The sequence below is a fragment of the Pseudoliparis swirei genome, chromosome 9, assembly GCF_029220125.1.
Source record: "Pseudoliparis swirei isolate HS2019 ecotype Mariana Trench chromosome 9, NWPU_hadal_v1, whole genome shotgun sequence".
Classification (NCBI taxonomy): domain Eukaryota; kingdom Metazoa; phylum Chordata; class Actinopteri; order Perciformes; family Liparidae; genus Pseudoliparis; species Pseudoliparis swirei.
In genome coordinates this window covers 10,416,773-10,524,640 of record NC_079396.1, presented here as the reverse complement: position 1 = coordinate 10,524,640, position 107,868 = coordinate 10,416,773, and the positions used below count along the sequence as shown (strand labels likewise).

Here is a 107,868-nt window from a genome sequence, read left to right as displayed (position 1 = left end):
ACAGTATATATATATAATATATGTATATAGGTCCAATATCACACACATTTTCCTCAAGGGACTTCACAATCTGTACAACATACCTAAGTCCTTAGACCCTCAATGTAGGCAAGGTAAACTACACAGATCAACCCTTTAACAGGGAAAACAATATGAGAAACCTTAGGAAGAGCAACCGAGTAAGGTTGCTACTTTTTTCCCTCTTTCAGGCAAAAAGACAAAGCAGTGAAACAGAGTTAATGGATCAATACAGATATAGAGTTATCTTTGTGGATCAACGGGGGAAATGTAAGTGTGTGTCTTTCGGAATGAGCATGAGTGATTGTGTGCCATGTGTGCATGTACATGTGAGGGTGGCTTGGGAAAAGTTAGACAAAATAGGAATAAAGAGAAAATGAAAGGAGAGAAAAATAAGTTAGACATTGTGGACATCTGTGTTGGATGTATATACCTTTGAAAAATGTGTAACTGGATGCTGTAGCATTAACATTAAACTGACGGAGGGGTCTAGTCTAAAACATAAAGACAACCCAAGAAAAGTAAAAAAAGCACAGACGTTGGGCCATTTAGTGCAGATGCATTAGTAATACAGCAGATGTTTCACACATAATTAGATGTGTTTCCTTTTTTATTTTTGATTCTCCCTGAAGACGATCACACATTCCAGTGGGTTGTTCGCATCACATGTGTTGCCATCTTACCCCACACTGTCCCACATAATATTCTTCTATTCTATAGACTTCCATCTGCTCATTTTTTTCCTCCTCCTTCATTTACCTCTCCCCCAGTTATTTGTCATGTATTTCATGGTGCCAATGTACCATCTTTCCACTCTTCAAAGAACATCGACCCCCCGTTTCCATCACCCACCCACATTCCTCTCGGTTTCATCAGTTTTTTTATCAGCTCCACTCAAACCTCTTGCATTTCCTCATGATAACCCCAATCTGCCTGCACAAGATGAATTGGATTTATTTTACTAGAACTTCCTGTTTTTTTCTTTCTTGCTCCCTTATCTTTCTAGACTGTATTTTGCCAGAGCTTTTATGTCATTTCCCTCGTTCTGTGATCCTTGTGGTGCATTTGGCTCCACGTGCTCTTGTACCACTTGAACCTCTCCATCACTCTGTGGTTGGTCGGCTGCTCTGTAGTCGAGCCAGATTCTCCAGACAGTGACTCAGTAAATATTGACCAAATGTGAACCGCTCTCCTTTCAATGTCAATTACTGCAAATATGGAAATATTGTTTTAAGTGAGCTGGAGCTTGTTAATAAGCAGGGTGTGCTTCTGTTTCAGTCTTCATTTTTGGCATCTCTATGGTTACAATTTAAGACCTGAAACAGCAAGTACAATTTAATGATGTGCTCAGAGCAGTGTTTTTGCCCTTCTCTGGTGTTTACAAAGGCACATTTACAGAAATACAATCCCTCCATTGCTCATGTTTATGGGCAGGAGCAGGAACATAACCATACTGTTGAATGCCATCAATTCAGTTTTATTCCGCCCATTAAACTGAAAGACAATCTGAAAAAGCTCCACTCAACACGCATTTGTATCATCTGCCGCCAGAGTGAATGTCTGCCCAACAAAAGTACAGGAATCGGAGCCCATCTGATAAGACAGATCACACCAATCCAGAAATATATTGTGTGCCTCGAGCCGTCAGTAATCCCTCCTTGATAAAACTGTCACTATAAGTGGGCCGGGAAACTGTACCCGTCGCTGCAGTCTCTGAATCCTCTCCTCCATCCTCCTGATACTTTATAGTTTATCACCAATCTGGCCACTGGTGTGTGAGTCTGTTGAGGATACCGGAGCTCAGGCTTTCTGCTCCAGTTTGCTTCCATTTGGCGTCAATGTGCAGTGACAGTTGACCCTGATTGTAGTGGTCACACCATTTATTCTGATAATCCATTCATTCCCTCTCATCCTGTATCAAACTATTCTGACCACTCATTCTTAATTATACATGAGCACAAACACAAACATGTAAGCTCCTAATTGACCAAATAGTGACATTCAGGTGCTTTAATATATAATATTCTGCTAATGGGTACCAAACACCACATGGCTGTAATTTGTGATAATGGGCTGTATTAAATAAATTGAATTGAATTCTTCGGTCCACTTTACATTTATTTAATATAAACCCTCTTTGATTCTGGGAGAACTGACTCACTGCTTAAACATACTCATTAAACATATACAAGATGTTTTTTTAGCCCACATAGCCGGCAGTTGTTTTGGCCTCGACATCCTGGCAGAAGCCTCGCTGTCACTGAGGAGAACAGAGCAGCAGGGGAGGATTAGTATTTGAGATCTGAAGCAGCAGAAGCATTTCTCTCCATGAGAGGCTACAAAAGACCTCCTGCCCGCAACATCTTCTCTTCCTTCAGCTTACATCTCAGAGAAACCTTTCCTTTGTTGGGACCTGAAAGGCTGCATATCCCCCTGACTGCTGGAACAACTACAGAGTTTAATTTAGGTTTCATTATGTCATTATATAACAAATGTAAATAGGATTAATATATTTACTTCTAAACTAAATAGGCTAATACTTTCAGTTGCAATGAGAGGTAAAACCGTGCCCTACTTTCAACGTCTGAGGAACCACTTGTGGAAAATAAGGGTCTCTTCAGTTCCAATAATATAGTTAGTACTGAGAGGAAATCCTCATATTATCATATATTATATTGTACATCAATTACATGTTGGGGTCATTTTTAGTAGAACAATTCCACCGCTTGAACTGCTTATTTATGGTCGTTAATACATTGGTATAAAGAAGCCGTGAAGACAAATATATCCTAACATGCAGGCTGTGAATGCACTGTGGACATTTTGTGCTTAAACCTTCTAAAATAGAGTTGATTTAAGTCGAAGGAATCGAAAAGAATAAATTGATGCAACACAACAAATTGTTTCATTGCGTTTTAGATGTTTCTCAAAGGTTCCAGATATCATGAGCTTATAGTTATTTGAAATGTGTCAGTCTTATTCAGTCAAGGAGATGGAAAATCATTCTTCTTCTTTTTAGTCGTTGTACATATTATTTGAATTCTAATACATCATTTAGAATACAACATACAAGAGAAGCCACTAGAGACAGTATAACAAAAACACTATTTGAGGTGGCAGCAATACAGTGGACCATGTGGCCCATACATTAATTTAGTAATACATATGTATTTTTTTAAATATGTAATCACAATTTTTGAACACCGCACTCATCTTAAGCAAGAGCACAATCATTTAATGTCATCAACAAGTCGTGAACTTTATTCCATGCCAGAAAACAAAGAAAACATCCACTTAACAACTGTATATTCTTCATAAAATAAATGAGAAACATTTTTCTTTTGTAAAGCAAACACAGTCTTTCCTCAAATTATCAGAGCAACCACGGCTCAATGTACTATCATACTGTACATTTACCAATGTTCTACAACAATAACTTACAACAGCTTTCATTACCTACAGTTCACAATCTAAATAGATTATGTATAATGTTAAAACACTCAACTGCTTAATGTCTGTACTTAAAATATAAACTTCTATGTGTGTGTGTATTGTATCCTGACTACACACTGCAAAATGTAAAACAATGGCTTTTGAGATTTATTTCTAGAGTAACAATACAGGCAAAATGCAGACTAACTTATTCAATTGTTATTGTCTGCTAACGTCTCACTACACTTCATTGCACCTCTTAACAGTAGTTTAATTCTACCTTTTCAACTGACTATCAACAATAAAATGTCACAATTAGGTCCACGTCTCATATTTTTCTAAAGTGCAGGAGTGACACAATAACAATTATAGTTTAGATGTGGACCATAATCGTTCTTGCTGTCTAACCCATCAGCTAAAGCACGCTTTCAAAGCATAGTACCACAGAGAGAACAAGGGGACATGCAGGTTGACCCCACCACGATATCTGATTTAGTCTGCACTGAAGAACATATGTGATGGCTAGTGATCGATGGGCAGATCAGCTGTCATGTTTCTATTGAAGTGGCATCAATGACATTATATCTATTTTAAGATATGTCTTGATTGAAATAAACTAACAGGGAGAAATAAGAAAACATGCACACAAAAAAAATCTTGATTTCTTATGTTTCTATTAAATAAAAAGCAAGAAATGTGCCTGTTAAATGAATGTTGGCACAAATCTTCATCACACAATAACATATTGCATTCCCTTAAATCTTTCTCTCCAAGGTTTTAATTGTGTTTCACTCCTGAATAATTTATCTTCACAATATTCTTTTTTATAACCTCAGAGCAAAGCTTTGCAAAACAATCCTGGTCATGCCGTGAGAAAAAAGTGAATATCAAAGAACAAAAATATAAAACAATTACACAATCAGCTCTTTTCTTTCTGCTTTTATTGTGTTAGACAGCAGCAGCTTTGTCCCGTCAGTTGTTGTTCATAATCCACCAAGAGGCTGTTAAATGAAACAATAATTAAGCATCAATGTTTTGTGTCATGGCCAAACAAATAAGAATGACGACAGGAAGATATGCTAAATATCAACGTGTATTTATATTTCTACGTGAGAAAGCAATGGCCTTCTAAGTAAATATCTAACACAGTATTTCTCACACATTAGACCTGCATTAAGTGATTTTTGCACTTTGGGGCTGTGGAAACAAGCTGTTAACACAACAATGGCACATTGTCATCTTTTCAGATGAGATGGCAAATGTGTGTTAGCAAACAGTTTCATATTTACACAATTCATTTATTTCTGGGAACCTGATGAACGCAGGTCCAATATTCACTCTGTGTTGGTCTCCTCCAATTCCTGAGGAGAATATCTCGCTCTTTACTTTCTAAATGCTCCACTATGTTCATGCACGCTAACATTGTGTGCCATTCAGTGCTGGTCAGGTAGCACACACTGGGGTTTTTTAAAGAGCTTTTTAGCTGAAAACAGCAACCGATGAAAGCGGTGAGAGTCAACCAAAACGTAGGAGTTAAATATTCTATATACTAGATAAACATTGATTAATGCAGCTATATTATTAAAGGAATTATTTACCTATAAAGCACTTCCATTATATTGTTTCAAGCTAATTATTTTCCCAGAAAGACCCTCAGATAATCTTGAATCTGAACTGAAAACCTGTGTTTATGGTGTGAGACACATGCAACACTATTGTTCCACAAGGTCATGCTATATTTAATCATTCTCACAGTTTTACTGAAAATAATTATCATTATTTCATCAAATTGACAACCAAATCGAATCTGAATTTGTGTGAGTGCATGAAATAGCAGCCTTCTGTAAAATAGATGTTATTGTCTAAAGGTCTGGTGTCTACCTGGGAGGAGCATGGTGGAGACCATCTCTGGGTCTTCCAGTGAGTTGATAACGCAGCGCTGGAAGGTCTTACTGATGGACGACTGCAGGTAGCTGAGAGGAAAAAGAGGGACGACACAGATGAAATAATCATTTGCCTTTCAGTTATGCAACAATGCTTCAAAGAGAGCCTATGAGCAGCTTGGGCACATGTTGGTTCAGCAGTGATATTCTGAGAGCATGTTTTCCAGCCTAATACGCCGTGACGTTGTGATCCTACCTCATCCAGGAGAGACGGTCCTGCCAAAATTCATACATGATGAAGCATGATCTGTCTGGCAGGTTCTGGACTGAAACGCTAAAGATATAAAGAGTCAGAGAGAGAAAGAGGGCAGTGGGGGGTTATCTCAGGTGTGTGGGGAAATTGAAGCAATGTGATGTGGCTGCATCAAATCACAGAGAGATCTGGAGGCAGACAAAAGCACATACTGCAGGTTGTTTAGCTGGCTGCTGGTGGTGTCTGTGTAGATTTTAAGAGCTTGTCGAAACTGATCCACATCCTTCTCCTTCAAAGACATTTGTCTTTGGACCAGAAGTATGTTCTGGTGAGAGAAAACTAATAATCACATAATCACGTCTTCAAATAAAATCAACAATTAAGGCTTATTTGGGATTTTTTTGTGCATTGCATATGAACAGCTATTCAACAATATTATATATGAATCAAATATTTTTAGAAATTGTGTTTGGTTCTGTTGAAAGATATCTTATGTAATCTCAATTTGCATACAAGAACACATATATTCAGCACACGCAGGACTCACCGAGTTATACGTCCCAGCCAATGTGTCCTCTTTGAGAGGTTCAAGATGTGGACTCTGAAAATGTGGGCATAAATATTTCGGTCAGACATGAGGAGAACATGAAATATAGCAAAACCGGCTCAACCAAACCCGCAGAAGAACAGCCTCTAGTTAGCGCCTGACACATAGTGTTGGCATTCAAAAGACAGAGGATGCTATATTCATATTTTAATCTTTTCACATGGTAGAGATCACTATATTCACATTAACCTTTTAACAGCCTCACAGCAGCCCGGAGAACTTTAGTTACACTATATTCTTGTCTGCATGGCCAAGATAAGAAAACAATTATTATTCAAACTTATTCTCCTTGCAATGCTGATAACTAACCTATAAATACCTCATCCATAATTTCAGATGAAAAAAAACAAAAACTGTTCTTCTTCAGACCTTCAGGCAAATTTATGGTGACATTATGTACATTTCGCAAAATTCAACGTTAATCTGTTATCCCAGTGCACCGATGCATCAATATCTGTGTGAAGCATTGAGAGTTTGAGTGAAGCACAGCATGTGTTCACAGGCAGACACTTATGGATGACCTTTAGTTTAGGTAGTTCAATACCTCGTCTATTGTTGGCCTCAACAACCACATGCACTTACTACACATCATCTCCTCTGACAACATGGACCACAGGGCAAAACTCTACAGACCGAGCCGGGCTCATACGGTCGGTTTGACATTTCTGTCCGTATCAGCTGAGCCTCCGTAGTTAAACCTGATCCTCACAAAGAGCTCTTCTCCCTCATGAGACAAACCTTTTGGCTGCACACATCCGTCTTTCGAACACAAACAAGCTGATGTGATCCTGTGGGCTCATTGAAAGAGCTAAAATCATTAAAATTAAAACAACTTTTCAAATCTCTCTTCACGTATAATATAATGCTATCTCTTTAAGGCATAGATAGACATTTTGACAAATATCTGCTCTCGTGTTTGTGTAAATATGAAGCTAGAGCCAGACAGTGAGCTCAGCTCAGCATGGAGACTGGAAGCCCAAAAACAGATTGTGTACAAACCTCAAAATCCAGTTTGTCAATGAGCTGCTCCAATTGGTTGATCTGGGAGCCCCAGTGGTTGTCTGGCTCCACGCTGACCCCTGACCCCACAAAGACAACAGCAGCACACAACACATGAAGTCTGAACAATGACAGTATATCGAAGTGATGCATTTTGTTGTTCTGGATGACTGTGAGTATCCTCCTGGGCTTATTCGATACAACATTACCTTTTAAATTTAGAGTGTTTTGCCAAACCTTTGCCCTAATTTTCCTCCAGCATCTGAATCTCAATGTCACTGAAACAAACCTGTGGTGAGCATGCCAGAGTAAGGGTCAGTCGGGGAGAGACACATGTTCTTCTGGATGCGTCGGCCGGGGCGTTTGGCCATCCTCTGCATCGGCAGGTCCTCAGGTTTCTTCAGTATCCTCCTCTCAGTACTTCCCTGGTCATGCACCGCCTCCATAGCACAGTCCATTGATGACTGAAGGGACTGCAGCTGGGCGGAGGTCTCCCTCAGCAGGAAGCGAGTCACAAACTGACCCAGCACTGATAAACCCTGATACTCCTGACAGGATGGGTAAGGGTAGACAAGAAGGTAAAGAATCAGCCATGATGCGGAGGAAAGAAATACAATTATTTATCTTTTCAACATTCACTCATTTCTCATCTGAAGGTAATGTTTCATGTGTTTCTGTTGTTGATGTGTTGATTGTTTGCTTGTTAATCTTCCGCTTGATTGATTAAATGAACTGTGAAGAACGCTGCAACTCAAGACAGGCAACTGATTCTTGAAACATGAAAACTGCTAATCCTCATATAATCTCTTTATTCACTGAAAACATTGTATTTTCAGGTGGATTGTGTTTTTAAGATTAGGTTCTCACTTTCCCTTCAAAAAGGGAATAAGATCTTAATTTAACGGGTATCTCAATGCAGTTATTTGGTAAGAGGAACCAAGTTAAAATACCATTATTCCCAAGTGCTAAAAACTAAAAAGGAAACCTGGTGTCAACCTGTTACTGTGTAGATTATCTTAAATTAATGAATGCACGCACAAAATAATAAAAGTCTATTCCATGTCTAGTGCCATTTTGGGACTTTGCTGTTTTTTTTAGCTAAACAAAGACTTTGTGGATAATGAAACCCATCACCATCAACAGCATCCCACAGTGCAACAAATTGAAATCAGAAAGAAATATCTCGGGCACATTTGAAAAATGACCACCAAGCGTGTCGTGATCCTTGTTTTTACACGCTCCGTTTTCTCGGCATCAGAAACTCTGCACTGCGTCAGTATGAACCTCCGTCCTTTTCTCAATTCCTCCATTTATTTACAAGACAGAAGAGATGACCCATCACAGCGGATGTTTGCTTGTTGTCTCGGAGGAAATACAGACAACTAATTTTAGTCTTATGAGTTCATCTTTTTACTTTTTGTTTTTCGAAGCCGTATGAAAGCGTTATTATCAGGGGGAAAAAAGCTTTTTGACCATCTCATAGCAACATGAAAAATGCACGACCCAGAGACAGGCATGGGTGATATCGAGAAAATGTCAAGCGAAAGAGAAAAAGACAATGTGGGAGAAGACGGATGTACAGAGAAAGAAAATAAAACAATGAAAGAGAAGCATGCCTCTGAGTGAATAATAGACTCAGATCACCAAAAGAGGAAACAAGTGAAAGGAGATTAGAGCTTCTGAAAAATGGTTGTATGTTTGTGGTTGCAGTGCTTCAGAGGACATCTGACTCCAGATCAGTTGGACAGCTCAGGGGTTTGTCAGCCTTAGTTACTGTCATCCATGCTACACTATTGCCCTATGTCCCCTCTCTTCATCAGGAAAGCCCACTTCCTGCACTTTCAATAAGTCGCTGGCTATATCACAGAAAATAACCTCTTTAGAAGTCTGTATCCACATCCAAGCATCCATTCATAGTGCACACCCGATCTCTTCCCTTGTCAGATTGAAATGCATATTCACCAGTTGTCTTAATGTGGAGGGAAGCTGAAATCAATACAATAGTGAGCTGAGCTATTGATTATGTCTTAGTGGAAGGTCTCTGATGTTGAGCCTAGACTGGGTGTGCCTAACACAGAATGGTTACAGCCCAGCAGACTCTTTTAACCGCTCTACGTCTCTAACATCCAGCCGACTGTTCTGCTCGACCAGGCTTCACAAAAGGAGTTCATAATGCTCTAATTAGCATGTTTCACAATTCAAGGCTGGTGATGTCATGCGATTCTGTCTCTCGTTCTCTGGAAACAAGTAACGGTGAGGGAAAAGTGTCGCTCCTTTGAGCTGAGAAGCATTGATCTCAATTTCAGCTCCTCAATTAGGATGGAACAAGGCATGACACCAAACGTATGAAAACATGATGCTGGAAACTGGATAAACAAATGAGGAAAACTAGAATGGGCACTCGGTAGAGTGCATACCTTCGCATATCACAAGATTGGGCATTGAATTATGAACATTTTGGCATTAGTTGCATGCCAATTGGACAAAAATGTATCGTGCTATGGTAAAAAAAAGAGTTTGACCTTTCCATGACCTTGACCTTGACCTTTGACCCGATTGATCCCAAAATCTAATCAAATGGTCCCCAGATAATAACCAATCATCCCACCAAATTTCATGCGATTCAAGAACATTTTGACCTGTTCATGACCTTTGACCTTGACCTTTGACCCGATCGATCCCAAAATCTAATCAACTGGTCCCCGGATAATAAACAATCATCCTACCAAATTTCATGCGATTCGGTTCAATACTCTTTGAGTTCTGCGAAAGATTTTGACCTGTTCATGACCTTTGACCTTTGACCCGATCGATCCCAAAATCTAATCAACTAGTCCCCGGATAATAAACAATCATCCCACCAAATTTCATGCGATTCGGTTCAATACTTTTTGAGTTCTGCGAAAGATTTTGACCTGTTCATGACCTTTGACCTTTGACATTTGACCCGATCGATCCCAAAATCTAATCAACTGGTCCCCGGATAATAAACAATCATCCCACCAAATTTCATGCGATTCGGTTCAATACTTTTTGAGTTTTGCGAATAACACGCATACAAATAAATAAATAAATAAATAAATACACGGCGATCAAAACATAACCTTCCGGCATTTTCAATGCGAAGGTAATAATAGTCAAAGGAATCAGCGCAATTATGTGACAATGAAAGACACACAAGAGTCTCAAATGGGAGGATGTGACATTCCCTTAAGCAGCATCGTACGGTCAATTATTTCTGGTATTGTATCCTGAAATAAAACGTGGCTTTCTAGCTACAGAACTACAAACATTCTCATCAGCCTCTGCTGGGCTTTTGTTTATTGCTAATTGGCAGATGATAACCATGGCAAGCACAGTATTCCTGCAAAACATTACAATGTTAGCATTATCATTGTGAGCATGTCAGCAGGCTGCCGTTGGCAGGCTGCCATTTAGCTGCAAGTCCTGCTGAGCCTCACAGAGACATGAGCACGGCTGCAGTTAGTCTTCATCTTGTTTGTACTGCTTGTCGGTGAAATCCAGAAAAAAAAAAAGATCTCTAAGGGAGGTGGAACATTCGCCCATTTCTCATGATTTTCTGACATTTTATAGACTACTACACAATTAACACTATAAAAAAACAACTAAAACAGATTATTAATAATGAATTTGCAGTTCTACGACAGCCATATAAATCAATAAATCGACCATACCTGCAAACAATATAAAAAGATTCACCAAGACAAACTGTTGCCAATGTGTCTCACACTAACATGGTTGTTTCTTAAAAGCATAGCTGGTGCTGTAAGGTTCTGTGAGCTCATGCTGGACAGTTCTCTTTTCCTCTGAATAGCCGCCCGACGGCAGAGTGACCTCAGAGACCTCAGAGAGGTTTTCACACTGACAGCTGAAGCACAAACAAAAAAACAGTGTGAAAGTCTGAATGCTCGGCAGGATAACAGATGCTTATAAATTGTTCTGAAAATGGTCTGAAAGCTGTTGAAATAGATAACGTGATGATGTCATGCAATATTTAAATCCTATCCAGCTGTGCCAATTTCAAAGATGCAGAGATAGATCATCACCATCACGATCATCACGCACCTCTTTAGTTTTATCCATGGCCTTCAAAATGGCCACATTCAGCTTATCCAGAGCAGACAGGACGTTGACGTATTCCCCCAGATGTGGAGTGAAGTACTCTGGAGGAGAACAGGATTTATTCAGGTAAGGCAAGTTTATTTGTACAGCAACAACAAGGCAATTCAAAGTGCTTCACTTAAAACCATTAAAAGCATCAACATATAATGCAAAAGAAAACATTGACATGATTTTATAAGAGAAGTCAACCAAGAATGACACACAATTACCTGAGAGTTTGTCTATGTCCAGGTTGCTATATCAGGCAATGGGAAGAAGACAAAAAGAGAAATATGACTTTGGAAATGTTATTTCCCATCAGCTTTGTGTTGTAAACTAAGAAGGTGAGCATTACACCTGTAAAAATGATACCAGTCATTATGTTTGCATGTTAGCATTTAGCTCAAAGCACAGCCTCGGCCACCAGCTGGTCTGTAGACTCTGCTTTTCTTGTTGTAGCTTTCCATTTGAAACAAGGTGCAAAGGTTAAGGTGCCGTTAAGCCAAGGCACTAAGCACAGGACCACAATGCCTTGCAACTAAACCTAAAAGCACTTCATACACACGTCATGTTTTTACAATACGCTGTCGTGTAGAATGATTGACTTGATTTACTCAGACATTGGCAGAGGAGGGCCAGATGTCTTGGAGAGCATATTAGTGTTGTTTTAGCTATATTTTGAAAGATGATGGCTTTAATTATATTTCCTTTAACATTTACAGCAATACACAGTTTGTGTTTATTTGTTTGTTTTGTACTGCAAACAGGTCGTAGCGAACACCTGAGAGGTCATTCTTCACTTTGATTGGCTGGTACTTGTCAAGTGTCATTGGCGATGACACTTTATTCCTCATCAGTGTTGTGTCTACAATCACAACACAAAACCTCCTCTTGGGTATTTTCTTTGTACCACAACACGTACCAGATGTCATTTATTTCAATAAATGTTTTTCAAGAATGGTTGGCACAGGCAATGTTTCTCATCTTTCACAATCTTATTTGTGCTCATCCGTGTGCAGACACAGTGCTGCAAACTCTCAGGCGCAAATTAAGGCTCTCGATGGAATATTGACATAATCTTCACTGAAGAGAGGCTTTGACTGCCAGGCAGCAGGAGAGCTGGATGGGCTACAGATGGCAGCAGAGTTGGAGCACGTCCAAAAGGAAAATCAGCTTACTCTGTCTGCCGCCTGTCGATGGAGCCGTACAGCTCCTGCATCTGGTCGTCAGTGAGGATACCGTCAGTGAAGTGCGACTGGAACTCCGCCAAGGACAGCTTCCCGTCATCTGAAAGGAGACCGTGAAAATTACAACTGGCTGCAGCCTGAAAGGTGTTATCCCCCAAATGAGGAGTTTCTTCATAATTTAATGTAATGTTAGCGGGCCACTTTGGGTTCACGACGCTTTATCAATTCCAGTGAAAACCTTGCATGTGCTTCTGAAAACTGACTTCGTTTAGCTCTGTCAAGGACAAAATTACACGAAGAACTCTTTCCCAATAAAATTAATTAGACTTTGGCAATAAGCTCCTATTCTGCAACTCCATTAATGCAGTCAATTATTATTTGTTTGTGGTGTGATACAGCTGGAAATCCAATTATTGCTCTCGGGAGTAATAATTACCGTATAGTGGCACATTTGCTCTTTAATTGACACAGCATCGCTGCTTTTATTTCCTTTCTGCTGAAAACTGATACTGCACAATAATATACCCACTGTTATCGATTTCCAAGACAATCAATTTCTCCTTTTTTAATTGTCACAATCACATAGGCACATGTTGCACATGTGTTGACTGTTTTTCAGCTCAGTCGCACCTGGAACCATCCAGCCACTGCTGCTGAGTGAGCAGAATGGGCGTGTGCTGTCTGGAGCGGTGGTCAGTGATGTTGGAACTGTTCTGTCTCCTTCCTCTTCACCGAGAACCACAGAGAGATGTGTCCTGGGGACATGGTGGAGTGAACCATCCGCTGTGTACACAAGATGCTGGAGTTATTCTACCAGGTCTGCTGGGTGGCTCCATCATTTGAAGAAACTGGTGTCCATATTGGACAACGGACCACCTCTCCACCACCTCCTACAGGACAGAGGAGAACATTCCTGCCGGTGAGGCACAGTTCACCTCTTGCCAGCTAACCCTTCTTATATTTTGTGTTTTGTGTGTTGCTGCTACTGACTCGACAAATTTCCCCTTGGGGATTAATAAAGTATATATCTATCTATCTATCTATCTGAATGAACCTATTTCCAGTGTGTGTTAATGGCAGAGGATAAACACAAAGACAAGTGAGGGATGAAGATAAGCAGTCTGCCTCTGATTAGCAGCATCTTGGGCCGTGTGCTGCAGAGCCCGTGTTTAATAAGTAACATTAACATTGAAAGTTATTCAACCATAAATCTCTTCTTAAACTTCCCTGCAAAAATGTTCTTAAACATGAGGTAGGAGTAAACTCAATCTGTTGCATCTATGACTCATTGTCCAGCCTCCTCCATCAGAACTGCTTTGGTGTATATTCACACCCAATTAGACACTCAAATACAAGTTGCAGTGCGGCTCAGATGGTCCATTATGCAAGCGTTCGCTGTTTCTCAGGGAGTAGAGTGGAAGAACGGTTGAGCTTCTCGCTGCACAGACAGTGTTTGTCTCATTTGCAGCTTGTGCTTGGCCTGGAAGAGTCTGTTTCTAAATGTAATCACTAAATGAGAATGTGCAAAAGTTAACGCTGGAGGAACTTAATGACAATTAGTATGGAAATGACTCGTCAATTAATTGCTTAGTGCGACTCTCCTCAAATGAGAATGGTGCAGTACTGTAGGTTGTTTGATCTAACACTTCCAAATGGCTTGTGTTTTAGAACATTTATTTTGCAGGGATTGATAGATTAGAACAATCATTTGGATAATCGGTTCATTCATTTGTAGCTTATCAAGCAAATATGGCAAACATTTGTCCCTTCCTTGTTCTCGAACGAGGGGATGTTCTGCCTTCTTTTTCATGTCAATTTCTTTTCTTTTTTCTTTTGCAAAATAGTTTTTACTTTGAAGTGGTTTGGTGTCTTTTAACGATATGTTACAATGTGGTATGTCAATGATATTAGACAATCTAGAGTAAGGAAAAGAGCCGGGGTCTTTCATCAACATTCAGTTTCAAGACAGCGAGATTCAATGAAACAATATGCAGATTTTGAGTATTTATTTATTTAATAAGGGCCAGTGCACATTAATAAAAACATTTCTGTATCCCTGTAGTCCCGAGAGGCAGATTTCATAAAACAAACCTAAAAACATAAGATTACATATACAATGTACGGACAAAGCAAATAAAAAAAGGGAGAACTATGTTAAATGGACAGAAGAAAAACATCCATGTCAGAGACACAGAACATAAAAGCAGACACAGCCAAACAACAAAAAAGACATACAGTATATGTAGGTGGAGTGAATGGTCGACCAGCAAAGTCAAAACATACAGACAGCTGACAACAGACGTATAGTCAACAACTGACAGACAGAGCGAAAGTCCAATAAGGACAGATTGAGGGCAGGTAGGAGCAGTTACGGTCTCGTACTGACAGAGCTGGGTACTAACGAACCATTTCTTAGACTCAGCTTTCAAAGAATTGTATGTTTAGAGATCTCTGATTGATCCTGGAATGCAGTTCCAATTTATTGCAGCTTGTACAGAAAAAGCAAACTGACTGAAAGCACTTTTCCTGAGAGGAACAATACAATCCCCTCTTGCTGCAGCCTGTGAGCCGATATCCAGTTTGTGTGGTGACAAATTGTTTGAGAGGAGGAGGTCAAGCCGCGTATAATTTTATACAGACATGCACATATTTAATCAAGTCATCCCAACTAAACAAGTTCTATATATTTTAGTATAGGACAATGATGAGAGAGAACTGTTTTTTTATCAAGAGTTTTGAGTGTACTCTTTTATAATGACTGTAATTGTATAAGAGTAGTGACACTAGCATGTGACCAGGTTGTTAAACACTAAGTGATCTGGGAAATAACCATAGAATGCATGAATGTTTTAGTTGCCTCTGTTAACGCGTGAGAACCGGAAATTAGATTGAATTTGACCCGATTACAGACCTTTTTCACCAGGGATTTGAAAGATAAATTAGAATAAAAAAGTACTCTCAGATACTTGTATTCAGGTACAACCTTTAGCCTCTCTCCAGATACAAAAACACCCGGTTCTACACTACCAGTTTCTTTTGGTAAAAAAACATACATACTGTTTTGAATACATTAAGTTGTAGACAGCATTGCGTTAACCAAGTAGTTTCATGAACCATGGATTTAGTGAGTTCTTTTTCCACATCTTCCATTTTGCTACCATGCAAGTAAATTACAGTGTCATCAGCATACATTTGAATATTGGTATCAGGACATACTGATGGCAGATCATTAATATATAAAGAAAATAGCAATGGGCCCAGGACAGATCCTTGCGGGATGCCTGTGGATAAGTGGAGGGCAGTGGATTGATAGTTCTCAATTTGGACAAACTGTGATTTATTTAGCAAATATGATTCAATCCATTTAAGTGTACCTGAGGAGAAATTGTAACTGTGCAATTTGGACACAAGAATACTTTGATTGACAGTGTCAAATGCCTTCTTGAGATCAAGAAACACAACTCCAACAACACCCCCTTTGTCTAGTAGAAATTGAAGAAACCGGTGGCCGTCTCAGTAGAATTATTAGCTCTGAAGCTACCAACTTCTCTGCAACCTTCAATACTGTTGGCAGGATACTGATGGGCCTGTAACCAGAGGTAGGAAGGCGATCTCCATCTTTGAATACTGAAACAACAGCAGCCAACTTCCAAACACTGGGAAATACGCTCTGAGAGATTGAGATTTTGCAGCAACTGATCCCCAAGCTTTGTGACTAACAACTGTCAACACCTGTGCAGGAACATCGAAAGTGTTGCTAAGACGGATGATGAATAAGAACCTCACGACAGAATCGAGGCAGTTTACTAGTCATCTCACACTACAGCTCTATTTGTCAAAGTCTCCTGAAGGCAAAGAGTTCACTCATTTTAGAAGACTAAAACATAATTGCTTACTTATCAGTGTTTTTCACCACTGCTTCTGCTCTATCCAGATGACAAATCAGAGTTGCAGTTGTTGTGGCTGAATTTCTACCTTCTTCGGCGTTACTTTCTTCTTGGTCGATTCTGACTAATCTCTTAACCTGATGCATATAAACTTGTATCCCTCACCTATCTGACTGCTGGTGACACGCCACAGGATACTCACACAATGGACCTCAGTAATCACCCACAGGACACAGAGAGTTTGGATCAGAGTTCAATTGACGTAGATTTATTTGTAACCAACAGTTCCACAAATAAACCTGAGCTGGGTCCGGTATTAAAGACAACAACCTCCTCCACATCTGTCTTTTCCCAACTCCCGAACAAACATATTGACATATTATTTATACCATCACACTCAATGCATGTGCCGCCTCCGTCCACTCCCTCATTACATATTAGTACTCGTCACTCAGTGTGACCTCTGTCCCAGTCCAAGCCGGTTACTTTAAGGAATGTGGAGGTTTCTTGCTGACATCTCCCCCCTCGTTACTTCTCTTATCGTTATTGTGTCTAAGCCTCCTGGTCCTCACTCTGCAGTCTCCTCTCTACCGGTTAATACTGGACCAGCACAAGGCCGCTGGATCGATCTGTGTCTGGCGTTGTTGACCGTTGTCTGAGGGAGAGAGCTGTGAGTGCTCTCTCAGTCATCTTTGTTGATGTAATTTAAGCCTAATAGAACACAATGGAAAAGTTTAATACACCCTATGTATATATGTTGTGGAAGCACCCAATTTGAAACATTTTAACTACCACACAGTGAAAAATGTGATTCTTGTATCATTGTTCAAATCCTTGTGTACATCTCTGAGCTCAGTGAGCAGCAACATAAATGTATTAGAACCTAATCGCAGCAAAACGACGGTGAGTGAAAGCTTTCGGTATCTACTTCATGTTCTTGCAGTCAAACAAAAACACAAGAACAATTTTTGTGTTGCTTTAAACTAAATGTAATTCCTCATTACAATAGCATGGAGGAATGAGAGTGAGGCTGGTTGGTAGCCAGCCCTCATTACGTGGTGAAGCCGCAGTGCTCGAGGCGTATCAAGGCGGCCCACTCAGTGCTGATTGGTAGGAGGCACTTCTCTCTCGGGTGCACGTCTCAGTGAATTTGTGAAGACGAGGAACCAAACAGAGCTCAACTGCAACTTGAAGATAGCTCCGACAAACATACGGCAGAGTTCTCTTGCCTTTTTTTATCTGCCTTCTGGCTACAAAGGCTGAATAATAAAAGCTTTGTGTGAGTGCTGGAGGGCGGCGGGTGGACACCGACCACTATTCTATTAAAATGTTACCGACAGTATGTTGAGCTTCAGCCGCTGTGTTCCTCTCCTAAATCACAACTGGGAGAAACACAAATCCTGTCTAAAACTTGTTGTTTGTATCTGAATATTTCCACAGGAGCTGTGCTGCACCCCAGACGACCCCTGCTCATGGCGGTAGATGTAGCATCATTAATTCTGCTCTTATGTAAGCCATTCTCCATCCTCTGGTGGAAACCGATCACCTTTTGTTGCGACTCTATATACATTAATCTCTCGCCTTTTTTATTTTTACATTCCATTAAATGGAGGTGCAGTGCATGAATTAAAGAAATTTTAAAAAACACTTTTCATGTTTGTCAGCACTGTTTCATGCAGAGCTGAATGCTATTTGAGGTGAGGGAAGGGTTTCCTTTGAAGTAAAGAAATTAATTCAATGTAACAGTGACATGTCTGCATGGGGGGGGGGGGGGGTAGCATTAGGTGGAAGTCTGAAATGAATTGGTAGACTTATGGGTAAAATGTATTATCTACTAAAGCCACATTATAGCACGATGACATAGAGGTTGCATAAGGACATCTTTGGAAATCACTGAGATGAGCACTTCATGGCAAGTGACAGCATCAAAGGAGTCTGTCAAATCCAATCACATCCCAAAACCAAAATGATGCAGCTGTACCTGACCTTGGATATTTATATCTTCCCTACTCTGATGTCATACTGATGGCATTGCAACAGAACGATCCACCACCAGACTCACATGAATCCCCTCAGAGCTAAAAACAAGCCACCTGACCACAGACATCAAGTTTTAATTAGACTTGTGATCCAATTGGCTTACTCACCATTTTTGTCTGCCCGGCGGAAAATCTGCAAATGAGAAAAGAGTAGCATGTTAATGACAATTAAAGAGAAAAAGAAAAAGAAATACAAACACAACATAAGGCAGCGAAGTGTTGAGCAATTAAAGGGAAAACAGATCCGTGAGCTTTTTTTTTGGCATATTCTGTGTTGTTATTTTTTCATGCACAGGAAAACATTGGAAGAGCTGTAGTTTCCACATTTTAATGACAAAATAAACATGAGACATCTCAGGAAATGAAAAGCTGACATTTATGTGCACCTGTGTGGTGCTTTGGAACAATAGTGTTTATTTTATTATGCTGAGTTTATGATGTTTCCTTCGTTTGTGCAAAACCATTTAACTTAATCTCCCGTGTAACATGGAACCGGTGAGACGTCAGTGTTTTGTGTTTTGTGTGAGATTAGAGTGGCACCTCTTTCAGAGTGGGTGTTTTTCTGTTTCATCGCCCTGTGGACCAACATTGTCCAGTGGCTGGTTGATTAACTGTATCTCACATACAGCTGTCACCTTTCAAGCACATCAAAGTGTGAAGGCCTGGACATGCTCTGCTCACTTCTCCTTCATTTAAGACACATTTAGTGAGCCTCAAAGAAAGCTACACAAGAAAGAGATATACCAAATGTGTGTACAGAAGAAGAAAGATTGTAATAAATATCTCAGGAACCTGAAATGGTTACATTTAGAGTGCAATATAAGGATTACAGTAGTGTGTACATTTAACATGTTTGCTGACCTTTTTCTAACACATTATATAGTTTTAGGCATTCCCTAAAATTCCAGGCAACAATGGTTTTCATTGTGGTAAAAATCCCTTGCAGATTCTTGAAACTTGATTATTTGTATGTGTATAATTAATCGCAGTCTGCATGTTAATGCAGTTCATGGGCATATTGTTAATGCCTGAAAACAATAATGAACTAAAATAATAAAAATGTGATGTTTACTACGAAGGATTACACAAACTAGAGGAAGACAGTTTCAATGTGTCTGGACTGTTGGTCTTGGCACAAATGGCAAATAAAAAACCTTGAACCTTGAAACTTAACTGATTATTGGGACTAATACCAATATTAATCATGTGTTTCAAAATATCAGATCGCTTCTTTTGAACGTTGATTCCACTGTTAGCATCATTAGCTGCTATCCACCGGCTCATGATGTAAACCGTTGAGAGGCAACATGTTTCAAATGGTCTCCAGAATTAAGGAGTTGTCGTGAGTAAAGTAAACCATGCAACAAACAGCTGGTTTGGCCCTTTAACTCCAGGATGACTTTTGGATGCATGTGTTGGTGTGAAGCTCCATCACAAATTTTAAAAAAGGATAATAAACTGTAATGAGCTTTTCTAGAGTGAGAAAAGAGCAAAGCCCTGCAGGTGTCAAATGACAGGTGCGTTGGATAATGATCACACGTTTACTTTCTGCAGCTGTTAATTAGGAGAATAAATGGCCATCCATTGGCCACTAATAGGTTAGGGAGGAAAAGGGTTTTGCAGTGTTGGGCGGGAGGGAATAGATGCTAACTGCATTTAAACCACATTTGTACTTGCCGCAGTCTAATGTTCACCTCGCTGGCCAATAACCTGCCTTGAGGAAACTGGAGAATTTTATTTACAGCCAGCTGTCAGGGAGTTTAGGCTGGGAAATGATGCTGCTAATACCTGAATTGTATTTAAGTCAGCAAACCAGATAAAAAAGGCTCAATACATAAAGCAGAGTTGAGAATATACCATAATACATGCATGTACTGCTTTAGTATTGCAGTCTTTTGTAGGAAGGGATAACCTGCTATTATATTTTATACTATAAAAGCCGAATAACCAGACAGCTCAGTTCGAGCATTTCTATGCATGTAAATCCAGTCCTCTGTCAACTGTGCAAGCAATACCCTGATTAAATAAATACAAATTCAACATCTAATATTCTGTTTCTGTTTGGAGCTGCAAAGGCAAGGCTGCATACCAGATCATGGTTTATATAGACACTATGCATGTTTTATGTAGGGTACAAGGAGCCTCATTATCATATGAGAATAACCAAATTAAAACCACGACATTATAACGCTTTACAGTGTCAGAGGACTGTGTTGTGGCATCTCTTTTGTCATTCACGCACTGGCGGGCATGCATTCGCCTTTCTTACATAATAGGGCATGCTGCACATCAAGCACGACGTGAATGGGAGGCTCAATAAAAAACATTCATAAAGAGCAGATGACGGACGGTGTATGACTCATTGTACGTCTTTAATATGACGACCCGTCACGCATTAACCGAATGAAAAGCTATTCTCGGAGAAATGACAAGAGGGTTTTATAATACCACCTCAACCTCACAAAATGCATTGTGTACTTACATCATGAAAAAGGGAGATGCCTTGATTTTGGTTGTGGCAAATCTCCTGCTGCTTCCTCATGTGTTGGTGCTTTGCAGACTGGAGACACATGGTGATCATCTCGGCGCAGGCCAGCATCTTGCCGCTCTCGATGCGAATTATTTTATAAATGAAAAATACAGTCCTGTCCCGGTGTTTGTTTTGGGAGGGCGGGAGTTGTTGTCCTTGTCAGGCTGAATGGTGGATGGTGATGTTGGATCGGTGTTCCAGTCGGGATGAGATGGAGCCAGCCTGCCGCCCTCCGCCTGCTGCCCCGCCCCCTGGTAGTTGACAGCTGCAAGAAGGACAAGCCCCGCCCCTCCACGAGAAGCTGCAACGATTCATAAAAAGCACCATCTGCTGGTGAGAGCGCGCGCACACGCACACACACACACACAAACACACCCACACACACACACACAAAACACACACACACAGTTACAGGTTTGATCCAGTCAGTTTAAAAGAGAAAATCCAACCAAAGAAGCTCGAGCTGAAAGGCAGCATAGGTCTTTTTATTTGAACTTGCAGTGTTGCAATATTCTAAATATATTCCCAATAGATCAATAACTGTTTAATAAGTATGTATGGGCTGAAATAGAATTAAAGTCAACAGCTTTTCCATTCAGTTTTGTTTGGGTTTCCTCTAGATCGGCATTGACTGAAGTGTAGTGGTGTCAAACCGGATGTCCTTTTAGTTTAGAGAGCATTATTACATGTTGTTTCATATGCATTATCAGTATTAGACCCTAAATAATGTTTTGGCTTTTGTTTCATTAAAAAAAATTGTTTTAAAGAGTTACAGGAAATCTTGAGTGAAGAAGTAAAAATGAAGCACCTGTGTGTACAAATGTTTTACTAATTGTCATTTTCAAGTGTTAACCATTAAAATACATGTTATTTGGGGTGCATGGTGTTGAAATAGATATAACTAAAACATATAATATGTTATCACTTTTAGTATAGCTTCACTTAAATATATGTAGAATATTATAGTGTTTAAAGCTTAAAGTGACCTTCGATTCAATAGCATTATTATCATAAATGTATGTTTTTGAGAATGCAGCATCAATGTTTTCACAACTCAGACTTCAGAGTGAAATGACAACAATTCATTAATTTTACATGGCAGAGAGGGAAGCAACCTATCAGCATCTTTGCACCTCCCAAACTGGACACTTACACACACACTCACACATACACTTACACACACACACGCACACACACCTCCCGGACTTGCCCCCAAAGCTGAGACCTGACCAGAAGAGCTAATTGCATCATGCTTTTCAACATCTGACTAATAACTGTTGACATGTTCTGACCTTCTGTCTATTTGCTGCTCTGAAGTTCGTCCTCAGTGCAGGTCAACAGGTGAGCTGCTTAACTCCTCATCTGTTTCATTATTGTTGTTGTTGGTAGTATTATTATTATTATTATTGTTGTTGTTGTTATTGTTGGTGTTGATGTTATTATTGTTGTTATTATTACTGTTATTGTTGTCAGCATTACTATTATTATTATTATTATTTTATTAGTAGTAGTGCTACTATCATTAGTATTATTATAATCAGTATTATTGTTAATTACACTGCCATATAACAATATTTGTTGTTACATGACACCTATAGCAAGGAATATATCACACATTTAATTCATGGTTTATTTATTCATCCGTGTAGTACAACACACTCCATGAATACAAAGTCGTTTAAATAACTTCTTTTGATGGTCAATGGGAAGAAAATTAGTTGTGGATACAGGTAATAGATGTTTTCTTTTCAGCGCATGGTTAATAGTTGAATGTTTTAACAAAGACATCACTAAGATACAATGTTTGCCCTCCATCTGGTGTTTAAAAAGACTGCGGTCTTTCACAGACCAGCGAAAAGATAACAACCAATGGCAAAAGAAAGCCACAGATTCCAAGAATTGCCTTATCTGCTGACCGCAGGAGATTGTGAGGGGAATGATATAGCCGGCCTTTGTTTGGTAGATAATTTACACATAGAGGTCCTCAGTGGGGTAAGAGGGCCGTCCTGCAACCGCAGGGTTGTGGGTTCGATCCCCGCTCTCCCCATTAGTTGCAAGTCGAAGTGTCCTTGAGCAAGGCACTGAACCCCCAGTTGCTTCCCGGGCGCTTCACCGCAGCCCACTGCTCCTTAATAACTAAGGATGGGTTAAATGCAGAGAACTAATTTCCCCTTGGGGATTAATAAAAGTGTATATTCTAGTGTATATTCTAATAATCTGGATTCATAAATATGTTGGTCATCACTTGGTTCTTATTAATTTCGTCCTCTGAGCAGGAAAATATCAGTAGATGCATCCCTGCTGTGTTTAATAGAGGGTTATTTGATACCAGCCTCAACTAATGACGTCAGTACTCGAGCGCCTGCAGAGTTCAGATAAGCAGCAGCAAGCTGCCGCACCCTGGAGGAGGCGCCGACTGCTCTCTGCAGCTGAATGATCCACTGGCTCCTCTGAACATGTTTCATTTTTTAAATATATGGGATTTTAAAATTCAGTCATCCTCATTTTACGTTTTGATCAACTGCTATAAAAATTGATGACGTTTGAGTTTTGAGCAACAATTTCTTCAGGCAAACATAAAACATAACCCTTTTTAACACGCCCTGGCTGCAATAAAATGCATACTCTTTAAATATGTAGTACATAAGCCTTGGAGGTTTTGTGGAATTAAATGAATTCCCTGTCTTCTCTCCTCACTCAGAGTAAGAACAGCAACAGTAGAATGGCTGCCTTCCTTCATCACTGCCCCTTCCTAAAGTCGGCGCCTCAGCCGGCTTTGAGGAGAACCGGAGCCGCCTTGCTGTCTCTGGCCGATCAATGCCCCATCATCGTTCGCCAGATCAGTGTGAGCGGCACAGCCTCTCTGGAGGCCCAGCTGAGCGCCTCACCCAGCAGGCAGAAGAGTCCCCCACTTCTCACAGTGGACCAAAGGAGGCTGTTTGCTCAGAGGGCTACGCAGGTGGCGGTGTCTGTATCGAAGGGCTGCCCCTTTGTCACCTCTCAGATTGGGGTGGTCCGAGCCTGCCCTGAAATGCAGGAGGACGTCCAAGAAGGTAGGAAGAACGACAAATAGCGAACATACAAGACGAAATGGTAGCATCTCACACGAACAGTCCTCTGCTCCTCTTGCACAGGCTTGATGACTTCTCTGTTGAAGGGTTTCAAGGATTCAATCCTCCCAACATCAGCCAACAGTGTCACCCAGCTCCTCAAAGACAACATGGGTTTGTTTTACAGCTGAAATGAGTTCACACCCTCTTACGTAATACGATGCAGCCAAGTAACACAGGTATGTGTAGATTAGATATCCATAAATCACAACTATCACCTTCGCAGTTGGCCCCAGCTACGACTACGACCGCTTCTTTGTTGAAAAGATTTCTGAGAAAAAGGATGATCACACGTACAGAGTGTTCAAGACCGTGAACAGGAGCGCCGAGGTGTTCCCCTTTGCTGAGGATTACTCCGTCGCTGGGCGGGAAGGCTCCCAGGTGTCTGTCTGGTGCAGCAATGATTATCTGGGAATGAGTCGGCACCCTCGGGTCCTCAGCGCCATCAGGTAAAAAGAGACATTCAAGTCATTTGGAAGTCTTTCAGGTGTCTGACGGCATTTCCTTCCAAAGCTGTCATATAGTGGAGATGAAGCCTAATAATAAATGTTTGCATCAGGTCAAACTGTGAGGCTTTAATGATTTTACTGCCAGGTCCTAAGTCAACTCAAGGAGGCAAATATCAAATTAATCTAATCTAATTTATGAAATCGTATGTAACAAGTCCTGAATGTTGAAACTTAAGTCTCATTTGATTTCGAAGCTCTGGCGAAAAACAAACCATTTGGCCCATTTGGCCCATTTGCATTGAGATGGTACAAGTCACATAGGCTCACTGTCTTTCTGAATACAAGACCCTTTTTATGCATGGCTCTAGATCATGCCAGCTGAATATGTTTCATTTCATTCTGGATGTTGTCAGAGATGCTGTGGACAGGCACGGTGCAGGAGCCGGTGGCACCAGGAACATTTCCGGCACCAGTAACTTCCACGTGTCTTTGGAGAAGGAGCTCGCCCAGCTACACCAGAAAGATTCAGCGTTGGCCTTCTCCTCCTGCTTCGTGGCGAATGACTCCACCCTCTTCACTTTGGCTAAAATGCTGCCAGGTGAATCCTGACCTCTGAGCCGTGTTTCTCGTTTCATACATTGCAAAAAAAATGATCCTGTGTGAGGGAAGTCGTCTCCTCTGGTCTCACTTTGTGTTCACTGTGGCACACAGGGTGCGAGATATACTCTGATGCAGGGAACCATGCGTCGATGATTATGGGCATCAGGAACAGCCGAGCTAAGCGTTTCATCTTCCGCCACAATGACAGCCGACACCTGGAGGCTCTGCTGCAACGCTCAGACCCCAAGACGCCTAAAATAGTGGCATTCGAGACCGTGCACTCAATGGACGGTGGGTATTATAAAATGATAATATGGACTCATAGAGGAGATCATTTTCTATGTCATGTATTTATTTATTTATATAGTGGAGGTTAAATCTACTTAAATGTGTCCTTTCTATGCGGAAATAATTGAGATGTATTCATTATTAATTATCCAGAGTCCAGCGTGCATGTCCAGAGATATCAATTTGGATATTTATTAACTCTGACTGATCTAAGTAATATCCGGATAATATATACAATACAATATACAGTAGTTTAAAAAAGGAAAAAAAGAAAAACAATGCAAATGTGTCTTTTTAATCTTAGTTTACTATACATTGGTGGCTGTGTGGTTAGGGAAATCTCCAGCTCACAGTTAAGCTAGAATATATTTGAAATTGTAATAATTAAATGCTCTAAGATAATAAAAAAGTTACAAATCTCAATAACTGTGTTTTAAGTAACATTTATAAGAAGAAATGCCACTTGCACATTTGTATTCTGCATATATATTAGAAATTAAGAACAATCATTGATGCAACATTTATATTTTATAGCTAATTTAGAGAGAGCGCCAGGTTTATTGTTCTAAGTATTCTTATTTCTACAACCTACAGTTATTCAGCCTGCATTATTAGTTTATCACTTTCTCTCTGTGTGAGAAAATAGTCCCCCCCCCCCCCCCCCCCCTCACCTCTATTTCTCGGTGTGATATTACACCGCTGACAGCTCCCATAAAGCACAAAATGGAAGTATGCTGAATGGAGGACGAGGACCATATCCAGGAGGATTTATTTTAAACACTAGCACACAATTAAACTGTGTTATTATAAACACTGTGTGTTTTGTAGACTCAAGAGAGATTATATATATTTTCAAATATCTCTCTGCATATCGTATCTCAACCTTACACAGTGATGACATTTGATGCATGCATTGTATGCTGTTGCCATACTATATATTGCACATCTCTAACTATAACACCGCATTCTCTGTGGCTTTCAGGTGCAATATCTCCTCTGGAAGAGCTGTGCGATATCGCTCATCGTCATGGAGCTCTGACGTTTGTGGATGAAGTTCACGCCGTGGGCCTGTACGGAGCCCATGGAGCTGGAGTGGGAGAGAGGGACAACGTTATGCACAAGATCGACATTGTTTCTGGGACCTTAGGTTAGTACCTGTTGAATAAGGTCTCCCTTTGACATGTGTATACAAGTAAGCCAACTGTTGATTTATCTCTATTTAGTTTTTTTTAAATGGGTGATGAAAAACAGGATGAGAAAGGTCAAGGCAAACGGCTTCAACTGCTTGAGATTAAATGTCTCTTTTCTTGTCCGAACTCCCATTTTGTCCTAACTGACACTGTCATATTGCCAGCGCGGCAGCAGTAGCTCTCAACCAGCCTGGTACTGCTCTTGCGCTGGTGAGGGCAGGAGAGGGGTGAGCTCTCATCGCAACAAGCAGAGGTTTTATCAGCTGGGGGTAGACCTACTCCCTCTCTGGTCGGGCCGATAACACCATCGTCAGGGAGTCGGGGCGGGTGTAGCTTTCTGATAGCTGGAGTTCACAATAATGTCCTTATTTGATGTCGAAACAACAATCAATTATTTATAAATTCATCATAACATGTATCAATACAAAACTATAACAGTTGAAGTTTTTCTCATTATCAATAGAATATGTTTATAAAATGTGCCGTGCATAGTGACATATTTTATGTCAGAGAAAGTATTCATTGGATTCTTTGTTTTAATAAAAGTAGCAATACCAGTGTAAAAATACATAATCACAGTTAATTAGCATTGAATTAACCGCATTGAAGCCTCATTAATATATATATATATATATATATATATATATATATATATATATATATATTAGGGCTGTGAAACGATTAAAATTTTTAATCGGATTAATCACAGGTTTTTGTGGATTAATCATGATTAATCACATATTACCGATATTCTCGGTATATTTTGTGAGAACATAGAGATTTATGACAAAAGACGGATATATACATTTATACATTCTTCTATACAATGGTGCTGCAACTCAGCAGTTATTTAGCAGTTTTCTTCCATATGGAACATTAATACATCTTCATCCTAAACAGAATGTTTAACCCTCCTGTTACCTTTCGGGTCAATTTGACCCCATTCAATGTTTAATGTCGGTGTTCTTTGGGGTCAATCTGATCCCAGGCTGTTTTTCACTGTGTCAAACATATCAGAAATATCAACTTTTTTATTTATTTAAAGGGCTATTAAGGTAGTCAACAAACAAACATAAAGTACCTCACACTTAAACTTGGGAAGCAATATTAATTCTAATAATTTTCTGGAGGTTTTAATTGCTGGGGTCAAATTGACCCCGAGGGTAAAATATGTTCGTAAATGTAAAGGTAACAGGAGGGTTAAACAGAGCATTTTTCTCTTGTTTGTCAACCATTAACTCCACCATGATACAATCTAAAGGTGGACAGATTGACAAGTGACTTTTTTTTGCTCGGTCCCGATGCGCGCGCATGGAGCTCTGTGGCGCGCGAGACGGAGATCGATAAGTGTTAACGCAACGCGAAGAGACAGAAATGACATGCTGCTGTGGAGATACGATCAACAACAGACGTTTAGTTTAATAAAAGAACAAAGACGTGCGATAGAGAACATGTCAGGGGGCGGGCCAATCTTTTTAATGTCATGCGATCTACCGACACTACGCCGCGATCGACTGGCAGGTCGCGATCGACGTGTTGAGACCCTGATCTACAGGAAGTAAAAGTCGTAACAAGGTTTCCGTAGGTGAACCTGCGGAAGGATCATTACCGATGAACAGACCGTCTGCATGAGAGCGGACAGAGTTCAGATTGAAGTGGTGTATTGGAAGCTCATTTTGCAAGTGACTTTTTTTTCGTCCCGACGACCAACAACAGACGGTTTGGAAGCTCATTCTGCGCATGCGTTAAATGCGTTAAAAAAAAAAAACTAGTTAAACCTGTAATTGAATTAACTGAGTTAACGCGTTATTTTTCACAGCACTAATATATATATGTATATATATATATTTAAAGTAAAAGTAAATATAATGAAGAATGGGGATTTTCAAACTGCTGTATTGTTGATTAGGTTATATAATAATAATAATTATAATAATAATAATAATGCATTCATTTTATAAGGCGCCTTTCAAGGCACTCAAGGTCGCCGTACAACACATTTAAAAATGGACACAATTAAAAAGCAGAACAGTTCAAAAGCAGAACAGTTTAACAGCAGAACAGTTAAACAGCAGAACAGTCTGCAGCAGAGCAACCAAGAGGGGAACAAGTCAGGCATAGGCCTGCCTGAAAAGGTGAGTTTTGAGGTGAGTTTTGAATAAAATGATCGAGTCAATGTTTCTGATGTCAGGGGGGAGGGAGTTCCAGAGGCGAGGGGCAGAGCGGCTGAAGGCTCTTGACCCCATGGTTGACAGACGAGCTGGGGGCACAGTCAGGTTGATGGAGGAGGCAGACCTGAGAGACCGGGTGGGGATGTTGATTTGGAGGAGGTGAGACAGGTATGGAGGGGCGAGGTTGTGGATGGCCTTGAATGCATGGAGGAGGATCTTAAAGTCAATGCGGTGTTTAATGGGAAGCTAGTGGAGTTGATGTAGAACAGGGGTGATGTGACAGATGGAAGGGGTTTTGGTGATGATGCGGGCAGCAGCGTTCTGGACCAGTTGGAGCTTATGGAGGAGTTTGTGGGGGAGACCAAAGAGAAGGGAATTGCAATAATCCAAGCGGGAGGTGACAAGAGAGTGGACCAGGATTGCGGCGCTGTCGGGGGTGAGTGAAGGGCGGAGGCGGTTGATATTTCGGAGGTGGAAGTAGGCAGACCAGATGGTGTTATTGATGTGAGTGTGGAATGATAGTGTGCTGTCGAGGACGACACCCAGACTCTTAGCCTGAGAGGAGGGGGGGACCGAGGAGTTGTCTACGGTAAGGGTGAAACTGGGATGCTTTGTGAGTGTAGACTTGGAGCCAATGAGGACAACCTCGGTTTTATTGCTGTTCAATTTGAGGAAGTTTGAGGTGAACCAGTATTTGATTTCCTGTAAACAGGCACATAGGGAGGGGGGCGGGAAAGTGGAAGAGGGTTTGGAGGAAACATAGAGTTGGGTGTCATCTGCGTAACAGTGGAATTGAATGTTATGTTTGCGGAAAATTAGTCCAAGTGGGAGGAGGAAGATGATAAACAGGATAGGACCAAGGACAGAGCCCTGGGGAACACCGGAGGAGAGGGGGGAGGGATGTGATGTGAATGATTTTAACTGAATGAACTGAGTACGGCCAGAGAGAAACCATGAAAGGGGTGTGTCTGAAATTCCAATGGAGGCTAGTCGGTCAAGGAGGATGGTGTGGGAGATTGTGTCGAAGGCGGCGCTCAGATCGAGGAGGATGAGGATCGATAATAGTCCAGAGTCAGCTGCCATGAGGAGGTCATTTGAAATTTTGATGAGGGTTGTTTCTGTGCTGTGACGGGGGCGAAAACCGGACTGGAACTGTTCATAGAGGTTATTGTTGGAGAGGGGAGCCTGAATCTGAGATGCCACTCCTTTTTCTAGGATTTTTGAGAGAAATGGTAGGTTGGAAATGGGATGGAGGTTTTTGAAAATGTTGGGGTCTAAACCAGGTTTCTTGAGTATTGGAGTAACAGCAGCGGATTTGAGAGGTGATGGAACAGAACCAGAGGTGAGGGAGGAGTGGATGATGGCTGTTATCAGGGGTAGCAGAGAGGGGAGGGAGGTTATAACCAGGGAGGATGGTAGGGGGTCGAGTTGGCAGGTGGATGGCTTGAAAGTCTGGATGAGTTTTGATAAAACGATGGCAGAGGGGAGTTGGAAGCAGGAGAGAGGTACAGAGAGGGGGGGGGGGAATAAAAGTAGAAGGACAACTGGACGTATGAGGGGTCAGTTGCTGATGGATGGTAGTTATTTTAGTGTTGAAAAATGACATTAGGGAGTTACAGTGTTCAGTGGAGTAGAAGTGAGGGGGAAGGGAATCAGGGGGGTGGAATGAATTGTTGACCACAGAGAAAAGGGTCCTGGTGTTCATATAACTGTATTATTGTTATTATTATTAATAGAACAGTTATTTTTTTAACAGCTGAAATACTGGTGGGTAGTTTTATCTGCAACTTTGCATATTTCAGCTGTGAAGTAAGTACAATGTGTCCCCTCTGAAAAGTATTAGTGTGGAAAAGTAAAAACAGAAATCCTCAAGTTAAATATGTTATATTTCTACTTATGTAACTGCACCTCCCTTTACTGATAATTCGCTCCCCTCACTGTGTCTGTTGCTGTTCAAGGCAAAGCCTTTGGCTGTGTTGGAGGTTACATCGCCAGCAGCAACGCCCTGGTGGACACGGTGCGCTCCTTCGCAGCTGGCTTCATCTTCACCACCGCCCTGCCCCCGATGGTCCTGGCTGGAGCGCTGGAGTCGATCCGGGTCCTGAAGAGCCCCGAGGGGCAGGTGCTCCGCAGATCTCACCAGAGGAACGTCAAACACATGAGGCAGCTGTTGATGGATAAGGGCCTACCTGTGGTCAACAGTCCCAGCCACATCATCCCCATACGGGTAGGAAGGGTTAGCAGTAATGCTGCCTCACTTCACCAGCTCATTGTTAAAGTATCTTTAAGTCCAGAGAAATATTAACAATGCAGTGTTTCTCATAATTGTCACAGATAATTATAATATTATAGGAACTGGATGACAAAATGTTTTCATCTCATATCATTTGGGATTAAACTCTTCAAACATTATTCCTCTGTATCCACCTACAGATTGTAGCAGTACAACACAGAACATATGGAGACCAGAGTGTGTCCCTCAAATTAGACTTGTTGAATTGTATTCTTAAGCAATAAGGTACGAGAGGCAGTACCGTATCGTTAATAATACCCGCTTCAAGGGTGTTGTTAGGCCCGACGCACAGCAGAGGGCCTAACAGCAGCCTTGAACAGGACATTATTGACGATACAGTACTGCCTCGAGTACCTTATTGCTTTTATAATACGATTGGGTGTGACATTATAAATAGTAAGTAAATAGTAAGCTGTCTTTCAGCTCAAAATAGTTGTCGCCACCAAACGTTACTGCAGTCAAACGTTGTGTATCCCATTTCAGTAGCCAGGAGAAAATAGTCTGAATCTGTGAATATCTTTTCAATTTTACAAAACTTTGTTTTGTCGTTACCCTGACGTCTACCGGTATTTACAACGCCTACAAAAACATTGTTTGCGGACGTGAACGCGCTTCATTAAACACCAGCACCGACTCAACCTTCAGACGTAACTGCGGATCCCGAGTGGTCTCACTTTCTATTGAGCAGAGCCATAGAAATCACCCCTCAGTATTTCATTCATAGCGTCTCTGGTTCTGGCCTTTACTTACCAAAATAATTGAATTACTGATGTTCCATTTATAAAATATATGAAGTGCCATGGTTGAATATGGTTGAATACAATATTAAATAAATCTGTAATTTCGTCCACCTGAAGTTTCCTCTTGGCTAACCACTCATCAAAAGTAATTCCCCCAAAATATCAAAGTTCACACGTAACTGTGAAGCTGAACTAACAACTAACGGTCGCGCAAAATCTACCGTTATTGATATTTTGAGTCCGCACATATAGGCAATGCTCAGATAAATGTAAACAGCTGTCGGACATTATGGCTGAATAAAGTAGACCTCGTAACTCAATCTCAACCAATCAAAATGCTTGATTTCATCTACCCATATTATAACAATGTAGGCCTATAATCTTTAAGACGCAATTAGAAGCCATTGAAATAAATACATTTGTGTTTACATTAAGGAAACTTAATTATTTTTGGATAAAAACATATGTGATACAATTAAAAGTAATTCAGATGTATCAGGTTTGTAATGCATCATTTAAATGCACATTTAATTAATGAATTTGTAATTAAGTTTTTCAAGCACATAATAGGATTTTAAGGAAACAAAGACATTCTCTAATATTTCCAGTGGCATACCCTTAAAACCATCGGCCCAGTTAATCCCATTAATGGCTTTGATTCGTACATGTATGACCGGATTGTGTTTAATAAAAAGCATCCACTAAACACCTCATATCAACTTTCATAAACTATTTTTTAGGTGGGCAACGCTGAGCTGAACACCAAGGTGTGCGACACCCTGCTGGAGAAGCACAGCATCTATGTTCAGGCCATCAACTTCCCCACCGTGCCTCGGGGTGAGGAGCTGCTGAGGCTGGCTCCGTCTCCTCATCACAACCCCGCCATGATGGAGTACTTTGTGGGTGAGTGTGGGGATCCTTCCCGAAATGAGGTTGTTCTACTAAATGCCAAATCAAGTTAAACAAGTGATTTATATTTGTCATTAATGAGTCTCTTTGCGTTGTAAGCATGTAAGTCTCTTGGCATCCACCCGATGCATCAACGCAGTAAAGGACAATACTCGGTGGAGATCTTTAAATGGTCGTCCCTTAGTAGCTAAACTAAACACTATAACCTTGGTGTGTGCTTGCTATAATGAGCAGAGATTAAATTCTAAAGCAGCGAAGTAAAAGATAAATAAATATTGGCACTCAATTGTTTATTCTGAGTGTCTTTGTGTTATTTACAGAGAGACTGGTGGAGGTGTGGCAGGAGGCAGGGCTCCTGCTCAAGAGCCCGGCCACAGCTTCCTGCAACTTCTGTGATCGTCCACTGCACTTCGACCTCATGAGTGAGTGGGAGAAATCCTACTTCGGCAACATGGAACCACAATACATCACCGTGTTGGCATAATATCAAAGTACATGGAGATTCTCAACACAAGTTACACGTACCTATATGCTCAATTCAACATCTTCCAAAGTCCTCTTCAGACGAGTACTAAAGTACTGATTTTGTTATTGTGTTTACGCATGTATTTGAATGTAAGTGAAATATACTTTGTTTATGTATTTATGTGTTCTCAATAGTGTTTTCTTTCATGGATTTGAATAAAGAAAAGTGTGCCTTCTCCATTTCAAAAGCATAAAACCTGCACATGAGCCACTTTCTTATATATCTTATTTTAGGTGTGATTGTTTGAATTAAATCATATTTAATGTGACGTTCCATTTATTGATCATCACAATCCTGCTTTGTTTAAATTACCAAAATAATTGCATTACCGATGTTCCATTTATAAAATATATAAAGTGCCAACGTTAAACTTGTTCTTAAAATATGGTTGAATAAAATATGAAATAAATCTGTGGTGTTACTTGTCACATTCACCTCCCATATACAATATAGTGAATTTCTGTAATTATAAAGATATCGATGAATTCAATAACAAACACTGTTGTTAATGCTACAAACTTCCAAAGAACCATCAAACGTGTTATAAAATTGTAGAAGATGTCTCATCAGTTGGATCGTGGCTTCATTGACTGAGCTCAGCTGAAGCTCCTTACTTCTCATTACCAACACTAGTTGACATTGCAGGGACTGGCAGCTTCTCGTTTGACCTTTGACCTCAGTCTGCGGAGCTCTGTGTTCTCATTGTCCACAATGAGGCCACACTCAATCATTGTCCAGGCTCCATTGAGCTGCTGCTCCCCATAGTGCTGCAGCGCCCCCCGCAGGAAGCACTCAGCCAGACGCACCCTCCCCAGACCAGCCTCCACACAGCGGATGGCCTGGTTCCTGTGGAGCTCCAAGGCCCGACTGAAGTCCTCCAGAGCTGCTCTTTCTCTGGTACAGAGCACCAGGCTGCGGCCTCGTCGACACAGGTCCTCTGCCCAGACTTGAGAATCATCCGAGCAGCTGGAGTCAGGTCCCTTGTGTTTCTGGATAACTCTGTCCAGGTCAGCTATGGCCCGCTCGTGTAGGCCCAGCTGAGCGAGGCAGGCAGCCCGCTGGCGAAGATACTGGTCTCTGTGATTTCCCACAGCTTTTACTGCCACATTCAGGAGTGTGAGGGCCTGATCCCACTGGCCACCCGATGACACACTGCTGGCCTCCTTTGCTGCAGCCTGTTACAATATAGAAGTCGATAATAATAATAAATAATTTCGCAAGTTTGGTGAAAGATGCTGTTTCCCTGTCTTACACATTTTATTAACTGATCTGTTGATGCTCTCCATCTTCATACATTAATCATACCCTTCCATCTTTCTTGACCTTAGTGTGCATTTCAAGCATATGCAATATCCATTATGATACGTTCAGAGAAAACATCCTAAATTGAGGGAGGTGCCACTGCAGTTTTGAAGAGTTTTGTATTGATTTCGACTTTTGGTCTGCACTGTATTAAACCATAAACTATGTGGCGTAAATAAGAACGTTATCAGGTAAAAACATCAGAAGAGATTAAAGAAAAAATGCGTCCGTTGGAAATAAGAAATGATTCCAAGAAAAGATGCCAGGAGCTCCACATCACAGAATCACAGAGGAGCTCAGTGTAGTGTGAAAATAATTTGCAACACCCAACTATATTGTTCGATCTTTAACTAGCACGACTCGCATGGCAATGCCGCTCCTTCTAAACTGAATCTAGGATTCCTGCGTGTAGACTCACCTGCGCCATGCGTTTTCGCTGATTGGCTGGGATCAGGGCCAGCAGGAAGACCAGACTTGATGAATCCTTTTCAGTCAGTTTGCTAAGCCTGAGAGCTGCGCTGAGGTAGTTCTGCTGCCAGGCCTCCACCACACCCACCCTGGCCTGGGCCACTGCATCTCTTGGCTCCTCGCCAAACACCTGGCACAGATGAGCGCCTGCTACCTTGACTTCACCTGGAGCAGATGAACCATAACATCAGGAGTGAAGGTTACTGTAAACAAGGGGCAATAGGTTCAGCGGTTCTCTTTATCAAAGTGGAAACACTACTACTTAATGTAGTATCTCTAACCAGACAATTTCCAGTGGCATCAAGGATCCTATTGCAAATTTCATCAGCAAGTTTGGCAAAGTTCCCATCTCACCTTTGGCTATAAGTGTGTCCACATAGAGGAGATGCCATCTGGGGTCTCTGCAGTCAATCTTCATCAGAGCTCGACCAATTGTAAAAGCCTCTCTGAGCTGCTCTTCATGGCAGGGGACGGCTTTAGTGAGCAGGACGTCTGACAGATTAGTCCGACAGAACTGATGCAGCCAATCACAGACCAGCTTCTGTGCCTTGTCCTTGAGTGACAGGATGTCTTTGGTGACTATGTCACTGTTTATCTGAAGTGCTGCCAGGATATCATGAGTGCATTCCTGAGGGGAAGAAGCAGTATTAATTGTATATTTACATAAATGAACATAAATATTGCCGACAGCTTCTCTTATCAGACAAAATGTAAATATGTTTGTTTTGCACCCTGGAGATCCCGTATGCCTGAATTAATCCTGTTGTTAGGTTTTCTGACTTCTCTGTCGACATGAAATGATACATCGTTCGCCCCTTTTCCCCCACCAATGTTGGTCAACAAAGCAATACTGGCAGTTTACAGATGTAACTATATATAGACATTTCACTACTAGTTGCATCCACTAATACGTAAAGCTGTCTCATGCAGCTTGAAGTCTAGAGAAGGCCGCAGAAAATAAATGACATGTTTAAAATACTGGGCAAGCTCTGAGCTACGCTTTGTGTTCTCAAGAGTACCTTTTGTTGGTTCAGCATGAGATAAGTGAAGCTTCTTCCACAGAGAGCCTGGATGTGTTTTGGGTGCTCCTTCAGAATGGCACTGAAATCAAAGATGGCTGTCTTTCGTTGGCCCAGCTGGGCATAGCACCTCGCTCTCTCCAGCAAAGACTCTGCTGCCTCGCCACCTTGAAAAACAACATTCAGAGCATGAACATTTTCAATCTCTCCTTCCATATTCCCAAATAACAAAGAACAGATCCAAACACACTGAGTATACAGTATATGATAGGAGTTATAATTGCTTCTGCTAGTGAAATAATATGGAGCCAACCTGCCTGTTTAGTGTTCAGCGTTGTGAAGGTTGTGAATACCTCTGCTGAACTGAATCCAAACAAAGCCTCTGTTTTGCGCCAGCCCTTCTCTTTATCCCACTAATCCTATCTATCACCCACTATTTATTAAGTCAACAATTGGAATAAGTCCAATAACAAACATCAATATCTTATAAATCAGAGTATAATCACCCGAGGCGATGATAGCGATGGAGAGATATGCCACAGCCTCCCTGACGTCGCTCTCCTCCCGCGTGCCCTCCAGGATTCGTTTTGCAGCAGAGTGGCAGTGGCCCTGCAGCAGAACCCGGTCCTTATGTTGAGCCACGGCCAACAGGGGCCGCAAGCAGCTGGTGTCGCTGCACTGAATGAGCTTTTTCAGCAGCTGCAGAGACAGATATGAAATCTTTATCTCTTTCACTGTAAAAGATGTAAATGTATTAAGCTACCTGACACCACTGTGTTGTAACTGTATCACTTCTGAATAATGACAACATTATGGTTTTCAGTTCAATTCATTTAAGGCTGATACCACTTTTAATGTGTAACAGCTTCTGAAATAGCTGTTACACATCTGTCTATTATGTAGTTACAACATTTATTAGCTGTTAAATAAAATGTATTTTTGTCTGACATAGTAAACCAGGCCTATCCAATTTACCGTACACCCCCAACATAACATATCATTTTAATTTGATTAACATCTAAGTCAAAGAAAAGTCAGTCAAAGCCCTGTAAGCTCTATAGTTGAGAGCTCTGTAAACTATCTGTGAGTAATTATAGGTAATGAACTAATGTTTGCTCTATTTGAAAAAACTTTCAAAATACAAATGTATTAATGATAAAGACTACATGGGCCCAGCGTAGCGTCCCAAACCTACTTACCTGATTGGTGTCATAAAGAAATCCTCTGTGCAGCTGCAGCAGGGCGAGTCGAGCCAGGATGGGGGCCCGAGGACCGGTAGGCCCGATGGAAAGAAGTAGCCGGTAGGCCTCCTCCACCCGGCCGAGCTGGTACAAGGCATCTGCTGCGAGGATCTGAGCCCCATCAGCACCCGGCTGGAGCTCCATCAGCAGCACAGCCAGAGACTGGACCCCAGCAGCACTAATGCACGGAGCAGGGGAAAGTGTAACGGCAAGAAAATGCATTTTATTGAGGAAACATGAACGAGGATGTTCATCAAAGCAGAGATCATCCCTGAAATAGAAAAAATGACATCGCTAATTTTACATTTCTATAGGTTATGATTTTTTCACAGCACACATTTTAAGTATGACAGGAAAAGCACAGGTGTTCATAACATGAAGGATGGCTCACTTCTAAGTCTCCAAGTAGCCATGACAGTGTTGCAATTCAGCCATCATTCATATTGTTATTTACTGCAGTGCTTTTTCTACTGTGAGATGTCAAACTGTCTTTTGAGTAAACTGCTAGGAGACCAACATCATACCCTGATCTGTCCTTGTCTCTCTTTGCTGGGGCCTGCGGCTGTCGGGATTCTTCACTGGAACTGGACTTGGATTCTTGTCCAGCCGTCCCCTCGAGCATGACTCGTCCCTGCTCCAGCAAGACAGTAAACAGCAGCCCCCGGTAGTTCCACGGCACCAAGCAGCGCACCGTCAGCGCCGTTTCTTGTGGGAGCAGCATGCTGGCTGTCACAAAGTCCAGAGCTGTGAGGTAGTTTAACCTGCCCATCATGCGCAGGAGCCCCCTGCCACAGAGGGCCCGCACACAGCTGGACGGGTGGGGGGTATTGTGTTCAATCACAGCCTTGAAGTCTTCTAATGCCCCCTTGTCGTCATCCGAGAGAAGGCGTGCATATCCACGAAGAACCTGCACCGTGTTTTGATAGCTCTGCTGGCCTCGGGCAGCAGCCAGCTGGCTACAGATAGAGAGGGCCTCTTTGTGTTCCCCTCTGAGGAGAAGACAGTCGGCCAGTCGCACCCGCAGCTCTCTTCCTCCTCCGTCGGCCTCTAAATAGCACAGAGTCCGTAACTGAGTGATCACAGGGTCCAGGAGCTCAACTCCTTCAGTGGATCGCAGGTCTGTGCGGATGAGTACCCTTTCTCTGAAACCAGACAGGCCCCGCTCCGCCTGCTGACGGAGATGGTTGCGAGCAGCCACCCCTGTGCCGTGATCTGTGAATAGCTTTTGAAAATAAGTGCGGGCAGTGGCAGGATGAATCTCAAACGCCTCCCCCAGATCCCTGCACGCCTCGGCAGTCCGGCCACCTGCCGACACGCAGGCGGCTGCTCGACTGACCAAGAGTCTCGCTCTCCTCTTCGGAGTGTCTTGGAGTGACTTGTCTGTACTACTCTCTGATGTTTTCTGACCATGACTAAGAGGCAAAAGAGCAGAGTACACATCTGCACTGTCCCAAAAGCTGCCTGTCAAAAACAAAAATGCTGCATGAAGTTCCTGCACTTCTGTGTTGCCAGGGGAGATAGCCAACAAAAACCCAATAATTGTCCCAGAAGTCTCTACATCTAACTTCTCTTTCTCCTGTGTTGTCACTGCACACTCACTGTCAGATATTATTGAGGGATGTATGAGCAGTAATTGATCTGTAAAGGCCTTCACTATTTTGGGTCGGTGCTGAGCTTGTCTGCTGTTCACCAGAGCGATGGTTTCAGATGTGTTACTCTGGTAAGCTTTGAGGTAAAGCTTCAGCCCCTTGGTGCTGTGAGGCTCTGAGAACAAGCAGGCCAGGGCACGAGTTATCTCCAACACCACGTGAGTCACATCTGGTGGATGAGGGTTCCCCATCCCCTCAAGCAGAGCAGTGCAGCGAGCAAAAATCTCCCCGCAGCTGTGCCCACCACTCTGAAGGAGGGACTCCATCTTGAAAATGGTGGCTGACAGATTGTTGGGGCAGAGCGTGGAGAGAAACACAGCTGCAAGACCTTTATTGAGACCCTTGGCGGGGTGATTCTCCTCATGACTGTCAAGCCAACCTTCTAAAGTTGAGATCACCCCGTCCAGACGTGACTTCAATTTCCGCATGTGGGAAACGGTGGAGGCCGCGTGAGTCCTGAAGGCAGACAGATAGAGAACGGTAGCTCGCCCCAGCTCTCCGACCGCAAGGAGCTTGTCTCCATCCTCACACAGCTCTGAAACGTGGACTCCAGGTCGAACCAGAGCAGTCATGATCAGGCAGCAGGCCCTCGCTGACGGTGTTTTCTCTCCTCACCTGTTCACATTGCTGACAACGTTGATGTCACCTGACGGTTAAAAAACAGGAAATGAGGATGAAAGTTACAGAATAGTTGTCTTGTTATAGCAGGAAAAGCACAGGTGTTACGAATAGCACTAATGATGGCTCTGTTCTTTTCAAGTGTCCCAGTAAAACAGGACAATGTGACCAGTAAAACAGGACAATGTGACAGTGTGAACATGAAACGGAAGCAGCTCTATGGAATTCAGCAATCTGGTTAAATATTATTTTACTCAAACTTGCGTTTTGCCACATTTCATCATCAGTGTGTACTGATGCAACTCCCAATCTCGCAACCAAATTACTCCTGTCTCCTACTAACAAGAAACACTTACTTTCAGTCAAGCATGTTTGAAAGTATTAACATGCCAGCAGCATTACAAGATCATAAAATAGCCTTTATTTAAAACACATTTTTTTAAAGCAGTTTACATGCAGTTGCATGTGAAAACATCATGAAAGCAAAAGATGGAATGCACTAATATGGCATTAGGCTACAAATAATATAGGTAATATTTGCATGCCTGCTTTTAATACGATTATTTTGTGCATTAATCAAAAGTCCTCTTGTGTCAATGTGAAGTCTTTATCGAGCCCAAGCTTCACATTCCTGCTCACTTGGCTTTTGTTGGCAACAGTCGACCTGAGCGAACCCAACTCCACCCGGTTCTCCTCCGGAGGTCCCGGGACAGACAACCTGCCCTCACGCGTAACCCAATATCTGTCGGCCCAGAGCCGCAGCGCAACACGGCGAGTCCGCGGGCAACAAACGCTGCTGAAAAGTTGCTGCTGTTGTTCCCCCCAAAGATTGTGACAGGTGGAAAGCCACAGCGAGAGAGACACGACGCAACAAACTCACCGAAACTCGCTTCACATCACGGTAAACTCTCCCGGTGAGCGCGAGCTGTTGTTCTCGTGCGCGCGCGTCCGGTTGCCCAGGGAAACTACTAACGCTCGTGCTCATAGGAAGACCAGTACCCTCTCGCTGTTTCAACAACTTAAAAGTGGATGATGACAAAAATAATTTACATTTATTAAGTTAGTGCTTCTAGGAATTTTAAAAGCGTGAAACAACTTTAAAAGTGAGAAATAAATGTCGTTTAAATAAATACCTCCAGAAAGGTGTTCATTCCCTCCGATAGTTTCACAAAGTGGCATAACACGTCAACATTTCAAGATTCAAGATTCAAGATGTTTTATTTGTCACATACACACACAGGGTGTGCAGTGAAATGAAAGTGGCAATGCTCAGCAGGAATGTGCAAGGGCAACAAGTACACACTATTTACAATAAAAAACAACACAATATTTACAGTAAGTGTGTGTGTGTGTGTGTGTGTGTGTGTGTGTGTGTGTGTGTGTGTGTGTGTGTGTGTGCCTAAGAGGGGCAGTTGTGTGGGTCTATGTGGGGGTCCTGGTGAGGTCAACATGTGTCAATTGAAACGTCTCTTCCTGGCAGCATATTAATCGTATTCCTTGGCTACTATGCAAAAAAAACCTGAATGTTCAGATGCTGTGGTTGTGTCTACAGACTCTACACTAACATAGCCTACTGCCAATGTGGAGAAATGTACGCGTGCCTCATGTATGGGATCTGCAAGCTTTTATATCCAAAGAATATGGACAATGTAGGACAGCTGTTCTTTGTGCTGAAGCAGAATTTGCAATTCATGAGATTGGTCGAATCCACCTAAAGAATAAAAGCTCCTCAAGCACCATGCCTTCATTTTCTTTGTATGGAGATGTCCTCAACTGCACACCAGCTGCTGCTGTTCAACCCTCAGGCAACACTCCCACCTTGTGGCCGACATGCGTATTCTTTACGGTGGCACTGACTATGTTACCACATATTAGTGCCATGTGGGTGACTCCAGTGAAGGTAACATAATAATAGTCCACTCATTGAGCTTTGTATTCAAATATACAGAATTTAAATCAATAAAAAAATAAAGATGATTAAATACACATACAAATGTCTCGAGGCACAAAGCCACAAACCACAGACCTCGATTCATATTTAAACTTAATTTACTGGAATATCCTTGACTGTCAGGAACTGAATTGACACACAGAAACTCTGAAAGTGAGATACCCCAGCCCCACGACCAGAAACCATCAGTTTAGATGGTATACATGTGGTGAGGGAAACCCCAGGCTACTGCACCTTGACTCACCGTTTATTTGCAGGAAACTGACAATCTGACGTCCTGTGGGGATTTCAGTATTCTTCCCTTATAGGGTGCACAACGAGAATCAGCAGTTAATGAGTTGTCCCAACAAACATTCATTCTCAAAGGAGACGAGGTTGTGCTACTTAAAAATCCCAGTTGTACACAAACATGTTCACACAGTTTAAATACTCAAACTGAAGAGGAATCTTGAATTTCACTTGTTAAATGTTAAAAAAATAGGCACCAAGCTCCGGAATAACACACATTTCATTCTGCTGTAAAAACCAGAACAACTTTTGTCATTTAAGAGACGGTACATGAGAAGCTGGAAGTTAAGTGGTGCGCTAGAGGGAGTATAAAACCTATAAAATGGGGGATTAAAATCTCCACCTGGATTACTGGAGTTCTTCTGCCTGAGAATGAAGACAACGTGATGTCCTTTTAAAAATGCTACTGTTGTTGTTGTTGTTGTTGTTGTTGTCACATGCATTGGAGGAAGTCCCCTCCCCAATTCTGCAACCGAGTCTGCATGGCAACAATTCCAGTATTTTCGATATGTACAATACAACCTGCAATTGAAGTGCCATTCGGGAATTTAAAAAAACTCAACCCAATAAGCACTCATGAGGGGAACATTATACACTTATATAGAGTGTATTCGATTATACAAATACCAAAAATGTAGGAATAACCCCAACTCTAGTTGGGCCTATTAGGATCTCCACAGTGCTCCGTTCTGCCATTCGACTCTTAGCTTGATTATAATATACAATCTGCATTTCTCAGTATGAGTCGTGTGTACCATGTAGAATCTATAGTCAGAAATGTCCTTTACTGGCGTCCACGGTTGAAGCACTGCTGCACTGGTGCAGCCTCAGGTGTCCTGCAGGCCCCATTGACAGCCTGGTCTGGGACTGCTGCCGGCTGTGACGCCTTGCTTCAGTTCAGGCTGCAGCTTCTCCAGGCTTTCCTGCAGCAGCTGGCCACAGCCGGATAAATTCATGTAGTGCAAGGCCGAGAAGACATCGTTCAGGCTGGCGGAGGAACACTGGCTCCACAGCCTCAGCATCTGGTACTGCCTTTCCATGGAGCCCAGACCCAAACCGGCCTCCAGCTCCACCCGCTCCAGCTGCTGATCCGTCAACGAGAGCAGACGCAAGAACTCTTTCCACCTCCGCAGGGGCACCTCCTTGATGATCGCATAGAGGACGATGGCCGGCCAGTGATCCGATTGCACATGTTGTCTGGTGGCTGGAAGAAGAGAAGCACAGACAATAGGAGGACACTGAAATATACGGCGTAGAGAAAGGTCATCTGCGGGAGCGTGATGTCCGTTTTTTGGGCAACTGTTAACACAGCTCGAAACTAAACTAAAAAGGTCATCAAGATACAGATGCTGTAGAGAGACATCTGAGTCGACCATGTGACGAGATTAGCCCTGCACTGCACTCATTATGAAAAGGTCTTCTAACATCTAATGCCAGAGATTGATTTAGCTTATTCCCCTCTGCCATAGAGCTCCACATGTGATGTTTGTTGTCGTTTGCCTTTTCATTATGTGTAGTTGCACCTGTTTGAGACGTGTTTGACAAAAACAGCAGAAATTACAGAGCTTTCTTTCTTTTTCTTTTTTTACTTATGTATGAGCAGTTCTTTTAAGATGTACCTCTTTTGTAAGAACTAAAAGACTTTAATCTGAGTCCTAAAGACAAAGTAGGGAAGGCCGATGGTATTGAGAGATGGACTAACAAATGTTCATAATAAGGAAATACAGAATGATGACAACCTCATCCTGGAAAGAACAACAGTCAAGTCACTCAACACCGTGATGCAGAGCCGCACAGTGCACAGGACAGACAACAACACTTAGTAGTCAGTGACTTGGTGGCAGGTTTGTTATAATGTGTCCAGCTACTGTCTATGACTGAAAAAGAAAAGCAGACAGCCACCATGTCCATTTTATGAAAGAACAGAGAGAAATAAATCCTCACCACAAAACCAACAGCTCTACAAACACAGGGGGGTTTTCAGCTCAACCACACATGCCAGACACAATAACATGATATCATGAACAACAGGAAATGCAGTGGTTGTATGTAAGGTATTCAGAAAAGTAGAATATTTTCAGGGGTTTACCTGGTTTACCAATATTGACCTGTATCAGACAATTATAATGTCACTACTCAAATTATTAAGAGTGAAGCATTGATCTGCCGTACATTGCTTCAGATAAAGGAAACTAAAAAATCCCACATTCTGAGAATGATCAAATGAAAGGTTAAAAGAAAGCAGGAGGAAATCTATGTGGCTTTATCAACACTTCTATTACTATAAATAATATCTGAACCTGTGTGGATGTTGATGATTTCAAAAGAGTTCAAACATGAAATCATTCACGGCCAAGTGTCACACGCTCACTATCTGATTCACCATTTCCTCTCATGTTGAATAGCTGACTGAGAAAGCGATACAAAGTGAGGGCGTCCTGTTTCCCGGTTTCCACTCTCACACAGTGGGCAAAGTGATCAACGATAAACAGCCAGAGATAAAAGGGCATGAAGTTAAAACACCGCAACGGACAATATTGTTTTTAATTTTTCAGCACACGGTGGTTGGCATGAGTGACACGATGAAGATGTGCTACAGTTGAGATGTGTTCGATAAGGAGGCGGCGCTACACTGGAACCTTACCTTGAACGAAACCGGCTAGAAATCTCATCAAAATTAGAGCAGCATGATTTATATTTGAATCAGAAATACTCTCAAACCATCACCTGTAAAGGAGTCAGTGTCTTGCTCAAGGACACTTCCCTTCAGGAGAGTGGATACTTGTATGCTCAAAGACATTTAAATGTATCAATCCCTCAAACAATCATATCTGATCTCAATGGTCCTGACATTGTTAGTCACATGGCTTTGCGCCTAGTTTTTGCCCCAATTTAGACTTTGGTTAATGGTTCACATTTTCTATGACTTCTTTCTAATCTATCCAAATGGGCTCTCAGATAGAAAGTCTCTTTTACACTTTACTCCTGTACTCCTTTTTTCTAATCGTGAGGTTTAGGGAGTTTGCTTCTTCCTTCAAATTACCCGTTTCAAGTACCGGCCCTCCTCAAAACGATGGTTCCATAAACACTCCTCACCAAGACTCGACCTGACTCTGATGCAGAACAATTTTACAAATAGTTCTTGGCAGTTGTGGAGAAAGTAGTTTCTTACTCTCATGAGGCAAAATGTCTTTTTGAGAAATATGAGCCTTTACATCTAACCACAGCTGTGCTCTATTTATAGTGGGTGATGATTTCATTACAGCTGGATTCAGTATACAATAACACTTCAGGGCTGCCTTCAATGCATTATTGTTGGTTTATTATTATTTATTATTATTATGTGCAGTGATATAATATAATGAGATGATTTCTGACCATCCATTTTAAAGGGTCGAAGGGAAAATATAATAGTGCAGGTCCATGCAGTGCCACATATTTCTAAGATATTGCATTATTTTAGATTGATTGCTTTTGATAACAAATAGCTTCAACCTTTTGTTCGTCATTCAAGCCTATTTTAACAAGCTGTATTTCACTTAAGTTATTTTTATACTACATGGAAAGGCCGTGTGAGTGGATCAGCACCGTTCAACAACAAGGGAAAGGCATTCAGTCTAAATACTGCTGAGACATTAGTCTTCCAATTATGTATATCTTCAACAAGTGATAACAACCACATGTTCTTATATAGTGGATGACAAAATGTACGCCTGAGTCTGTGACAACGCTAGATTTCTGGCATGGTTTGTATCTTAAACGTTAGCGACCAGTGGCGGGCCGTGCATTTTCTACCTAGGCCTTCAATGCCGTCTAACTACAGCTGAACAACCTAATGTAAGATTAGTTCGCCAGTGTTCCGGTGCGGGGCTTTTATTGTGAAGGAGCAGACGGAAAAAGATAAAGTTGCCGTGTTTCTTGCGTTATTAAGTAACGTAAAACCCTCAGTTACACTAATTCAGATAATCTTATTGTACATGTATGTGTATATTTATATCGATACACATCCTGGTTACCACATTATGGTATCTAGGAGGACTCTCCCAGATCCTCAAGTAGACTTGAGAACAGGGCTTGAGCCTGCTCTATTTTGCTCTAAATATACTCTAGTTTACTGAAAGGTTGTATAGACTTATTGAGTGCATGTATGGAACCAAAATGATAGCATTACATAAATCTGTGTGTTATCTGCAAGATTATGGTAAGAAGCCCGAGAACGGAGCCGTGGGTAACTCCATGTCAATTTTGGATGTTCAAATGTGAAATTAACGATTGCCACAAAGTAGTCCCTGTCTACTTTTCACTGTCTGTGTTCGGTGGCTGTAAGTCAAGAACCAAACAACTTCTGACTGTTAATACTCCTTAAGTACAGGAGAAGTGCTGGAGATCAGATGGCATGCAGTAATACTTTTGAAAAAGGCCTGTAGAATATCAAGGCAGCATGAGGAGAATTTTAGATTCAAATGTCAAATATCCCAAAATATTGAAAGATTGTCCAACCAAGTCTTTCACAGGTTGTACACTGAGCATCAAATACTCAATCTTACCTTTGTGTTCAGCGTCTTGAGGACGGGCATGGGATAGATGTTCTGTCATGGCTGGACCCTGACTGAGAGTCATCATGGGAGTATTCTCTGATATGTTTAATGTCTTGAAAGGACAGAAAGAGGATGTCAAAATATTTGTTGCGACCACATCTCTGAAATGTTAGATAGTGATTTTTGAAATTCTTCATTATTTCTGAACACTAAAACCGCTTTAGTCCAATTTAACTTAAAAGTATGATCAAGATTCTCTTGTTGACCTTTTATGATCTTCGCCCACAGGACTGCCACAATCTGGATCTCAATCTCAATAGATCACAAAAAGCATAAATGAGCACAAACCAGCGTGTTCGGGCTGCGGCGTTGATGACTGCTTTGTTCTGTTTGGAGGAAAGCAGATATGATCAGTCAGCTTCCTGCTTGAATGTGCTCAGTTGAAAAAGCACATTTATTAAAAACAATACACTCAGGTAAAAATACATTTTGGGTTGAACAATGAAAAACTAAATGTGTACTTGTTTTAATTGTGTAAAGAGTCATACATGAGAGTGTATGTTAATGTGTGTGTGCATCCGCTGCATATCTACAAACAAGTGTTTGTTCTTTGTGTGTGAATCTATACCAAACCTCCAATCCCCAGTATGGAGCGACACTTATGTTGCTGTCTGCAGTAAAAAAAGTACTTAGATACTTTATTTAAGCACAAGTAACAATACCACTAGGTAAAAACTCTCCACTATAAGTAAAGGCCTTGCATTTAAGTACTTAAAGCTAAATGTAAAGTATCAAAAGCACTCATATTTAGGCATAATGGCTGATGAAAGTGTATTTGACTATCATCAAAGATTGATACATGGGTAAGAAGCATTTTAATGTTCATCCTTTGAGAAGTTAAATATATAACAGTCATATTTACAAGCTGATCATACACGTGTATTTCATTTTTAAATATTGATCTCTAAAATAACTGTGACCTGGAGCTGTAAAGGGTCAAGTAAAGTACAGGAACCTCACAACTGCACTCAGTAAATAGATTCCAACAGTGGTTACCGCTGAAGTCGGGGTCCTCGAGAGGCGGCTCCAGGTGTTTGTTCACACTCCAGCAAAGACACCTGTCTGGATATCTGAAGGAGCTCCTGGCGAACAGCAGCAGGACCCAAAGGAATAACAGAAGTGTCACCAGAACCACCACGAGAAACTGCCAGGACATTTCATTCACTGATGTGGACACACAGAAACACTGACATCATTCTACCACCCAGCAATTATTATTATTCTCGATGCGTACCACACTTGGTGCAGCAAAAGCTTAAACAATCAGGTTCTGTTAAACTTATTAATACAACATCCACAGCTAATGTGAGTGTAAAGGAGGTTTTGGGGCGAATGGGTCAAAAAGCTACGAAACCGTGGACCGATGAGTCATTCTGTCATGTCATTTGTTAAAGTACAGTAGTTACGTGTAACTGGCTTCACGGCAGGATATGACCAGGTGTTTAAAGCTGTGGTTCTCTTAGATGCAGCTGTGGGTGCAGCTGTGGATGCAGCTGTGGATGCAGCTGTGGATGAATTTGTAGAAAGTGGAAAGGAAGTTTCTGGACATTTCCTCTTGCATTCCGAACACCTGACAAAAAGAGGAGCGACTATTATAGACAACAGGGGAATCTGACAACACATTTATCCGGCGATAAATGATTTTCTTTACAGTCTTCAGAGTCTTAAAACAATAGTCAGGAGCCCATATGAACACCAATAGCACATGCTCCCTGGCCTGAATTATGCCGTGCTTGATTTGGCAACGGAGATACACTTTAGATCAAGACTAAAATGGAGTACAAAAAACAAGTTGGCATAAGATTTGTGTACTCAATTTGTGTACACATTTTTATAATATCAACAGCACACAGCATATTGTAATGTTTCAGAAGCTGGAATTAACTAGCTGCTATTTTTACTTGATTAAACTACTGTCACCACATTTTCTGTCAATCAACTAATAATTGTTTCTGAGTTTTTTGTCAATGTCAAGCTTGGTCTAATGAACACGACAGAGAAAGTGATACTAAATATCTACTCCCATACTACAATGATAGAGGTGGCCTCTAAAAAGAAATTGTAAAAAATAGAATGAAAAATATACTGAATTTACTTTTCTTTTAACTTTTTTTAAATAGTTCCAGAAAACACCCAATGCATACATCATAAAACTATTCAATAAAAGAAGCAATTATGATTATGATTAAAGTATTACTGAGAAAAAAATCTTGCAAATGTTCTGTTTTCTGCCTCGCGTTAGTTGCAGGTCTGTGTGCGCTCTCCAACATGTCACTTTTACACAGCTATCACAATGTAGGATCTTTACCTTTGGCAGGGCTGGCACTTCCTTCTGTAGTCAGGAATATCATACAACTCTGGAAAAAAATGAAATTGTGAGAGTTCAAAGAATTATACAGTATGTTTCCTTTTGAGGGTATATTATATTGATTAAACCAGAATATGATTCACTATGGCAGCCGTGATTGCCCATCTAGCACTTTAACTCCTTTTGACATCACTTACTTTCACACTTTTCACACTTGCATTCCCGACAATCACGTGAGTCGTGAGGAACCATGTTCTTGAGGTAGAATCCCTTCATACAGTCACATACCACATCACTGTTAGAGGTGCAGGACTTTATTGTCACCTCATAATCTGTGGGGGGGGTGGGGGCAAACACAGTGTGACATGCTGCACAATAACATCAGACAGAGACTCTGAGCCTGTTAAAATGGGAATGCCACTCAGTGTATGAAACGTTGCCTTCACAGAACAATTTCACTCATCTCAGATATATAGCCTCAACCTGCTACTTTACACTACGTTTTAACTTATCAAACATCAAATGTTCCTTGGATCCCAAAAAGTGAATATCGTTATGAAAAGAGTTGAACGTTAGCTGCTACGAAAAACATTATATTTTCATTTAAATAAACAGAAACATTTGACACAAGCTGGCGGCATGTGTCTCTAGCGCCGCGTTTGAAGAAGATACTCACAAGCACATATGCTGCACCTCTCACATTTCGGGTGAGAGTGTTCTATTGTTGTGAATGTGTTATTTTTGCATTCTTCACATCTGTGCTTTGCGACTGGGTCATCACATTCACCAACTTTATAAAAGCCTTGACAACAGTGGGGAGAAGGGGAAAGGGAATGAGTTCACATGTGGTTAATCCAAACTTTTGTGCTCCACTTCGGAGGAAGAACATTGTTGGTGCCCTACAGCCCCAACACAATTGTAACAAAATGAACCACATTGAGTTTTTATTGGAATAACAACTTTGTGTGACTCCTCCATCTGTGCTTTTTCAAATAATAGAAAAGAGAAAATTGCAAACACTGTAAATAAACTAATATTTGGCAAATAGCTTATTGTGGCTGCAATTAACATGATTTGCACTGGATATCTTTTCAAGATAATAACAATGAGTGCAACCTGTGAAAAACTAAACAAAAAAAGTTCAAATATTTAGCAATAATCAGTTTGACTGAGTTGTACACTAAATACCTTTTCAAAACAATAATGGGCAAAACTAAATTAGTGCAGATATGTGTGAGCCATCAAGTTGCATCAGTATTAGTTCAAATTCACTCAGATTCTCAAAGGAATCAATATTCTTGATCAAATCTTCTCTCCCACATCTCAGCTTCAGAGAAACCTGATCAGGTCTGAAGCTGAGGAAGATGCTGCTCTCTGCCTTGAAGATGAAGATTTAATTCATTCAGCCTTCCAAATATGTCACTGAGATTTCATCAGAAATTATTCATCAGCCAACTTAAAAATTATAATTGAATTAATAAATGTGACTCCAAAAAGTATATACATGTGTAATGTTACAAAGACAAAATAAATCATAAAAAGAGTCCACCTCCTCTTTGCAGAATAATATGTGTATGGATAATATGTGTACAATTTCAATTGTATTGTACTGTACTGAGCCTCATGTGAAACAGCTGAAGGCTTCGTGGTGAAAACAGTGGTGATTTCAGGGAACTTGTTTTTATGAAATTGACCACGCTGATAGCATCGGTCAAACCCTCGTGTAGTTCACGGCACATCTAGCGCTTCTCTGTGTATGACAGTGTGTCCATGGCACATTTGGAGAGACAGTCTTGATCAGCGCCTGCAAGCCCTTTTCTTTTCCCTGCCATGGTCTGCACCATCTGTGACATGGTGATCGGCATGCGCAAGCGTACATATTTACACATACTTTATTATTCATTATTATTTATATACTTTGTAAAATGTGACGTTCTAAGCACTTCCCCCCGCGCCCCACAGTTTGAGAACCACGGGGTTAATCCAATAAGACTGTAATAAACAAGGCCAATGCATACCGGCCCGTGTTAACTTACCAGGCGGGCACAGTTTATAACATGAATTCCACTTTTGTTCTGCGACCTCACTGTTACTCTGTCCAGTGGAAAGGAAGGCAAGTATCAGAACCTAAAACAAAAGACGAGGTTTCAAGTATGTGTAGATAAGAAGATGCTCACAAATCAAGAATCCAGTAACACATTCCCACGACAGCTGCATGGACAGCTGTCGTGGAGACATGGCTCCATCCGACTCATCACATCACTGCAGTCATGGCATCTATTGTGTTATTATTTCCATGCACCTCAGATATCAAACAGGTCTTCAAGTTATTAAATATGTAAATTTAAATATTTTACATCTGTCCTATGTTTTTCATTTGAGGAGAATTACTTGTTGAGTAAGCAGTGTAGCGAAGGTCATTATTCGTAACCTTCCTTGACCTCTGACTATGGATTTATAGTTTGAAAGGGTATATATATGTTGGAACAATATGGCGGCAGGTGCCTGGGTCACACCCCCATCTTAAACAATGATCACCCACTCCTGAAAAAAGGTTTTGACTATTTGATGTCAGATGGGACCTGTGGAACATTTCTTATGCATATTGATGAGGAATAAACTGGACAACTACCCAGATATGAATGATAATTGCAAAATGTCTGTGGATTGAGTTGCTCAAAGGTGACAGTGATCTGGTCGTCTTGAATATGTTTGGGTTTTAGACTGCTGATCAAACAAAGCAAGACATCTGAAGATCTGTTGACACTCGACTGGTCAAATGATGAATCAAATAAACTGTCGATCAAACAATTTTGTAGATAATCCAATTAATCAAGCATATTTATTACATTATTAAATGTGTTCTTATTGCTGCTCCGGAGTTGCAAGACCATGACGCAGAGCCGCACTAACTAACAGTAATACCGACACAACAGCTGCTGTCATGATGAGTGATGATGATCTCAAATACACTCAAACAAGCTCAATCAACCCTGAAACAGTGTCAAAGAGGATCCAAATAAAACATCTGATTTGGTTTACTCACCAACACAAAATCCATGGTGAAAGAGTCGATGTGAGGAACGTAACTATCAACTTTAGATGAGTGTTAGTTTCATTTGACAAACCAATAGTCATCGCCAGGTGACGACGCCACTGAAACCACCCGAACAATAAGTGATGCTGACTCTGTAGATTTCCTCTCTGAGTCCCATAAAGTATTAAAGGAAGCTTGTGTGTTTGCGTGTCACAGCTGTCAGTTCTTTGAAATCTTCAGACAAGTGTTGCGAGAAACAGGAAACAGTGACATCACATAACCACTCCAGTGGAAACACCAATGAGATCCTCCGCCTGATTGTTTCCTGTAATTCCTGCACCGCTGACATATAACGAGACATACGTACATAAGAATACTATGTGGCCCTGATACAATGTTTGGATGTAGGTGGCGGTGTGTTTGTGTGTGTGTGTGTGTGTGTGTCTGTGTGAAATACAAATGTAGATGGTTGTAGGCAGGTGCCTGCAAGAGGATCAACCAGTTCAGTTATTAATTTATATATATATCAAATCAAACATGAAAGTCTAATTGAATGTGGAAAAGCTTTTGTACACATTAAAATGAGAGGATACCAAGAGTAAACCTCCACTGGTGAGAGATCAAAGGAAAAATGTCAGTCTCTGCCTATTAGTGTATTTATACCTTATATAAAAGCAGTATGAACAATAACGTATAACAACAAGCTGAATTAATTATGTACTTCCCTACAAGTTATAGAAATTAGGATTTCAACCAGCTTTATGCATGGCTTGAAGTACTATTTATTTTTGGGGGGGGGATTTAGATCCAAATTTATGAACACAAAACCATATTGACGTGGTATGGGTTACTAACCAAGAGGTCAAATACTGACGGAGCAGAATGGAGGAGCATATGAATTAGATGAACAATACAATATGACACCGCCCTCAGAGCGCCTCACCAGTCAGTATTGATGTGGATATCTGGAGGTCAGAAGCCGTCTAGACATGAAAGTTATGATTGAGATGAATGTGGGTGAAAAACAAATGTTACATATAAATACAATTGCAAAACTGTTTCAACAACACAATTCTTAAAACATTACCATTTTCCAGTGAAATATGGCAATTAAAATGCTGTTAAAACTCAGTCATTGAAGGTTTAACTCTGTTGACACACGACAGTAATATCATGTATAAACACGTCTTATAGACAGGAGTATATGCTGCACGTGACCTTGGTATATAAAGAAAAACATGGCTCAGGAGGTATAATACAAATATGCGAAACAGCAAAAAAATGTAAGTCTTTTTATTTTTAAACATAGACATGTCAAGTTTATAACTTGGCTACATTTGGTTGAAAAGTGAGTTAAAAAAAGACAGACTGTTACCTGGTCACACATAAAGGACACCATTATATACATATTATAGATGTATCTTCATTGCATGTATCTGTATGAGATTGTCCTTCTAATATTGCAAGATTTCCCACAGCCTATCAGCATTATGTTGTCGATGGACTCGCAATATTATGCTTTTTGCAAATTAATATACACAGTTTTAGCAATTTAACCCCTGTCATCTGCAATGTGTCGTTTCTTCCGATACTTTCGGTATTTTTAGCAGTCAGTGTTTGACTTCATTAACCTTTTGAATGCAGTAGGCTATTTTCTTTTTTTTAATGGGAGTATTTCGACACTGTGGTGTTGCTATTTTAGGATTTGAGTGTCATACTACTTCCAACCGTGTCGGCTAAATCCAACCCAGACACGCGCATACATAACGTTACCGGAAGCATCGTGCGTGCGTATTAAACGTTAACCGAGTCCGGTGATCGTGTTTAAAAAAAACCAACCAAAATAACATTAGCCGAATACTTCCCTCTGTGTGTGTACTGCACTGAGCCTGCAGCAGCACCCAGAAGTGAACAAAGCGACCCGGAAGCGGTGGTCCGACTGGAAGCAGACAGAAAGAACATCAACCTTTTATATTATAGCTGTAGCCTACACTCGCAAGACAATATCTGCAACCGGGACGCCAGGTATTGTGTGCATGTCTGTTCGTGTCTCCGCTGCTGTGCATGGCTCCGACATCTTATATCACCCTAGATGCGTGCAATGTGCACACACAAAAAATGCTATCGCTGTCTTTTGATTCGTCCAAAAGTTGCAGAATGTGAAAAAAAAAACCGCTTGCCCTAAAAGTGGAAATGTGCTTAAGATGGCACAGCGTTAGTCGGGAGAACGGACACCGCGCGCCGGCGACATTGTGACCGTAACGCGTCGCTACGGTTGTTTTAATCGGTCCGGTGTCGGGGTCGAGTCTGCATCTTGTCCGTTTCCGTGCTGTTTTTTTTTTTTTTTTTTTTTTTTTTGCAGGGCATGGTTGTTGTAGGAAGTGTCAGTTTTTTTTTAAGAGGTGGGGAGGCCGGGCTATTCAAACCTGCAATTCGCCCGTAAACAATCATTCATGCCTTTGACGTGATAAACACACCTTTGTGTCTTCTCCCCAACACCAACGCCTCGCGACTACATGTTCACGCTCCTAAATTTTTTTGGGGGGTCTGCAGAATATGGCGTCCCGCCTTATAAAAATAAGGCTGCCATTTTTGTTTCTCTTTTGTCTGGAAATGTTTAAAGAAAACTGTCTGAGAATGTCTCAGTCGCACCGGGAGGGTCGGTCGGCCTAAAAAAAATAATTTAAAAAAAAGCCTCCATCAGCCTGCGAGATGCGGCCACGACACACGACATGTCCGACCAGTCGAGCAGCGGAAAGTTGTGTCTCTTCCACGTTTATCTGAACATTTAATGCGACGTCCACTTATTTTTTGAATGTCGGTCCCAGACAAAAGGACCAGAGCAGCTAAATGTGGAAGCTAATGGCCCGAGGCTCTGTCACACTGACGCCTTTTCATACGCGACACACTATTTCTAGGCGACATTTAATGTTTGACCTGTGTTTACTTCACAGGCGGTTCTGCTCCCGGCTCGGCCTGGTTCACACTGGGTTGATTCACACACGTTTATAGCAACTTATCACCTTTCAAATAATCATAAGATATTTATTAAAGGTTTATGACATATTTATAAATTATTATTATTATTTCAAGGTTAATGCAAGTCCTTTTAAAAATAGATTTAAAAAACATGTTTTAAATCCAGTTGTTTTGACAATGAAATGTAAACTCCAGGTCCACTTAAAGGGTTGTTCCTCCTTTAAACTGCATCCCTCGGTCTTCCTCAGCAGATGGAGTTTGTTCATGAGATGCTGATGAAACCCAGAACAGTGAAACTTTTATGAATATTTGTATTTTTGTTTAATTTCAATTAAGCCTTACATTTATTGATATTTGGCCAACATATTGGATTGATTCAATTCCTAAAAGCACATAAAACCCATCGTAACATTTACCTATTTTTTTAAGGTTTACCCAACTTCCCTTTTTACAAAGGCAAATGCAAAATAACCTTTTTATTTGTCCTTCAGGAAATTGGAACACATATATTTGAATACAAGCCTTTTTAAAATATGCATAACTTATATGGAGCTGCCTATTAAATATGCTCAGTTGATTGTTATTGTGCAACCAGTGCAGTGAAACTTGGCTCCTGAATGTATTTATTGTTGGTCTTAAAAAAAGTTTCAAAAGTACTGGGAAAAAATCTGTGCAAGCAGTTTGCTTACCATGAATTGTAAATGATGTGATTAAGCATGGAAGTGCATGCACAGCTAGATGAGAGCGTATGTGTTGGAAACTAATGAAACCTACACAATCATTCGGTGTCGAAGGCAACGCCTCGCCTTTTCTATCGTCATCGTTTTTTTCTTCCCACTTGAAGTCTGCCGGTGTTTAACTTTAACGCAAAGAGCCTGTAGATCTTGTTCAGAACATCGGTTTGTATCACCAACCCCTCTCTGATCCCGACCGAGCTCAACAACTATAACTTGACTTTTAAATGTGACTAAAATAAATGTTATTCATTTCAGGATGGCAGAGCCTCGATTTAACAACCCATATTTCTGGCCGCCCCCTCCATCCATGCCAGGCCAGGTAAGTCCACTCGTCACGTGTAGTTACTATGACGTTGCTGCCTTTCATTGCCATTTGTTTCCATGTGTGAATGTCTCTACAGCCATTCAGCGAGAATCCTTCACAGGACTTTATCGCAGATTAAAAGCAAAGAGGAGTAATTCAACTTGTGCTGCTGGTCTGTGTTTACTTTTCCTGGGAAGTGTTTATGGGGCGTGAATGACATTCACACATGCTGTTTTCTGTTGAGCATGACCCGTTGACCCTTTCAGCTGGATAACCTGGTGCTCATTAACAAGATCAAGGAGCAGCTGATGGCTGAGAAGATCCGACCCCTGCACCTGCCGCCTACCTCAACCCCATCCCAGCAGTCTTTGCTGGTGCCCACCTCGTCCCCGGACGGCAGCGCTCAGCACGGCATGTCGTTGCCGAAGTCCCAGTCCCAGCAGGTGCAGGGCCACCACCCGCAGCCGCAGGGCTCCGGGCAACCGGACATTGCTCTCCACGCTCGCTCCGCCTCCAGCTCTGGGCCAGGTACAGTCTTGATTTGTTAAATGTAAAACAAGACTGTATATTGGTAGAGTAACTCAGCAGTCATTTTTAAAAGCTCTGTCTGTATCGAGACCGTGAACTGTCGTGAACCTGCCACCTTCCAGATGGAAATATGGACGACAAGTCGTCAGTGAAGGCCAAAGGACTGTGGGAAGACTGGCACATGAGACAGCTCAACGAGCAACAGGGCCGGATCAACCATCGCTCAGGTACTGCAGCCAGGTGGCCTGTTGACATGGGGCAAAGTACACGCTATAGGTGGTAATAAGACAAGTACAGTGTGCATACTTGTGTACTTAGTGGAGCATTAGTCAGTGAGTTATGCTGAGCGGTGCTGTGGAGTACCAACGACAGTTGCTGAACAATGTGGTCTTTGGCTTTCAGGCAGTTTTAGATTCAGCTCATTCAAACTGACTGGTGCAAACCAAACATGTGAAACTTGTTGTAGCATATTTACTACAAATCCTGTATTATTTGCATCACAGATAAATATTTAGCAAACTCTGCTGCTTTATGAATTTCAGTAAATTTTTATTCTTATTCTTATTTCTTATTTCTGTACAAGGTAAACATGGTTGAACAGGCTTTTGAAACTTAAGATGTGAACCCCATGTAACGCTGGCAACATGTCATACATACTTCACTTCCCTGTGATGCGTTCCACAGCTCAAACAGGTTCGAGGAGTCTGCTAACAGATCACTGTATCATACAGAAATGAATGGAAACCCATGGCTCTTTGAATCGTAGGAAATAATTCAAAATGAAAAACTGCATAGCATGCATTTAAAATCGGTCATCAAAAATGTACCCGTGTACCAAACATGTAAATCTGTAGAACTCCTCTGAAGCCAGGTGTGGTGTTGTGGCGTTTGTGTTGAAGCGGTTCTGCTTTTCATTTCAACAGGTTTGTCTCCTTTATCCCGACCGGACAGCCACAGCACCTCAGAGGCCCTGACCCCCACGACTCCAACCTCCAGCAGCCAGATCCGCCTGGGCGGGGCCCCCTCTGTGCACATCATCTCTGGGCTGGCCAGCGGTCCCGGCATGGACCACATGAAAATCGGAGGCCTGGCTGGCCTGTTGGGCCCCCCACCCAAGGCAGCCCGCGGACGGAAGAAGATCAAGGCTGAAAACCAGACCGGCCCTCTGCTGGTGGTGCCCTACCCCATCCTGGCTGACCAAGGCTATGGCACTGTGGCACCCAAAGAGGGGAAAATCTACAGGTTGGCCACAGGAAGCTGCTACTATTGTCTTTAAGTTTTTAATGCATCACAAGGGGAAGAATGTTTCCTTTCAGCGCTTGCCTCGTAAAGCCAAGGCTCACATGGAACTGCGGTCTACAACAGATCAATAGGCATTCTTTAGACGAGTTTGGTTTGAAGTAGGCTGTGGATGATTGAGATGTGGTCCTCCTGACGGAGACATCAACATGGACCCGTCTTTCACCTGACTGGATTCCCTCAGTGGACTGTCAATTGATCGGTTGGATAGGAAACCACTTAAAGAATGATTTATAATTAATCTATTCTGACTCGGTTTTACCGCTTTATGATTTCGATTTTGAAATGGTCTTGTTCTGTTTTATATGTCTTGAAAGTGACTCAAGTAGTCTTGCTATTGCAAAAACAATGGTTCAATACTTAAAAACACCAATGGCGTGACACTGTGTAGTCTCTATCAGGCTCTATTTCTATACACACCCTTAACTGATCACATGTATGCGTTCTTGTGTCCTGTTTTCCGTCAGATGTAAATTGTGCCCGCTCACCTTCTTAACAAAGTCTGAGATGCAGTTCCACTCCAAGTCCCACACGGAGGCCAAACCACACAAGTGTCCCCACTGCTCCAAGACATTCGCCAACGCCTCCTACCTGTCCCAGCACCTGCGCATCCACCTGGGGATCAAACCCTACCACTGCTCCTACTGCGAAAACTCATTCCGCCAGCTGTCACACCTGCAGCAGCACACCAGGTCGGTCCAGCTGAGCACACAAAGCAAGGGAAGCCAAGCTAGTGTTTGTGTGTGTGTGTGTGTGTGTGGGTTGGGGGGCTACGGCTAATTTACTCTGCTGGACCTGGAAAGCTGAAATCTGACGCTCACATTTTGAAATGTGTTGCTTTTTCTTGCAGCGGATACGATTGCTGACATCCCTTTACACTTCAGAAATATCATTTTGGGAATTAACATATTTGTATTTATTAGCGCGCTTTTCTTTTTGTATATTAGATTAAATGGTCTGACTAAAAACGTTCGGCAAGAGGTCGGACTTGTGAAATCGGTTTGATTTTGTTTGCAACACGAGGGTCATCATCTCTCATCAGAAAAGCAAACCTTTTTATTTGTATCTTCTTCTGCCACAGAATCCACACAGGCGATAGGCCTTATAAATGTGCTCACCCCGGATGTGAAAAGGCTTTTACCCAGCTGTCTAACCTCCAGGTCAGTACATGGTCACTCCCACCACACCACATATTACAACGACCACTGTCCCTGAGCACCGCGCTGGACTAACAGGTCCAGTGCTTTTACAGCGGATGTTAGGATTAACAGCCCTCGTCTGTGTTTGTTCCCCAACAGTCTCACCAGAGGCAGCACAACAAAGACAAGCCGTATAAATGTCCAAACTGCTACCGTGCCTACTCCGACTCGGCATCGTTGCAGATCCATATGTCAGCGCACGCCATCAAAAACGCTAAAGCCTACTGCTGTAGCATGTGTGGCCGGGCGTACACTTCAGTGAGTAAACCGCATGTCATCTGGATGTTGTTATATGTGCGTCGGCTTTTTCCAGTCTGCCTTCAGACGGACTGAAAAGACGACGGCCACGATGTCACTACGCAGTTTCCTCCTTGTAATATTTAACAATTCAACATGTTCTTGCTCTTAATCAAACATACAGAAAAGAGGTGAAGTCTTTTTACATTTTCTATATATATATAATCAAAAGGGACCAGTCCTTATTTTGGCATATGGGGATCTACCAGTCCACGTTATCATTTTTACTTCTAAAGTACACATTTAATCTTTTGTCCATTCAAATAAAAATGTTTTCTACCACCGTTAATCCGCGAATTACTCTCTAAATCCGACAGATTACTCTAGAGCAGAAACAATTAATTGGGCACTCTAAATGAATTACCTCCCTCAACTGTTTTGATCATAGCGTAATTGTAATGGCACAAATGCCAAATATGTACTAGTCCCAGCATCTAAAATGTAAATATTGGCTGTTTTTATTCATAATAATAATGGGTATATCTTTGAGGTTTGCTACAGTTGATCTTGCTATATCCACAGACTTAACATTTATTTATATAGACTATGTCTTGTTTTTTTAGGGTACTTTGGGTGTATTAAAATGTCCAATATTGTGAAAATGAAATGTCAGCAAGCAGCTCTACCGGACGTTCAACTGTTGTTGCCGACGAAGATAATATGTCCGGTCGGTCGTCCTAATGGCAATAATGTAATCTTGGACTATTTGGTTTGTTTTCATGTCTTTTGTAGGAGACCTACCTAATGAAGCACATGTCCAAACACACGGTGGTGGAGCACCTAGTGAGCCACCAGTCGCCTCAGAGGAACGATTCCCCCAGCATCCCCATACGCATCTCCCTCATCTGAGCTCCCGGCCGCTCAGCAGCAGGTTGGATTCAAAGTCTATGTTAGGCTGGAGCTCACGAGGCCCTGCACCCACTGCCATCTACATCAGGCTTACATTAGCATTATGACAGCTGGCATAAGCATTCAGTGCTAGATTCAGTAAACAGACTGCCTCCATCCATCTCGACACAGGCCGTCCGTCAAAAATGAGCACAGCGTTATTTTGTGAATGTAAAAATACAGCTAGATGTTGCCCGGAGGATCGAGTGGCAAAGAATGTCTTGCGTCAGATTTAATAAGCACTTTCGTAAGCGTCATGTAAACTGCCGGATGCATTGGCCATCAGAAATGTTTTTCGTTAGACTTTTACATTTTTTTTCCTCTTCCATGAAATGGGTTTTCCAAAATGTGCCAGATGATATTTGCCCTTATAAAGAATTGAGAAAATATGAAAAAATGTTTGCTGGGTGTGTTCTGGAGACATCCAAAGATAATCTTAAAGCACTTTTAGGCCTTGTGGTTTGGGCTCAAATTGTTTCAATCTTGTTGGATGGGAAATGCCAAAGGGCATTATGTGTGGCAGCTAAGAATACTGTCTGTGTATAAATAAGTCTTTTTCTATTACTTTTTTGTGTGTTTTTACTCAGTTTGTGAAACATTTACAGGGTCATCTATCTAAATTTGAAGAAAGGCAATCGCTAGATGACAATTTAAACATTTAATGATTGTATTAAGAAGTTGCATTATTGACTTGCGAAGGCAAAAAGTAGAGCAACTTGAAAGGGAAGAAGGATGAATGTTTTTTTCCCCCCCAAAATCTCTCACTCCATATTTGACATTCACCTTAACGGCACCTTTATGATCATAACATGTGATCAAAGAAACACTGTTTTTGACATTATGTTTCCCTGACGTCCCATTAACCTGTGCCATATATGAACCTTATTTAGGTTTTAAAAGAAAGCGAATCTTGCCATAGCGTGTGTGCTTTCTCTAGTCAGTATTAGAAGTTGAATGCATTGCACATGTGTCCGTGCCGGCTCTCCTCTGCTCATCCCTTCTTTCAAACACACTTCAGCTCAAATCTGTTATCCTAGCCCGGTGGTAACATTTAAACTCAAACGTTGGACCAAAATGTGAAGTTATGTACAGCTACTCTGACCCAGTTAAGTATTTTTTTAAACTTTAATAAGCTTTACCCATTTGAAATAAACTGCAGTCCAAGTCATATTCCATAGGCCTATGTTTTGAGTTTGTGTGGAGGTGATGCTTCTCCTTTTGAATTGTTTTTCTCCTTTGTATTCTTTGTATTGTACACAGTATTGTTTGTTGTATTTTTACTGTAACGTTAACCTCTGGATGGTACTCATAGAGTACCCTGTATTCTTCAGGGCACTTCAGAAAAGGTGCTACGGCTAGACAGTACGCTTGAGATGGAACTGAGAAGGATGTAAAATACATATACAGTATATAGTATGTTTTCAAAAGAATAAAAACTTATTACTCAAGCCACTGGCCTGAAAACAGACATTTACGCCAACAACAGACCCTGCCTCTTCAACTTAATCTCTTTTGAGATAATGGGAAAATGTACATGTTGCTGTACTGTAACACATGTTACTCATTTATAGTACCAATTTTTTAGTTTTCATAAACATGCTGTTTGGGTTTTGTAAAAGTTTATGTATGAACTTACTGTAATTATTTTAGTCTACCCATGTTATTAATATTCATGTTTTATATCAGTTATGTACATGTAAGCCTTAACTGTTTTATCATCCCATTTCCATTAACCTATATTGTGTTCTGCAGTATTCAGTTGTGTAAACATTTTAATTTGTTTCCTTCCGCATGGAGTTCCTGAGCTGTAATCTGTATGATACCGTTTAACCCATTTTCTCTCTGAAAAGATATTGCGTAGATTTATTTCACTTTTTCCTGTCTTGCATTGTGGTTTCATATACAGTTTTTAGACAACTAAATATGCACAGCCAAGACTGAGAAGTTAAACTAAGGTTATCAATGTTTAAAAAAGGAAAACAAGCTTTGTATCTTTACCTTGTTTAATAAACAGACTGTTATAAATTCACTAGTGATTGTGTGTTTTGTACTAAAAACTGATGCTGACGACAGATCTGTGGTTGAAGAGAGCAAGGAGGAGGAAACAAATGTCATTCATTCACTTTTATTTATAAAAATATGTTTGTTTAAAAATGTATTCACATGGATGCAGCACAAGTCAAAGTTTTTTGTCTGTTCGAGCTCGGTTTACATGTCTGTTGCAGACAGGCGTTTGATATTTGACGTGTTCTCACAGCAGACGGATGAAGGGAAACACTTCATTGTTCCAGGCACATTGTAGATCAAATAGAAAATGCATTCCACACTGTACAATACTATTATTTACGCAGATCGGTAATAGTTCATCTGTATTTAATTCCCATGTCGCACACATCTCTTCCTAAAAGTGTACAGGTACTTTCTGAATGAGCGTCGCTGGAGGAAACTATTGAGGTTGACCTATTATCAAAACTTTTATTTTTAAAGCGTTTGTGAATTTAAAAATAGACCCAAAAAATCCGAGGCCTTTTCTGATATTTTGGCTGTTTTTAAACTCCAAGCGAAGAGGCAAATTATAAATACTGGAGTGGCTACACGTCACATGCAATAGGCAAGTGGCGCCACAATATCAACGTCATATACTCAAGTCAAAATGTGTGAATATTTTTGACACAATAAAAACCACAGACATAAAACACTGTTGGCATTTTTTCATTGAAAACACTGCCAGGATAAAAATGTAACTGAAAACAATATGTACTATTGACATACTGTTACATTCAACTGCTACAATTTCCCCAAAATGTAAAAGCAAGTAATACGTCAAATAAAGTGCTCAGTTCAAACGAGTCTCACTCAAATCTTGTATCATTAAATTATTAAAATATGATAATCTTTCTAGCATTCTGATTGGCTTTGGTTTTCTGACCAACCTCCCAGTCCTCTGCACACAGGTGCATACATAAGAGGATGAGCCACGAGTTTATCTTCAAAATCCAATCTCCCATCACTTTCGTTTTTTCTTTTACATCCGTCATTAAATTTGACACTTGCACAGGCTTTAAAGATAATTTAAATTAATGTTAATTCTGAATCTGGATTTAAAAAAACAGTGCTGGCAAGCCGAACAACAATCAGCCTTGGAATACAAAAGAGATTTCACCCTGAGCAGAACTGCAGCGGAAGCTCCCATTTCATTATTACTGCCTTATAACAAGGATTCTTTTTTATTGAAGATATTTTTGCTCCTCTTTTCTTCTTTCGTCCCCGGTGGAAGTGGCGGATGCTTCAGTACAACACCAGACGTCGACTTCGAGCACATATCTCCGCTGTTGGAAACACGGGCAAGAGGGTGGCCGAAACCCAGCGGCGCTCACACCTGGTCACTTTGTGCCTGCGGGGTCTGGAAGGACTAAAGGCGAGGTGAGATTCAGGTAGCCCTGCTCGGATGCTTGCTGTGTGGAGACAGGCGCTTGAGAGCCGTCCACCACCGCGCGCTCGGACACCTTCGCGCGGCAGATAGCGTCAAGGACGTCGAGGGGGTCACACGAACCTGGCGGCAGACTGGCAACACGGGCGTGGTGAGAAGTGGCAGAAAATGCACATACAAGCATCCACCCATATGCAAACCTCTCAATGTGTGATACAAGTCGAACACTCATTAAGAATTCTTTGAAGAGCTTAACAAAGCTGTCTATTATATTTTATATTAGATTAAAATACAGCACACATTTTAAAATGTCAATCAACAAATCATCACAAGAGAAGAATGACCTTACCTCAGCGTGGACGTATGCAGGAAGCCATCGCAGAGCCTTTCAGAGGGGAGCACTTTCTTGGCAGCCTGATGGGCATTTGCACCATTTATGATCAAAACATTTGAAATGCACAATAAAAGAAGTCACACTTCACCCGGCAGCCTCAGCTGTGATTTGCAGATTTATCAAAACAATACATGAAACCTGTAAATTGTGTGTGTGTTACCTCCAGGCTGTAGAATGATTGGACGTTCCTCAGGGCACGCTCTAAGGAACTGACTTGGTTGGAGAGCTTCAGGGTTCGATCCTGAAGTTGTCTGTTTTCCATTTCTAAGACTTTGACCCTTGAACACACAAACACAATTCACCCAATGTGGCCTTTTTGTCCTCACCAGCACACTGTCGTTTACTGACAGTTTTGATTGACAATGAAAGCGTCATAAAGACATCCAGACAAACTTGAGGGGACAGACATGTTTGGCCTTTGTTTGGTTGAAAAAGGTCCCAATCAATAACTGCACCAAGTAAACTATTCAGTCAAGTTAACATACATTCTGCAATCTCATAGAATACTTCATTTGCCACCTCATAAAGGCACAGTGGCATTTATGCGTGTAAATAGTAATTCAGCGTTCAGTTAGATACCTGTGCTGGACGGTGGCGGCGGTCCTCATGCCTTTGCTGCCCATTTCCTCTGCGTCGCTCATCTTCCGCAACAGTTCCCTTTTCTCCTCCAAAAGCTTCTCGTTTTCCTCCGTCACCGTATGGATCCTGTCCTTCTCCTGAGAAATAAACAAAAACAGGGATAGTTTAAGAAAATATTTCTCTGGCATCAGCTGTGGGATATTTACACGTGGAGGAAGTCAGACAGCGGTCTGCGTCATGCGTGTGTGACCTTGTGCGAGAGGCTGAAGGCCATCACCAGGTCGTTCTCCAGCTTCTGGATGATGCGATCCCTCTGGGCAGTCTCCTTGAGATACACCTGCTTGGCATAACGCAGCTTGGTCTTGTACTGACTCTTCTTCTCATTGTACTTTCTGGTTGGTGGAGCAGAAGAAATTGACAGCCGGAAAAGCAACAACTTGATGTGTTTATATTACGGATTATACTATACCCTTGTTCAGCTGATCAGAAAACACATGGTCATTTGTTTACCAGAGTTAATTGTATTTCAATATACAAGTATCCATGCATGTGTGGGTGTCTCACCTGATGTGTGTGTCCAGTTGAAGGAGAACTTGCTGCAGCTCTCCCTGCTGTCGGTCACACTCCAGCTGACTGGCCACCAAGTCCTCCTGCAGCCTGTGGTTTGCCTTCTGGCTGTCTCTTGCCTGAGGGAAACGTATACATAAATTCCATACCGCTTATCCTTCTTTAGGGTCGCGGGGCGCTGGAGCCGATCCCAGCTGACATTGGGCGAAGGCAGGGTTCACCCTGGACAGGTCAACAGTCCATCTCAGGGCACATATAGAGACAATCAACCATTCATGCTCACATTCACACTAACGAGCAATTTAGAAATCAATTAACCTGACTGCATTTCTTTGGACTGTGGGAGGAAGCCAGAGAACCCGTAGGGAACCCGTAGGGAACCCGCGCTGCCACGGGGAGAACATGCAAACTCCACACAGGACCGGCCAGACCAGGAATTGAACCCGTGGCCCTCTTGCTGTGAGTGCTAGCCACTCCACCACCGTGCAGCCCATATACACAAATATATATGATAAATATGGCAAGCGGTTTAATGTGATTGAATGTGTATACTCACTTTGAAAAGATGAAAGCCAAAAGTCAAGCAGATTTTTTTTTTTTATCCACTTGTGGGAATTTACTGGGTTGCAGCTACTGACTAAAATATTTAGACCGCTCAAGATTTGAAGTGGAGATAAAGCAACATAACAACTTTATAAAAGCTCCCACTTTTTATTACACTCCTATTAATTAATTTGAACGTGTGCTTTTAAAATACAGAAAAGCAAACCATCCAAGCCAAGAAATTGAAAAGCTGAGTACAGTCCAAGAACAACATGAAGACATTAAGACTGGGCCTCTGGTGTCCGAAACCCTCCAGTACCAATAACATCCGAGGAGCTGTCAACACGTCTCCTTACCTCCTCTCTGGCCTTGCCAAGCTCAGCCTCCAGGATGGCCAGGCGGGTGTCCAGCTGCTGGGCATGGTGGCTGAGCTCTGCATTCGTCCTCGACATGGAGGCCTCCTTCAGCCTCAGGGAGCGCACCTGCTGCTGCAGCTCCTCCTCACGCTGCTCTAACAGCTTCCTGAGATCGAGATGGAAGAAAAGATGGATAAGAGGAGTACCAACAAATAGGATGATACCATCACTGCTACTGGGACCAAGTCAAACTGGACAGCGTCAGCAGCAACCTGGTGATGTGCTCCTCCTGCTGCTGGGCTCTCAGAGCCGACACGGTGTCAGACAGATCCCTGCTGTCCCTCTCCAGGCGGCTGCTTTCTCCGGCCCGGGCTTCCTCCACGCGCAGCTGGTGCTGGGCACTCTTAAGCTGCAGCTGCAGATCCAACACCTGTCAACAGAGCCACAGGCTTCACGCGAGCTACCAACCTGCCAGCATGTCCAGAGTATCCCTGGTATTCCTGAAGGTGTTTGACACAAATGGTCAATAACATTGGTGAATAACCCTGGGATAGATAGATAGATCTACGCAAAGCGAAGCGCAAGACATTTTACTGTCTACAGCTCAAGAAAGGCTAAATTAATGTTCCATGGATTCTTTACAAGGGACAACTGCTTCTTCTGCATACTCATGAAGATAAGTATACATTTTATTAAAACTCAAGGGCAAACTAGGTCACAAAATGTGTCCTGCATGCTTTGTCTGTGATGTGTCGGAAAATGTATCTTCAAATGGACCATTTGCAGAATTACATCTTCCAAGGGATGATAAACCAATATTCCTTGAAGCGTTAAGAATGGAGCTTTCATTCAGGATTTCACCGATAAGCAGAACCTCAACAAGAGAGATGAAACAAAGGCGTAACATCCTCTGGTGTCTCTGTCACCAAGCCTGACCAGGGATAACCAGTGTCGCAAAGCTAGTTACCAAATAGCACTGTTAACTCTGGGTTAACCGACCAAACTAGTTGGGATGAAAGTGCTGACCTTCTTGTCAACAGCAATGAGCCGCGCCCTCTCGGCCTGCAGGTCCTCCTGCAGACTGGTCGTGGTGCTGCGGTTCGCAGAGCTGCGTGCCAGCTCCAACTCCAGTTCCTTGATCTTCTGCTGCTGACGCTCACACTCAGCAGCCTGCGTGTGGACGCTCTGCTCCACCTGGAGCAGCTTGGTCTGGACCTGCTTCAGCTCTGCACTCAGCTGGAGGAAGCAAAAGAGCCAGAGCATAAAACAGACACGTTCAGCTTTGTGTCGTTACAAACTACAGTTTCACATTTGCTATTCACTGTGAGAGAGCTGGGTAACAAAGAGAGCGATTAGGCTGATGATTACATCAAACATATCAGAGGCATTCAGGAAATTCCACCTGTGTTGTAATGAAATACAAACTTTGAGTTTCTCCTGTTCCAGCAGGGTGTTGTGTTTCTTCAGGTCGATGTTCTTCTCCTTCTCGTAGCGCAGCTCTCGCTCTGCTGAGGTGAACAGGCTCTGGGCCCTCTGCAGGTCCTGCTTCATCTGTTTAGCCTCCTCTGCCTTCTGGATCAGCACCGAGTACTGGGACTGAAGAGGGAAATGTTTGAAGGGGAGTCCAGATAAATACAGGCAGCCCAGCTAAACTGTGGCTTCTGTGAATCATTAAACTAATCCCAAGTGCCCTCGATTTAAATTAATGAAGAAAAAAGATTCTGTAAAAAGCATGACATACCACTGGCATTGTGAGACCTGGAGTATCTGTTTTTTAAATCATCAGTATTTATTATTAATATTAAAGAGAGGAACATGCTCAAATTGCTGCTGCCTAGGCCGACGTAAAGCAATACAAAGAGGAAGAACCTGAAACTCCTGAATGCAATGAGACCAGGATTATGATAGATGTTGAATTGAACTGCAGAAACAGCATGGCTATCTGGGCATGATGAATGAGAGTGAGCATCTAGCGTACCATGATGCGAGCCTGGGCTTCCTTGACCTGAGCTTGCAGGGACAGTTGGTGCTGAGAGGCCAGCTGCCGCTCCTGCCCCAGCTTGGTCTGCAGATCATTTAGCTCCTGCGTCACACACGAGAGCCACTCACACACGTATACAGGATGAATAATACATGATTCTGGCAGAGGAAATTCCCTCCCTGCTCACTTTCCTCTACCAGCAGGTCAAAGGTTAGGCTCAGCTTCAGTACCCAGGCTGGTGGGAACTAGTGACTAGGACATAAAAACGGACAGCAGCATGTTAAACCAGGGCCGTAATGTTGAAGGACTTCTTCTCTACTCTAACCCGTTACCCCGACTGCTGAGCTTCTAAACAATTAATTAGTTTTACTAGATGATTTTACATAATGAAGCTTTTTACAAACTACCATAGGACATGTAATCCAGTTACCTCCAGATGGCACAAAACGCAGCTGCTCAGTTTTTAACAAATACAATCATCAGCCCTGTTTGAGCCTCTCTTCACTGGTTACCGGCCAGTTTTAGAATTAACTTAAATATTTTACTGATCACCTTTAAAGCACTTTGTGGTTCAGTCCGAGCTACATTGCTCAATTGCTGCTCCTCTATGAGCCTCAGATCCTCAGACAGGACTCTGATGGCTGTTCCCAGTTCCCCGCTCAAGACTAACGGTGACCGGGTCAAGGACTAACGGGTCAAGGACCCTGAGCTCAGGAACCACCTGCATGACTGTCTCATGTTTGCAGAATCATTGGCTTTGACTTCCCTAAACTTATCTTTAAAAAAAAGCCTTTTACTAATTTTAAGCACACCCTTTTTCCTTTAACATGTCTTATTTGGTTATTTGACAGATTTGAGTCCACAAATGTTTTCAGAAAAGCATACGTTAAATGTATATTATTATCATTATTATTACCTGACACTCCCCCTGTATCCTCTTCACTGGACTCAGCCTAGATTCGAGATGGGCTGCTGAACAGCACACTTGCTGTTCAGGTGTCTGGCTGCCCGGAAGCGTTTCCGTTGTTAAGGAGAGTTGCTCTTGATGCCACTTGAGCTGCTCTTTGAGGCGCTGCATCTCAAGCTCCAGCCTCTCTCTTTGCCCCTCAGTGGTCAGCTTCTCCTGGACACTAGAGCTCAGCTTGGTCTGGAGCTCGGCCGTGTGCAGCCGCTCAGAAACCATCTCCTCCCTGGAACATATGTTATGCAGAACCAGTAAGCTCCAGTGTCTCGCGGCCAGGCACAGGAAAGGACTATCCATGACACATGATGGACCAGTTGCAGCAGTGCCATCACTTATCATCTTAAAAAATACAACTGCATGAACCCAGTGAACTCTGGACTGACAACCACCTCAAGGCATTGTGTGTCGTCTGGAGGCTGCTGAGCTCAGCAGTTCGTCGGTCCGCCTGCTCCTGCAGCTGGTCAAGCTGAAGCTGGTTCTGCTGGGTTTCACTACTGTTCTTGGAGCGTTCCAACTCGTTCTCGAGCCGGCTGCGGGCGCGCTCCATCTTGGCCACCTGTCAGGCAGAGAAGCAAAGACAGGAAAGTAGTCTCAGTGGTGTAAAAAGGTGAAATTGATACGTGCTGTAAATTCATGTAGGTGTAGGGGACTCATATTTAAATGTTGTCAAGTTCATTTATTTGCTGTATTCACTCATTTATCCGTATCGCAGGAATCAACACACCTTTTCCTCCAGAACTACTTTCTCCCCCTTGACTTGGGTCAGGCTCTTGATGAGTGTTTTCCCTTGTTGGCATTCGGTCTGAAGGCTGTTGACCTCAAGCCTCAGCTTCTTCATCTCTCGCTCACCTATCTGCAAAGCCTTTAATGGAGAGAATAAGGGATTTTTATAACATATCCATGTAGCTCATAACTCAACATTTTTTACTTAGGAACTACATCTCCTGAGCTGAAAAATATAATTCCACATATATGTGTAGCTGTGGGGTTATTGTTTTGTGTCGGGCAAAGCATTGGTTGTGTGGGTTTTTTACCTCCTTGTCTTTTTTGAGGGCGGCCTGGGCAGCGTTGAGGTCGACCTCCAGCTGTTTCCTCCAGTCTTTCTCCTCAGTCAGACGAGCCTCGAGAAGAGCCAGTCTCTCCTGGCTGCTGTCCCTAAGGGGCTTCAGACATGGTGTCAGGGGACAACAAAGCATTTACACAATCTACAGGCTGATGGTCCAGGTTTAAGGTTACTCTCTGCATGTGAAATCGAAATTACATACATTTTGGTCAAACTCGAGATACTGTCGAAGCTTTCATTCATAGATGAATATAGAATATAGTGGCATTTATTGTCCTGCTGCTGCTTATATTACCCCCCCCCCCAAAAAAACCAACAACTTTATTACACCTCTTCATGCTCTAATCTAATCTGTGTGCTCTTCACAAGGTGCAGTGCTCTTGCTTTGTAAACAAATCACTGTGGAATGTGCACAGAGGAAACATACATGATATATATATATAACACATATATATGATATTCAAAAGTAATGAGTAACATGCAGCCTGTGAGTATTGTCTTACCAATTGTAAGAAGGACTCTGTAGTTTTGACCTCCTCTCCACTCTTCAACATTTTTTCATGGACCTCCTGCTTCTTCAACTCTGCCTCCAGGCCTCTGATCTGCCATTGACATTTCGTAAATAATACATTAATCCTTAGTTCAGTTAAGAAAATGTTTTTTTCTCAGCGCTGCTCATTACCCTCCTGTGTAGTCCCTCGAGTTCTCCATCGTGGCGATGCCTCTCCGACTTGCTGGCATTCTGGGTCTCCCCTAGCACAGCCTCCAGCTCCTCATTCCTCTCCTCCAGCTCTTCCTGTTCCTTGCGTAGCCTCTGGAGTTGCCGTTGCAGCTCCCTCATCTGTATAAGGCTGTCTTCTGCCGCCTCCTGACACCTAGATCGATGGTGATTTGAGTCAGAAGAAGAAGGTAGAACCGTCTTAAAGAATGTCAACATTCATGCAGCACACGATGGACCACTATTCAGCTGCTGTAACAACTGGATTTGCTTGGTGTGGGATGAATAAAGTTATTTTCTGAGTGTATCTGATGCAATCAATGTTTTTACCTTTTGTGAATGTAATCCTTGTCTTGGGTTGAAGAGCCAGACAGATTGTTTTGTTGTTCGCTGCTAATGGATTTGTCCTTTTGATCCTCTTTGGTCACAACATCTTGGTCATTTATTGCCAACTGGACAAACGCAACACAAAACAATGTCAAGCTGCTGCAACAACAGTATAATTTGTTCAATTCAATAAATTTTTTTTTTAAAATACCAACCTGGTCCAGGATTTTTTTCTTTTCGGACTCTAAAGTGCAGACTCTCTCCCTCAGAGCGGTGTTCTCAACGTCGAGTGTTTCATTTTGCTCTTTGGCTCGCTGCAGCTTCATCATATCTGTGAAAAGACAAAACCATGACCATGACTATCTGAAGACATGAAACATTTCTGTTTTTATCTTGTTTTGCCTTTTTAAACCACATTACTATGTTACACAATGTTGCACATACACGGTATGAAGTAACTATGATGAGAATACTTATAGCTACAAAGGGTAGGTGATCAATTTGTTAAGATTGCTGCTTGAAACTTGCTCAGCATGTTAAAAATATGTTTATTCAGTCGGTAAAGTGAACGGCATTAGGCATTTGTAACTAACAGATTAAACTCGGTTGGGACTAGTGTTACATTAGTGACTTTGTGCATCCGTCTGGCTATGCGAGATAGTTTACTTTCCACATGTCGTGCCATAACAAGAATGCATTTAGCAGCAGCGGCGAGATATAACTCAAAAAACTAAAATATTCAGTCAAACCACGAGCAGTACGGGGGAAACAGACGCCAACGTAATACAAACATTTTTCTACAAACTAAAATGAATATACAGGGAATAATAGAATAAACCCTGTTCAAGTGTGCAAGCCAATGAAGAGGCAGGGATATAAAGTGTACAATAATAGTATGTAAATCTACCTCCTAAACAGGTATGGTTTCTTCTAGTAACGTGTATCAAAGTTAATTACATTAAAAAACAATGAAATTTGAACGCAAAATGATTCAAATTAATCTAAATATGAAAAGAATAGTTTGTTTATTTCCCATTTCCAAGGCACAAACAGAATGATAACCAAACATTATCCAACCCGAACTCTTCAACCCACCAGAAATTGAGAATAGTCAAATGATATCTCCGAACAATGTGTCTGGCATTAACGTCACACAGTGATCTCAACCAAGTCTCACCACAGAGTTTCAGTTTGTCCACTTCCTTCCTTAGGTTCTCTACTTCTTGGACCGTTTCTTGAAGCTCAGATCCTGAGATTATAAGCATTTTAATTTTAATTTAAAAAAAACAACAATATGGATTCTTCTCATGCATGATTTATATTTTAAAAAATTAAACTCCTGCAGATTTCTAGAACACACCAGTTCCACATAACAAATTTCCGTGATTATATTGCCAAATCTGTAGCCTAAAAACCAAATAATATTGGCATATGAGTGAGGCAAGACATTGAAGCTACTTTATGTGGAGATGGAAGGGTTTTAAAAGGTCGGAGTAACCAGCTGGGTAGACCAGATACCCAAATGGGGCTGCATTTGAACACCTGTGTGTTTCTTTTAACCACGTAATTCAGCAACAATCTGCACAACAAAATAAAAAATGTGTCGTCTTTAGAAACATTGCAGTAAAACCTAACCCAGACTCATACTTCTTTGAGGGATACATACTGCGAGTCTTGCAACATACCACTTTGGTCTAGGTTGTTGTTTTTGGCAGCATCCAGCTCGTTGGTAAGTCTGCGAATATCCTGATGAGCCATCGCCAGCCTCCTAGAGGCTTCTTCAAGGTCCCGCTCAAGCTGCTGGCGCTCATTTCGCTCCAGGGAAATCTGCACATCGTAGGCCTGATGTACAAGAATGAAGCATGGAGGATGAGAGTGGGAGGAATGCAACAGGAAAGAAGATTGGTAGTTAGACTGGAGATGCAAGTGTCCCAGCATGCTGGTGTAAGAGACATGCATTCAGAGGTTGAGATTCCTCGCCGCCACAGGCCTGTAAATTAGTGAGGGCAATGAGCTATTATCTTATATTTAAACATTCTCCTGCACAAAGAGGCCAGTGGGACAAAAAGTACACATGCTGTTACCCGTGACATGCCATTACTGTTCCACCCATTCCGAGCACTCACCAGTGGTTAGAAGATGACATTCAAAGATGCGTGACATTGGTCATGCAGATATCAAAGCACGTTGTCAGCGTGAAATGTATTTTTTTTTAAAGTAGTAACACTTTGCAACAAGCCGGCGACGCCCTCTTTATCACAACTCCAGTGTTAGTTACTTAGGATATGCTGCGAGGTGGAAACCTACAGGGGTGATATTGTGTTTGCTCTGACCAGACCTGCGCAGCCCAAAGAGCTTCTTCCATGGACTCTGGGATGAACACTGCTGAGAGGAGACACCCATGTGTGCAGAATCACAACAGACACTCCGTAACTATCAGGCGGTAACCCTGTCCTTGTACTGGAAAAAATACTCTTCTTTTTCTCACAAATGTAATTCCACCTAAAGTGACAGACATGTACCACAGTCCAGGCACAATGACAGCCGACTCACCTTCTTCAGGTGATCCGTAGTTTTCTGCATATCCTCCGTCTGCTGCCTGAGCTCTTCCCCCATCGTGTGGTGACTCCGCTCCTGTCCAAGAGTCACCGAAAGACAGAAACTCACTTCACCACGTTTATATGATCTCTGTATCTGCCTTAGATATTACAAACATTACATTCACTGAAAGTATGACGACTGTGCATTCTTTATTTAAGATTGGACAGACTGTGTGCACTTTCCCCAGAAAACTCTCATGTTCAGTTGAATTGATCACAATGAACCACACCACCGTACATCCTATACGAGCCGTTACAACATTTAAAAATGGACTCCTCTACGTAGGTCAGTCCTTTACCTGGTGGTGGACTTCCCTAAAGTTGACAGTGAGGCTCTGACTTTCCAGTCTCCTCTCAGCAGCCTCCAGCCTCTCCAGAAGTGTGGCCCTCTCCACCAGCAAGTAAGCCACCTGCTCACTCGGGCTGCTCAAGCCCATCTCCCCGAGGTCCTCCTGAGCCAACATCTCCGCCAGCTCCTTGCTCTGACTCTCTGGAAGAAAGGGATTTTTCACCGGTCAGAGGTTCGTCCAGCCGGACTGTGAAATAACATTGATGACAAGACAAAATAACAAGAAAATAGTGCAAAAGGTTGCTATCCGGCAAAAGATTTAATATAAACACAAGTGACAAATCTAACTCTATCCAAGATAGCAAATTCAATATATTCACTGGCACGGTTTTAGAAATTGTAAACGGCGGTGTGTTTGAGCCATCCTGCTCAGGGGCTCTGGAGAGGCAACGACTCAAAAGGAAAGCATGCCAACATTGTACTATATTTACATTGCATTCACCTTGATGTTGGCCGATCTGGTGGAGCTGTTGTCGCAAGTGTTCATTGTCTCTCTCATAGTCTGAAGTTCGACACTCCCGCTCTTCCAGCAGACCTCGAATATGGGCAACATAGTTCTCCACCTGATAGACAGAAAGACAAAAATCAAACTGCTGACAGGGACCGACATCCTGTTTCAAGCGATTGGCAATGTCCTGGACCAATATTAGATGCATGTTAAACTGGTAGCCTGGGAGCTTTCCATCATACACAATCAGGTCAAGAGGACTATGGCGGTGGCAGTTGGTGAAGTAAAACTTAAAACAACAGAGTATTCACCTCCTTCATTTCACTGGCTTGCTGGGTCCGGAGGGTCTGCAGCTCTTGAGTGGCTGACTGAAGCTTTGCCTCCCGAGCAAGCAGCTGCCGCCACAGGTGGCGCTGCTGCTGCTCCGCACTGGCCCCTGGAGGCAAGCCATCCTCCTGAAGCCGCATAGAAATCTGGTCCAGCTCTGTCCTCACCTGAGAACCCAGAGGGGGAGCTGAACGTTTCGTGACCAGCTGTCGTATTTATCACATACGTGTTGAACTGTTATGTGAAGCTTCAGCTTTTAAAATGTTATGAAATGAAATCCCTCTCAGTGCTTTGGTAAATCAAGAAGCGTCCCAAAACGAGGCTGGTCAGTGAATGAGAGGCAGCGAGGAGCCTGCATGTCAGAGCAGTTATAGAGGATAATGCACTTCAACTGGCATTAAGCTAAAGGATGATACAATTTAAAAGCTACATATACACTACCGTTCAAAAGTTTGGGGTCACTTAGAAATGTCTTTATTTTTCAAAGAAAAGCACTGTTTTTTTCAATAAAGATAACATTAATCAAAAATACACACAATACATTGTTAATGTGGTAAATGACTATTCTAGGTGGAAACGTCTGGTTTCTAATGAAATATCTCCATAGGTGTATAGAGGCCCATTTCCATCAACTATCACTCCAGTGTTCTAATGGTACATTGTGTTTGCTAATCGCCTTAGAAGACTAATATCTGATTAGAAAACACTTGTGCAATTATGTTAGCACAGCTGAAAACAGTTATGCTGGTGATATAAGCGATACAACTGGCCTTCCTTTGAGCTTGAAGTACAAAATTAATACTTCAAATATTAATCATTATTTCTTACCTTGTCAATGTCTTGACTACATTTTCTATTCAATTTTCAATTCATTTGATAAATAAAAGTGAGTTTTCATGGAAGACACGAAATTGTCTGGATGACCCCAAACTTTTGAACGGTAGTGTACAAAAATGTCCTTAACTTTTATCCTTTATGTGATTGTAGACTGTGATACGTTGTTTTTCTAGATGTGACATGCTATGACAACTGCAGCAAACAGTCATACTTTTGCCAAATCCAGCAAACTACCCTGAAAGCAATATTATCATGGCCAAAAGGGTTCCAACGCGAAGGTGGTCGGTGTCGCTGAAAGCTGAACCTGTGTGAGTAACACACATGAGGAGGACATCACAACATCAGAGTGGCACGCCAGCACGAAACACCTGTTGCCGAATTCAACACTGTACTGCTTTGTAACCCGAGCGTGCCCCCCATGCAGCATTCAGCCTCCTCCTGGAGCGGACAACATGCAGCACATTGCTGCGTATCAGGTCTCATGTCCCTGTTGTACTTAAACATCACAGAAGCTGCTATATGATCCTGTGTGGAACAAATGGCTTGGGGAGCAGACATCAACTAAAAGCACCATCTGTATGGGCTGAGTGTTGGCTGTTGGTTAAATTGACAAACAGTGTCACAAGTTGTGTGGATTGAAAAGCTCAACACACGTGCAAACACATAATGTGTGGCGTTGAAAGGCAAATGCACAGCGATGAATGTAATTACCTCTTCGTGATCCATGGTCAGACATCAACTTTGATGAAGCAGCATCTGTGAATGACGAACGTGTTCCTCAATAGTGAAACTTCTAATCCCAAACAACTCTTCAGCCTGTACATATGGTGTCCCGCAGAACACAAGGCACTTTGCAAAGATCCAGAAAAGAACAGCAACTCGTCAAACTTCATCACTTCCATTGTGGCCGCAATTCATCCATGACAACGTCTCTTGTCCTCGGGTTCCCCTGAAAAACACGAGATACTTTTATAACAATGCTTTGCAGTCGTGTTGGGACTTGCAGTCACACGTTCAGAGAAGAGACAACCCGTCTCAGTTCAGACAGGCACACTTCAGCTTAACAGTTTTCATTGCATCACCTGAGGCGATGCAAAGCTCCGAGGTGATTAGCTCCGTGTTAACTGCATGGAGGAGGAATCTAACAACCGCACAGCAACACGGGCAACGTCTCCATCAGTTGGGATCCTTTGCGTGAAGCGACACAGTCGTTCTTACCAGTTACTTCCCTGTAAATGTGCACAGGGTTCCCGCAGTAAGTGCCCCCTCCCCTGAAATGGAGTTGGACACATTTGCTTTCCAGCGAACCATTCTGCCCAAAATGTCTGACGAGGAGGAGCAAAGGAGGGTTTGAGTCCAACAACAGCCACTTGCATTCCTCTTGGCCGCACGCTCACTCGTCAGGGAGACGTGTTGGACGAACGCGCTGTCCACGCTGCGCTAGAGTAGGCTGCTAAATAACCGGGACCGACGCCCGGTATCGCCCGCAGCCCCGGCGGGATTAATTAGTGAAGTTAGTTTCAAAGTAACCGTCAGTGCACTTTCCGTCCAGCTAGCGTGAGCTCGCTTGCGGTCGCCATGGCTTTCTCGAGTGACCGCTCGGCAGCGACGGCTGAGCGTGTCGTAGAGGTAACGGAGGGCTCCTACTTCAAAACGCGAACTTGTTTACTGCTTTGTGCAATGTGCTGTTCGGGTTTTACTCACCTTTCAAAAGGTAAACGGGGTCAAAAAGCCAAGCGGAGGAGGACAGGCGTGGCGAAGGGAATTGGCTTCTACTAGCGCCTAGGCAACGGACCGTACCACTGACATAATGCAGGGGGGACGGTCGATCGAAAAAAGTTGCAAGCAACCAAGTGGTGGCGTTTGTTTTGCGTTTTAAAATAAATATCCCGTAAATATTGTCGTTGTAAATGACAGTTTTTTCCATTCGGTGCGAGTCTTAACACGAACGGGTTCTAACCAGGGTAGGGTTGACCCGGGTCGTGACCTGGACCCTGTGCCTGGACCTTATGGGAATGAAACAATCTTTAAGAATGGTTTCGTCCTTGGCAAAGCAGGGAGTAATCCAAAAGAGATCAATCTTTATCAATATCATGCTTTATTCACTGTTCTCACTGACAATTAAGTGACATCGCTTCTGATGAAGCATGCCCATAGAGCTTTATGAATCATGGGTGTAAACACCAGGGGGCGACTAATACACGTTAGTCTTTTTCCAGAGGAGGGAAAATATCAGAATTCATGTTTTTAATCAATGAATGTTGTACCAATAACATATAGATAGAAAGATGGATATATAGATACTTTAATGATCCCACAAGGGGACATTGTTTTGGTACAGCAGCATACATAAGCAATACAATATGTGTTTAATGTATAGACTTAATGGAAGGATAATGTCATTAAAATAAGCTGTTCAAGGACTTGATTCCTTCTAACCTTTTTTCTTTTTAACATAGATTAAAATGTAAAATTGGTGTTTTGAGACTTCGTAATGTGTTGTTTTGATGTGGCCTCCACTGACCGTACTATACATTCACTCAGGAATGTGTGCACATGGTCTCCCCTACCCAGATGTTTTTTTTGTATGCACTCTCAATAATATGTTCTGGTGTAGAAATGTGTTCTGTTGCAGCTGTGTGTTTATTTTTCATATATGCACTACCATGACTGTAATCATGAATGGATGTGATATGGTGGAATGATCATCTTGCCAAAAAGCCTGCCAAGTGCACTGTTTACAGAGGAGGCTTTTCCCTGTGGTTTAATGTGCCTCCACTGCCTGTGGGTGGGTCCCATTTGAGTCTCTTTTGAGGGTGATGTTGACCTGAGCAATTACAGCGCACTGTAAAAGAGAGCTCTGTTCTGCTCAGAGGAAATGGGCGTTCTCTTTGGAAAGTTTGGATGGAGTGACTGAAAAAATAAAGGGGTGTGGTATGGCTGGAAAGGGTAGGACTACCAAGAGGGACAAATCGTTGTAGTAGAGTGGAGAAGCTGCTTCTACGCAGCTCCTGAGACCCGATTCAGAAAGACAAGCAACACAAAGGGTAAGTAGATGGATGCTTGACTTTTCATATGAGTTCATTGAATACCTTGTTAAATCACGGTTCTAGTTGCTTGTAAAACAAAGATGTTTATAGTGATTCTTCACATCTTCTAAGAGCACAGGTTCTAAAAGTAACAGAAAAGTGCGCCGTCAAAAGACACATGTTTTTACTATCACACATTTTGGGTGCCATAGCTTATTTGAAAAATGTTGCCACAGAAAAAAGTATAATGCTTATTCAATCTGTTGCATGGATGTATTTTATTTATTTCTCGCAACAACATGTTTTTCATAACCATTGGCTTTGTTTTAAAACTAATTTTCACATGTTTACCCTTCCTTGACTTTCATGTGATGGATGAAATCTAGTGTAATTACATCATTTGACAGTATTGTGACTCCAACAAGAAATGGAACTCTTCTCCAGAAAAAGATCTACACACATCATGTTGGTCTTTTTTTCCTCCAGTCTTTTTCTCTCTCGCTGCATGTCTCCTTATTGTGAACGGAAATGAATATCAATACAACTTTGATAGCCTTTTAGGCATTCAATTGTGCACTATAGGCTTACTACTGTATAGGTGCAATGCTACATATATAGTTTTTTAAAGTCACAAGCTTTCCTTGAACTATAATTACCAGCTTTGATGAAAACCAAAAGTAAGTTGAATTACAGACTATACCCTGTACCGAATTGAAAAAAACAGCCATTCAGAAGGGTAGAGAGATTAATTGGAAAAATATTTTGGTACCGTTTAGATTTCAAGTCCCTCCCAAGTTCTCTGTGGTTTGCTTTACGATGGTGACACACAGCCCAGTCAAAGAGGGGTTTCAGAAATAACTCATTGCAATCTGTTTGGAAGCTTGGTCTTATATAACAGAGTATACTCTGTTCAGCTACTCAGATTTTCCATTTTATGTTTCAACGGCAAAAACAAGAACTTTTCCTCACACTGATTTTCACTGTGGAAGCTGCAAACATGTTAAATTGGGTGAATGCTGTTGCTCAGGAGGCCGACATTTAAACAGTTTCGTTTGTTTTTGGCAGGGAGTTGAAACATGGCATACCTGCTTATGTTTGTGACCCTGCTGCACCTCATCACACTGGCAATTCTGTTCATTGCTACTATGGAGAAGGTAGTAGTCATATTAAGGACAGCGAACAATCGTGCCCAACATATCCAGCTGTATGTATCATGTCTCTTCTCTCTTTAAAGTCCTGGTGGGTGTGGGATGGCTTGGAGAACTCCGACCTATGGTACAACTGTAGGTTCGACAACTTCACGGAAACCTGGTTGTGTGCATCCTCCAGAGAAACTGGTGAGCAACAATGTATTTTTCATTATCTCTACACGCCAATGTTTCCCTCCCAAAGGTAATATCTTAGAACTAAGACAGTTTTTTAGATCTCGGAATGTTTTCCTTTCCTCAGAGTGGCTGAAGGCAGTGCAGGTCCTGATGGTAATCTCGGTGGTCTTCTCCTCTGTGTCCTTCTTGGTGTTCCTGGGTCAACTCTTCACCATGTCTAAGGGTGGACTCTTCTACTTCACTGGGCTGTGTCAAGTCTTTGCAGGTAACAGTGAAGTGAAACAATGTCCCGTCAACATGCCTCAATATGATGATACCATTTGAAAAAGACTGACACTTGCTCTGATTTAGCAAATACGGGACATTTTGTCCATCTAGATTTTAGGTTTAGAGTGATCTATATCATGGTATAATCCTTGAGTATAGTGGCTGTATCTTTAGTTTACTTTGTGATGGCTAAATTGGTTTAAACTTTTTTAATATGGTGAATCAGTTATATATCTGAGGCTCATTATGATCACAAATGTGCCTGTTATGGCAAACCTGTAATTGAATATATATCGAATCGATATTTTTGAATGAGTCACGCCAACCTTGACAGATTTTGCATTGCTTGCGGATATGAATGTTTCTATGATACGGTCGGAAGTAAAAATGACTCGTATGTTGTGATGTATTCATGTTGTTCCACCCAACATGTACAGGTAGGCAGGGGGTTGTAATCACTCTGTTGTATATGACATTATTCAATAGGTTTCACGAAATGAAGCAGGTTAAAAACATTGCAAAATGTTTCACACATTCTGCTCCTAAAACCAACATTTACTTGGTTCTCTTTTTTTCCAGGGCTGACCGCCTTTTCTGCAGCTCTTATTTACACATTACACAAAAAGGAAATTCTTCAGGACTCCAGAGAACTGACATCCGGACACTTTGGCTACTGCTTCATCCTGGCTTGGGTGTGTGTCCCCTTGTTGCTGTGTAGCGGGGTCATATACATCCACTTGCGTAAGAAAGAATGACCCGAAAAGGGGAAACAACTATGTTTTTGTGGGTTGTTTATTTTTTTATGGCTAAAATAAATATTGACTTGTTGTTAATCAGAAATGTGTGTTGCAGGAGCCACAAATGCCTATGCCATCATTATTGCTCAGGCGTTTTGGTTGATTTGCTAATGTTGTTATGGTCTCAGTGTGTATTGTTTTCCCTTTCGCAAATGTTGAATCCTCAATATCATTCCAAAATATAATGCACACTTTGTTTTTTAAGACATGTTTACTATCATAGATCTTGTTGTCCTGTATTGATGAAGGAAGGTACATACCAAAGCAGTGTTGTCTATTTTTTTTAATAGTGTTGCAGGTCTTATTAGGCATTTAAATAACTTTTGATAGCCCATAGAGCAAGCTGAACATGTATATATTTTTGTACCTGAAGCTATTAAGAATATATTAAGTATAGCTGCTTTAAATAATTATCACACAAAGAAACAGAATGTGTGTGTGTTGTTATCTACAGCATCCGCAGTTGTTTTCATTTCATACAATAAAATGCACATTTGATACCAAATAAAGACATAATTTGATCATATTAACCAAACGTATCCTCCTTTATATGCACCATGTAGACTACAGTGTGTATTGTGTTTGTGCGTGCGTGCGTGTCTTCTACCTTTAGCAAGGTAGAAAGAGAACCAGTTGCCATAGCAACCGTAAACGTTGAGTTTTTTCAACAACTGGCAATAGCTTCATTAGCTTCATCAGCTAATTCCGTTGAGCAACTAACACAACACTTGAAGCGGGCCGTATCGTGACAATGCAAGCTGAGGGTCGTGGTATGAAGAAGGCCTTGCAGGTGACGCAACTCGCCTTGCCCCGAGGACAGCACAGGCTGTGTGGACTTTGTCAAAAACCGGCGTACCTGCAATGCAGCGGGTGTCGGGTCACCTGTTACTGGTAAGGTCGGGTTGGGCTGATGGTGTCTGTCTGGTTAGTTTGTGAGAGCATACTTTTATAAATACCACAAGGTGGTATAGTCGTGCTGTGTTATTTTGTGTGCGCTCGCTCTGAAACCATGTCCGCGGTCTGGACGCCAGGGGGCAGTGTTCGCCATTCTGTTACACGGCACAACCAACACGACGCACGGAACACGTCGACGTGAGGAACGAGCACGTGACTGTGTCGTCAGAAGGCAGCAGAACAGCTGGAAATAAAAAAGACCAGAACGGTTGTTTGTGTCCACGTGGCTGTAAGCCCTTACCTCTGTTCGATCATCTGAATTAGTTCACAACAACTTGGTTTTGGTGCCAAAATCAACTCCACCGTTTGGCAGAGGTGGTCATCTCGATCATCTTTAGAGGAAATTACAGATCATAAGATGGTGCTCGTGAAACCCTCATTGGCGCGGTATGGGGAGTGAGGAGGCCCACGTGGTGACGTCCCACCCTGCAGGGATTTATGTGAAGGGATGATACACTAAACCCAGTCTCCTAGAGGAGCTTACACACACTTAGTGTGCTCCCTTCCCATGTTGCAGCGATTACAATGAACCACACGCCTGGCACGTTTCTTGAGTTAGATTAAACATTATAGCCCACATGTCATTCAGCTATACCTCGAAACAATGCATAAAAGGGAGAAAAGAAAAAAAGGACTTATCAAGAGAACTGAAGCTCTGTTTATGTCTTTTGAGCATGTTACTTTGGCTCAAAATAAGGCTAAGCCAGAGTATCATGCTGCTGGTTTACTAGTATTTAGACTAATGTTTGTGCTGCCTATAATGCAGAGAGAGAGAGAGTTATATGCTAATTCAGCAGATTCAAGAAAGTGTAGTTGCCCTTACGACCGGGAAGACCCCTTTATTTGTGTACGTCTGTGCACTCACACACACACCCTCCACAAACACACACACACACACACACACCCTCCACAAACACACGCACACACACACGCACGCTGTGTCAGTGCGACTGTTTACGTGACGTGGCCAGATCACTGCCTGCTCGCTGCCTCTGTCTCAGGGCCAGAAACATAAATACACTGGCGCGAACACGCATGCTCTTCAGGAGACAAAAAAACTGCAAAGAAAACCAAGATAGTTTCCACAGAAGTGTGCAGGAGAGGAGAGCCAGATGAATACAATTACAGACCAGTTATGTAATGGCATACAATTTAGCATGCCCTCTGTGCACTCGGATGATGTTCTCTACACGGGGTAGAGGCTCTGCTTTGGAAATGTTAGCGCTTGAAATTAAATAAACTGATAGGAAATGTATAGAAACATTCCACTTAGTGCAAGTCACGACTATTAGTTCAGATCATAGCACGATGAACAGGTTATTCTCTAATATCTCGATTCCTGAGCCAAAATATGACCCGCATGGTGCCCAGAGGGAGATATGGGGGCACTGTGGATCCAAGGTGGTTGAATTGAGAAAGGGCCATATTAATAATTATTAATAATAATAACTGAGGAAGTCAGTTTGGGAATACAAACATGACTTGAAGTTGCAGTCATTTCCAACAAATGTTATGTATCCCTCAGTACTGAAAGGCACCAGCAGGAGGACTGGGTGGGGATCCATAAGAAAGTCTGTCATTTGCTCAAACCAGAGGTTGATAAGGTGAGGATCTCTGTGATGCACTGGGAGCACATGCGCACGCACACACACACACACACACACACACACACACACAGAGACATCTTGTGTTGAGTCTGAGTCTAGTTCACGTGTCTCACTGTCCAGGAAAATGCAAAGAAAAACATGGATTCTAAAAACTATCTACAAGCCATTTTTTTATTTTCCTCTCAGAAGTCTGTCTCCGATCCATCAAGTTTGTTCAAATAGCCTTGAGTTTCGCTTCCAGGTTTTTTGTTTTAGCTGTTGTAATATTAAATTCAAATGCCATATCCAAACCTGGAGCAGACAATGACGTGGTAGAGTTAACTGTCTAACGAGAATAAAACAGCATGGATTCTCACAAATGTATGTAATTATCTCTGAGAAAACAGTAATGGTAAAACACAAGAACCTTGGATCTTTGCTACTTTCTAAGCTGAGTGAAAAAGTCATGAAACACAAAAAAGATAAGCGTAGAGGGATAACAGGAGAAAGAGGACAGAGGACATGCCTGCACTTCTTTAGTCTCAGTTCTACCCCTTTGGGTCTTTTAACTGAGCTGTGACTGACATAAGTGCAGTCAACTACTCAAAACATGTTTGCTTCTTAGTTGGGCTGTCACTGTTTCCAGAGCCGGGTCCATCGTCAGTGATCAATGTCTGGATGTTACACTCGTGTTATTCAAGCTTATATGGAATATTCCTGTGATTGCTGTCAGTAAAAAGTGAATTATTGAAGGGTAGGAACAACCTGACGGGTCCTTTGGTTTTGGTTCCCTACTAAGGTGGAGCTGATGAAGATCTCGAGGTCGGTGGCTCAGAGCAAGCTGTCTGAGGAGAACCACCAGGAGGCTCTCCCTGCCGCCGTGTTCTGCCTGCACTGTTCCTGTGCGGTCTACCCCCCCAGAGCGGTCCAAATGGTCCCCGCCTATCTGCTAATGGCCGAGGTCAACATGGGTGAGGAAAGAGCAAAACATGGTTTCTCGGCTCAAATTGTCTCCTTTCTCCTTCCCCGGTAGGATATTTAATGTGTGTATTTGTACTTTCCAGGTTTGGGTGAACTCTCCCTGGTAAGGGAGTTCCTGTCAAAGGCAGATTGGGCGTCGATGGAGAGCACAGATCACTCGGTCCACCAAGGGGTGCACAGGGGCCTGGGCCGCCTCAACACAGCGACTGGAGACCTGGACGCGGCTCGCTTTCACTTTGCACATGATGTCTGTGTCACAAGTAGCTCCCTCGCCAGAAATGTCCTGAGTACATTCAGTATTTTCAACTGTTCAGTTACTTTATATGCATTCTGAGAAGCAACATGATGCCACAACTCTGCACAAGTTCCCGCACTATGTTCACAGATGAACTTGTGTAAATACTTCTTGAATCTGCGTGAGATCAGAACAGCATGGTGGTGGACATTGTTGATCCCTCAGGATATGCACTATTTCTGTTCTTTTTGTGTCATGTACGCCCACCGACATTGAAAATCTCTATGAAAACTCCATATGAAAATACAGTGGAGAAAAAAACTAATTTCTCAGATTTCATTTCAGATATACTTTGCCTGTGAGGCGTATGGTCTGGATACCCCACCCACCTGTGCTGGCTACTTTCTCCTGGCGAATGTATTTGCCAAACAGGAGAAGATTCCCATTGCTCATTCCATGTACTCTAAGGTAACAGAAAACTGATGGGATGAAGCATGAGGCAATTTTGCCGAATCTGTTTTTGTTGATGTGTCGCTTGGCTTATCTTATATCGCTCATATTGTAGGTGGCAACAATTTGGCACTGCCATTTTACCAAACTCCTCGAGACCCACCCCCAAAATCCTGACATGGTGTTGGAGCCCTCTCATGGTACGTATTGTCATCAAATATGCACACTTTAAACGTAATATAGAACCCCAACAAAATGCACACACTTAGGATCCATCCAATTCTACCGCACTATTTAAACCGAAAGAATCATAAAATGAATTCACCTATCCATCATTTTCTCCCCTTGCTAAACAGCAGGGATCTTCATTGGCGTATCACAGAGTGCCTATGTTTATCTGAGCTGTCTTGCTGTGCAATCCGAAAGATAAACCCCAGATTTACACGAGCATGCTTAGGGCTGACCAGAGACCAGTGCGGACACGTCTCTGGCTGTGCAGCATCCGCACCACGACCCTCGATCGCAGCTACAGCCCCACATACGACTCTAAGCTTGTTAGCTGCCATGCAATTTCCAACTGGGATGTTTACCAAGGAACATTTGATGTGGAAAGCTTAAACAAACTATACAGAAGATGCAGACAGACCAGAATTTATGTTGATTACTATTTAATGAATGAGATGTTCCAATCTTCAAATATACATTGCCCTTTGTTTGTATCCTTGACTTTCAATCAGGCGAAGCCCGGCTAATGTTAAAAGCCATGTTGGAGTTTGAGCAAAACTACTCCTTGAAAGACTCGGCTCAGATTGCACTGGTGGCCCACTGCCTGGCCATGCTGTGGTTCCTCAGAGGAGACTCCCAAAAGGTGAGTCACCTGACGAGGTGTCCAGGCAACAAAGGTTTGGTTTGACACAGTGACACAGTTACAATTTCCCCTTTATGCACGCACTTTGGACGGCCGTGCTCTGGGTGGGATTATCTCCTAATTGGTAAAGCCATAAAGATGAGGTGGGAATTAGCGGGAGTTGATCTGACTGTCTCGATTCTCTGACTTCCTCCAGTGTCTGTAATGCTTTGGAGGCTATTTGTGTGTGAAAACCGCATCGCTTTAGATGTGGGATGAAGTGTATGTGTGTGTGTGTGTGTGTGTCCGTGTCCATGTACTGGTTGAACAGGACGTCCTGTCCCAGTGAGGTGACTGCCACAGACTTAAGACCTTGGTGGGATCTAGATTGAGTGGGTCCCATGCATCGTGGAGATTGAAATATTGGCACACTTATGGCAAAGTGCAAGCATATAACATATACATATAAACAGACACAACACCAGGCAGGGAGACTACTACTGTATCTGTTTATGTGCTCTATTGTTTCACAGGCCTGTTTCTATCTGGTTGTTTGGTGGGTTGGTACAGCTGGCGCAAATACAATTGGAGTGTTTTGGTATTCCAACCACACCAGAGTTTCAAAACTCTTTTAAAACGGTGACTTTTCTCCAAGGTCGACATGTTAAGCAGCATAGCACAGTTACTTACCCCCTCTTTGAGTGGCACACTGGCAGCTGTAGGAATGAGGACAAGGACTCACCAGGCCAGGCCTGTGCCAAGGTACCTTACTCACCGTGAGGGCCTCATTGAACAGTCTCTTTCATCTCCACAGTGATAGTCATTGTTTACCTGCCTTCATCAATATGGAGGGTGTTGTCGGCTATTACATTTCAATCAGGAGATACTTATCTGATGATAATGAGCCCCACTGTGGGACGAATAAAGGAATATCATATCATATAATTCGAAATGTAACTGCAATATATTACACGTGCATAACAATTGAACAGTGCAAAGTCTTTGGCGAATGGACTGCGTCCTGAAGGATAACAGAGGGGCAGTGATGCTGAGGTCAGATACGGCCTAATCCCCCCTGGAGTCTAGACACTGGTGGTGCTGGTGATGAAGGGAGCAGACAAGGCAAACGTTATGTGGCCCTCTTAGGAAAAAGTTTGGGGACCCCTGCTCATGACATTTATTGAAATTAAAAACAACAATAAAAATACACAGCAGCCTGGGTAGTCACTACTGAGGGAGCTCTGGTTGGATACAACTCAAAACACTTCAGTAACACATTCACGCTGCTAGCTGTTTACAAATTGCAGGAATTCCACGGATGCCACTGCAAACCTTAATTAGTTCCACATTGTTCCCGGCATGTTTCCATCTAAGGTCACGGTCATAGTTTTGTCAACAGTATAAATCAGTGCTTTTATCTCCTAATGTTCTCGTGGTAGTTTCAGGGTTCTTACACATTTTGACCAATGGATTTCCATGACTTTTCCATAACTTTTCCATGACGTTTCCATGACTTTTCCAGGACTTTAAACCAAATTTCCACGACCAAACTGAAATCTCGGTATAAACATGAACAATTTAGAGAATTTTGAATTCAAAAAATGAGAATTCCAAAGCATACAGTTTACCTTAAATGAAACAAATGACTGAGACAATAGTTTGATGAAAAGAATAAACATTTCTATTCATGTTTATTCCTTTAAACACTTAATTAAATGTTTATTCTGTATATGCAAATCCATCTGTTTATATTAATTATTTCAAACTCAGCGTAAATGAACATGTGAATATACCATCATTTCCATGACTTTTCCAAAACTTTAATGATTTCAGTTTTTTTCCATGACTTTTCCAGGCCTGGAAATGACCATTTTAAAATTCCATGACTTTTCCAGGTTTTCCATGACCGTACGAACCCTGTAGTTTACCTGTTAGTGTGACAACCGACCGCATCAGGTTGTCGAAGGGGTTAAGTGGGATGAGTGAAGCCGACCAGGTTGCAATCCAATTTTCCGTGATATTATTATTATATAAGTCAGCTTTACTCTCCCCGGAGAGTCTAACAGCTGCAGCTGCTGTGTTTGTTTCCGTCTGTGTTTGTGTGCCAGGCACTGGAATTTGGCACCACGGCCCTGCAGGCCAGCCAGCTGATACCAAACCATGACCTGACGGAGCCGATCCAGGGCCTCCTAGAGCTGGTGCAGAACCGACAGGAGGAGCACCACCCTGGATCGGACTAGTCCCCGTACCGGCCCTGCCGATCCCTCTGCTTACAGATGTGCTTCCCCGGGACATCTGTTCAGTCCTCCACATGTACATGTAGAAACCAACGACTTGCAGACGAATAAATGAGTACAGAGCGTTTGGAGTAAGAACAGATGTTGTGATTTCATATTGTAAGCGGATAATCAAAAAAACATTCACATTGGCGCTGAGCTACTTATCTTTAACAAGCAAGTCAGGAAGTGGAGGAGACTCATTTTCATCGGTTTTCAATCATGACTCTTCTTTATTTGAATCCCCAAAAAAAGAAGGATATATATTTACATCATTATGCACATTTGTAAATAACATGATCTTGGGGTCATTTTGTAACACTGTCAGAATGATAAAGAACAGAATAATGGTTCGGGCATCTGTTAAAACCATTTTTTGCGCAATGTTTTTGCGTACCTCGTACTCTCATTATCAATTCACTGTGTCATGCAAATATAATATAATGTCTATAAATCATCAACACAGCATACACTTTGCATTTTCCTTCTGCAAATCAAAGTATATTGTGAACCTAATCAAACTTCAGGTTCACTTTAAAACACGACACAAAATGAACCCAATGTTTGCAAGTGAAATTCTTCATATTATATACAATTATGAAACATTTATTCATTTTATCAAAACAAAGAATCACCAATAAATTCATTCCACTACTAGTGTCACTAGTACTGAATCGTACAACAAAATCATGTTTTTTTTTGGCATTCGGATTCATTTCTATGTGTCGAGAGGCAGCAAAACATGGAAACCCTGGGATTTCTGCATATTCCCTTTTTCATTTTGGAGCCAAATATACATAAGCAGCAGTTTGGAATTAAATAGTGACCGTGTGCTGTTGTACACAGCGACCAGTCCAAAGGTCTCCACCAAAGGTTAGTTCCAGGCTGCCCAGGCACCACAGGACAAAACACATTCAATCATTTCTTGATTTACACATGTTTTTCTTCTTTCCCTGTGTTGATAGCGTGCAGAACCCGTTTCTTTCAGTAGCATCCAGGTCTCGTATCCACTTCATCGCGGCCACTGATGTATAAACACCAAGCAGAAAGAAACCCACCTGAACTGGGATCTCATGACTCAACTCTGATCCTCAAGCCATTGCTCCCAGAGGAGGACAAAGAAAAGGCATTGTGAAAGTTGTCGGGGCACAGTGCTAACCTGAAAGGGCTAGACGGGCTCTGTGTGCATGTGGATGCTGTGTAAACTACAGATTTAAATGACAGGGCTGTAAGAATGATATGAACGTGTTCACTCTTTCCTATGGCTGGCTTGTTAAGGATACGTGATCTTTGATCTACATTTAAGTACCCAATGCAGAGAGTGGCACAGGCATCAATAGAAAGACAAAGACTGTAAAAAATATGGGATAACCACATCTGAGATAGTTTGCTCGTATCAGCTTCTATGTTGGGATGCGACTCGTTGACGATCAAGGCCACCAGCCCTTCTTTGCATGTCAGGGGGACATCAGCGGAGTTCACAGTTTGTCTGTCAGATACTTTCAATATGTACGGGACAACATCACAGTCGTGGAAATGGTGTCATCCTCTCAGTGAAATACTTGAAATAAAAGCTCCCTCAAGCAGGCCCGTGTTAGATTTCAGGTCGTTAGTAAATTTGGCCCACAAAAAAAAGGAAAAAAATAAATTCAAGCTTCACAGCGGTTTCACTTTATTGAGACATTAGTGCACAAAACCCACTTTTAAAAATTCTATAAATTAGGAAGAAAACAAAGAACAATATAAAACAAGCAAGGAAAAAAAGTGAATGTTAACCATGGTATACACCACATCGTCATATACTGTAGTTTTACAACCTTTTTTCCGTTGTTTGTGTGTCTTTTTGTCTGGCTGTGGGTATGTGTCATGTTTTTTGACGTGCTTTTGGGGGTCAGGGGTGAGATCCAGGCTGCTTCCCTGAGTTGTGTTGAACAGAAAGGGTTCGGAGTATAACAACATAGAACTGAAGAATTTGTGCTTTTGATCAGAGCTGTAAATTATTCTTCTGACTGGATGACATTTACACCAGCATGCCCTACCTCTATGTTGATAGTTATCTCCTCAGGTGTAAAACAACCAGGAGAGAACAAAACCAGAAGCAATACGCTCTTGGCCACTGAAATCCCTGGATTTCTTTTTTTTCTTTAATAAGAAAAGAAAACATAACATTCTAATCAAAGAGACTGCAAAAATATAGTTCCCATTTTTTTTTATTTGTACATCATGCCAACAGAATTTGTGGGTTAGGTACTTCATTGTTATCAAAAAATAAGATGAAAACAACAAAAGTAAAATCTACAAATCATATGACTATGAAAATACATCTCACCAGATCCAGAAATGTTAGCACCAATTTTCAGTTTCAACCTTTTGATATTGCAGGTCTGTACAAACAAGTTTGTCCACATTAGCTTTAGAAAATGTCAAAGTTGGCAGTTATGTCAGCTGTTCCAGTTTCATCCGCTGGATACTTGTATGCACTGAAACTAATTCACGACCTAAATATTTACAAAAAGCAAAAAAATTAAAATATTAATGACACTACTACCCTTTTAGCTCATGGACATAAAGAGAAGGAACACCTGGTAAATCAGGGGCCATTTGAAAACCACAAGCATCCTGGCTGATATGTACTGGAATATCTATGTCGTTATGGCAGTGAAACGTCACTGTTTTGAGGTATTTTTTGTTCGCATGTATAGACGCAGCTTTCCCACTGTCTTGTGTTTCCTAAATATGCCATCTGAGTGACAAAAACAAAAAAAATGCATCTGCTTATCATAAAGTGCTATTGAAATAAATTTGTAAAAGCCGCAGACTGCTGCTGCTGGTAAGGCTAATCAAACGAGCTATCTAAGAATTAAAAACGTAGAATTTGAGTCATGGCACTCAATTCATATTTTCGTTCGGGATGTGACTCGAAAACAGAACGGCAATTTGTTATTTCTCCTCCGTCGCACCGGTAAGTGCAGCTTTGTTGACATTTATATGAGCCCGCTTCAGTCACAGTGAACGGACACCGTGTTAGCACCCGGGAGGATTCTGGCGCTCCGGCTGGATGGTATTCTTATCAGCGCATGAACGGGAAACCATTGTGACAGCACAGAGGCAGCCTCCTATTAACTGTGACCGTAGAAGCTCTGGCTACATTTAAATATGAGCCAATCAAGATTGATAATTTAGTTTATCGGAGTGATAAAACGTTGTGTATACATTCTGTTGTAGTTGAATTTACAACATGTGACATGTGTCGTGAATTCAAGTCTCATTTCAGTTATTATGAAGAGCAGTAAATGTGACATAAAATTCCTCCATCTCCAGTTGCTGAGGATCCGATCCCGTTATGTATCCTTCAAAAGAGTACTACATTGCTATATTGGAACTGTCTGTATAATGTGCCTCGCATGAGGATGTATTCCTCTCCCAACGAGCTAATCACCTGAACAAAAAAGAGAAAAAAAACCTTCATTTTGCCTAAAATCCACCAAACCGTGCTAGTCTCCACAGGAAACCCCGCCACTTTTTTTTGTTTTTTTAAAATCACAACATACTGTAGATTCCCCTTTAAATAATATGATAAAGTAAGGATAAAGATATAGCAGGTGCCTTTATGGGAATCCCACACCCATCGAAAGAGCATAGTTACCGTTACCCTCACTATTTTGCAAAATAGAAACTAGAATAGGCCCATTTGGCAGTTATCTCAAAGAGTATATCCCCCCACCATGCCGCCACCGTGTGAGCTAAGTTTGGATAATGGGGTTTGCAATTTGGGAGTAGAGGTGCAAAGTGAGTCAGGGGAGCAGCCTCAGATCTTTGTTACTTTTGACGGGAGTTAGTATGAGAAGGCTCATGTTTGTTTTTCTCTGGTTGTGTGTGTGTGTGTGTGTGTGTGTGTGTGTGGGGGGGTTCTTTTTCACCGCTCATGTTGTGTATTCAACAGACAATGTTTAATTGTTTTTGGATTGATATGCGTTTTAAAAAGGAATGTCTGTTGGCATGCGTACAGGTGTGTTGGCGTGTGTTCAATATGTATTTGTGGTGTTTCTGTGTGTACGTGAAGCTGCTCGAAATCTTACTTAGTCAATAATGTCATTTCCTTGGCGAGATGAGTGTTGAAGTTGTAGGCTGGATCAGGGAGACCGGGGAGGGCGGCGGCTGTGGACTTGCAGGGTGAGGACTGGGAGGGCTCGGCCAGCTCGGGGTCACTTTCGCTGGAAGTAGAACCCACGCTCATGTTGCAGACGGCCTCGGGCAGCGAGCCCCCGCTGGTGGGCACGGGGCACACCTCTGGCTCGCTGCTGGTCTCGCTGGTGCTCGACACCACGGACAGCAGGGACATCTTACGGGTGAGGCGGCTGGGGAGCATCGACAGGGCGTAGTCAGCGACGATGCCCGCTACATCCATGCCACAGGCCTGGTCGAAGGCGATGAAGCCCACGTTGGCGTTGGCCTCACAGACCACAAATGAGCCGTTGTTGAGCTGCAGCAGGTCAATGCCGCACACATCCATGCCCAGGATGTTAGACACCTCCATGGCCAGCTGCTTCCCCTGCTCGCTCAGTGGGCACATCATACCAATGCCACCTAATCCAGAGAGAGACATGGGACTGATCAATACCCACAGCAATCTGTGCCTCGAACAATCACTCTATGACAAATCAAGAGACACAAAATCAAAAAACCAGATCCGATCCCGCTAGTCTCATAAATGCTGAATCATCTGACTGCTGGTGTCCTAAATCTGCCCCCATCGCAGCAACAGCCAGACCAAACCTGTCTGTGCTCTCACATTGAAAAAGTCTCATCAGCTGGAATGCCACGTGTCACTTGAAGTCTCCTCGATTCAGGATACGCTTTTTGATTTGGCAGTCACCCTAAACTGGTTTGCATAGCAGATGGACCATTACACTTGATCAATCATTGAGAAAGATCATACGATCATTCAATATTGGCCGACACAAATGATGAGAACAAAGGACTTCCTATTACTTTTGGAGAAGCATCAGAATAAGATCCAAATAATTAGGACATCAAAGTCAAAACATTAAAATGTTTCGCATGATTAGGAACCGTTCCAGTGTGACAGTGCTGGCGCTTGTGCTAACCGTGACGGTAAATGAGGGAACGGGGGGGAGCAAGTTCAGAAATGTGATGTGTGTGTGTGTGTGTGTGTGTGTGTGACAGTGCTCAATAGTTTAGTAATCCACGGTGTAATCATTGACTCTCGGGCGCCTGCTTACCCAGGGAGCAGTTGCTCTGCATGCGACCATCAGTGGAGCAGCGGAGCATCGAGCCGATGACCCGTCCGCCCACCAGAACCACCCGGACATCGCGGCCATGCGACTCTTTGACGTACTCTTGAAACAAGTAGGGCGTATCGTGGCGGATTAAGTGGCACAGGTCTGTCAGGTGGTGTTTGTCTCGTGCCAGGAAAACAGCCTTGCCTGGGGGAAGGGAGGAGAGAGAAGAGTAAGGAACAGGAGGAAAGAGGAGCTCGTTTTTAAGGCTGGTTTATATGAACATGGAAATAAGATGCTAGCATTTGCCAATATTAGTTGAGGTCGGGGTAACTTCCTCTAAGTCTTGCTGACAAGAAGCTGCTTCTGCTGACCAGGTCTAATGTCAGTTCCCGTGTCTGCTGGAATGGGACGCTCTTCTTCGCAGCCACGGAATTGCTTCTCACAGAGGATAGAAAACGCCTGCTTTAATTAGTTCCACTTGGCTCTGCCTGCTGGTTGTCAGGCCTTGATCGGGCACCAGGGAAAATGTTGCGCTTGCGATGCGTGTGTGTACATTGTGAGTAGGTGACAATCCAAGCAAGACGACACGGCAATCCCCTGGTAACATCATGAAGATGTGAGGATGAACAGTGACAGGCACACTTTACAAAAACAACACAAGCCGAGGGATCGTGGTCCTGTGACTCAGTGAGACTCATGACTCCGTTGTACTGGACAGACTCAAACATGGATTTGGAGATTGGACACACAAAGACATTCACTTTGTTTTGGATTATATTATGTCACATCCCAGCAACTGGTCAGGAAAAAGCACATGACATGTGGGCATTCGTATTGATCTAATAACAGATGATTTTGAAACAGCCCTTTAAAATTGTTTACAGGCCTTTATGAGAGGCAAGGCAGGCTGGACTAAAGCCAATGGCAATGGTTAAACACAGAGGGGAGGAAAGCAACCCTTGAGATGCAAAACTCTGGGCGAGCCGAGGTGCATTGTTATTCCTTGGCGAGCTATTCATGTGTCAATTACTATGAATAGGAAAACCCTATTGGGTCAACAGACACTGGGGCTCATCTCCAACATGACAATCAAGGCTCAAATTTACAACACAAGCCCCCTTGTGAATTTATACAAAATGAGGAAACCTGGGTAAATTTACTCGAAACAACGGCGATTAACCCGGCAGCATTGCAGCGCCAGAGTTCTAATCATTTAACACTGTCGACGAATTTCATAGACCGAGCCGCCGCCAGGGGCCTGCAGCGTGCAGATCATTTCTGAGTGGTGGAAACGGAGCTGGTGACAGGAAGAAATAGACTGATGGTCTTACCTCTGTGGCCACGTGCATTCTTCACCACCACAGGGTAGCCCAGTGGCTCTGCCTCGTCAATCATCTTACGGAAGTTGTCATGCCCTCCTGGGATATATGCCATGCACACAAACACACAGCAGACACACACCCAGAAACATGCACCCACACAGTGGTGTAAAAAGATAGAGGAAAAAATGGTTCTTGTTTTGATAGCATTGATCACACATTACAGGGTGGGGGGAGGGAATGTCGCGCGTCGCTATGGCAACAGAAGTGACTCAAAACAGCGAGGCTGTCGGAGTGTTGTCCGGAGCGTGTACTTATTTTGCTGCTCGCTTGATTCATGAGATTGGAACAGAGCACTGAGGGATGCTTTAATGTGAAGCAGCTGACCATGTCTGACTGTGACTCCGAATGGCAGCTTGGAGCAACAGATGTGCTTCAGCTCTCTCTGCTGCGGCGTGAGAAGTGATGGAATATGTGGAAGAAATAACATATTGGAAAATTGAGGCGGAACTTCTTCTTTTTCTCTCCATCTCTACTACCCTGACTCTCTTTTTCTTTGCCTGTTCGGACTTCTCTGGCATTCGCCAGGGAACAGATGTGAACTACCCTGTCGCATGGCGTTTTCCACATTCACATGTGTTTTCAGTGAGGGGGGGGGGGGGGAGAACAGAGGGGGCCGAGGAGGAGAGCGTGGGCAGGAAATGTGGGTCCAACCCCGTCGTAAGCTGCTGAGGTGGAGAGCAAGAGGCATCTGTATGCAATGGCATCTTTTATTTAGAAAAATCATGAGGGGGGGGGTGGGGCGCTGAGAGGGTGTTACATAAGCTCTCCAGCCGCTCTGCATGCACCGCCTGGCCTACTGTGGAAAGAGGCGGGTGGAATGTAGGCCAAACAACCTCCCCCCCCCCCCTCTTTCTTTCCTTCTCTGTCTGCTCTCAACAACACCACACTGCTGTCGACTTTTGGGGGGGGAAACAGGAAGAAATGTGTGCTGTTGGTTGTCAGCCTCGGGTTTTTGTCTTATAAAATCAGCAAACTACAAGCAATAAACACAGCAGTCTGACCTGTGTTGTGAGGGATGCATCCGCACATATCTCCCCCTGATCCACAGCAGGAACTTTAACATGCGTGTGGTTTAGTGGAGAACTATGAGGATTTGACCAGGTATGTAAATGGCCCGTTCTCTCAGTGGAGTAGCGACTGTCTGACGAAAGGCCTGTGAAACTGTTATGGACCGCAGCCTGTGACGCAGCTCATGTGATTGAAATGTCCAAAAACAGCATACTTGACACAGCTGTGCTGGCGTTTATGCTCAGAACCATGTCACTGTATATGATGCAGTTATATTCCCCGATAATTACACACACTTGCAAACAATATTTACATCCATAATAATTAGATATACTCTGTAATAATCTAGAACTTTGTATTTACTCAACATCCCTTAATTTGACTAAACACGGCCATATCATTGACATAAGCAGCTACGCCGTCCATATTTATTTATAACACGACCATGTCGGACACAATTTCATAAAGAATTGACGGATGATGAAAGGACTGAGGCTGCGTGACTAAATCTTTGGGACTGCTGATAAGAAATTGTCCGGCGGGTTCTGCGACGGAGAACTCGACTCGAGCCAGGGCCTCTGTGTTTACTTCTATGTGCATTTGTGTGTAACACTTCTTAATGAACCACAGTCTGCATTCTGCACCGGACCCCAAGAGCGGTTCATACGGTACAAAGCAGCGTGGACTACTTGTTGTGCACACACTGGGAAGCACTCCTAAAGCCAGTTGCATCACTCTTTCCATCAAGTGACCTGCTGATAATAGTCACGCAGAAGAAGCTCCCGGCTCCAGATGTTTTAGTCACAACAACACGGTGCTCGGGTGTGGATTTACCGTATGAGTAGGTGTCCGGGAGAGGCACGCCATGGCCGGCCAGCTCCTGAAAGGTCCAGAACTTGTTGACACAGTTGAGTATGGCCTGGGGACGGTTGATCAGCCGGCAGCCCATCTTCTCCAGGTGGCGCAGCACGGTGATGTCACTATCTGACTGCACCCAGGGCGTGGGCACCCGTACCACCACCACCTGAGGATAAGAGGTCACAAATTCCTGCTCCACTCGCAGACCTGGAGGTTGAGGAGGAGGTGGTGGGGGGGGTGGGAGGGGAAACAAGATGGCCATCATTAAACAAGGACACAGACGGTGGACCTGAACCACATTCGTGTGGTGTGAACGCGAGCCACTCGAGAGAGAACGCACTCGTGTGTGACCAGTCGGCCGTCAGGCGTCACCTCGCTCGTCTTCTGTACACGACGTCCCCAAAGTCGTATTTACAGAGCTGGGAATGTTGCGGGAGTGGTCGGTGAGATCTGGAATCCACCATCTCCTGGTGGAAAAGTGAACTCATCTGATTTTGTGGAAATTGCTGCAGTCGTCGCCACGCAGCTCAGACTGAGAGTTGGCCGAGTTACAGGAGCAGGCAGCGGCCGCCAGCTCCGAGGCTGGTGGGGTTAAGTCATGAATTTGGAAGCTGCCTCGCTCGCTGATACGATTATTGACATGCTGCCCGTATCCATAAACAGCACTCCCCCGCAGCGGTGCCAGCTCCTCTGCCTTTTGGGCCGATACCGTCGTTGACAGAGAGAGATATTGTTGATGTACACGACTTTGTCTCAATGTAGGGCAGCTGGGTAGCGAGAGATGTCTCAAACCCCATGGGTCTGGAATTTAATCACGCACAAACACAAATCACGGAGGAAGGCCTGGTCGGAAACACTTTATTGTAGTTGGTCATATATTTTTGAATAATAAGTCAGTTCTTCTGTTTTGTTGAAAGTCAAACTGACATTGGTCGTCGGCGTCTCAGTAAGCTTCGTGAAGACAAGAGGCTACCTGAACACGGGGCGCGGCACTAACTCTGTAACGACTCGTGTGTAGACCCAAATGCACCCTCGACTCCAGGGATCCTTCGAACTTATATTCCACACTCTGGAAACGGCAGGCAGAGTATCAACAGGACGAAGGGCTGGTAGGTTCTCGGGGAGTCAGACTAGCAGGTTAACCAGGGACAGGCAGGGTCGGCAACAGGAAATCCGTCTAGAAACAAGTGCTGGAGAGTCTGGCATAGAAAAGGAAGAACAATCTGGCAAGGTGTGTGTGTGAGTGTGAGGCAGGAGACTATATAGGGATTTGATTAGTGATCAAAGACAGGTGTGTGAACAGGTGAAGGAAGTCAGACTGACGAGGTGGGCGTGACTGAACCACAGAGTGAGGAGCTGAACTGTGACAACAGGTGTGTGAACAGGTGAAGAGAGTTAGACTGACGACGGGGAGTGAGGAGGGTGTGGAGCTGAAACTGTGACAAACTCTTCTACTCCCCATCTCCGTCTCTATCAACAGCTATCGCTATCTGCAGAACCGAATACCATTTTGATGGGATATTGGCTTGATAGTTGCCAAACACAGATGGCGAATCCACCAGCCAAAGCCAGAGAGTTGGCAGCATTCCACTGGTGACTGGTGTGACTTTGTCACCCTGGACGAGAAGAGGAAACAGAGGCAGACTGTGAGGTCTTTTTGAGCAGGTGATGCGACCCAACGGCTCCTCGGGTTAAGAACAGATTGGGTGACACAAACCTGTGTGTTTTCCGTGGGTTTGCACACACATACAGTATATACACTACCGTTCAAAAGTTTGGGATCACTTATAAATTACTTTATTTTTCAAAGAAAAGCACTGTTTTTTCAATAAAGATAACAATAAATTAATCAGAAATACACTCTCTACATTGTTAATGTGGTAAATGACTATTCAAGGTGGAAGTGTCTGGTTTCTAATGAAATATCTCCAGAGGTGTATAGAGGCCCATTTACAGCAACTATCACTCCAGGGTTCTAATGGTACATTGTGTTTGCTAATCGCCTTAGAAGACTGTCTGATTAGAAAACCCGTGCAATTATGTTAGCACAGCTGAAAACAGTTATGCTGGTGATATAAGCTATACAACTGGCCTTCCTTTGAGCTTGAAGTTTGACTAACAAAATTAATATTTCAAATATTAATCATTATTTCTAACCTTGTCAATGTCTTGACTATATTTTATATTCATTTGATAAATAAAAGTGTGATTTTTCATGGAAGACACGAAATTGTCTGGGTGATCCCAAACTTTTGAACGGTAGTGTATGCGTACGGGAGGAGGCACATTTGTCACGAGCGCGGCACTTTATCTCTACCGTGACCTGAATTCAGCCATCTTAGAATCTGCATGCTCACAATAGAGACAGCGCCGCTGGCTGAGATCATCAGAGGTCACCAGAAGCTTGATGGTTTCTGCATACGTAATAAGAACCGACAGCCGCTGGTGTGCCGGCAGATGCACTGCGCATCGTGCCTCCGCGCTGGGTATCGCGCATGCACTGTGAGTCGAGCCCAGCAAACACTTGCTTTTTTAGGCAGTTCAGTGCAGAGACAGGTGGAGGAGGGAACAGAGACAGGCAGCAGGCAGAAAAGGTCAGGGATGTCTTGTAGGCTGAACACAGTGGAGGGGAGGGGAAGAGGAGGGGCACACAAAAAAGAAGCAGTAGGAAGCCATGAAAAGACTGCCACCCCTCCCTTTTTCTTCTCCTCCTCCTACTCCTCACAATCTCAGTGTAGAAGCAAGAGGATGTTCTGTCTCTCCAGCCACACTGCTCTGATTGTGCAGCGACTGAGAGCCCTGAGAATGGTATTACAGTGGCAAGTGTCAGGGGATACGGCCTCATGCTTTTTGTCAGACAGTATTCAACTGTTCATGGTGCTCGTCTCCATCTCCAGGGGAACCAAACAGAGACCGATGAGGCAACCAGATGAATCAGTCCTATTCATGTGTGCAAGTGTGCACTGCACTGTGCGGCATGTGACCGTTGCAAAAAAACATTCAGAAGCATTAGCACAGCACAGCGAACTAAAAAAACGAAAACTGAATGAAGAATAAAAGACGGACACCTTCCAGATGGGCCGTGGTAGCAGCCTGTCAATCATAAGGTAGCCCCGCCCTAAAGCATTCCCTGCTTGGTTGTTCATTTAGCTAGTGATGCAAGTTCAAGGCACCTCAGTATTGGCTTCACTTTTCAGACCCCGAGTTTGCCACCTCGTTTAAACAGATAAAGTTCTGGGAAGAATGAAACATGTTTATGAAGATTATTTTGAACATACCACTTTTCTTTGAAGTCTCACTTCCCAGACTACTTACTAAATACTGATCTTCTTCTAATATACATACGTCATATATGTAAATTAATATACTATATATATATATACATAAACAATAAAGTATATGTATATTAATAAGTAATGCAACATGTTAATGTGTGGCAGGGAATGGAGGAGAAAGTACTTGGGTATAGTGGCAGATTGAGTCTGTACACAGTCTCGCTAAACCTTACTCAATGGCTATTTTGATATTTTCGACATAATGCCGTGTAGGAAATATTGTGTACCTACCGGCCACATCAGCTGGTCCACACAAAACAAATCTACTATTTTAACTGATGTGTCTTTGACATCTCCTGCCAGAGATAATATGGTAATACTGAACAACTTTGGTGAGGTGGCTGCTGTCAGTTTGTGCGGTATAACATATATGTGGTAGGCCAGGAAAATAAGGGAGAAAAGGTCTAAAAAACATTATTCTTTAAAAGAAATGTGTAGGTTTGTGATAATTTGTAGCTTAATCCCAACACAGTTTTTAAAGTGATCAGATAGTATGAAGTTAGATGTTTCGGAGTCCAGTAATAATACAGCAGACACTGTTCTCTTTGGCTACTGCAACTATGCAAACTACAAGCGCAAGTGCTTATTTATGGTACGACAATATATAAAAGAAAGGCTGAACACTCACAGCAGTCAGATTCGATATGGGAAAGATGTGTCAGTCGCTCACACACTAATACGGTGCTGCTATTACAGAGTTTCCAGGTACAACAATGATATTACAACACATTGTTTGAGGGTCAGTTAATGATGCTGTCACATGAATGATTTGGTCATAACACATACATTATTTCTGCTTTTCTATCATGAAGAAAAGCTATTTGTAAGAGCCTCTTAAGCAATATCAATAAAATGTAAATGTTACCAGCTAACCCTATATAACTTGCTCATGAGATACTGCAGGCTGTTTAATATACAAACAATTATCCTTTGATGGATTGTCATGTGCAATCATGCCACAGCCCTTTAAACTCACACGTAGTTTTACATGCATTTGCGAAAGCATTTCGAGCTGTTATTTCTCAACTAAGAACATACAATTTGGGGTAAAAGCCATCAAATATTCCCCTTTTCAGTTTATGGCATGAACTAGTATAAATAACACAACAGCGTATAGATCCGGATAACATCATGCTATGTTTGTGGTTCACCCTAGTCTCATTACTCATAAAATGGGGAGTCTACACTTCATAAACAGCCAAACAAGGATTGGCATTACAGACACAATATCATGAACGCATATATTTTATTGCTAATGTATATTACTTAAGCTTAAGGAGCCTGTCCTAACATTTCCCCCCAGTTCACTGACATAGGAGCGTTGCATTTATCATCTTTGGGGCCAAATGTGCCCACTGGCAGTGTAAGGATTCATAAAGGAGCTTAACAACAATTCATGTTAAAACATCTCACAGGACAAACCATGAAACGTGAAATGGCTCTGGCTAACCGATTACTGGTTAGGCTGGCTTATGTGTACACTTATCTTTCCTCCTGGGGCCAAATTGAACCCATTAACTTCAGTTTGACCTGAGGACTTCAACCTGAGCGGGTTGCAAAGGTGTGTTCAGTTTTAGGATTGCATTCTGGCCTCCCCTCACAAATACTTTGTGTCCGAGACCTAGACTTTTTTTGGCTTAGGTTGTTAATGTAGCATTTACTGCTAGCCTCGAGCTAATCTTTTAACCAGCCCTGGTATCAGTTTGTTTCTTTAAAATACCATCTATTCATTTTAGTAAAAAAAACATTTATTTTGACTTAACCCTAACCATTGTTTTATATATATATATATATATATATATATATATATATATATATATATATATATAAATGCACCCAAGACAGGATGAAGTGGTGAATAACTCAAACCAGGTGGTCACTGACCAAAAGGGTTTTATTGGTCACATGATGGTGAAATGCCACTTGTGTTCCCAATGTAGAAACAGGAATACAGGATGGATTGTAAACACTCCCTGGTGTTGTAAAGTACTACAGTGTATGCTTATGTTGAACTCCTAATCCACACGACGATTCAGACCGTCTGAAAGGATGAATATCTCACAGGAGATTGCTCACTTTATCTTGGTAAAGACGATGTGGTCACGCTGCAGTTTCCACCTGGATTTTGCATTGGAAAGTATCTTCCAACTGTAGAGTTACAGTATTCTATTTGTGTAAATGTAATTTGGTTTAATTAAAATGCAGATCAAAAAGCTGCATGTGATGCTCGGTGTAGCTCAAGACCGCAGCCACAGAGCAAGTGTAGAAGGCCCACAGCATGGCTAATCTGCCCACTGGCGGTTCATCTGCGATGTCGAGCCACGGCTCAGAAGATGTACACAGACTTGGAGCCAGGATGCATTACAAGTCATGTCAACTGCTCTGCTCCAGTTGTGTGTCTCCTAATAAATCACAGGTCTAGACAGCTGCCTACCCACATCCCCGTGTTGACGAATATAGTCTACTTTTCAGTCCTTCATTGATATATTTCGCATTTTCTGATGGTTATCATATTCTTCAAATAGATTCTTCAATCTTGATATTGTTGCACAAACTGCATCATAATGTGATTTCTATGTAATAGATATTCTGTTTACAAATAGCTGATTCCAGGATTTCCGCATGTTCACAAATGTTCCTTTGGCTGAACTAAGGTGTTAAAGGGACATGTGGTTTCTTAAATCTCATGCCTTCCCCTTTAATACACCATTGTTGTCAAATGAAGCCCCACGTTGAGCGTAATGCTTTGCCATGACTGAGCTGTACAGCAGACCTGATGTAACAGTATCAACAGAATGTGGTCTGCGAGGGACGTGCTGCTCAACCCCCCATTCATGCCACATGGTCTCCAAACTATTTGGCATCTGCCAGTGCCAGCCTACACCATTTATGTGTTAATTGAGACCTGCACGCCTCTCATCTGGTGACACCAGCCCCGCTTCACACCGCCGCGATGAATTCCATGTGTGTCTGTTTGCTGAGAGCTCCAACTGTTACCATCTCTCTCTCAAGGCGTCCTGGGTAAATAGTGAACACATTTTGTCATCTCAGCAGAACTCAAACAATGTGTTCAAATATACAGAAAACCTGAAAGAGTAAACTGAAACACAGGGCTGAGTAGACTGACTAACACACGTGTTATTATGTTGGCAAATTAATTTGTTGATTTAACCCACAGATCTCTTTCAAATCGTTTGTTTACCAGAGTTGTGCGTGTAAGCTTCTCAGCATTAAGTCATTCAGCATGTAAAAGCATTTATAAATAACTAGTTTACTTCCACCAAGATGAAAGATTAGTCGACTAATCGAATGACAGACAATCAATGTTCCAATTTAGTAATGCATCCTGTGGTATCAGTAAACGAGTACCGGTTATGGCTCCATCAATGTGCTGAATGCTTTCCTTAGTTTAACCTGAATACTTGTTGTGGACAACATGTTCAGCGATATAACACTTTAGGTGCAGGTTGGACCTGGTGCACATGACGTCTTCGGCGTTAACGTGTTATAAAGGAAACATGCAGTGGGTCCCTTGAACCTGACTGGCGTGCATACGCCCCTTTGTGCGTGCAGCGCGTTAGCATACCCCCCCATACGAGAGCACAGCGTCTTAATTACAAGCCCTGTTATAGAAACGTCTCCCTGCTGCTTCTGTGATGAAGCAAGCCGTACTATCGACGGCGTTGCTGTGATTTTCAACGTATTCAGCGAAATTAAATCAAGCATCATCGCTCTCCCCTCTGGAGCCGCTCGAGCTGGAAAGTGGGTTAGGCGGTCACGTCTGTGGTTACACTCCGCTTCCTCGCTAGCGGGCGGACCGGACTAGCCTCGCAGCAGCAGCGAGGGTCCCCAAACAATAAGCGCCTGCCATTAACTTCGTGCAGCACGGAGAACCACTGCGCCATTCGTTCACTCGGGTTACGTCAAGACGAGCCCGCGTTGAGTGTGTGGTTACTTGCCTAATTGTCCCTCGCTGATCGTCAGCACGATTTGATCCATGAGGAGAGAGCGGAACTCCACGTCTTCGTCGGTGCAGCGCTCCTTCAGAGCCCGGAGGATCTGGACCTGAGGGTATTCCTGGTTGATGCGGCAGTCGGTCACGAACCAAACCCGGGAACACATGTTTGGATACGTGGAGAATGTACAAAAAAATGTAAAAAATAACTAAATAAAAAACCAGCCAGTTGTAGCTGTGTCGAGGCGGCAGGTGTGTGTGTGTGTGTGTGTGTGTGTGTGTGTGGTGATCCGGCTCACACAATGGAGAGCTCGGTGGCTAGCAGCACGAGCGGGTTGTGATGTGGCTAAAAACAGGACTACGGGCTCGACCGTGGTCTGGACCGATCCGGCTAGGACTGTTCTGTATCAGCTTCGGGCGCCATCATCTGCAGCCATGTAGCTAGTCTCCCCGCGGTGCAGTTAGCTGAACCGGGCGGCGCTAATTTGACACGAGCGGAGCCGAGAATAACGGTCTGTTTACCCGGAGGAGCGCGTCTCTTTCCTGCCGTTGTCCAGCTCTCGGCACTACTTGCTCGCCGCGGCGAACAAAGCCAATGACGTGCCGCTGAATAATGTCGCTGTTCCGACTCAAAACTACCGAGGAAGTTTTTTCCCGCGATCGCACCGGTATGGCGTTGCAGACCGCAGACTCGTCGCTTAAGTACAATAAGCTAGCCCACAACGACGGCCCCTCCGGTTGGCTGCTGTCCACGCGTTTTGGTGCTGAAACGTGCACGAGCTTCGTTTACAACTCCACTTCTCTGCGTGCCCGTGCACAACATACGGGGTCTGCCCCAAAATAAAAGTTTTGGAGTGTCGCGGACCAATCGCAAATCGAAAGCGTCCCTATTGTCCACACGGCACGCGGAAGATGTGGGCGGGACGCGAGCCTTCCGACCAATGAGGGCGGGGCCTGAGGAGGCCGCGGGGCGCTGCGTGGACTCAGTGCGTTGAGTCAGTGCGTGGCGTCTGCACTGCGCACGAGACTGCGCACATCCCGAACCGGTTCAGACCAGACGGTGCGAGGAGGTTTGGCGAATACCGATGGCGCTGTTTCCATGCCGAAGTGGCAGGAAATGGAACAAGGTCATCGCAAAAAAAAGCATCTGCATATCTTCCTTTAGTTTCCCGTCAGAGTGAGAGTCGTTTTCTGCGTCGACACCCAACTCGTATTTGGGCTGGCTGCTGTCTCGCAGCGGGACCCCGGGACAGCCGGCTCGGTTGGGTAGAGGGGACACACTCCATGTGATAATGTGCGAAATTATGCGAGTGACCCACTTCCTCCCGCTGTCCCTGTGCCAGAGAACCTGAGTGTGTGTGTGTGTGTGTGTATGTGGGGGGGGGGGGGCGGTGCCGGCGGGACTGTCCCAGGGTATCATCTCCGCTATCCATCACGAATACCCTCCCAAGAAATCCGCTTAGAAAGAAACTCTTGAATCATGTCTTTAATTTTGTTTCCAAAGTAATCCAGTGACTGTTTCGCAAGATGTCTATATATGTTGCAGACAGGAAAGGAAATAGCTCATTTGGCATGTCAATTGAATGGAGTGTGCACGATGGAGTGTGCACGATGTATATATTAATATATACATCGTGCACACTCCATTCATGTATTGGTATTTGTCATGTGTTTAAAACCTGTGTTCCCGAGGCAACAGACAAAAACTAAAACAACCGTGTCGGTGCGTAGTATGTTATTACAATGAAAGGAAAATGTGACAGTCAAAAGTAGGCATGCAGCTGACTTTAACCATTTGAGACCGTTTGAATGAGTTCCAGGCGGCTCCAACATGATCCTCGGTGAGACCCTGTAAAGAGAGCCGACTGAACTGTACCATCAAGAGCCATATGTCACAGGACATACACGTCAACACAGACACAAATTATTGAAGCAAACTTATTGTTTTTTCATCCTTTAGAATAATTGTTTCGGCAGATGCAACTGTTGCGCATGCGCAGCACTCACCTCTTGCTCATGGCGAGCTTGGCGTATTCTCGCGAGGCTGCGGCATGCTTCAAATATGACACAAAATAAACACATGATGTGACTGTATTTTAATACCGTATCATTTGGTATTTACTCATTCAGGGGACACGGAAAGCCCGCAGCCAAGAGATGGAAATGTTTGTGTAGATAGCGTGTTGCACCCCTCAGGTTCCTCCCTGATACATTGCATATCCGGCTGTGATGTGTGCGGCACCTCAGGCATGCCACAAGGTCTGAGAGGCAGGATCAAACTCGGCAGATCCAGTCGTGCTGGCTAATTGGCACCATGTTAGTTGTAAGACTTCTGAGCAGACATATTCCTCCTGATTAACGGCACGTAGTCCACAACCGAGAGAGACAGGGTTCTGAAGCACTACAGCCAACTTCCATCGTGTGTACAACATATACATAAACCTTAACATGTACATAAACCTTAACATATACATACACCTTACATTCCGTGCGAAAATTATCTCTTATTTTCCAAAACCCCCCACAAAAACACATGTTGTACATGTATCAGGGCGAAACACACTGCATACTTGACCCACACGTGAAGGTGAAGTGAGAGTCGCATCATTAAGTGTCACTTAATTTGCCGAATTTAATTTCAGCATGTTTGGATAGAATCAACTCAGAGTATTTAGCTTATAGTTGTTCACATTTTGTCGAGACAGTTTATGCCTGGTTGCATTTTATAAGGAACAGACAGGTCGTAATCATTTAACGACTTCATTAAAAGATGAATAGTCTGGAATGTTTTCAAGTGGCTGTTGGCAGTTTACAGTGTTTACGCACATCACAACACGCAGATAAGTGCACATAAAACAACAACAACAACAACAACCTTTAATAGGTCTTTCCAGCTATGGTAACACACTCTTTTTTTGGCCTGGAGTGTCCTCTGGTGGTGGATTACAACATTTAGATTACTATACTTAATCGTGTTTTGATTTTCTTAATCTTTCAAAGACTACAATTAGAGCAAATGCATTAACATACAGGGATTGTTATCGTTACAGGTTAACAATCTTCTTCAGACAAAAATTGCTGTTTGAAAATCCTATAACAAATATGTGCAAGCACCTCCAACATCCAGAGGAGTGCAGCACTGAGTTGTTTGTGATGAAGTCGGCCTGGATCCACGTGACCAAGTTCTCAGACAAAAACACATAATTGGGCTGACTAAATGTAGTGGTGTTAAATGATAGGGGAAGAAATTTTATTACAGGAATGCAGATTGGAAATGTAATCGTATAGTTGTTTTGATCGATGAACGAATAAAGATCCCATTCAGACATTCGCCCCCAAAAAATAGTTTGAAGTGTTATTACCAATATTTTAAAAATCTTTTCTACTCTATTTTCTATTTTCAATTATTGGACACTAAATGTTTTTTAATACTGTAAATTCCAATCGCCCCGGAGGGTTCAGGTATCCACACCACACGTGTGTAAGTGACATGCTGAACCATTTGTAATGTCACAAAACCATGCTTGCTATGAAGTCAGATTTAAGGTAAACACAGAGAAGCGTACCCCCCTTTCAGCGGATACGTGTGAAAACAGCCCTGCAGTCAAACTTTGATCATTTGTCATTCTCCACATTGAAGGTCACACATCCAAATGAAGTATAGCAATACATAACACTGCTATTATTTGCAAGTCAGGCTGAAATATCCCCTTTTTCATTTGCTTATTTTTCCAGCATCAAATTAGTATTAATCCATTTTGAATACGCTTATTTTGTTACACTTTCTCAACAAGAAGGCAGTTTCATACAAATATGTCTTGAACTGAATAGTTTTATCCTCTCAGGCTTTATGGTGGGATTATGGAGTTAGCTGTATGCTAAGGCCACAGCAAACAGCTCTGGAGCTAATATTT

The 107,868-nt window shown here is 42.5% G+C and overlaps 9 protein-coding genes across 19 annotated transcripts; 4 read left to right on the top strand and 5 right to left on the bottom strand.

Annotated features, from left to right (window-relative positions):
- Positions 1-3,237: 3,237 nt before the first annotated feature.
- Positions 3,238-21,162, bottom strand: LOC130200011 (N-terminal EF-hand calcium-binding protein 1-like). Its single transcript, XM_056423951.1, has 12 exons — positions 20,910-21,162; positions 18,536-18,560; positions 12,493-12,601; positions 11,545-11,570; positions 11,279-11,376; positions 7,482-7,740; positions 7,193-7,272; positions 6,134-6,187; positions 5,799-5,911; positions 5,590-5,667; positions 5,332-5,423; positions 3,238-4,451 (listed from the first exon to the last, which is right to left on the bottom strand). Exons 1-12 carry the CDS (start codon positions 21,024-21,026, stop codon positions 4,423-4,425), a joined length of 1,080 nt encoding a protein of 359 aa, XP_056279926.1. The 5' UTR covers positions 21,027-21,162; the 3' UTR covers positions 3,238-4,422.
- Positions 21,163-22,188: 1,026 nt separating this feature from the next.
- On the top strand, positions 22,189-33,432 carry alas2 (aminolevulinate, delta-, synthase 2). Its single transcript, XM_056423241.1, has 10 exons — positions 22,189-22,298; positions 23,659-24,010; positions 24,092-24,181; positions 24,294-24,516; positions 24,930-25,114; positions 25,228-25,407; positions 26,387-26,551; positions 30,724-30,992; positions 32,539-32,701; positions 33,028-33,432. Exons 2-10 carry the CDS (start codon positions 23,680-23,682, stop codon positions 33,189-33,191), a joined length of 1,770 nt encoding a protein of 589 aa, XP_056279216.1. The 5' UTR covers positions 22,189-22,298; positions 23,659-23,679; the 3' UTR covers positions 33,192-33,432.
- On the bottom strand, positions 33,338-39,484 carry ttc34 (tetratricopeptide repeat domain 34). The gene is made up of 7 exons (XM_056423835.1): positions 37,788-39,484; positions 37,222-37,441; positions 36,529-36,721; positions 36,023-36,189; positions 35,358-35,631; positions 34,954-35,168; positions 33,338-34,408 (listed from the first exon to the last, which is right to left on the bottom strand). Exons 1-7 carry the CDS (start codon positions 39,482-39,484, stop codon positions 33,863-33,865), a joined length of 3,312 nt encoding a protein of 1,103 aa, XP_056279810.1. The 3' UTR covers positions 33,338-33,862.
- A 1,981-nt stretch (positions 39,485-41,465) lies between these two features.
- On the bottom strand, positions 41,466-51,967 carry LOC130199677 (tumor necrosis factor receptor superfamily member 25-like). Its single transcript, XM_056423382.1, has 10 exons — positions 51,722-51,967; positions 50,712-50,802; positions 49,352-49,477; positions 48,873-49,007; positions 48,676-48,724; positions 47,765-47,937; positions 47,364-47,531; positions 46,656-46,693; positions 46,317-46,419; positions 41,466-42,973 (listed from the first exon to the last, which is right to left on the bottom strand). The coding sequence occupies exons 1-10, from the start codon at positions 51,734-51,736 to the stop codon at positions 42,597-42,599; spliced, it is 1,275 nt and encodes a 424-aa protein (XP_056279357.1). The 5' UTR covers positions 51,737-51,967; the 3' UTR covers positions 41,466-42,596.
- Positions 51,968-52,997: 1,030 nt separating this feature from the next.
- znf362b (zinc finger protein 362b) lies at positions 52,998-61,972 on the top strand. 2 transcript variants are annotated; one of them, XM_056422594.1, is made up of 9 exons: positions 52,998-53,737; positions 55,684-55,747; positions 56,026-56,260; positions 56,383-56,487; positions 57,184-57,502; positions 58,027-58,251; positions 58,641-58,719; positions 58,858-59,016; positions 59,788-61,972. In XM_056422594.1, the coding sequence occupies exons 2-9, from the start codon at positions 55,685-55,687 to the stop codon at positions 59,902-59,904; spliced, it is 1,302 nt and encodes a 433-aa protein (XP_056278569.1). In that variant the 5' UTR covers positions 52,998-53,737; position 55,684; the 3' UTR covers positions 59,905-61,972. The 2 variants fall into 2 exon arrangements, with proteins under 2 accessions (XP_056278569.1, XP_056278568.1); XM_056422593.1 differs by having other exon boundaries at positions 55,999-56,260.
- An 80-nt stretch (positions 61,973-62,052) lies between these two features.
- ccdc30 (coiled-coil domain containing 30) lies at positions 62,053-77,716 on the bottom strand. 9 transcript variants are annotated; one of them, XM_056422583.1, is made up of 28 exons: positions 77,131-77,716; positions 76,138-76,375; positions 74,574-74,756; positions 74,257-74,377; positions 73,765-73,955; positions 73,419-73,499; positions 73,173-73,250; positions 72,551-72,707; positions 72,043-72,114; positions 71,081-71,196; positions 70,869-70,990; positions 70,503-70,695; positions 70,324-70,422; positions 69,792-69,920; positions 69,482-69,619; positions 69,147-69,313; positions 68,710-68,983; positions 67,791-67,895; positions 67,238-67,408; positions 66,839-67,048; positions 66,085-66,242; positions 65,813-65,978; positions 64,911-65,032; positions 64,597-64,738; positions 64,347-64,483; positions 63,928-64,045; positions 63,723-63,787; positions 62,053-63,507 (listed from the first exon to the last, which is right to left on the bottom strand). In XM_056422583.1, the coding sequence occupies exons 2-28, from the start codon at positions 76,150-76,152 to the stop codon at positions 63,327-63,329; spliced, it is 3,711 nt and encodes a 1,236-aa protein (XP_056278558.1). In that variant the 5' UTR covers positions 76,153-76,375; positions 77,131-77,716; the 3' UTR covers positions 62,053-63,326. The 9 variants fall into 9 exon arrangements, with proteins under 9 accessions (XP_056278558.1, XP_056278563.1, XP_056278562.1 ...); XM_056422588.1 differs by having other exon boundaries at positions 64,624-64,738; XM_056422587.1 differs by having other exon boundaries at positions 73,173-73,247.
- Positions 77,717-78,381: 665 nt separating this feature from the next.
- Positions 78,382-81,380, top strand: LOC130199263 (epithelial membrane protein 3-like). Its single transcript, XM_056422595.1, has 5 exons — positions 78,382-78,473; positions 79,521-79,609; positions 79,690-79,792; positions 79,905-80,045; positions 80,627-81,380. The coding sequence occupies exons 2-5, from the start codon at positions 79,532-79,534 to the stop codon at positions 80,800-80,802; spliced, it is 498 nt and encodes a 165-aa protein (XP_056278570.1). The 5' UTR covers positions 78,382-78,473; positions 79,521-79,531; the 3' UTR covers positions 80,803-81,380.
- Positions 81,381-81,595: 215 nt separating this feature from the next.
- On the top strand, positions 81,596-88,222 carry zmynd12 (zinc finger, MYND-type containing 12). The gene is made up of 8 exons (XM_056424007.1): positions 81,596-81,735; positions 83,324-83,402; positions 84,184-84,355; positions 84,449-84,612; positions 84,946-85,068; positions 85,166-85,250; positions 85,788-85,918; positions 88,006-88,222. The coding sequence occupies exons 1-8, from the start codon at positions 81,596-81,598 to the stop codon at positions 88,135-88,137; spliced, it is 1,026 nt and encodes a 341-aa protein (XP_056279982.1). The 3' UTR covers positions 88,138-88,222.
- Positions 88,223-89,821: 1,599 nt separating this feature from the next.
- On the bottom strand, positions 89,822-105,140 carry rimkla (ribosomal modification protein rimK-like family member A). 2 transcript variants are annotated; one of them, XM_056423238.1, is made up of 5 exons: positions 103,959-105,133; positions 96,641-96,871; positions 94,748-94,834; positions 93,417-93,620; positions 89,822-92,760 (listed from the first exon to the last, which is right to left on the bottom strand). In XM_056423238.1, exons 1-5 carry the CDS (start codon positions 104,119-104,121, stop codon positions 92,249-92,251), a joined length of 1,197 nt encoding a protein of 398 aa, XP_056279213.1. In that variant the 5' UTR covers positions 104,122-105,133; the 3' UTR covers positions 89,822-92,248. The 2 variants fall into 2 exon arrangements, with proteins under 2 accessions (XP_056279213.1, XP_056279214.1); XM_056423239.1 differs by lacking the exon at positions 94,748-94,834 and having other exon boundaries at positions 103,959-105,140.
- Between the last annotated feature and the right edge of the window lie 2,728 nt (positions 105,141-107,868).

What these genes read in the sequence shown, in the direction of transcription:
- LOC130199263 (XM_056422595.1), top strand. Translation starts at nt 79,532, where the DNA reads ATGGCATACCTGCTTATGTTTGTGACCCTGCTGCACCTCATCACACTG. An exon ending in TCATTGCTACTATGGAGAAG is followed by an intron (nt 79,610 to 79,689) that starts GTAGTAGTCATA and finishes CTCTCTTTAAAG; the next exon opens with TCCTGGTGGGTGTGGGATGG. An exon ending in TGCATCCTCCAGAGAAACTG is followed by an intron (nt 79,793 to 79,904) that starts GTGAGCAACAAT and finishes TCCTTTCCTCAG; the next exon opens with AGTGGCTGAAGGCAGTGCAG.
- ccdc30 (XM_056422583.1), bottom strand. An exon ending in CTACGGATCACCTGAAGAAG is followed by an intron (nt 73,251 to 73,418) that starts GTGAGTCGGCTG and finishes GTCTCCTCTCAG; the next exon opens with CAGTGTTCATCCCAGAGTCC. An exon ending in GGACAAACTGAAACTCTGTG is followed by an intron (nt 71,197 to 72,042) that starts GTGAGACTTGGT and finishes GTCTTTTCACAG; the next exon opens with ATATGATGAAGCTGCAGCGA.
- rimkla (XM_056423238.1), bottom strand. Translation starts at nt 104,121, where the DNA reads ATGTGTTCCCGGGTTTGGTTCGTGACCGACTGCCGCATCAACCAGGAA. An exon ending in GAATGCACGTGGCCACAGAG is followed by an intron (nt 93,621 to 94,747) that starts GTAAGACCATCA and finishes CCCTTCCCCCAG; the next exon opens with GCAAGGCTGTTTTCCTGGCA. An exon ending in GCAGAGCAACTGCTCCCTGG is followed by an intron (nt 92,761 to 93,416) that starts GTAAGCAGGCGC and finishes TCTCTGGATTAG; the next exon opens with GTGGCATTGGTATGATGTGC.
- alas2 (XM_056423241.1), top strand. Translation starts at nt 23,680, where the DNA reads ATGGCTGCCTTCCTTCATCACTGCCCCTTCCTAAAGTCGGCGCCTCAG. An exon ending in TTTGGCTAAAATGCTGCCAG is followed by an intron (nt 25,115 to 25,227) that starts GTGAATCCTGAC and finishes TGTGGCACACAG; the next exon opens with GGTGCGAGATATACTCTGAT. An exon ending in GCCACATCATCCCCATACGG is followed by an intron (nt 30,993 to 32,538) that starts GTAGGAAGGGTT and finishes ACTATTTTTTAG; the next exon opens with GTGGGCAACGCTGAGCTGAA.
- zmynd12 (XM_056424007.1), top strand. Translation starts at nt 81,596, where the DNA reads ATGCAAGCTGAGGGTCGTGGTATGAAGAAGGCCTTGCAGGTGACGCAA. An exon ending in GCTTTCACTTTGCACATGAT is followed by an intron (nt 84,613 to 84,945) that starts GTCTGTGTCACA and finishes ATTTCATTTCAG; the next exon opens with ATATACTTTGCCTGTGAGGC. An exon ending in GGTGTTGGAGCCCTCTCATG is followed by an intron (nt 85,251 to 85,787) that starts GTACGTATTGTC and finishes ACTTTCAATCAG; the next exon opens with GCGAAGCCCGGCTAATGTTA.
- LOC130200011 (XM_056423951.1), bottom strand. Translation starts at nt 21,026, where the DNA reads ATGCTGGCCTGCGCCGAGATGATCACCATGTGTCTCCAGTCTGCAAAG. An exon ending in GGACATAGACAAACTCTCAG is followed by an intron (nt 11,377 to 11,544) that starts GTAATTGTGTGT and finishes GTTCTCCTCCAG; the next exon opens with AGTACTTCACTCCACATCTG. An exon ending in CTCCACCATGCTCCTCCCAG is followed by an intron (nt 4,452 to 5,331) that starts GTAGACACCAGA and finishes TTCATTTAACAG; the next exon opens with CCTCTTGGTGGATTATGAAC.
- LOC130199677 (XM_056423382.1), bottom strand. An exon ending in GAGGTGCAGCATATGTGCTT is followed by an intron (nt 49,008 to 49,351) that starts GTGAGTATCTTC and finishes CCCCCCCCACAG; the next exon opens with ATTATGAGGTGACAATAAAG. An exon ending in TCAAGACGCTGAACACAAAG is followed by an intron (nt 42,974 to 46,316) that starts GTAAGATTGAGT and finishes CTCTTCTTCCAG; the next exon opens with CCACCAGACAACATGTGCAA.
- znf362b (XM_056422593.1), top strand. Translation starts at nt 55,685, where the DNA reads ATGGCAGAGCCTCGATTTAACAACCCATATTTCTGGCCGCCCCCTCCA. An exon ending in CGCCTCCAGCTCTGGGCCAG is followed by an intron (nt 56,261 to 56,382) that starts GTACAGTCTTGA and finishes GCCACCTTCCAG; the next exon opens with ATGGAAATATGGACGACAAG. An exon ending in CACCTGCAGCAGCACACCAG is followed by an intron (nt 58,252 to 58,640) that starts GTCGGTCCAGCT and finishes CTTCTGCCACAG; the next exon opens with AATCCACACAGGCGATAGGC.
- ttc34 (XM_056423835.1), bottom strand. Translation starts at nt 39,484, where the DNA reads ATGACTGCTCTGGTTCGACCTGGAGTCCACGTTTCAGAGCTGTGTGAG. An exon ending in TCATGCTGAACCAACAAAAG is followed by an intron (nt 35,632 to 36,022) that starts GTACTCTTGAGA and finishes TCTTCCCCTCAG; the next exon opens with GAATGCACTCATGATATCCT. An exon ending in AGCGAAAACGCATGGCGCAG is followed by an intron (nt 34,409 to 34,953) that starts GTGAGTCTACAC and finishes ATATTGTAACAG; the next exon opens with GCTGCAGCAAAGGAGGCCAG.